At 48.4% G+C, this 142,491-nt stretch overlaps 4 protein-coding genes across 5 annotated transcripts in view; 1 reads left to right on the top strand and 3 right to left on the bottom strand.

Moving 5' to 3' along the window:
• The window catches only part of Cst7 (cystatin F), a 6,000-nt gene extending 5,723 nt beyond the window's left edge, over window positions 1-277 (top strand). The window contains exon 4 of the mRNA XM_004668038.2: window positions 78-277. Within this exon, the coding sequence (XP_004668095.1) occupies window positions 78-155 (78 nt within the window). The 3' untranslated portion in view covers window positions 156-277. The remainder of the gene's footprint in view (window positions 1-77) is intronic.
• A 3,676-nt stretch (window positions 278-3,953) lies between these two features.
• LOC101615383 (adipocyte plasma membrane associated protein) lies at window positions 3,954-35,882 on the bottom strand. 2 transcript variants are annotated; one of them, XM_004668037.2, is made up of 9 exons: window positions 35,753-35,882; window positions 27,118-27,234; window positions 22,647-22,762; window positions 17,266-17,358; window positions 13,037-13,153; window positions 11,482-11,656; window positions 10,859-10,993; window positions 10,254-10,446; window positions 3,954-5,115 (listed from the first exon to the last, which is right to left on the bottom strand). In XM_004668037.2, exons 1-9 carry the CDS (start codon window positions 35,842-35,844, stop codon window positions 4,906-4,908), a joined length of 1,248 nt encoding a protein of 415 aa, XP_004668094.1. In that variant the 5' UTR covers window positions 35,845-35,882; the 3' UTR covers window positions 3,954-4,905. The 2 variants fall into 2 exon arrangements, with proteins under 2 accessions (XP_004668094.1, XP_045013102.1); XM_045157167.1 differs by lacking the exon at window positions 35,753-35,882 and adding an exon at window positions 31,472-31,590.
• A 17,406-nt stretch (window positions 35,883-53,288) lies between these two features.
• Acss1 (acyl-CoA synthetase short chain family member 1) lies at window positions 53,289-117,941 on the bottom strand. The gene is made up of 14 exons (XM_004667977.2): window positions 117,638-117,941; window positions 106,519-106,615; window positions 82,446-82,645; window positions 76,744-76,919; window positions 76,255-76,407; window positions 70,754-70,901; window positions 69,477-69,614; window positions 68,364-68,456; window positions 65,645-65,757; window positions 65,047-65,173; window positions 63,908-64,035; window positions 63,722-63,785; window positions 57,680-57,798; window positions 53,289-55,026 (listed from the first exon to the last, which is right to left on the bottom strand). Exons 1-14 carry the CDS (start codon window positions 117,939-117,941, stop codon window positions 54,847-54,849), a joined length of 2,040 nt encoding a protein of 679 aa, XP_004668034.2. The 3' UTR covers window positions 53,289-54,846.
• A 15,956-nt stretch (window positions 117,942-133,897) lies between these two features.
• Window positions 133,898-140,654, bottom strand: Vsx1 (visual system homeobox 1). The gene is made up of 5 exons (XM_045157817.1): window positions 140,219-140,654; window positions 137,613-137,691; window positions 136,547-136,670; window positions 135,413-135,590; window positions 133,898-134,184 (listed from the first exon to the last, which is right to left on the bottom strand). The coding sequence occupies exons 1-5, from the start codon at window positions 140,652-140,654 to the stop codon at window positions 133,898-133,900; spliced, it is 1,104 nt and encodes a 367-aa protein (XP_045013752.1).
• Between the last annotated feature and the right edge of the window lie 1,837 nt (window positions 140,655-142,491).

Raw genomic sequence — 142,491 nt, 5'->3', positions numbered from 1 at the left:
ACACATACACTCTGCCCAAGGCAGGCAGGACCTCTGTGGCAGGTCAGAGTCCTCACGTGGGTCCTTCTTTGTTTCAGACTCTGAGCTGCTACTCCGAGGTCTGGGTCATCCCCTGGCTCCACAGTTTTGAGGTGCCTGTTCTCCGCTGCCACTGACCTCTGCCTCTCCAGTGAGACCACGACCGTGACAACCACCACGCACGCTCTCCCCGCCCTCTGCCCAGCCTGGCCCTCTCACTAGTGAGAGGCAGATGGAAGTGCCAGCGCCTCCTGGCCAGATTAACTATTAGGTCATGTTTTCTTCTAAATTTTCCTAATGTTGTGTGCCTAGCTTCAGGGCGGGGCCTGAGCCCTCTGATGGCATTACTAGAGCAGGGGGTCAGGGGAGAAGCCCTAAGGGGGCTGTGAAGGAGGCTCACTTAGGCCTGACTCCATGAGCATCCCACATCCATCTCCTGGTCTATTAGCATCAGAGCACTGGGCGGGACTGAAATGTGCTGTTAAGAAGTCATCATAAATAAAGGGCTGATCATCTCAAAGCAAAGCTGTGTCAACTTTTTCATAGAGTTAAGGTGACAGGAGTCTTGCCAGGAGCCCTGCTGAGTTTACTTTGAAATCCCAGGGGCTTGTGGGGTGATAAGCTATAAGCCCAAGGGTGCCGAATACCTAAGCAGCCAGCCCAGACCTTGTCAACAAGCAGGGGAGCAACACCTAAGAGGGCAGGTTTTGGGGTATTCCTGCTTTTTTTTCCCTTGAGGTAGCCCAGGCTGACCTGAAATTCACTATGTAGTCGCAGGGTGGCCTTGAACTCTCAGCTATCCTCCTCCCTGTGCCTCCCGAGTGCTGGGATTAAAGGTGTGTGCTGCCACGCCAGGCTCCTGCTGCATTTCTGAGGGAGCTGGGTTTCTACCCGAGTCCTCTGCTGCCATGGAGGCTGAGGGTTTGGAACTGCTCAACACATGGGCAGGCAGATCGGAAAGATGGCAGGACTACAACTCATAGGGCCAGACATGGGGGCCCTAAGGAAGATGAGCTGGGACAGACAGGCTGTGCAGGGCCCGAGAGCGGGGAAGTGAAGACTGAGGGCTGTAGAACGAGTCCTTGGGAAAGAGCGCTGGAGTTTGAGCTGTATGATGTGCTGAGACCGAGCAGGGAAGCCCGGACAGGGCTGGCAGCTGGGCCCTAGAGATTAATTCTGAGGGACGGTGACCCTGGGGCCAAGTCCCAGTGTGGATGCAGGGCACTCACCGAGCTTCCCCTTAAATTGACTGCAAAGCAGGATGCTCACCGTAAGGATAAAGGCACCTGGAAGCCGCACCAACTTGACAGGAAAGAAAATGTGCCTGGCCATGAAAGTGCCACGAGGTTCACCAGGGCGGACACCCAGAGCTGCCTCCGCTTCCTTCCCTGGCGGGGGCTGGTGGAGCTCTACCTCACTCCTGTTTGCTGGCTCGACTCACCCCAACTATTTAACTCAAGGACACGCGGCAGTGTCACCAGTCATTTCAGGCTACCGGGGACTCTTGGGGACACTGAAGGCTTTTTTTTTCTTTTAAATTTTTATGTTTTGGTTCTTCAAGGTACGGGCTCACTCTAGCCCAAGCTGACCTGGAATACTAGGCAGTCTCAGGGTGATCTCCAACTCACAGCGATCCTCCTACTTCTGCCTCCCAAGTGCTGGGATTAAAAACATGTGCCACCAAGCCTGGCTTGAATGCAATCCTTAATAAAAGCCCTGTTTATTATTACTATTTTTAAAGATTAGAGTTTTTTTTTCCAAAGATTTATTTATTTGCAAGGAGAAAGAGACAGAGAGAGGAGACAGACAGACAGAGAATGGGTGCACCAGGGCCTCTAGCCAATGCAAACGAACTCCAGACACATGTGCCCCCTTGTGCATCTGGCTAACGTGGGTTCTGGGGAATTGAATCTGGGTCCTTTGGCTTCGCAGGCAAACACCTTACCCACTAAGACATCTCTCCAACCCCAGCCCTGTCTATTATTAATAAAGGCCCACACACAACCAAGTGGGAAATCACACAGCTGTAGAAGCAGAAGGATGTCAGGACAAAGCTGAATAGGGACTGTGTGACATCTATGATGCAGCAGCAGGTATGGAATCTCAGGTCCTAGTTCCCATAAAGCACAGACAAGGGCATCAAGATCTGTACAACCCTTCCCCTTCTCCCTGACAGAGTCCCATACTGAATATTCTAGAGATTTCCTCAACCATAAACTCCTCACCAGCTGTGTTGTGCCAGCTTCATGGTCGTGTGCTTCACGCGACTCTTGCAGCTGGCAGAAGACAAGCTGGGCTACAATTGGTGCTCCACACCACCATCATGCCCACTACCACCCACTGAGACTTTTCACACTGCTCTGATGCCAAGGCCACCCCAAGCCTTGGGGACTCCAGAGCTCTGCTGTGCCACCAAGGTCAGGGTCAGAGCTCTTGTGACCCACAGGGTGTAGTGGCAACTGCCCACAGGCCCTGGCAAGGGTGCCTGTCTCCTGTCCAGGCTGACAGAGCATTCCTCAGTCATGGCACCAAGGTCTCCGGCTAGCTCATGTGCTGGCTGTCACTAAGCCTTGGAGCCCCGGGCCTCGTTTGCATAATGCCTCTGTCCTTGCACCTAACAGTCAGCGTATGGAGCCATGGGTGGAAGGTGCACGTAGTTCCAGCTCCTCAAGGGTCTGATGCAGGAGACGGAATCTGAAAGCGGCCTGGGTGACATGGAAAGATTATGCCCACAACAGTCAGTGTATGTGAGAACCTTTCAAACCATACACAGCACCCTGCAAAGGTATGCTGATAATAAAAATCACAAAAGGGAGTTCATGCCTATGAAAGGCAGTAACTGAATCCTAATGTAGTCTGCATAACAGCATGGAGGCATACTATGAATTGCCTTATTCATTTTAAAAGCATATTGATAAATTCGCATTGCAGGAAACTCCTGTTTACAGCAAAAGCATGCTACCTGCGTAATCCTCGTAAGAAGACTATCGTTAGTACCTCATCATGCCAAATTGCCAGATAAACACAGGAAATGACACTTGGAGAGAGCAAAGCAACAGCTGATCAAAATCAAGATATCTTTGCTGAAAACTGTAAAAAACAATTTGCCAGCTTTTCAGCAGTGAGAATGCAGCCCTGAACATGAAGTTCTCTGTTCTCAGCTGATAGGCCCAGCACCCAGAAAGAGCTTTTACAGAATGATTATGGATCATCTTGCTAGTTTTACATACCTGATGGATGAGAACATCATTACCTAGTAAAATGTATTTAATGACTATTCACTTTTCTTTCCTATAAAATGACACAAAACCATAGTGACAGTTGTTCATCTGATGAAACGGTTGCATCTAGGGGCCTGTCTTACCACAATAGGGTGCAACCATGAAGTCCATCTTACCACAAATCTACTGTTGCTTTATTTGCACAAAGCCAGTCCCAAGGAGGGCACATAAGATTGAGTAAGACAATCCCTCATCCAAACCTGCCACTTCCCCAAACGAACCTGAGCAGTGTGTCTGGAGGGGCTGGACCATCCAGTGTCACAATACACATGGCTCCCATTTATCCCAGCTATCAAGACTCCTGAAATTTTTGTATCATTACCTATCATCGTCTTTATTGAGTTATTTTAAATGCTCTCCTGAGTAGTCTAACACTCAAGAAGGAAAGAGACAGATGCCAACAGCATAGGCTGGAAACGGGGGGCAGCTCTAATGTCAACTTACCCAAGCTGAATCCATACTGGGAGCTGCCAGCTGACCCTGTGTGCCAGGCAAGGTTCCATAACTTCCTTTCTGAGCAAATCAGATGGCTGCTTGGCCTTAAAACACCCTTACCAAAACAGTATTATAAGCACTACTAAATAAAGCAAAAAGAAAAAAAAATAGAGAAGAAACTCTCTTGAATTATCAAGGCCACTTCATCAAAAAGGTTACTTAGCAGAAAAGCAAAATTTATCATCATTTATTATTATCAAAATTAAGACCAGTGTGTAGACGTAGTTATCAAGAAATAAGCAACGTGGGGCTTATTATACTAGTGTAAACATTACATCAACACATCACTATTCACATCTCTTGGTCTAGAGGTGAGGAATCAAGGCGTAGAAAGAACATTCCTAAGTCCACTTCTGTGTAGGAACTGACTTGCTGGTTATCTAATTCCAGTGGGGTAGGTATTCACAGAAAGAAACCCTGTGGAGTTTTCTCGGCCTCTAGAATTGGTATGCTTTTCTGATATACACTCAAGTCTTGAAAACCTTTGGTGTGAAGGGAGGCCAGGCCACAGCAGGTGCGAGTGGGAAGACCCCCTTTTTACCATGGAAGAACACCAGGGTCCCAGGGCCCATATCCCACACAACCCCTGAGAACAGTATGTCTTAGCTTACATAATCCCTGCCAGTTGGCCTCAACACTAGCCCTTCCATGCCCCCACCAAAAAAAACAAACAAAAAAAAGATGACATCACTTTAGGATGAAGTCAACGGGGCTGGCAGGACAGAACCAGCACTAGCAGTAAGGTCCCTGGGCAGCTTGTCCCCTGCACTATCCAGCAAACCCCGAGCCCTGTGAAAAGTACATGAACTTTCTCAAGATCTAGAGGATTCTTGTTCTTAGAGAATGTGTTTTTTAAGAGAAAATGGTTTTCTATGAATTCGTCTTCCCTGCAGCAGGTATGTAATGCTTCCCTCTAAAGGAGGCATCAAGCCCAGCTGAGAGGCAGCTCTCTGGGGCCCAAACACCCCAGGGGTCGCAGTGGCTATTCCACTGCACCTTTGAGGGCTGACAGGAACACGGGTACAGAGCTGCTTCCGCAGCTCCTCCTGGGCAGGGTGTGGTAGCCAAGTGTGACGAGTCCTGGCATGCACATGGGCAGCGGCTGGGCTAGCTAAACAGACTGGAGGCTGAGTCTGCAGATGAAGGGGGATCTGAAGGAGCCAAGGTATAAGTGTCCATCATGCTCGTGCACTTCACTGATGTAGGTGACCACCAGCCCATTAGGATCATGCAGGCTTCTCCGGAAGGCACCGCTGTCACTGATTTCAAGGACGAGGCTGTATCGTGGCACAAACTTCATCACCGTCTCCTGGCTGAACAGCTGGAAGGAAGTATGCAGAGAAGAGCTTACCTTCTGACTACTGGATGACTTCAAGCAGGCTGACCACATGGCTCCTCACCACTTAAGAGTGGCCCATGCCTGAGAACAGGGAGGACCATGGGCAGAGGCAGAATCATGCTTAACCCCATGCAGATCAGGCCAAGGAGGCTGAGCGCATAAAGGGACAGCAATAACCTCGCTAAATGGAGAAATGCAAGTCATATCCCAGGAGGTCACCACACTGAAGCCAAGGCTGAGAACCATCTTGGCCTACCAGAATACTGGGTCAGAACCAGTACAGCTTAATCTGAACTAACCACAAGTCCTCTAATCAGGTTAATATCCCAGAAGTACAGAGGCCAGCAGAATTTTCAGAAATGTTCACATTCACAAAGCCTGGGAGGGTTAAGTCATCACATCTACCCATCATATCCTGGGATATGGCCCCTGAACAAGCCCATTCTGCTGCCTTCCTTGCAGGCATGCCCAGTGCAGTGCTTAGTTAGGCATCTCTGGCACAGCTATGCTCAGATTTTGACTCACAGGGCTGATGAAGTTTTAGGCAGGGAAAGGTTGATTATGTGGCTGAGCAGGACAGGTGTGTGCAGAGGACAAGGGGACCACAGTGGCTTAGACTAGATGATCAAGAGGGTCTGGAAGTGTCCCTGTAATGGAGCAGCCTGGTACAGGCTGCCAGAGCCCATGCAGGTTAGGAGAATATTCAGCAGGGGCAGTGTGGTATACAGACCATGGAGCCCTGAGGGGGAAGATCAGGTTTTAGCATTTGGCCAGGGAAGGGTCAACCCAGTGTGGAGTCCAGAGTCCAGCAATTCCTCAGAGATTCCTCAGAGGAGGACAACAGACACTGTGTGATTACACTTATAGGAACTAATTAAATAATGCGTACATGGCTGGGAGTGGTGGCACATACCTGTAATCTCAGTACTTAAGAGGTGGAGGCAGGCATAACATGAGCTCCAGGCCAGCCTGAGCTATTATACAGCAAGAACGTGTTTCAAAAGCAAAGGAAGCCGGGCATGGTGGCACACGCCTTTAATCCCAGCACTCGGGAGGCAGAGGTAGGAGGATCACCGTGAGTTCAAGGCCACCCTAAGACTACAGAGTTAATTCCAGGTCAGCCTGGACCAGACAGAGACCCTACGTCGGAAAAAAAAAAAAAAAAAAAAAGCAAAGGAAATGTATGACGGATAATGGGATCCAAGTCCTCACAGCTAGACAAGGAAGGTGTAAGCATGGGAGAAATGAGAGAACTAGACTATGGGCCAGTACTGGAGCTACTGACACACTCCCTCCTGGAGGGATGCTCACAAGACTCACAGCTAAAGAAGGAAGCTCAGAATATGGCAAGATGCACAAGGCTCTTTCCCAAGATTATCAAACAATAAACTGAGGAGAGGCTAAGCTGCCTGCAAACTGCATGGAGCTCTAGGGGCACAAGGTGCGCTTCTAGATGCTGATGCTGCCTTTGAATCACCATAATCTTGTTAGTAACCCCAACACCTCAACAAATGCACTGGTCACTCAGCTAGACTTGAGTGGAGTCTTTCTGAGTGTGTGTCTCTTGTTGGTGCCATGTGTGGGGTGCAAAAAAGCCTGTTCCCATCTCCCCAGGAAAATTAACACAGCAAAGGGCCGAACCTGCTGGGTGAAAGACAGCAAAGAACTGACCCAAGAATGACAGAGCTGTGTACAAAGGAGGCACTGAAGGGCCCCACTGGCCAGAGCTGGACAACACACACACTCAATAAATAATGACAATATTACAATCACTAACAACATGGGACGCCATGAGAGAGCACTCACAGCTATAAAGAGCTTCCACACAAGAGACTCACAAACACAGGGAAAGAACGACTTCATAGTGCACAAGCCTGGCTTTCCCTGCGAAATCAAGGATTAAGCTTACCTCTAATGGAGCCAGCTAACGCCAGGTCCCTTGACTCTCAATGTTGGGCCTGAGTTTACTCATGACACATCACACACCCCCACATGGAAGGACACCCTGCAGTACAACTAACCTGCTAGATTCTAAAGATCAAGGTAAAAAACTCGGAGCAGGTCTGCTACAGACTTAAGGAGAGTAAAGAGACACAGCCACTGCCATACCTGATCCTGCTTCGAATTCTTTTGTAATCAAGGATGTTGGGAAAACTGGCCAAAATGGCCAGCCAGACCATACACCTGCAAGGTGTCCACTTTCCTTGGTGGTAATGAAGGTGAATGCCTTGCTATGGAAGAAGCTCACTAATGCCATCTGAGAGCCTTGTGCCTCAAGTCAGTAATTAATTTGCCAAAAATTAATGGCAAAAGGTTTCCTACCAGCCTTGCTCCTCTGTAACTTTAATAGTTTCAAAACTAAAGCAGGGCTGGAGAGAAGGCTTAGCAGTTAAGGTGCTTGTCTGTGAAGCCTAAGGACTCATATTCAACTCTCTAGGTCCCACGTAAGCCAGACACACAAGGTGACGCAAGTGCACAAGTTTGCGCACACACACAAGGTGGAGTTTGATTGTGGTGGCTGGAGGCCCTGGCATGCCAATTCTCCCTTGCCCCTTACATAAAAAAACTAAAAAGTAAAAGAAAAAAGTCTCTAATGCTTTGGATTGCATTTTCAATAAAACTAAACCTTCTTTGCAAATCTACAGGCCTGTGGCCTCCTCCTCCTCCTGCCATCTCTTTCTCTTTCTCTGGAGACGCCCGCCCCAGGGACCCGCGGTCAGCACTCTCACAGCCCTGGAGCGCGCCCTCCAATCGGGGTCAGCTGGCTCCTTGTCACACAGCCTCAGCTCTCTAATCATTCTTCCAACAGCAAGCACTTCCTGATGCTTCCTATGTGAAAGCTATTTTAAATGTTGAAGATAAAGCAGGGGAAAAAAGTATTCTCCTTATGTGCCTGTAATCCTAGCACAAGGAAGAAAGAAGCAGGAGGATCAGGAGTTCAAGTCACCCTCAGCTGCATAGCAAGTTTGAGGTTACATTAAAAAAAAAAAACATAAAAAAAGAAAGGGGGGATGGAGAGATGGCTTAGTGGTTAAGGCATCTGCCTGCAAAGCCAAAGGATCAGGGTTCAATTCTCCAGGACCCACGTAAGCCACGTGCACAAGGGGGCACATGTATCTGGAGTTCATTTGCAGTGGCTGGATGCCCTAGCATAGCAATTCTTTCTCTCTCTCTCTGCCTCTTTCTCTTTCTCAAATAAATAAATAAAATATATTTCTAAAAAAAGAGAGAGAGAAAGATGGAGAGGGAGGATGGGAAGAAGAAAAGACCATGGTCTGATGAGGCCCATGTTCTAGTCGGGGTAGACACAGCCCCCAACAGAAAGCAGTAACAACCCCATCCCTGCTAGAGGAAAATTGACAGCTACAGAAACCAAGCACTGCCTGTAGTTGGGGAAAGGCTTTCATGTGTACATTCTCACGAACTTTCTCAGCACCTTCCCATTTTATACATGAAGTGATTAAGGCAAATAAACAAGTGACATGCCTAGTGTATTCTAAACCCCTTTCTGAGTCCACTCTAATTCTGCCTCCTCCTGAGTCCCAGTAGGAACCAAAGCTGGCAAAAAGGATGAGGTTTCTTAGCAGCTCATACTGAACTTGTGTCACTGGAGGCCATGGGCCAGCCTGACTGAGAAGAATCATGAGGTTTGTCACTAGGTTCATGAGTACAGACCTACACTGTGACTTATTTAGTGCTGCCTGCCACCTACAGTACTCCAACTCACAAATATTCTATTCAAATATAATATTCAAATATTCAACATCAATCTCAAATATCTGTCATGTTATAAGGTGATTTCTACAAGTTATTCCTTCACAGTTAAAACAAGTTGGAGGGCTGGAGAGATGGCTTAGCGGTTAAACGCTTGCCTGTGAAGCCTAAGGACCCCGGTTCGAGGCTCGGTTCCCCAGGTCCCACGTTAGCCAGATGCACAAGGGGCGCACGCGTCTGGAGTTCATTTGCAGAGGCTGGAAGCCCTGGCGCGCCCATTCTCTCTCTCTCCCTCTATCTGTCTTTCTCTCCGTGTCTGTCACTCTCAAATTAATAAATAAATAAAAATTTAAAAAAAATTAAAAAAAAAAAAAAACAAGTTGGAACATGGTATTTTGTGGAAGACACTGAGAAACTAGCAGGATGATGTATATTTAAAGGCTGCATTGGGGCTGGAGGGATGGCTTAGCAGTTATGGCATTTGCCTGCAAAGCCAAAGGACCCAGGTTCGATTCCCTAGGACCCACGTTAGCCAGATGTACAAAGGGGATGCACACATCTGGAGTTCATTTGCAGTGGCTGGAGGACTTGGCGCACCCACTTTCTCCCCCTCTCTTTGTCAAATAAATAAATAAAAATTATATATATATTTTTTTCTTTTTCTTTTTTTAATTTTTTATTTTTTTTAAATTTTTATTTATTTGAGAGTGACAAAGAGAGAAAGAGGCAGAGAGAGAGAGAATGGGTACACCAGGGCCTCCAGCCACTGCAAATGAACTCCAGATGCGTGAGCCCCCTTGTGCATCTGGCTAATGTGGGTCCTGGGGAATCGAGCCTCGAACCGGGGTCCTCAGGCTTCACAGGCAAGCGCTTAGCCGCTAAGCCATATATATATATATATATATATATATATTTTTTTTTTTTTTAAGGCTGCATGGACAGAGCTGTGCTGGCACTGGTGGGGTGGGTGGGTGTTGCTAATGGAAAAGACTTCAGTGACAAGGTCAGAAGGTAGAAGCCCGTGGAGCAGTTAGAAGGAAGTTGCTTATAAATGTGGCCACAAAAGGGAGAAAGATACACTCAAATATCCTTCTCTGTGAAGGAAGCAGGGGGAGGGCACCATACACAGACTTAAATAGCCAGGGCAGACAGGGAGTGGCAGAATGAACAGGTAGGGGAAGCCACACAGGACAGCGAGGTACCAAAACTACCCAAGAAAGAAAAAAAGGGTGTGTATGTGAAATGTTTAAAATTCTACTTCAGAACGAATAAAATATGTTTATAAGTAGGTGCAAGTACCAAATACTGTAAGTAGAAGTAAAACTTTTAGGTCTATACAAGCCAAAAAAGATAATTATTAGGATCATTTTCCTCTTGTTTTCTAAAATTACAGTTTTCATAGTTACCTTAAAAATCATTCTTTTAATATAAGGCTTCTCAGATAAGAAATCTATCAAGGAAAACCCAGGGTTGGCACGAATGGATGACATGGCAACCCAGTACCCTCCAGAGCTGCTGGGCCGGATGTTGTCAGGAAATCCAGGCATGTTCTCCACAAACATATCTGCCCCTCCTTTCATCAGGCCAGACACATAGACTCTGAAAAACATACCCACACCAGTAATGAGCAGCAGAAAAAATTTAAGGAACAATTTTTAGTCAAGCATAAGAATAACTAGCCTTGGCCTAAATATAAGGTATGGAAAGTCTGTAAGTGTGTATGTCATGAATACAAGCACTGCTCTGAAGACACCCTGGAGGACCGCAGCCACAGTCTGGCCACACAGGCAAGTGAGAACCACAGCCCACCCAGAGGAGAAGGGACTATTCAGGCGGTGTGACATCACGACACAATGCCAGTGATCTTCACAAAGGCTGAGACATGAGGAAGGAAACTCAGCCTTGCACTGCACTTTATAAACAGAGGGGTACCCTCAAACCTCCATCCACATCAGTTCCATCACAGCACGATTTGGAGAGTAACTGATGGCCAAGCTCCTGTCGCACGTACCTTCGTATCCTGGCCATGGTTGTCTCTGCCACTAGAACAAAGTCTTCCTCAGGAGAAAGCTGGACTCCATTAGGGAACCGCAACTGGTCCAACAAAACCTTCACTTCCTTTGTCACAGTATCATATTCCAAGAGGCTGTGCAAAGTCCAAAGCAGGGGTCACATGGGGGAGAGCTCACCATCTCCTATGGGCTCAAAGCTCTGCTCCCCCTCTGGACCTTCCGGGCATAAGCCAGGGAAAGGGACTCATACTGGAGGGCAGGACCCTCTGCTTGGACCTAGTCCCAGGCTGAGTGGTGGTGGCTCTTTCCCATTCATAGCAGTCACACAGAATCCCCTCTTGCTGACCTGGAGCTAAGTCAGCTGAGGGAGGGCCAGCTTTCAGAGGGGTGACCTGCCCATCTGTAATTTCCCCATGGTTAGGCTGTCTGCTTCTTTTTATTTCCTCAGAGGTTGTGAGAGCATCCTGAGCCATCACCTACTCCAGAGCCATTAAAGTCTTGTCCTAGACTCTGACACAGTGCTCAGAGACCCTCCCGTGGTGCCCAGTAGCACCTCTGCTGCTGTCGCCTGTCACCCGTGGTGACCCACTAACTGAGTGGGAGGCCTGAGAGGAGCACTTGCCGTCCATCGTCGGTGCCCTCCATCACCAGGAGCAGGTAGTCGCGTCTCTGCCACTTGCTGCTGGAATCCGTAAAATAAATCTTCCTCCCATCCCGAGTGATGGTGAGGTCATTCACAAAGGACATTTTCTTCCCCTCAATGGGCGTCTCGGAAGATAGCAGCACTTTCACTTGACCTCAAATTAGAAAAAGAAAGATTCACTGTCACTCTCGAAACCTGCTTCTCAACAATTTCAAAATATTAAGTAGCTTGACTGATGTTTAAGAAAAAAAAAACTACAATTAGCTTTTTCCTGTGTTACAGTAGGAACAGTGCATTAACTGTCGGCTGCTGATCTTTTCTAGACTGATGTCATCAAAGGCACAGTCCTTCCTGCAAGGACGGGGATCACTTTCTGTAACTGAGGCCAACGACTTTGAACAGTTATTGGTGATGTGGAGTGGACTCAGTCATGTGCTTGCCATGCAAGAATGAGGACCTGAGTTTGGATTCCCAGCATTCACATCAAAAGCCAGGTGCAGTGGTACACACCTACCATCCAGCTCTAATGAGGCACACATCTAATGAGGATTGTTGGGACACACTGGCCTGCTAGTCTAGCCAACTTAGTGAGCTCCAAGCCAGTCTCAAAGAAAAACAAAATGAGGTGAAGAGTGATTTAGACGGACACCTGACAATGACCTCTGACCTTGCTGTCGGACCTCGCCTCAAAGACCACACTGCCCATCACACAAGTCTATCAGGAGCAGTAGGCTATTTATTTTCTTCAGAAATGGGAAATGTTTCACTCATCTGCTTTTAATCGAGCAGCAGCAATGATGAGTTTTAAAAACTAGCTGGGCATGAGAAGCATGTGTCTGTGGTCCTGTGTAAGAGAAGGGTGTGAATCAAGGAATTTGCAGCCAGCGCAGGAAATTCAATGAAACTCCAATCAACACTAAAATAAAATACTAGAAAGGACATTTATTGGGTGCAAAGCTCTTTCTATACATAATCTTATTTAGCCCTTCACAGCAATCCCACAAGGCAGGTCCTACTATTACTTTTTCCTTCTGTAGGAGAAAATAGGAACAGAGGCCGAGTAAGCTGCACAGTCACAACCAGCAGAAACGGAGCTGGGGCCCCGCAGAAGGCCGGTCCACAGTGCCCACAGTCAAGCCCCACACCCAGTGTCCTCCGCGGCACGACCTCCATGAAGAGAGGACAGAGCACTGTTCTAACACCGGTCAGAGGGACATCAAGGTCAGTCAAGGGAGAGGATGGAGGAGTAACTACAGAAAGAAGGATGAGGGGCAAATGCCCTCCACATGATTTTCCTGCGAGCTGGTGGCTAAAATACAGATGCAGAGGAAGCCAGGGCGGACACCAAGGCGGCCGCATACAGGAGCTCTGAGGTGAGCTCTTCTCTATAGGAGATGCTTCCAGTGCTTCTCAATATGTGAGAAAACATGTCTCCAGTGGACTGCTCTTAACAAATTTTATCAAATCTGTTCATGCACATATTGCTTGAAAGACCTAAAATCATCATGGAAAAAAGTAAATCACTGTCACATACGTTTCCGGGGATTGACTTCAAACAGTCCCTTGTATGCATCAACCACAAAAAGAGTTCCATTGGGTCCTGCCCTGATGCCCAGGGGTCTCCCACAGGCCGGCTCATCATCTCGGGTCTCTAGGAAGACAAACAATAGGGATCAGTGGCTGCCCCGTAATCTACCTGTGCTCTCCTCATAATTTAAGTGTCTCTCCACATCTCCCTAAATTTATATCATGCTGTACAAAAGACCACAGCATCAGAATTAGACCTATCCCTGCAGGGGCTCTTTGTAGGGTACATAGTGCAGTGTGCTCAGTTTAAGTGCTTGCTGCAGGTGATACTCCAGAGTACTCACTTCAGGGTGCTCGGCATAGGTGCTTGCTATAGGAGCTATCACAGGGTCCTCACTGAAGGTGCTCACCACAGGGTGCTCAGCATAGGTGCTTTCTATAGGTGCTATCACAGAGTACTCACTGAAGGTGCTCACCACAGGGTGCTCAGCATAGGTGCTTGCTATAGGAGCTATCACAGGGTCCTCACTGAAGGTGCTCACCACAGGGTGCTCAGCATAGGTGCTTGCTATAGGTGCTATCACAGGGTACTCACTGAAGGTGCTCACCACAGGGTGCTCAGCATAGGTGCTTGCTATAGGTGCTATCACAGAGTACTCACTGAAGGTGCTCACTACAGGGTGTCTGGCATAGGTGCTTGCTATAGGTGCTTTCATGGAGTACTCACTGAAGGTGCTCACCACAGGGTGCTCGGCATAGGTGCTTGCTATAGGAGCTATCACAGGGTCCTCACTGAAGGTGCTCACCACAGGGTGCTCAGCATAGGTGCTTTCTATAGGTGCTATCACAGAGTACTCACTGAAGGTGCTCACCACAGGGTGCTCAGCATAGGTGCTTTCTATAGGTGCTATCACAGGGTACTCACTGAAGGTGCTCACCACAGGGTGCTCAGCATAGGTGCTTGCTATAGGTGCTATCACAGGGTACTCACTGAAGGTGCTCACCACAGGGTGCTCAGCATAGGTGCTTGCTATAGGTGCTATCACAGAGTACTCACTGAAGGTGCTCACTACAGGGTGCTCAGCATAGGTGCTTTCTATAGGTGCTATCACAGGGTACTCACTGAAGGTGCTCACCACAGGGTGCTCAGCATAGGTGCTTTCTATAGGTGCTATCACAGGGTACTCACTGAAGGTGCTCACCACAGAGTGCTCAGCATAGGTGCTTGCTATAGGTGCTATCACAGAGTACTCACTGAAGGTGCTCACCACAGGGTGCTCAGCATAGGTGCTTGCTATAGGTGCTATCACAGAGTACTCACTGAAGGTGCTCACCACAGAGTGCTCAGCATAGGTGCTTTCTATAGGTGCTATCACAGAGTACTCACTGAAGGTGCTCACCACAGGGTGCTCGGCATAGGTGCTTGCTATAGGTGCTATCACAGAGTACTCACTGAAGGTGCTCACCACAGGGTGCTCAGCATAGGTGCTTGCTATAGGAGCTATCACAGGGTCCTCACTGAAGGTGCTCACCACAGGGTGCTCAGCATAGGTGCTTGCTATAGGTGCTATCACAGGGTCCTCACTGAAGGTGCTCACCACAGGGTGCTCAGCATAGGTGCTTTCTATAGGTGCTATCACAGAGTACTCACTGAAGGTGCTCACCACAGGGTGCTCAGCATAGGTGCTTGCTATAGGTGCTATCACAGAGTACTCACTGAAGGTGCTCACCACAGGGTGCTCAGCATAGGTGCTTTCTATAGGTGCTATCACAGAGTACTCACTGAAGGTGCTCACCACAGGGTGCTCAGCATAGGTGCTTGCTATAGGAGCTATCACAGGGTCCTCACTGAAGGTGCTCACCACAGGGTGCTCAGCATAGGTGCTTTCTATAGGTGCTATCACAGAGTACTCACTGAAGGTGCTCACCACAGGGTGCTCGGCATAGGTGCTTGCTATAGGTGCTATCACAGGGTACTCACTGAAGGTGCTCACCACAGGGTGCTCTGCATAGGTGCTTGCTATAGGTGCTATCACAGGGTACTCACTGAAGGTGCTCACCACAGGGTGCTCAGCATAGGTGCTTGCTATAGGTGCTATCACAGGGTACTCACTGAAGGTGCTCACCACAGGGTGCTCAGCATAGGTGCTTGCTATAGGTACTATCACAGGGTACTCACTGAAGGTGCTCACCACAGGGTGCTCAGCATAGGTGCTTGCTATAGGTGCTATCACAGGGTACTCACTGAAGGTGCTCACCACAGAGTGCTCAGCATAGGTGCTTTCTATAGGTGCTATCACAGAGTACTCACTGAAGGTGCTCACTACAGGGTGCTCAGCATAGGTGCTTTCTATAGGTGCTATCACAGAGTACTCACTGAAGGTGCTCACCACAGGGTGCTCGGCATAGGTGCTTGCTATAGGTGCTATCACAGAGTACTCACTGAAGGTGCTCACCACAGGGTGCTCAGCATAGGTGCTTGCTATAGGAGCTATCACAGGGTCCTCACTGAAGGTGCTCACCACAGGGTGCTCAGCATAGGTGCTTGCTATAGGTGCTATCACAGGGTACTCACTGAAGGTGCTCACCACAGAGTGCTCAGCATAGGTGCTTTCTATAGGTGCTATCACAGAGTACTCACTGAAGGTGCTCACTACAGGGTGCTCAGCATAGGTGCTTGCTATAGGTGCTATCACAGGGTACTCACTGAAGGTGCTCACCACAGGGTGCTCGGCATAGGTGCTTGCTATAGGTGCTATCACAGAGTACTCACTGAAGGTGCTCACCACAGGGTGCTCAGCATAGGTGCTTGCTATAGGAGCTATCACAGGGTCCTCACTGAAGGTGCTCACCACAGGGTGCTCAGCATAGGTGCTTTCTATAGGTGCTATCACAGAGTACTCACTGAAGGTGCTCACCACAGGGTGCTCAGCATAGGTGCTTTCTATAGGTGCTATCACAGAGTACTCACTGAAGGTGCTCACCACAGGGTGCTCAGCATAGGTGCTTGCTATAGGAGCTATCACAGGGTCCTCACTGAAGGTGCTCACCACAGGGTGCTCAGCATAGGTGCTTTCTATAGGTGCTATCACAGAGTACTCACTGAAGGTGCTCACCACAGGGTGCTCAGCATAGGTGCTTTCTATAGGTGCTATCACAGAGTACTCACTGAAGGTGCTCACCACAGGGTGCTCAGCATAGGTGCTTTCTATAGGTGCTATCACAGAGTACTCACTGAAGGTGCTCACTACAGGGTGTCTGGCATAGGTGCTTGCTATAGGTGCTTTCATGGAGTACTCACTGAAGGTGCTCACCACAGGGTGCTAATGTAGGTGCCCACAGTGGTGCTCACTGCCCAATGTACATGCTGAGTGCTAGCTAGTGTCACTGGAGGATGCTCACTGTGACTGCTTACTGCCAAGATGTAATGGAAATGTCAGGTTGAAGAGCGAAATATACATCGTAAGTCCATCTGCGAGGATGTGTGTGGCCCGTGAACAGAAAGATAGCTGAAAAATTGATTACAGCTAAAAACACTCTAAAGAGATGTGTTTCTGTATGTTGTTTCCATTTTACAATGAAAATGCACGTTTTCATAAAACATTCCAGTCATTAAAAATGGTAAGTAGGCTGCGTAGCTCAATGATAGAACACTTGCCAGAGACCTTCGCTGGGTTCCTCCCTCCAGCACTACAAAAAAATACAAATTTACATTAACTAAATTATTTTAAAAAATAAAAATGATAAGCCTATGGACAACCAGTTTTTTTTCAACAGTGACATTCTTTTATCCTAGATTTCCAAAATCTGAATGATTTAATGATATTTGAACTTTGAATGACATTGCTAAAATTCTTGAGATGCTAATGCAAGTTTACCTTTAGGTACTGACATAGTGACAAAGCCATCTGTTGTTATAGCAGAACCCAACAATGCCCACTAACAGCTTAATTTACCACAGAGGTGACCACAGACTGAGTGGAATAGTGAAGGGATGTGGTATCAAGAAATCTCAGCAGGTGCATGGCCACAGCCCAGCTGGGAAGCTAGGACTGCAGAGACATGGTGATGGGCACTAAGCATGGCAAGGCCCAGTAACCACAAGGCAGTACAGAGTTTGGAGTGACACGATAGCATGTCCTGTCTGCCAGATGATCACAGTTATCCAAGCATGAAACTGATGTGTAGGGAAACAGGGCCACAATGTGGCACCTTTCTGAATGACGTGTCACTTACTGCATGGGCCTGAACCAAACCGGGCAATGGTCTCTATTTCCCCGTTTTCAAGTTTTATAACCCGACCATCTGCTGTGCCAGTAAACATCACATCTGTTTAAAAAAAAGAAAGAGAAAGAAAAGAGATCATTCAGGGTTAGCCTAGGAGCTGTAACAACATTGCCTTCTCTACAAAGGAGGTAGCTTGCATGTGTCCCAGAAATGGCAGTTTTGAAGGTCAAAGAGAAGTGATGTCTGAGAAATTTTTAAATCCTTAAAACTTACACTAAAAAAAGAAACAAAACAAACAAACAAAAACACCTATGAGGACTAGAGAACCTGACTCTGGAGCAGCAACGAGTCAGTGGTAAGAACTGAGGGGCTTTTCCTCAGTCCTGAAGCCCTGAGGATGGTGCTCAGCACTGGCACAAGCTCATATTCACTCTCATCAGGGTGTGCTGCAGGCACCAATCACAACCTAGGGAAAGGGGGAGAACTGCTAATAACCCCCCCAGGATAAAACCAAAGCATGCTAAGTGCTCCACTCTGGAGCACAGAGAAGTGAGCAGAGCATTGAAGCAGGGAGGAGGTGATACAATGTGTCCTGCAAACTGTAGCAACCACAAAAAGACAAAAACTTACCTGATGTGCAAAGGAGAGAAAATGAAACCATATAAAATGCTCAGTTTAGGAGCTAGGTTGTAGCTTAAAAATAAAGAGTATGCTAGCACATGCAAGGCCTCAGGTTTCATCTCCAGCATCACAAAAAGGGGAGGGGAGGGAAGAAAAGAGGGAAGGAGAGAGGGGAGGATGATAAAATACTCAACTTAAACCTACAAAAGGGAGGAAGAGAATGAAAGACAAAGATAAACATCAGGAATAAGGAACAGAAAACAGTAACAAATATGGCAGATGTTAACTCAATACATCAATAATCACTTTAAACACTAATGGTCTAAATACACCAAATAAGAGATTTACAGTGGAATAAAGCAGCACACAATTATATCTTGTTTACAAGTATTGCGCCTTCTTTAATATAAAGACACATCTAGATTAAAAGATCAGGGAAGGGTTGGGGAGACACTGTGAAGGATAAAGTACTTGTAACACAAGTGTGAGGACCAGGCAGATCCCCAGGACCCATGGAAACGCTGGGTGGCATGGAAACCCACTGGTAATCGTAGGAAGGCAGAGACAAGGATACCCAGGATACGCTGGCTGCTAGCTCAGCCAAACTGGTGAGCTCTGGTGAGACCCTGCCTCAATAAAAAAGTGAAAAGTAATTTCAAGGAAGACACCTGACATCAGCCTCTGGCCTTCCACATGCACACCACACACCTGCATGCATACAAGCACACATATGAACACCACACACACACAAGAAGATCAGGGAGACCACACGCACACAAAGCAAAGACAAGCAGCAGTAACTATCCTAGTTTAGGCAGACCTGACTTCAGCACACAACCCTTTATGGAGACTGCCTCACATCTGGGCATCAAAATACACAGGGCAAAGCTGACAACAGTGCAAGGAGAGACAGGAGCCACTAGACAGCTGGGCCAGAAACAGCAAGCAAGAAATCAGTAAGAACAAGGTGGAGCTCAACTGTACTACCAATGATGCTGTCTGAATGTAACCGGCACCTCACTTCATCCAACAGTGGCAAACAGCTGGTTCTCTGTGTCCACAAGTTTCACATCTGCAGATTTAACCATCACAGATCAAGAATTTTTTTTTTAAATTGTATCCATACTAAGCATGAACAGACCTTTTCATCACCTTCAGAACAATGTACTGTTTACATGACATAGTGTCTTCACTGTAAGCAATCTGGAGCACACAGAAGACATGTGAAATGCCCCGCCATTGCATGCAGGGGGCTTGAGCACCAGTGGATTTTGGCATCTTGGGAGTTCTGGGACCTGGCAGCTACCAAAGGATGAATATCATATATATTCTTTTTTTAAAATTATTTATTTATTTATTTATTTGAGAGTGACAGACACAGAGAGAAAGACAGATAGAGGGACAGAGAGAGAATGGGCGCGCCAGGGCTTCCAGTCTCTGCAAACGAACTCCAGACGCGTGCGCCCCCTTGTGCATCTGGCTAACGTGGGACCTGGGGAACCGAGCCTTGAACCGGGATCCTTAGGCTTCACAGGCAAGCGCTTAACCGCTAAGCCATCTCTCCAGCCTGAATATCATATATATTCTTTAACACTCACAGGGAACATTTTCTGTATCAGTTACTTTCTCACTGCTTGTACAAAATACCTGACCGGAAGCAAGTCAAGAAAGGAAAGGGTTTTACTGTCAGCCTGGAGCTTCGAGGGGAGTCCATAATGGCAGGGAAAGGGGCAGGAAAGCTGCCATCACATCAGCAGGGTGGAAAGAGAGCGAACAGCAATCAGGGATGGATGGTGTAACCTCAAGGCCTGCTCCCAGTAACATTATTCCTCCAAGGCTCCACCTCTAAGGGTTCCACAACCTTTCCAAACAGGGCCACCAACTGGGGATTAAGTATTCAAACACATGAAATGAGGGACATTTTACATCCAAACCACTACACAAACTAAATTCTGAAACATAAAATACACCTTAACAAATATAAAAGGACAGAAATCATGCAGTGCTGACTCTTGGACCATAATGGAGTTCAATCAGGAATCAGTAACAGAAAAATAGCTAGAAAATCCCAAAACAATGTAGATGAAATACCACTCTCCTAAATAAACATGAGTCAACAAAGAAACTTCACCAGACATTAAAATATTTTGAGCTAAATTAAAATGGAAAACATACCAAAATTTGTGGGATGCAATGAAAGGAATGCCTAAGGGGAAAGTACAGCTCTGAAGAGACATATTTGCAAGATTTAAAATCAATTTTAGGTTCCAATTCAGAAACTAGGAAAAAGAAAAATTTAAACCCAAAATAAACAGAAAAAAATTAAAATTACAATAGGTAACAATGAAATTAAAACAGGAATCAACAAAACCAAAAATTAACAAAACTGACAAATTTCTACACAAACTAAGAACAGAAAGACACAAATACTAACAGCAGAAACAAAAGAGAAAAAAATTGCTAGGGACCCCACAGGCACTAAAAGAACAAAAGAAGACTTGATTAATGCTGTGTCCACAAATTAGAGGAAATGGCCCAAAATTCCTTGAAAGATCATACAAGGTAAAGCAGGTAATATGAATAGCCCTGCATGTATTCAAGAAGCTGAATCAATAATTAATATGACAGAAAACATCATTTCTCAGTGAATATTCTACCATATAAGAAATTGAAACTAAAACTTTAAAATTCGTTTCAGAAGACAGAAGCTGGAAGACCACTTCCTAACTCTTTCTATGAAGCCAGCATTACCTGAATACAAAAATCAAATACCAATGTTTGTAGGAACATTCTCTCTCATAAACATAGATGCCAAAACCAATCTGAAAGGGCTGCATACTACATGATTCCAACAATTTCATATTCTGGAAAAGGCAAAAACTGTAGAAATGTAAAGATCACTGGTTGCCATGGGCTAAAAGGGAAAAGAGAGTACAAAAAATGATACTATAGTAGTGTCATTACACACTCATGCAAATCCACTCAATCTAAATGCTGAGTGAACCCTAATGTAAACTAAGATGGTGGATAATAAGGCCCCACTCTAGGGAGGATGATGACAATGGGAAGACTGAAACGTGTGATTAGAAAAAACACGTAACAAAACCCAATAGCCATTCATGATTAAACAACAAAAAAGAACAACTTGGGAAAATCTCTATCTTTTCTTCAGTATTATTGTGAGCTTAAGACTAGCCTTTAAAAAATGGTTTGCTTAAAAACATATAAAATAAACCATGATAATTGGTGGGTTCTCTTCTCTATTACTATCCTGAGGCTGTCAGCACCTGCCAACCTCTCTCTGGACAACCTCCAAGTGAGGCCACAGCAAGTCCCTGGGTGCCTGCCTGCCTCTGGCCACAACCCCATGTACATAAGCAGAGAGGTCCCCTCAGGACCTAATGAGGAATGTCATCCAAGGATGTAGCTTTTCAATGTGGAGAGGGGAAGATGGGGCAGGCGTGCTCTCTCAGAGACAGCAAAGACCACCAGGCTGGTACTTCAACTGCTGTGTGTGCCAGCCAGTTAAAACTGTGATCTTTGATTTTTCCCTAGAATTTAAGAAAATTTACTAACAAATGGCAATGCCTTTTAAAGCAAATAGGAAGTTCTATCGTGAAATGCTTAGTCTTCTTGAAACAATTTTGACTTAACCAGCCAATTAACTTACCAATAGCTGCAGAAATAGGCCAGCCTTTGGGTCCATGTCAAACATCAGGGGTGGGGCAAGAGAAGTTGCTTGACATCTGTGCAGCTACTGGACAGCCTGAGAAACAAGACTCAGGGGCACTGCATACAAAGTCCACAGCCATTGCCAAGGTAACCTAATGGACCCTGAAGTGGCCAGCAGCATTTCAAAGAAGCTACTCAGAAATCCTCACACCAGTTTACTCATTTTTCTGTCCTTTTTTGCACATGTACATGTCTTCATGTATATGGGTACGTGTGTGCATGAGTGCATGTAGAGGCAAGGTATGGCTCTCCACCTTATTCTTTGAGACAGGGTCTCGCATTGAAACTGGAGCTCACTAGCTTAGCTAGAACAGTGAGCCCTATGGATCCTCCTGTCTGCTCTTCCCAGCACTAGGATTTCAGGCAAACCACTAGTACTTTACACAGGCACTAAGGATGTGAATTAAGGCCTTCATGCTTGTACAGCAAACATTTTACTCATTGAGCAATCTCCCCAACCTGTCATTAACTATGCCTTTTCAATACTAAGCTTAATTCTCACTATGACAGACCAAAAAATATATATGTATATATCAACTAAGCCCTAATTGCTATAGTCAAAAGCATTTGCATCACAACCATTCTCATTCTCAGGAACAAGGTAGTATGAGGGTACCCATCCAGATGCAGTGGAAATATTGAAAACCATCCATCGTCACTTTAAAATGAAACCTATACAAAAAAAAAAATTAGCAAAGAAATGATGTACTATCAAGTAACATCTACCTAATTAAAAATGAATTAAACATCAGGTTTGCATTTTGCACATTACCCCTTCACAACACTGGGGCAATAAATGTTCTATAGAAATGAATTCAAAATTACTCCACACAAAAATGGTGGTCAGAACAGTGGAACAGGCAGCAGCAGCAAGAGCGGTTCCCAAGGGTTACACAAAGCTGAGAAGCACACCCAGGGAAGGGAAGCAGTGTGCAGTGTGCCGCTGCAGCAGCTCCTACAAAAGCCAGCCCCCCCGCCCCCTCCCCCAGGAGCAACAGCAGCCTTGAAGTTACAAGTTTACTCACAGGTTCACTTACCCCCAATATTCACTATGGACTCAGGCCCAATGAGTTGATTTTCAAATATCCTTTCTGCCTGTTGCAACTTCGTATTTGGTTGCAGAACACCAAACAAGAGAGGGGGCTCTTTAAAGCTGTAGGGAATTATATATATAAAAACATAAATGAAGGACAATGTCTACTGACGACCCTATGACATGTATAAGCCCCTGTTCCGATATACAGAATACATTCCAATAATGTCCTTAGTTACTAGAAAAATAAAGGTTAAGGGGGAAAAATAAGGATATATGAAAGACCATTGGATAAAACACGGAAATACAAATACAAACCCAGCTCGTGCCAGGATCTGTCCAGGGCATGTGCCCACCTCCAGCCACTCCAAGCACCTTACTACTGAATAGGGTCTGAGAAAGTTAGACTTTCTCATACCTTCCGATGCACATAGCCCTCCAGCTAATACAGTCTACTGAACATGAAAGGAATGCGTGTTGACCTTTCACAGCTTACTGTCTGCTTCATGGCAAGAGGGAAGGAAGGAAAGAGCAGATCCTGGATCCACAGCCAGCACCCATGGCCCAGCACAGGGGCACTCAGCACCCTGCCTCCTGCCATCACTCTTAAGGCCAACCAGGCTGTCCGTGCAATGGCCCAGCTAGGCCCCAGGCCACCCTCTCCTTCCACTGGTGCAGCTCCAGTAACTTGCCTCCCCATCTGTCCTCTTCCCATGCTAAGTAAGTATGTCACATTTCCCAGACACCACTGAGGCTACAGAGACATGACTGCAACTTCTTCCCAGGCCCTGTGTACACTGGCCTAGTCAGCATCTTCTCTCCTCTGCCTCTTCCCTCTTCCAAGCCACCCATGTCACATCATGGAATCTGTGCATGGCTACAGCATTCCACTCTCATCTAGAGTCACAGTCCCTGGAATGGCTTCATAAGCTGCCCTGACCTATCACCTCTTTCCTTGCTCCCTCGTTTCCTCTGTGCCCTGCATACTCTCTGCAAGGTCTTGATGGATCACACCAGTTATCTTAAGTCCTTTTCCCTGGCTCTTCCTCTTCCTCCTGGGGCATTAACTCCCTCACAAGCTCCTCTGCCTCCTTGGTGAAGCCTGCTCTAAGCACCCAATTTAGTATTCATCACCTCCCTGAGCCTGGCGTCTACTTGCTCTATTTTTGTGATCACACTCAACATCCTCTCGTGTACTTTTGAATTTGCTTCTCTGCTATGTCTTGGGCTTATTGTCTGCCTAGAGCAGGGATTCCTTCTCGCTTCTCTCACTGCATCCAAAGCACCTAGCACCACAGGAAGAGTATCTCTCAAGCTTGCCGTTCAGCAAGGCAGTTTCCTAGCCTGCTCACCAGAAAGAGAGAAGCACTGCTGGGCGGGCGCAGGAGTGGCTGACAGTGTGGAAGATGGAATGTTCTCCACCCTGCCCACCTTCAGTTCTAGGCAAAGCACTGTGCTCCCTGCTGCCACCTCTGAGTCAGCACTTTTCAGAACACAGCACACACCCAAGTTAAATGCCCTCTCCACTCAGCTGCACTGCACCCCAACATGGCTCTCTCCCAGCTGCAAGAACAAACCCCTCAGCTTTACTAGGACGTTTTACTTCCAAAGGCAAGCAGGAAGTGGCCTGTTTGGGGCATATCTGAGTTCAGTTCTGACCTTGTCAAGCCTGCCCTCCAGAGGTGAGTGTGCAGAGCAAACCCCATATTGGAGCACAAAAAGCTCAGGTCCAGAGCCACACCTCCTCCCTACCACGGCGCCCCTAGTCTCAGCCTAAGTCCTTCCACACACGGACTTCTCAAGAAGTATTTGTGTGTATTTCCCCGGCCACAGTTGTCTGAGGATAGCCTCAGTAAGGAGACAAGATGAAAATTTGGAGCCCTGCACAGTGGCTCACCCCTATCATCCAGCACTCAGGAGACCGGAGCAGGAAGATTGCCATAAGCTTGAGGCCAGCCTGGGCTACACAGAGATCCCATCTCAAAAACAAAAAAAAAAAAAAAAAAAAAGGAACGAAAAAGAAAATGGATGTGCAAAAATGCAAAGTGCAGGCCACAAAGGGCCTCATGCCCACAGCCAGACAGCCCAAGACAACCATCTGGTAGCTCAAATCAGGTAGGGCTTCCCTGTTAAAGCCAGTGACACCCGCTCACCCTTGTTAACTTGTGGTTGTACCATTCATTCATTATCCTGTTTTCCCCCAGGATTGTGCTTCCCTGTTCCTTCTGAGATCAAACATTAAATATCCTTGCTAGCTCTGTTTACTTTAGAAGTGATGAGTCTGTCTCACCAACGCACATGCCCAGACCATGGTCCTGCGGCACGCCATCCTAGCATATCTTGCTCAGCAGCCTCTACTCCAGGCTACACTCCATAGGCTCTGGTCATTTTCCACAGGAGATGAATGTCTCCAGGCATTTAAAGAATATATGTACGAGTGAAAGTCAAACTTAAGGTTGAAAAAATACAGCAGTGTTTTGGATCACTGCTACCTGTTAAAGGCCACTGGGAAGAATAACTCTCCTAACAGCTGAAAGCAATTAGAGTGCTTCCTAGGCAGACCTTTACAACCAGAACAAAGTTGTGATGCTCCAATGTGATACATAAAACACACCAGGAGTCTTGAGGAGCAGTCAGGAGCATCACGAGCTAACATGCATGCTGCGAAGAGTTAGAAGAGAGGCCTCTCAGAGAAGACTCTCAAAGTGGCCTTAAGCCTAGGGCTCAGGCAGGAAGTGAGACTGAGGACTCACTGCCACACAAGGAATCAGAGCCAATCCTCCAATGGAGTAGGTTGCCATTCCTTCTCAATTTTATGGAAGCTATTCTGTTTCCACAGCACTGTGTACTTTTACTTCTAATTATTTGGGAGTTGTTTTTGCTTTTGACGTGCTATGCAATGAATCCAGGGCCTTTGCACTTGTTAGGCAAGTACTCTACCACTGACCTACATCCCCAGCCCCTTTATAAATTGTAAATACAATGAAGTTGACTTTATCCACATATGTCAATCTAGAATTAGAACTGTGTCTTCAATTTCTGTCCTGGTGAAATCTACCTTAGACAGACTAGGTGCTGAATACATTTTAGTGACTTAACTCCAATGTAAAACCTTGATTTTTCATGCACAAAACACCAACACATTATTCAGCTGTATAAGTTATATTCACTCCATAATCACATATAGTTCTTGCCTGAAGTTCTAAAGCCTCACTTAAAATAATCTTCTAATGGCTTTAGCCCCACCAGTGTTTTTCCAAGGGGCACCAGGAATCTACTGAGCTAGACCACACAGCTTTCTTACAGTCAGCCCAAGTTTGATGTCACCACTCACACTCCATCAAGCACTGGCTCTGCCCTGCTGTTATGAGCATAACTGTACACCACAGGTCCTCTTCAAGTTATAATGAACTACTTCCTCACAGACCTCCACAGCTACTTGGGGACTGGAGAGGAGGCTTAGAGGTTAAGGCGCTTGCCTACAAAGCCAAATGACCCAGGTTCGATTCCCCAGTACCCATGTAAGCCATGCACAAGGGGGCACACACATCTGGAGTTTATTTGCCATGGCTGGAAGCCCTGGTGTGCCCATTCTCTCTACCTGCCTATTTCTCTCTCTCTCTCTTATAAATAAATAAAAATAAAACTTTAAAAAAAGAAATTATTCTTTGAAAAAAACCCAGCTACTTGGTTGGGCTGGGGAGATGGCTCAGTGGTTAAAACCACTTGCTGGCAAGTCTGAAAACCAAATCTCAGGGGTTGGACAGATGTCTTAGTGGTTAAGGCACTTGCCTGTGAAGCCTAAGGACCCAGGTTCACTTCCCCAGCACCATATAAAGCCAGATACACAAGGTGGCACATGTCTGGAGTTTGTTTGCAGTGACTAGAGGCCCTGGCATGCACATTCTCTCCCTCTCTTTCCCCCTCTCAAATAAATAAGTAAAAAACTAAAATTTAAAAAATAATTAAAACTGAATCTTGGATCTGTACAACCATGGAAAGTGGCATACAGTGGCACATGCACCTGAGACACTCCTATGGTAACAGGAGGATGAGTCAACAGGATCCTGAAGCCTGCAGGCTACCAGTGTAGTGTTCACAGCAGCCAACAACGAGAAGGCGAGGACTGATACCACAAGGTTGTCCTCTGACCTCCACACTCGCGCTGTGGAGCACATGCACACCCCCCCCCCACACACAACAGCTACTTACACAAGTTATATAGGGGGTAACTTAACATCACTGGTGTGTACTTTTGTCACTTCGAATGACAAAGGTCAGCCATCTTAAATCCTTGAGCTGTTGTTTGATCTTACACTTGGCTTCTGCAACAATGGCAGGGAAAATTCCACACATGTATTCTGTGTACTAGCTAACTGAAATCCCAGTGTACTGTTTCTCGTAAACTACCTTCAGACCATGCTGATCCACTCACCCTCCGTGGAGGAGCCTGTCCCAGGGCTGTGGGCACTCACCTAAGACTCTGCGGGTCTATCGGAGAATCCAGCAGCATCAGGGCTCCAAGCAGGGGAACAGTGAGTGAAGCAGCCAGCATCAAGAAAGTCATTCGGAAAACTCTGCCACTGAAGGAGCTGTCAGAAATAGCCACAGGACCACAATCAGCACAGCCACACAGTGACAGGTTTGGCTGCTCTGCAGGCCTGTTCTGAAGCACAGCCTTTCCCCCAGTTTCCCCACTGCAAGGTCACTGACCTTAGCTCATGGTTAAGCTTCTACAATTTGCCAATCTTGGCAGGCATGACTACTTTTACTCTGAACAGCTATGCTGCAGATATTGTATCTTCTAACAGAATTTCAAAAAGGGGAAAGAGCTGATGAACACAAAATTTAATGAGACAGCCAGGCACAGAGGCACGCACCTATAATCCCAGCAATTGGAAGTCTACAAGAGGAGGACTGCAAGTCCAAGATTAGCCAGGACTACATGGAGATTCTGCCTCAAAAAGTAGAGAGTAATGGGAGAAAAGAGTTGCAATGATGTGAAGAACACACACTCAGCTACAGAGAAGACAGGTGATCCTGCAAGGCCAGGATGGCCTGCTGTATGACGTCAGGACACCAACTCTTCAGCTACTACGATTCTCAGAGAGAAAAGACACAGGCAGGGCAGGGGATGTGGCTCAGGGTACACTGCTTACCTGGTATGCATGTAGCCCAGGGTTTGATTCCCAAAACAGAAAAAGGGGGTAGAGAAGAAAGAAGAGGAAGAGAAGGGGGAGGGGTAAGGAAAGGATTTAGATTCATGAAGGAAACGAGAGCACCCGTTGTGACTCCTTCAACTTCCAATTCCCCTGTCATTTTTCATCCTCCACATCCTTTAAGAGTCAAAGGAAATCCCTAGCCCTTGCACTTGATGGAAGAAACCTGACGGATACTGCTGGAGATTTTCATAGGTTCTGCAAAGTTTAAACTCTAAGTCCTCATTCTAAAAGCCTTCAAAGACCTAAGAGCTACCTTAAGAACCTTGGTAAAGTTTTCAGAGAAATGACTAGCACTAAAAATTCTCACATACATTATGTCTCGTCTGGTAAAAACATAACATTGGCCCTATTGATACTACATAAACCTCACAGCATCATTATCTGCCTAAATTGCACTGTAGTTTACTAAATACTTGACATTAAGATTAATGTAAAATAAAATCATCAACTTTTAAGGTAAAAAAAATTTTCGGGCTAGAGAGATGGTTTAGTGGTTAAGCGCTTGCCTATGAAGCTTAAGGACCCCAGTTCGAGGCTCAATTCCCCAGGACCCACGCCAGATGCACGAAGGGGCACACGTGTCTGGAGTTTGTTTGCAGTGGCTGAAGGCCCTGGCACGCCCATTCCCTCCCTCTCTCTCTCTCTCTCTCTCTCTCTGCCTCTTTCTCTCTGTCACTCTCAAATAAATAAATAAAAATGAACAACAAAAATGTTTTTTGTAATTTTGTACTGAAAAATTTAAATGTTGTGTTAAAAACATATGACTCAGGCTTAACAGAACAGACTTGATTTGAGAGCAGGGTTTTGGTTTTGGTAAAAGAGCAGTCTTCTGCTACAAAATGTGTTTAGCTGATTCAAATACAGTGTAAAAATGTGGAGGCCTGTGTCAATCCTAATTTTCCCAATACTAGCCAAGCAACTTTAGGCTAGTTTCACAACTCAAAATAAAAAAAAAGCCCACAGGTCCTCATTGTGACACAGGATGGCAGGCAGGGAAACATCAATATTCTGCCAGGCTTTGAATACATATGTCTCAACATGTGAATAAAACAGAATACAACATCAAAGGAAAAGCAAAGAACAGACACTGGAGGGAGGTGGTCCTGTGCCGACACAAGAGTGGCTGATTCCGCCAACAACCTGAGCAGACAGGAACAGATCCTTCTCTGGGGCCTCCAGAAAGGAACACAGCCCTGTTGGCACTCTGACCTCAACATGAGAGATCTGCGCAAGACTTCTGACCTATAGAACTTTAAGGAAACATGTTTGTATTATTTATGTCACTCGTGTGGTGATTTGTTATGGCAGTCATAGAAAAATGAGTAGTTTTCCAGATAAACAAATTCCAGGAATGGAAATCAGATGCTGTTATAAAAAATGCCTAAAAGGGCTGGAGAGATGGCTTAGCACTTGCCTATGAAGCCTAAGGACCCCGGTTCGAGGCTCGGTTTCCCAGGTCCCACGTTAGCCAGATGCACAAGGGGGCGCACACATCTGGAGTTCATTTGCAGTGGCTGGAGGCCCTGGCGCGCCCATTCTCTCTCCCTCTGTCTTTCTCTCTATGTCTGTCGCTCTCAAATAAATAAATAAATAATGAACAAAAACAAATTTTTTAAAAAATGCCTAAAAAATGTGGAACTGGCTTTGGAATCCACTGCTGGTAAAGGGTGGGACCACCTTCAGGAGCAGGGACAGAAAAGGCCTGGGTCTCCTTAAAAAGACTCAGAAATATGGGTGTTCAAGATTCTACGGGGGGGGGGGGGGAGACGGATTCTACCAGGGGCTCTCAGAAGGCCAACAGAAGCATGGTGGCAAAGGCATTCATCAGCCTAGAGAGCCCCTGACTCATCAGCAGGGACTCAGAAGCAGAGGTGTGAAGGGCACTGCTGCAGCTGGTAACAAGCTAGAGGGAGAGCAGCTATGGAGCATGGGAAAGCAGACCCTTGTCAAACAATGGACAATCAAGCCAAACTCAGATATGCTGAGATTGGATGCTTAGCTGGGGAGGTTTCTAAGCAAGGTGAAGTTAGCAGGGCCTGCTTCCTTCCTGCTGGCTCCTCCAGAGCTCACTTCTTTTTTTCCCTTTGCTAATGATGATTCTAATGTGTCTCTTTTCCTTCTCACAGCCTTCCTTCTCTTTGCTCAACACCCCCCCACCCAACCAGCCCCAGGTGAAGTACAATGCCAAGCCATCAATCAGTCTTCATTCCACTAGATGGATGGGATATCCAAAGCAAGCGGTCCAAGTCCCACAAACCCCGTCAAGGTACAGCAGATCCAATCAGGCAGAGCATGAGAGCAGGCAACCAGGAAGGGAAAAATCAAGTCAGAATCCCCCTGTCAGTCTTGTCTCCTGAAAACAAGAGGGAACTAAAGAGTTAATAACTAACCTTAAGATGAGAAGGCCATAAAGAATGGAGACATCCAGTCCTCCCTAGTCAACTCTGCAAAAGAGCCTATTCCCAGCAAATAACTTTGATGCTTATCTACTTCCTTTGGACCTGCAGCTAATTCAGTATGTTTGCCTTAGGATCCTCCTTGTAAGTTTGAACCCCAGCCTGACTCAGTGCTTCAGCCTTCATCCTGCGGGAAGACTGCTGCCCCTCGCTCTACCTCTCAATAAACTGTCTGTAGAGATCAAGTCCAATGTCCTTTCTTGCTTTTTTCCTACACTTTCCTTACATCTCCAAACCCCAGGGCCAGAAACCTTTTTCTAACAGGACTGACCTATGCCAGTAAGAGTACTAGAACCAGACACAAAAGTGCCAGTAAAGGACAAACCAATAGTGACTGGACATGACAGCCTGCTATGCACCCTGAGACCTGCAGCGGGGAATGGAAGGGGAAATAGGAAGCAGAATGGCAAAATCAAATGTAACAATACACCCTGGGTAACTAGGAGAATCATGGGCAGCAAGAGGCTCCTGTGGCTTGCTATGCCCACTGCCAGCCAGAAGAGCAGTGCTGAGAGCAGAAAGGACCCTAGTCCTGGGCTCACCATTAGCAATGCTGCCTGTCAAATTGCCAAGTCAAAGGCAGTGAAGAGGGCTAGAGAGATGGCTTAGCAGTTAAGCGCTTGCCTGTGAAGCCTAAGGACTCCAGTTCAAGGCTTGACTCCCCAGGACCCACATTAGCCAGATGCACAAGGGGCGCACGTGTCTGGAGTTCATTTGCAGGGGCTGGAAGCCCTGGTGTGCCCATTCTCTCCCTAGCTATCTGCCCCTCCCCCCTCTCTGTCACTCTCAAATAAATAAATAAAAATGAACCAAATAATATTAAAAAAAAATAAGGCAGTGAAGAATGTCTGGACCCAGAGACCTCATGAGGGTTTGAGAACACTGTAAAAGGTCATGGTGATCCTCTCAATAGTCATGTTAATGGAATGATGCAATGCGACCTTTCCTGGATCATGGTATTTCCCCTGCCAAGGAAGTATCAATGTGATCTTTTCTAACTAGCTTCTTTTACTTGGCATAAAATCTTTCAGGTTCATCTATTTGCTCCATTGTCTGCCTTCTGACAGCACAACTGCACTATTTTAACTTAAGGAAAGGTCTATACCTTTCTCCCTGTCCATTTATTTTCACTGATAAAAAGTTGCACTCACCCAGCCTGTCTGATACAACCAGGAAGGCTAGCAACTTCCTTCCCAGTTGCAGCCGGAGCAATCCACTTGTTTGCCCAGATCTCTCAAGCAGAGCCTGGGGCGATGCTCACTTCCTTGAGGACACAGAACCCTGAAATTGGCTGCGGTCTCTAAGGGAAAGAGCACAATGACAGTGATGCAACCTGTTTTGACAAGAACTGCTGGCCCAGCCACAATTTACAAAAAAGGCTCTGTCATTTCACCAGCCAGATCTGAAGGGTATTCTCCGCTCTTCCTGCACCAGGCCTCAGGGTCGTGAACCATACACTAGAGTCTTGATAAGGACTCCAGGAGTCAACAAGTGAACTGTCATCTTTGTGGAGAATCAGCTGGCCCCAAATCCATGGGGAACCAGCAACCTCGTATGCCAAGATGATCACTGGGACTAGAGAAAGTCAGACCAGCAACAAGTCTTATCTTAAGTGACTACTCCTTGCATTTGCTCATGTTTCATATTCCTTTAAACTGGAGCTCCTAAAGTCATTTTTTCTTTAACAAAAATAAGAAATTAATTTCTCAATTAAACAATTAGAGAAAAACAAGTTAAAAGAGCTACTTGGAAAAACACTTGGGCAAAAACAAAATGAAAACTTCATAATCCTGACTTGAGTTTATGAATTTATGACTGCCCACCTGCCTCTCCACACTACCTTCCTTACTCTTCTCTCCAACTTAACATGGACAGGGAGAATTAGTCCTCGCAGAGACTGTTAATGATCCAAGAGCCTTCAGAAGCTTACTGAAAAAGCAGCTAAATTATCAAAATGTACATGCTTCATGCCTAAAGTTTTACACATTAAAAACTAAGGAGTACACTTCCAGACAGAATTGTGCTTCAAAAGAAACCGTCTCATGGTGTAGAACGATTCTTTCAGTAAAGTTCCTAAAGCATTTGATAAAACTGAAGCCACATAATTCATGCACTGTTATAGCTCCTAGCTGGAAAGAAAGGACTTATCAAATTCTGCTGTGTAGCTCAAACATGGAAATTCAAGGGTGTTAACACTACATCTTACTTCCGAAGCATCCTTCTGAAATCTGCTTCTCCATCACTGTCTGGTACCACGTCCACACTTCTTTGTTCGCTTTCATCTTTAACTCCCTTCCTCAGTGACTGTTAAAAACCACCTCACTAACACAGACCTCAATGACCTTGACAGGAAAGTGCAAACCCCACCTTTCCTGCCAAGGGTCAGGAGACTTGCCCAAGGTATTGCTGGGTGTTGTTTCCACTACTAAAATCTGATTTCCTTCTCTTTGGGTAATTCAGAATACTATGTCTTTTAAGGCTTCCTTCACTCCATTGTCAAACATGTCCAATCTTGCAGCACCATGTTATCATCTACAAAGTTCACGCTAGAGAACTGTGCAACAGTTACAAAAAAGAAAAAAATCAATATTTTAAGTTTACTGTATTGAGCCATATTCACATCTATCTGCAGCCTGAAGGACTCAGCAGACCTAAAGTTTATTCTAATACTTTTTGTTTCTATTTCCTTCAGATTCCTTACTTTGACTTGTTTTTTTCATTTTTTACTGTGCTGCAGCTCAAATGCAAGGTCTTGTGCACAAGCTAAGCTCTATCTCTGAGCTATATGACCAACCTTCAGAAGATAATTAGAGAAACTACTATGAATGTAGAATTGCTAATGAAAAATAAAAACAGGAATGATATAATAATAAATGTAGAAGCCAAAGATTGTTATTAGAAAAATATCAGTGCTAGAATGTGATTAAAGTTGTTAGCCAGGGAGGCCACTTATGTGCCCAAAACATTTTAAGCTATTGCCAAAGCTCTTGGTTGCCCACCAGAACTAGATGGTAAGACCCTACTACTGAAGACTCCACATGCTGGGGCTGCAGGTCACTGAGAAATCAAGCTGGAGCTGAGCTGTGGAAGCCTCCTCCCTGTTGACTAGCTGTCAGGGTGCTGAACAAACCTATGCAACCTGTTAGGGAAGAATGGTCTTAACCAGCAGTGGATCCTGAAAACTCTATAGCTGGCCAGCCAGGCCAAATGTACCAACTGGTGCAATGGTGTCATGCCTGTTATTGGGGAAACCAACAGCTCTGTGACTGGAGTTGAAGCTTGCTCCAGTACAGTGAATTCCTACCTGGTACTAAAACCCTACTGAAAAGCCTATGGCTTGGGAAGTCATAAGCCCTAAGGGGGAACTGCTATTGTTGTCTGACAAAATGGATATCCTATGCCCACCTAACTGCTCTCTAAACATTTATAGTTATGCCCACATATCTATACTACTCTCACTTTTGGTTAGAGAAGCTTCTTTTTTCAATTCAGATAACGGTGGCCACTCAGGTGACTGTTTCAAACACAAATTGGCCTTAATATTTATGACTTCACAGTGGCTGATGCTACTACCTACACAAGACCTATATAGTCAGAGGAGGAAAATGATGACATCAAAATAGAAGAGACACTAGTTGAAAAGGAGAAGTGATTCAGTGGTAGGGGGATTTGAAAGAAAAAGGAAGGGTGGTGGGAGGGGATGATGATTATGGTATATTGATTATACTCATGGATGCTGTCAATAAAAAAGTTTTAAAAACTAGAAAGTAAAGTGTATGGCAAGAATACAGTGTAAAAGAAACCATTACAAGCTGGAGAGATGGCTCAGCAGTTAAGGCACTTGCCTGAAAAGCCTAATAACCCAGGTTTGAATCCACAGTATCCATGTAAAGCCAGATGCACAAGGTGGTGCATGTGATTGGAGTTTCTTTGCAGTGACTAGAAGCCCTGGTGTGCTTGTTCATTCTCACTGTCTCTCTCTGCAATTTTTTTTTTAAATGAAACCACTACAGAAATACAAAGAGGGATTAAGAAGAGAAAGACAAAAATATGAGATGAGAAAAATTGTTCATGGACAGGATCAGGTGGCACCAGTTAACTAGGAAACATCCAATTTGCAGTTATTAAGGAAGAAATCCCTACAGAGAATTTATGGGGGGAGGGACAAGGTAATTAATTAAGCTTGCCCCTCTGCTCTGGGGCCAGAAGTAACAGCAGCTGTTCTGAGTGTTGGGTCCTTGCACCAAAGGCCTCCAGGTACAGGATAGCCTGCATTTCAACACGCACCCTGAACCTTGCAGAGCATCTGGGCGGCCTCAGCTGCTCCATCATTTCTCCTAGGTTCTGCGTGTGGCCAGCACTTGCATGTTTATTCTAACGACTCATCAGTCATTAGCAGATAATTAATTCACAGTCTCCACAGCAAGCAAGGTGGGTAATTTGTTAAGGTCTACCCACATTTAGCAAGGAAAGTCTCAGGAAATGAGAATCCACAACTCAGGACGGCTGGACGACATCCCAGTCATGATGGATGCTAGTACTTTCCTGATCCTGGCAAAGGAACTCCCAATCAATTCCAAGCTCCCCTCTCCAAACCACCTTTCCAGAGGCAAAACATGCGTATCTGCTTTCGCTCTGTTTCAAATGTGCTTATTACCATAAGTCAATACATTTGCCATACGGGGGTCAAAAACTGCCTCTCACCCAGTATATACCATATTTCCTCAGCATACTATAGGTGGACCAAAAAAAATTTCCTATTTCCATCAACATTAGGATTGGCATTAAAAATTCAAAATTATAGAGTTCAAGCCCCAAAATTCTACAGTGGATTTTAAGTGCCTCCTATTAAATTGGTGCTTAAAGATAATGCTTCCAAGAGAAAGACAGAGAGACAGAGAGAGAGAGAGAGAGAGAGAGAATGCTTCAGCTTTTAGCTAACAAAGGCATAAATTCCGGAAAGCTCAGAAAGGAAGCAATGGCCCAAAGCGTGAGCTTTCGTAGGCGTTTACAACTATCTCCCCGATCAGAAAAACCTGCAAGGTTGAATTCTCACAAAATTTGCCAACGATGTCACGTGTGCTCTCTACTCGGCTCCGGGGAAGCGCAGGCTGCGTGACAAGGACGGGTGCAGAAGCGCAAGGGTGGAATGCGGGACGCGACCCCGGCCTCTGGCCAGTTGGACCCCCTTCGCGGAAAGCGGGAAGAGGGAAAGCGAAAGACGCAGGGCAGTGGCCAGGATGCTGTCCCAGGTACCAGGCGAGCCGCAAGGCCAGGGCGGGGAAGCAACGGCTCTGGAAGCTGGGGCGGGAAAGCACTCGCGCAGCGCGCGGCGCCCGGAGGACGCGGCGGCGCGGCCGCGGGCTGGGGACCTGTGGCACGGCCGCTCACCGGGAGGGTGACCCCGTCCCCCACCCCCGGGTCCCGCCGACCTGCCGTCCTTGGTCTCCGGAGCCTGCTCATTGTCCGTGACGACCTGCGGCCGCAGGGGCCGGCGCTGCCGCAGCCCGTCCGCCTCGTTCATCGTGAAGCCCAGCCACTGGCTCCCCACCACCGAGCGGCCGGAGCCGCCCCGCCCCGCCCGCGGCGCGCGGAAGTGACGTAATCAGCGACGGCCCGTGTGTGCGCCCCGCCCCGCCCCGCCCCGCCCCGCCCCGCCCGGCGCGGTCCTGACAGACAAGCCGTGCGGGGCAAACAGCTCCCACCTTTTCTTTTTCTGAGACGATCTGAGTAAGGGGAAACTCGGGTGCAAAAATATGGCCTTTTTCTGGGCCTGGTGGCGCACGCCTTTGATCCCAGCACTCGGGAGGCAGACGTAGGAGGATCGATGTGAGTTCGAGGCCACCCTGAGACTCCATAGTGAATTCCAGGTCAGCCTGGGCTAGAATGAGACCCTACCTCGAAAAAACAACCAAAACAAAACAAAAACAGCGTCCTTTTTTTTTTTTCTTCGTTTTACGAGGTAGGGTCTCACGCTAGCCCAGGCTGACCTGGAATTCACTATGGAGTCTCAGGGTGGCCTCGAACTCATTGCGATCCTCCTACTTCTGCCTACGAGTGCTGGGATTAAAGGCATGCGCCACCACACCCGGTTAGTGTCCTTTTTTTTAAGATCAGATGTTGACTGCTTGATCTTCAAAGTGATTACCCTTAGGAGACAGGCACAAGTAGAAATGATTACTAAAAACAAAGTTTTGGGAAAGCATCAGGTGGTGCCTCCACGGTTTTTATTGCTACCTGGGAACTGGGGTTCCTTTTTACCGGTTCTTAGTCTCGTTGGTAAAGGAACTTAAAAACGGACTGAGAAGAATGCTGAACAGTTTAAATATTAGAGTTTGAGAGAAAAACAACAGGCAAGCTGTAGATCTCGGCAGATGCTGGGGGGAGGGAGGTGGGTAATAGGAAAAGTTTTGGTTCCAGAAAGCAAGCAGGTTTCCACAATGGAGGTCTACAAGCATCCACATGGGGGCTGGGGATGTGGGTCCTTGAAGGTCTTCAAACAAAACAGGAAATTCAGAGTATACCATGCTTAGGATTTGGACCAGGATCCAAACAAGAAATAGAGAGTGAGAAAAGGAAAAGGTACCCCCCCCTTTTTTTTTGAGTTAGAACTCAGAATAGCAGGCAGATTTAGCAGTAAAGATCTGTTAGCAACATCATTGAGGGCTTCTGACCTCCCAGCTCCTTAGCATGTCTTTAGGTAAGAGGTGGTCTCTTGGCCAGGTAAGATCTGCAGGCTCAGTTGGATTAACTCTTAAGGGAGAGGAACACAATCTTATGTTTTGGGTATCTTAGAGTGTCAATGTCTCCATCTAACACCAGAGGTAAAACTCAAATTCTATGCCTTTGACCTGGAGGGAGGTGGGTCCAAAGTTGATTGGGGGGGGGGTCCATCTTCAATGGCCTCCAAACTTCCTGCCTAGCTACCCAACATTACAGTGAGCCAAACATATTCTATGAACTGAGGTGAGTAGACCATGTAGAGCCCTTTTGTGTAAATTAAACTAATGGGAGTCATGACTTCAATTAAATCAGTCAAATAAATGTAAATTTAATGTAGTAATGGCTTTAAAGGGGATACACTTGACCTTATGAAAGCATTTAACCAGGGAAAAGATGAAAAGATGAATGGAGTTGGAAGGACAGGGCTAAGAGGAGGATTTCAGACAGCAGAAGCCAAGTCCTGTTACTAATGCCCTGGGAATGATCTCTGGGAAAGGCATGTTCAAAGTGCAGCTCTTAAGGCTTCCTTTTTGCACTTGGAGGCAGTACAGAGACAAACGTGCCATTATCTTTTATAGCACCAGATGGCGCTAGGACTTCAAATAAATGAGAACATAAATTCGTTCAGCGTTAAGCAGCTTGAAGGAAGCAATCCTTATTTCTAGTTCTATAGAAATCCCAAGTTATAATTCAAGTCTTAGAAATATTGTACTTAAGTAAATGCCATTAACTGAAGCCAATGTTAACTATTATACCAGGAATAATTTCAACAAGTGCCATGTGGGGGTTAACCGCTACCTGCCTGTCCCAACTGGCCTGTCCCACACACAGGACGGCTGCCATCTCTGCTCCCTTGCCTTCTTGCATATTAGCCCTTCTTTTTTCTGATACACTTTCTTTCACCTCCATAAAGCTCAACCATTTTTTGTTTGGTTTTCGAGGTAGGGTCTCACTCTAGTTCAGGTTGACCTGGAACTCACTATATAGTCTCAGGGTGGCCTCGAACTCACACGATCTTCCTATCTCTGCCTCCCAAGTGCTTGGATTAAAGGCATGCACCACCATGTCCAGCTCAGCTAAACTATTTTTATCGTCTGGCACCCACTCCCAAGTATTATTGCTGAAAAGCTCTTTCCCAAATTCCCAAACAGAATAGATTCTGTGAAGGCTCTTTGACCCTTCCCAGACTGTAGTCATAAGCCCCTGGTGTTAGTTATTTGTATTCCATGCCCACCAACCTACAACAGCTAGCAACATACCCATTAACAAAATAAGGACTGGAGAGATAGATAGTTCAAAAGTTAGGTGAGTTTCCTACATTAGGATGAGGGCTGAGGGGGTCCTGAATCCCCAGCTCCCATGTAAAACAGGTGGCCATCTTCACCCCTGCCTGTTACTCCAGTCCTGCAAAGGGGATCAGAGACCAGGGAAACCCCCAGGCTTGTGAAAAACATCAAGCTCCAGTATCAGTAAGAGACTCTTACTCAACTAAGAATGGACAGAAGAGTGATGGCCACAGGCAAGTGTCCCCTACTGCAGGTGAACACATGGGGTGTCACAAGCACCCATGGGGTGCCCCAAGTGCATATGTACATGCATTCACCCTCACACACTATCTACACATATACATACACAAGCAGACAAGAAGGAAGAGGAAGAGAAGGAGAAGTTGGATATACTGAACTTGCTGCAAGAAAGGAATTCAGAGGATCTGTGAGTCCTCTCAAAAGGAAACAGTTTACGGAAAGCGCATGAGGTTTGGGGCTAGAATTAGTCAGACATGGTCAGAATCTGGAAACTTGGAGAGTGGGTGGAAGAGCCACTGGTCTTATCTCTGAAGCACATGAGATAAATTCATAGTCTTATCTTGGCACACAGGAACCTGAATGAGCTGGTGTTAGAATGGGCTGAGCTTGCATGTTGTGTCACATGATACCATTTAGTAGTTTTCCTGTTTGCAAGTCGTGGCAGGGTCCATTTTACTTGTCATGTATATTTTAGTTTTCAGTCCTCCCAATAGCCCCCTATGCAGCACTGCAACCAATCAACTTCACGGTTTTCTTATGCCAACTATTTGTGTGCAGATGCACATGGACCATGTGAATGTATGAGAGCTTCAGGAGTCCTCTATTGCTCAACTGCATACTTCCTTGAAATAGTCTCTCCGTCAACTTAGAGCTGTCATTGGTCAGGGAACCCCAGCAATTCTCTGGTCTCTGCCTCCCATGGACTGGGGTTATAAATGTACATGACCATGCCAAGCTTTTTATGTCGGTAACCAGGAGTCAATTCAGATGGTCTCAGGCTCTTCTAGACCATCATGCTTAAACAGCAAGCTCTTCTTAAATGCTGTACCCTCTCCCCCGCCTGACATTTAAAAAATTATGTTATAGTAAGGAAAGGAATGGGACCTCTATAATGGTTAGGGCAGGTTTCTCAAGTTTGGCACTATTAACATTTTCAACTTGAAAATCCTTTGGTGGAGAGGTGAAGTAGGGGCTGCCATATGCCTAAATGGGTGTCCAGTAGCATCCCTGGCCCTTACCCACTAGAAGCCAGGAGCAGCCCACCTACTTTTGTGCTAGAGTTGGATCCGGACCTCAAAGGTCTGTGTGGTTAAGGCTTGGTCCCTAGTACCTGGTGACTCTGGAAGGCATTGGCATCTGTAGGAGGTGGGGCCTTGGTAAGAGGTCTTCAGATCATTGGACACATGCCCTTGAAGGGGACTGTGGGGTCCCGGCCCTTTCCTTTCCCTCTTTCTCACTTTCCCACTGTGAGGTAGCAGTTTACTCCATCACATACCCCCATCATGACCTACCACTACAAACCCAAAGTAGTAGGCAAGCTGATCATGGACAGGAACCTGTAAATCCTGAGCCAAAGTAAACTTTTCTTTGTAAATTGACTGTCTCAGATAGTTATTAAAATGACAAAAGTTACTATAACATAATTTTTTAAATGTCAGGCGGGGGAGAGGGTACAGCATTTAAGAAGAGCTTGAAGAGCCTGAGACCATCTGAATTGACTCCTGGTTACTGACATAAAAAGCTTGGCATGGTCATGCACATCTATAACCCCAGTCCATGGGAGGCAGAGACCAGAGGATTGCTGGGGTTCCCTGACCAATGACAGCTCCAAGTTGACGGAGAGACTATTTCAAGGAAGTATGCAGTTGAGCAATAGAGGACTCCTGAAGCTCTCATACATTCACATGGTCCATGTGCATCTGCACACACATACATGTGCATATATTATACATGGCACACAAGGCATGTTACACACACACACACACACACACACACACACACACACACGTCTTCTAAGGGACAAAATAGTCCCTGGTTGAGAACCACTTGGTGGGACTTTGGATGAAGCTCACTTCTGTTGAAGCCGTGGCCCACACGGGCAGCATTTGTTGCAACAATGTGTTCTTCCAGCACAGAGGAAGATGCACTCAACACTGGGCAGACACTCCCAAGTGTGTCTCAAAGCTGCAACGACAAACAAGCCCAACATCCAGCGTAGGGCTCTGTTCCTAGCGCCATGCTGTTTCAGCTTGCGGCAGAGATACATCCTGAAAGCTTGTCAGTTGCCAAGCGATGTGACAAAGCAAAGGGGACTAAGGTGACCCAACCTAGATGGTTTTGATCTTGGAGGGAAGATAAACCATAGTAAAGGACTGTCGCAGAAAAAGAAATTCATCATGCTGGGCCTCTAGGGAGAACCAGCACCGGCAGGTGAGAGCAACCAGAGGAGTTTCTTGGGGAAAGTGGCTGAACGCAACCCTGAGTAAGTAAGATTCCAATTACTGTGTTAGGGGATAGTGAAGAGCAAGAGGCACAGTAGGGGAAAGGTTAGGGGACCTTGGGGCTGGTGGATAAGAGGGTGAAGACCAAAGATAAGCTCCGGGGTCACCAGTGGGCAAGCTTGTATAGTCTGAATGGGGTAAAGAAGGATAACAAGTACACTGAGTCTTCCGCCCTGTCCACAGGAAAATAGGAACAGGAGTGTCCTACTCAGAAAGGACTTCCAGGGAAGTTGCCATGTTTCAGTAGGAAGCTCTGGTTTCAGTGTAGGCAGTGAGAAGTTCAAGAACACAGAAGAAGGCTGGAGAGATGGTGTAGAGGTTAAGGCACTAGCCTGCAAAGCCTAAGAACCCATGTTCAACTCTCCAGATCCCTTGGAAGCCAGACACACAAAGGTGAGGCAAGTGCAAGGTCACACATGCCCACTAAGTGGTGCAGATGTCTGAAGTTCAATGTCAGTGGCTGAGGCCTTGGCATGCCAATTCTCTTCCTCTCTCTCTCAATCTAACTCTCTCTCTTAAAAAAAAAAAAAAAAAAACAGAATGTATACAATCCACTACGTATCTTATACCTCATTCAGATGCCTGAAACAGCCAGCCACGAAAGCCAGATCAAGGGCCAGCCATGGTAGTGTGATCCTGTAGTCCCAGCTACTCGACAAGCTATGTCAGGAGGATCACCGAGCCCAGGAGTTTGAGGCCAGCCTGGCAGTATTGCAAGAGCTCATCTCAAAACTAAATGAAAAGGATAGGTGGGAGGGTTTACTGGCTGGATCAGGGAAGGTGTCCAAGAACTGGTCCATAGAAAGGACATCCAGGCCTCACAGGACTGGAAAGAGGATCTAAAAAAGAAACTGGAGCAAAGTTCCTCACCACCCTCAGCCATCTGAGCCCTGGTGGAACTGCCCTCTGTACCTTCCCCACACTTCCTGGGAAAAGCCTGCCTTTTAGCTCTCTCTTCCATGTGAAGTGAAGATGAATTACTTCTTCTACCTTATGCAGCTAAGGTGGCCACAGGCAGGGTTCCTACATGAAATAGACCCAGAGATATGAGAGTCCTTTTGACTCCTAGGAAAGTTTTTGTTTTTTTTTACAAAATCCTTTAAAAAAATATTTATTTATTTTTATTTGAGAGAGGTGGGGCAGACAGAGTGAGCATGGGTGTGCCAGGGCCTCCTGCTACTGCATACGAACTGCACATGCATGTGTCACTTTGAGCAGCTGGCTTGTTTCAGTCAGTATAAGCTACAGAGGTTCAGGTATTCTGTTACAGCAGCAGAAAATGTACTCAGATACTGGTAAGTAGGATGGAAGGAATTCATAGAAAAATGCTCATTCACAGGCTTGCTGCCCAGGCCTTAGCCACTTATCTGAGGCCCAAGAAGGGACCATGTAAGTGAGAAGGTACTTTACAGTAGAGTCATTTGTTGGTGCTGTTTGCATTGCTTATCAGCACGTGCTGCAGGCTCAGGAGCTCTGAAATGAGCGCCTGTCCTCATAGGGAAGGAAGTCTGAGCACAGGGAATTTTAAAAAATATTTTTATTTATTTATTTGAGAGAGAGAAAGACACACGGGGGGGGGGGGAGAGAGAATGGGCATGCCAGGGCCTCCAGCCACTGCAAGTGAACTCCAGACACAAGCACCACCTGTGCATCTGACTTATGTGGGTCCTGAGGAACTGAACCTGGGTCCTTTGGCTTTGCAGGTAAGCGCCTTAAGCACTAAGCCATCTCTCCAGCCCATGAGCACAGGTCATTTGAACTGGAAGACCTGCTAAACTCACTGGTTTTAAATAGTTGCATTTTCTGACGGGCACAGTTTCTTGTCCTACTGCCCTTCATTCATACCCAGAAAGTTAGCACAGAGAAGAGGAGGAGCCTTCTTCCCTTCCCTTGGCTCCAGTCCTGCAGTTTGCTTCTTCTGGAGTCCCCCACACCAAGAGGTCCTTCACTGTGGCCAGACTCTATCCTAAGAGGGCTGTGGCCTTCAGTAGGACAGCCCGGGAAGGAAACAGGAAATGAGTGTGCCAAGCAGGGGTGGCAGATGCTTCATCTGCTAACATCTTTGACTGTCCTGGAACTATCTGGAAAGCCTACATCCCGCAAATCCCAGCATTACTGGGTCTGTGCTATAGCGTGGACATTCAGATAGTTGAAAGTTCTTTTAAAGCCAAAGTTGAGAGTCAGTGCTTAACAAGAAAGCAGGATACGGAGAAATGCACGCATGCAACGTTCCACTGTGGGGAACCTGAGCCCAGTGTCACTAAGGTGGGAGTCCCTGGAGGAGCACCACTGCTGAGATCTTGCACCTACCTGCCCGCAAGAAACATCTGACAGGCAGCTCGGAGCTGGGAAGGAGTGTAAGGGATTTGGGCCAGCCCCCAGGACATGCTCTTCTCCTGGTCTAAAACACTAATGGACAACAGATTGTGAGCATGAGTGGACAGGGTGGCATCTGACAAGCTGGCCACCTTGTCCAAGCTGTTAAAGCTGTATATTCATGTTGGGAATACTTTTCTATTTAAGTTTGTTATATTTTACCCACAAACCTGTCTGACTTGAAAGTTCTCATTATCAAGGTGACTCATATTGAAATATAAGGAATCAGAGCCGGGTGTGGTGGTGCACGCCTTTAATCCCAGCACTCGGGAGGCAGAGGTAGGAGGATTGTCATGAGTTCAAGGCCACCCTGAGATGACAGAGTTAATTCCAGGTCATCCTGGACCAGAGTGAGACCCTACCTTGAAAAACAAAACAAAACAAAACAAGACAAAATGGCATCAGACTTCATGCTGGGCTTGATTAGCCCCCAATTGTATAACAGCAACCTCAGCCTCCTGAAATTTCAGTGTGAGTGACTCTGTGATAAACCTAGGAAATATTTGTCATGGGCAACCAAGAGGCTTAGAATGCTCCCTAGAATCTCCTCTGCTTACCTCTGTGCACTCTAGACACAGCAGTACTTTTGGAACACCAAGGCCTAGGTGAAGAACCAAGAGTCCACAAGTCTGAAAACACTGTCAGCCAAGGCTGAGTGAGAGCAAGTTTTTCCAGGAAACAGAATACATTTGTACTGGTGTCATAACTGCTTGTCATAACTACTTAAAGTAAAAAAGCAGAACTCTCTATCCAACAACTTGGAAAGTATTCTAAAAAGAAGGAATGGAGAGAAAAGTCACGGTTTGGAAATGACTCTGTCTGGCTACTGTCCTCCATGGCCCATGACTGGTCTCCAGTGCACCACACTGGTGATTCCCAGGTTGTTTCAAGAACAAGATAATTTAATGCCAAGATCAACTTAAAAATTTTATTTATTTACTTACTTACTTACTTATTTTGAGAGAGAGGCAGATAGGATGGACCCGCCAGGGCCTCCAGCCACTACAAGTGAACTCCAGATGCATACGCCAACTTGTGTATCTGGCTTATGTGGGTACTGGAGAATTGAACCTGGGTCCTTAGGCTTCACAGGCAAGCACATTAACTTCTAAGTCATCTCTCCGGCCCAATTAATTTTTTTATAGTGGTAATTTGATGTTTGTTTCATTCCCCTCCTCTGCCTAAGATTCTAGTTACACTTTATGTTTTTGGATTAGAGCCAAAAAACCACCACACTTGTAGGCGAGCAATAAACATACATTTTCATATTCTGGTACAAAATGTGAGTGAGGGGCTGGAGAGATTGCTTAGTGGTTAAGGCCTTTGCCTGCAAAGCCAAAGGCCCTCGGTTCAATTCCCCAGGACCCACATAAAGTTTAAAAAATGTAAATGAGTATGCATTTTGTTGTTATTGTTGTTCTTTGGTTCTTCTAGATAGGGCCTTGTTTAGTCCAGGCTGACCTGGGATTCACTATGTAGTCTCAGGCTGGCCTTGAACTAACTGAAATATCCTCCATCTCCCCCTGCCCACCAGAGTGTTTGTGATTAAACTTCCTATTCAAACTCCATCTCAGGGATCCTTTGAGAGCTAGAGCTTGCTGGAGTAGGTATGTGGCTGAGGGTGGACTGTGAATTTTATTAGTCCAGCCCCCTGGGTGTTCAGAGCTAATTCAGTTCAAACTTGCTGCTTCCTCTCCCCTACTGACATATGGAGATGGGAGCCTGTTGCCCACGCTGCCATACTTCCCCTGCCAGGATGAAGCTTCCCCTGGAAACCGGAAACTGAAACAAACCATCTTCTCCCATAGCTGCTACTAGTCAGGTGTGTTTCCTCAGCAACGAGGAGGTAACTGCTACAGAAAATCAATTTAGTACAGAAAATTAATACCCAGAAATGAGGTCAGTGTTGCAATGAACCTGACCATGTGCTTTTGGGACTTACAAACTTCACCTAGTAGATGTGTACAGAACATTCTATCTAGTGATTCCAGAATATACTTCTCTTCTATCTCAAATGGGATAATTATAAAAATTGGTGGTAGCAGAAATCAGTAGCCTTCTTATATGCTAACAACAAACACACAGAGGATGAAATCAGAGAATCAGTCCCACTCACAATTGCATCAAAGAAAATAAAGTACCTTGGAATAAACCTAACCAAGGAAGTAAAGGATCTCTACAATGAAAACTATAAAATACTCAAGCGAGAAATTGCAGAAGACACTAGGAAATGGAAAAACATCCCTTGTTCCTGGATTGGAAGAATCAATATTGTGAAAATGGAAATCTTACCAAAAGCAATCTACACATTTAATGCAATCCCCATCAAAATTCCAAAGGCATTCTTCACGGAAATAGAAAAAACAATACAAAAATTCATTCAGAATCACCAAAAAGCCTTGAATATCTAAAATACTACTGAGCAACAAAAATAAGGCGGGTGGTATCACCATACCTGACTTTAACCTATACTACAGAGCCATAGTAACAAAAACAGCATGGTACTGGCACAAAAGCAGACAGGTAGATCAATGGAACAGAATAGAGAACACAGATATAAGTCCAGGTAGCTATAGCAACCTGATATTCAATAAAAAATATCAAAAATACTAGTTGGAGAAAAGACAGCCTCTAAAGCAAATGGTGCTGGGAAAACTGGATATGTATCTGTAGAGGATGAAAATAGATTCTTCTCTCTCTCCATGCACAAGAATTAAGTCCAAATGGTTTAAAGGCCTTAACATCAGACCTGAAACTCTGAAATTGCTAGAGGAAAAAGTAGGGGAAACCCTTCAACATATTGGCCTTGGCAAAGACTTTCTGAATATAAACCCAACTGCTCAGGCAGTAAAACCACAGATTAACCACTGGGACCCCATGAAATTACAAAGATTTTGTACTGCAAAGGACACTGAGTAAAGCAAAGAGGCAACCTACAGAATGGGAAAAAATCTCTGCCAGCTATATATCTGATAGAGGATTAATATCTAGGATATACAAAGAACTTAAAAAGTTAAATAATAAGAAATCAAACAAGCCGATTTAAAAAATGAGCTATGGAGCTACATAGAGAGTTCTCAAAAGAAGAAATACGGATGGAGTATAAGCATCTAAAAAAAATGCTCTACATCCCTAGTCATCAGGGAAATGCAGATTAAAACTACATTGAGATTCCATCTCACTCCTGTCAGATTGGCCACCATCATGAAAATTGAGATGGGGAGGGGATAGGCTGGAGAATGAAATTTCAAAGGGGAAAGTGTGGGGGGAGGGAGGATATTACCATGGGATATTTTTTATAATTATGGAAAATGTTAATAAAAATTGAGAAAAAAAAATTGGTGGTAGCAGTCAGTCTTGGGGGGCATGCACTTGACCCAAGTACTTGTGAGGCTGAAACAGGAGAATTGCTTGAGTTCAGGATTCAGAACCAGCCTGGGCAACATAGGCAAATGACATCCCCCAAAAGAGTAAAAGAGGATTGGGTATGTTGGTGGGGTGATTATTTGGAATGTATGAGGCCATGGGTGCAATTGCCAGCACCACATAAACTGATATGTGTAGCATACACTTGATATCTCAGCTCTAGGTCAGCCTGGTCCACTTGAGACCCTGTCTTAAGGAAGGAAGAGAGGGAAGGAAGGAGGGGGGAAAAAGGGAAGAAAGGAAAAGAAAAAAAACTTATGATAGGCTGAACATGAAGGAAACATCAACTAATTTCAGAGGACTGACACACAGTAATAATATGTTCTCAGACCAACATGCAAATGAGCTAAACCTCAGTAACAAACACTGGAAAACATTCATCTATTTGTTATACATGCTTGAAACATAGGCAAGAAAGGTCATGAATTTTAGACCAGTCTGGACTACATGGTAAGTTCAAGGCCAGCCTGGGTTACCTAGAAAGTTCCATACCAGCTTGAGCTATAGAGTGAGATATTTTCTCAAAAAAGCCAAAAAGCAGAGCAGGGTTTTTTGTTTGTTTTGTTTTGTTTTTTCCCCCAAAGGAGGATCTCCTTTAGCCCAGGATGACCTAAACTCACTCTGTAATTCCAGACTGGTCTTGAACTCCCAGCAATCCTCCTACCTCTGCCTCCTGAGGGCTAGGATTAAAGGTGTATGCCACTACCCCTGGTTCAAAAAAAGTTTTTTTTTTTTTTTGGTTTTTCAAGGTGGGGTCCTGCTCTAGCCCAGCTAGACCAGGAATGGCTAGGCCAGGCTGACCTGGAATTTACTATGTAGTTCTAGGTTCCAGGCTAGCCTTAAACTGACAGCAATCCTCCTACCTTTGCCTCCTGAATGCTAGGATTAAAGGTGGGTGCCACTACCCACAGCACAAAAAATAACTTGTTGTTGTTGTTGTTTGAGGTAAGGTCTTACTCTAGCCCAGGCTAACCTAGAATTCACTATGTAGTCTCAAGCGGGCCTCAAACTCACAGTGATCCGCCTACCTCTGTCTCCCAAGGGCTGGGATGAAAGGTGGGTGCTACCATGCCTGGCTTTATTTTTTCCAGCAGAGAGATACAGAGGTAGAGGAGAGAGAGAGAGAGAGAGAGAGAGAGAATAGGTGCACCAGAGCCTCTGGCCACTGCAAATGAATTCCATATGCATGGGCTACTTTGTGCATCTGGCTTTACATGGGTACTGGGGAATTAAACCCAGTTCTTTAGGCTTTGAAGGCAAGTACCTTAACCATTGAACAATCTCTCCAGCCCTCATAAAAAGTTTTTCAAAGGTGGTCTTTTAAATAACTGATGGGGTAAAAAAAAAAAAAACATAACCGAGTAGAAGCATCAGAAAGAGCAGGTGCCTCTGCTGTCCTGGTCTGGACATAGATAGCTGGGAGAGGCCAGCCAAGCCACTGGCTTTGTGGCCGTTCCTTTGTGGAAGGTCAGAGAAAGGGCATCAATACCAAATAGGAAGTGGAATTCTGGACTCTGGAGGAAGATGAGGCCATGTCCACAAACCCCATGGTAACCAAGGGGACACTGTCACAGGCCCACAGAATGTAGCAGCCATCGAAGTGGGCAAGCAGCTGCTGGCCCAGAAGCTTTCACAGTACCTTTGTTTTTCCATCCTTATCTACAGTCAGGGGAGGCAGCTTATCCTCAGAATTCTGTTAGTGGTATCTCTGGCCCACAGTCCATTCGTTCAGAATCTCCCCCCTCCCTTTTTTTTTTTTCTTTTTCAGTACATTGTGAGGTAGAAATGTTGTCTTACACTACATGGTTTAGACAAACCATGTAGACTGGGTGGCTCAAACAACAATCTTCTGTTTTTTTTTTTAATTTAATTTTTATTTTTTTTTTATAAAAATTGTTTATTTTTTATTCATTTATTTGAGAGCGACAGACAGAGAAAGAGGCAGAGAGAAAGAGAGAGAGAATTGGCGTGCCAGGGCTTCCAGCCACTGTAAACAAACTCCAGACACCTGTGCCCCCTTGTGCATCTGGCTAACGTGGGACCTGGCGAATCGAGCCTCGAACCGGGGTCCTAGGCTTCACAAGCAAGCACTTAACTGCTAAGCCATCTCTCCAGCCCCAATCTTCTGTTTTTCATAGTTTTGCAGATTGGAAGTGTAAGACCAAGGCACTGGCAGGTCAAGTGTCTGATAAGGACCTGTTTTCCCAACTTGCTGTGTCCTCCAGAGGGAAGAAGTGGACTCTAGTGTTTTGTCTTTCCATAAAGGCACTCATCACTGCTCAAAGATCCTCCCACCTGTTCTAGTACCAGCCCTTTTGGGGTAGGGTATATATGAATTTAGGGGTGAGGTAGGGTGGGTAACACAAACATTCAGCAAAAGGTTGTTTCTACCTATGTTTGAAACCATAGTTTAAAAAGTAACTGGTATGGGTGTAGCTCAGTGGTAGAGCACCTGTTTAGCAAACCTTGAGGCCCTGCTTCTATTCCTGGCACCACCGCCAGCAAAAAAAAAAAAAAAAAATCGTCATATTCATAGACTCAGAAATAACCTATTTAACTGGCTTAATCCTGCTATTCAGTAAAATTCCTAAACAAGATGAAAGGGGGGAAATATATATATATATATGTATGATTTAAAGATAGCTAAAACTCACTGGCACAGCTCCTGCTAAAAGCAGGTGTCCCTTGGGTCTAGACCTCAAAGATTTCCTCTTCGTTGACTTCTAGAAGACCTCCCCTCATTCTACACCAAGAAGACATCCTTGTATTCCAGATGTGGTTCAGCTGGGAACGTCCACGGATTGGTGATGCGGTTCAATTGGTAGCATACCTAAAATGCGTAGAGCCCTAGGTTTGATCCCAAACACTACATATCAACCAGGCATGGTGGCGCATGACTGTAACCCAGGCACTCAGGAGGTAGAGGTTGGAGAATCACGAGTGCAAGGCCAGCTTCAGCTACATAGAGTTCAAGGCCTGTGCTGATACAACACCCATCTCAAAAAAATGGCATTCTCTTGGTCTACATCTAGAAAATGTCCTCTTGGTACAGAGCTAGACAGTGTCCCCTTCATCTAGATCTAGGGGCTATCCTCCTGTAATGAGAAAATTGGGGGTTCTGGGGTGCATCCTGGAACCCCAAGCCCAACCCCAAGCCCGAAGTTCATATCTGCAAACTAACCAAAGAACTAGCAATTCTAGATTCAAGAGAATGATTTTTGATTTTTAAAAATACCTCATTTTATTCAGATTTTACAAAGGAGTGTGGAAAGGGGAAGGCTGGGAGGTAAGGGGAGATAAGTGGGGAGAAGTACACCACGTGGAGCCCAAAAGCCCAAGTGGGCCACATGTAGCTCAGGAGTCCATGTGACCAGATGGGGATCTGGGGGAAAAGCATGGAAAGAAAAGAAAGTTCCAGGAGCTCCTGCCATGTGGGGAACTGGAGGAGAGAAAGCACCCATGTGGAGAGTAAGGGCTAGGGGCCCCTCACTGCTGGGTCTGGGCTAGGGCCTAGGCAGAGAGCCAGCCCAGGCCCAGCAGATGGAAAAACTCATCCACAGCTGGAAGTTCCCAACAGATCAAAGAGGGCGGACCTGCCCTCCCCTTGCAAAGGAATTTATAACCTTGGGGTGGTGGGCTGTCTTTTGGCCCACGTGAGCCAGAGGGCCAGCTGGTTGGTTAGGGCTAGGGGCTGTCTCAGGAAGAGATTAGCTCTGGTACAGGGAGGGGGAGGGTTGGGGGGCTGAACTTGACAAGCCACAGTGTTTAAATGCTATGAAAGACCTCCCTCCCAGGAGGGGTCCTGACTGTGGAAAAACAGTTCTTTGGAACTAGGCAAGAGATAAGAAAATCTTTCCTGCCCTTTTACCTTCAGGGGTTCAGTCACCCTAACTTTATCCCCCCCCCAGTCTAGATCTAGAAGGTATTCTCTTAGTATAGACCAAAAAGGCAACGTCTTGCTCCAAATCTAGGAGGGGTCCTCTTGGTTCAGCTCTAGAAGGTGTTCCCTTTGGCCTAGGCTGCTTCTCTGCTATCCAATATAACCAATTCATAAAGCTCCTCAAAGTTAACAGTAAGGGGCCTTAGAAAACCCTAAGCTGTCAGTATTCCTCATCAACTCCCTCAAGAAGGGTCCATATGTATGGTTGATTTGAGGGGTCATGGATGTGGCCCAATTCAGATACTCCACCCCAGGAAGTAGAGAACAATATCCACCTACGGCAGCGGTGAGGGTGACAAGGACCTGCCATGGGCCTCCATTGCACACTGTGCTTGATAAACCTAGCTTCTGTCACTGTTCCCTAGTGGCCATCATCTGCTCAGTGACACAGCACACTGCATCAGCTCTCTGTGGACTCCAGGCCTGCAATTACCCTGTTCATGTGACATGGCCAACCCTACCTTCAAGTGGAAGAAAGAAACAAGGGATACCCATGGACCTCTTCACCAGTGCAGCTGCTGGAGGTGTGCAAGGACCGGATACTCCCCAGCATCTCCTGTGCTCTCCCTTTATATAAATGTGGCAATCAGGGCTGAAGGGATGGTTTATTGGATAAGCGCTTGCCTGTGAAGCCTAAGGACCCTGGTTCAAGGCTCAATTCCCCAGGACCCACATTAGCCAGGGGTGCATGCGTCTAGAGTTTGTTTGCAGTGGCTGGAGGCCCTGGCGTGCCCATTCTCTCTCTCCCCCCTCTCTTTTTCTCTTTCTGCCTCTTTTTGTCTGTCTGTCACTCTCAAATAAATAAATAAAAATAAACAAAAAATAAAAATAAAAAAATATGGCAATCAAAGCATGAGCTGTGGCCATTCCATTGCCAGGTTTAATAGGGACATTAGTCATGCTGGGAAGTTGAGTTTCCATGGAGCGCGACGGCTTTTTGTTGAGGTGGAGCATTCTTAGAAGGCTCAGCTGCTTCCTGAATCTGACTGTAATTTTCTCAGGGCTGTGGGCACTGTGCCCACATCTATTACACTGGCCTGAGAGGCACTTATGTCAGACTGACCATCCTTGAAGCACAGGGCACTCCTCTCTCTCTCTGTCTCTCTCATGTTCATTTCTACCATCATTAGCTGCCTGCTCATATCTCTGCATCTCAGTGCCAAGAACTTGGATCCTTGACAGGCAGGACATTTCATTTAGGACAAAAAAAGAGAAGAAGTCTGGGGAGAGATGAGGCAGACAACTTGCCTCAGCTTATCGCTCCCCATTCCTTCTCAGACAGGCCACATTTTTTTTTTCAGGTGCAGTTCCTTACCCACAGTGTCTTTACATGGTTTTCCATGACCTTGTCAGTGTTACATGGCCATGCCTGAGCTTGTCACTTAGGCTGGGCACGATTGTAAGGGGAGGCCATCACAAATTCACCAACACAGCTGTGGTTGGCCTCTTAACAAAGCTAGAGGGGCAGTTCCCACAGAAATCAGGGTGGCTTTACCAGAAGAGGAGTTTGGTACTAACCTGACTCATTAATTACGCAATAACCTTGACATGGTGTCCTGCCAAGGGAAGGGTGTATGGCTAGACTATTCCAGTATATGCAAATCTTGTGGATTCCCATGGGACCCAGAGGTTGTAAAACATGTCCTTTCTCAGCACTTTACCCTTCTGTGCACTGAGCTCCTCCCTTGGGGAACTTGGGGGGGGGGGCTCTCCCTCCCCCACGTGCTCTGCCCATATAGATCAGTGGCACAGAAAATACTCCCCTGGGATGCCCATACCCAGCTCGCACCTTGGAGGTAGCAGGTGGTCCCGGCCTTAGAAGAGCTGACTCAGGCCCATGGATTCCACCTTTCCTGCCACTGATTTCAGCAAGTCCTTCTGTTAAAAGACCCCGTGCAGGAGGCAGAAAGCCTCATCGGTACCACCTAAGCAGCGATGCCAGGTGAGGGCTGTGCAGCTCACACCTGCCCCCTGCTGCCGCTGGTGGCCAGCCAGGATCTTGCCTACGTCCATCCACTCTCCAGGCCAGCGCTGTCCATGCGTCCCTCGTCAGATCATGGGAACATGTACCCACGTCATCCAATCCAGTAGCCCCTGGCCATGTGAGGTCACTGAACATTTGAAGTGAGGCTATGGTAACTGAGGAATGAATTTGTATTCAAGTTCATCTAATTTACAGCTAAGCCATCACGTGCTGCTAGAGCGCCGGACTGTGTGGCACTCCCGAGAGGGCGATCTTTCCCATGGTTCAGTGAGAGCTTTCCAGGGTGGATTTCCTCCTTGTAAGAATTTGAGTCATTTTGTGTGTAATCTTTTTAGTGAACAGATCCCTTCCAATTTTATCCTTAGGATTATGTCCTTAGGACTTAAGGCACATTGGTTAAAGAAGCATGGATGCCGGGTGTGGTGGCGCACGCCTTTAATCCCAGCACTCGGGAGGCAGAGGTAGGAGGATCACTATGAGTTCGAGGCCACCCTGAGACAACATAGTTCTAAGTCAGCCTGGGCTGGAGTGAGACCCTACCTTGAAAAATCAAAAAAAAAAAAAAAAAAAGAAGAAGCATGGAGTTCTGGGGTGTAGCTCAGTAGTGGAGTGCCTGCCTATCACTCAGGAGGCCCTGGGTTCAATCCCTATCCCTAACACCAAGAGAAAACAAAATACAAACCAACCAAAGACACCCCTATAAACGGAGAGTGAAAAAAATAAAGCTTTATTAGGACATCTTTATCGTTCATTCTGAGAGCTTCTATCAGCAACCTAGAAACCTGGGCTATTTCCTATAAGTGCAATAGTAACTACGGTCAGCCCAGCTCATGACACAGCCATTTACTGCTGACGAAAACAAAGGACAGTTACTCGACATTTGTGCGTACTACAACCACTGCCACGTCCTCAGAGTCACAGTGGACTTACCCCATCACCCAAGAGTCCACAGTAGGTGTGACGTACCCTAGACACCCCTGGAACACCCACAAAGCTATGAGGGGCAGACCCCATTCAACCCATGTCCCCAGGGGCCCTGCTCACCCCAGGGGTTTCCATCACCTGGCACCATACCCTTGGTCCTCACGCGTGTCACCACACTTAGCTAGGAAGTGAGCACTTCATGATTTCACAGTTTATTTCATCCACTAAAGTTCAGAGGACTTAAGGCACATTGATTAAAAAGGGAGAGACTTGCTTGGGGGCACAGAGTCCCTTCATTGGACCACAGTGGTTCTTGCTGTCTCGATCACAGGAGAAAGGGCAGGCAAAGACCGCAAGAGCTCCTTTCAGGCCGAACCAGAGAGAGCCCTAAGAAGTCACCTGAGTTTTCCCTGGCTTCCCCACACAGCCTCACGTATTTGGAGCGGTGGTGGCCTCCTACTAAGAAGCACTGGGGGAAAGACGATCTCTCTAGATAGATCATCGCTTGGAGAAACAAACTTGACTGGAGTAGTTTCAGAAGAAAAAGGTGAGGACGTCCGCCCTGCCCATTAGGAATGAGAGGTGTTAGCGTGTAGCTCAGAGGCAGAGCTCTTGACTAGTGTGCGTAGGGCCCTGAGTTCAAGCTCCGGCACTGAAAAAAGAAAGCTAGTGAGTTTATTTCATCATAACACAAACCAAGTGAACCAAGAACGGTAGAAACAGACACCAGGAAGTTGACACGGTGCCACAGGCTGACAGGATCTCAAGTCAGCCGTGCTCAGATGGAGAAGACAAACATCTCTGATTTGGACTTCAAGTACACTAAATGGCAGCACACCCTCTGATCATCAGACCGGTAGTGGGGGGGAAAAAAGGAGATTTTCATAACTTAAGCGTCACAAAACATGTATGTAAGTAAATCTTCACATTACACTCAGGTGCTTGCATATTATTTCCCCAAAATAGAAAAATACAAAAATGAAACAAGACAAAAAAGGTCTCTGCCTTTTGTATCTAGGCACATCTGGAGAAAGCCCACTAGCTCTGGCTCCGAGGCGGGAGCAGGCTGCTGGCCTCGGGCCTTCGGGCGCTGGCTCACTGCCAGTAATGATGACCTCTCCTTCCTGGAAATCAGATCCCGACCTGAGGGAACAAATCTCTCCGAAGATGGCACTGCTGGGCCCCAGGAGGAAGAGAGGAGCTTTGAGCCCACTTCACATTAGGGCAGTGGGGGTGGGTCATGTGCTGGGATGAGACTAGCCATCTTTGGAGCGCCTTTCCACCAGGACTCTCCAGGGTTGGAGCAGCCTTGTCTGAGTGGGCGCACAGGCAAGAGATGCACCTCTCACTTGGCGTTCATTTGCTGGTCTTTGTACTTCTGGAAGGTACTCAGGAGCTCTGTGATGACGCTGGGGTCCTCCAGGGTGGTGATGTCCCCCAGATCGTGGGCCTTGTTGGTGATGATTCTCTTCAGTAGCCGGCGCATCACTTTTCCAGACCTGGTTTTGGGGAGCCGCTTCACCACCTGGCAAGGATGGGCACTGTTAGGATCTGGGCAGTACTTGTCCATGCCAACATCTGACTGTCCTGAGATAAAGGTTCTGATGGGAGCTGACGCCCCTCCCTAGAGATTCCACAGCAGCTGCCTGACGTGTGGACCAAGGTCTTAATCCCCTCTCCCACCTCACGTTGAAGCTGAACTCAATCCGAAGGACAGGATCTAACCTGAAGCCAGGCTTTGCCAAACACCCTCCAGACAAGACCTGCCGGGCCTGGTGTGCCTCCCATGATGCCTGCCGGGGCTCCTGGGAAGGAGCAGCTCTGTACTCACTCCATGCACTGCCTCCCCATTCCCTGGCTGGGGCTTAATTTTATCTTATAGCTGAGGTCAAAGCCACTGAGCAGACAATTTTGTCTTGTAGCTTGAGGTGAGTGGTAATACATTAAAAGCTGTGTTTGGGGATACTGGGGAGATAGTACAGGCATGAAGACCTCAGGTCAGAGTCCCCTGCACTCATATAAAAGCCAGGCATGGTGGTGTGCACCTCGGATCCCAGTGCTGGGGAGGCAGAGACTCAGGAGGGTTCCTGACACTTGCTGGCTCATTAGTCTGGCCAATTTGGCGGGTTCTGATGACCCTGTCTCAATAATAATAATAATGATAATGATAATAATGTGGAAGAGTGCTTGAGAAAGATACCTGATGTCAACCCTTGGCCTTACACCACACATGCATCATGCACACACACACACACACACACACACACACACACACACACACACACAGAAAAAAAAGAGTTGTGTTTGGAATCTTATTTTATGTGGTGGTGTTGGCTCGGAATTGAACCCAGGGCTCCATGTATGTGAGATTTTTTTTTTTTTTTCGAGGTAAGGTCTCACTAGCTCAGGCTGACCTGGAATTCACTATGTAGTCTCAGGGTGGCCTTGAACTCACAGTGATCCTCCTAACTCTGCCTCCCAAGTGCTGGGATTAAAGGCGTGCGCCACCACGCCCGGCTGTATGTGAGACTTTCAATAATGACTCTGTGTTTACAGATTGTTTAACTCGTCACTGAGTCTCTAGAGAAAACAATACAAAGGGAAGCTGGACCTTTCTGGCTTCAGAGAACCCCAAACCCAGAAGTCTCTGTAGGAACCCTGAAGGAATTAAAGGGTTGTTGTCCAGGCCTCACCCAGACACTGACTCCCTCAGATCCATGATCTCTCTTGCAACAGGAAATACATTTGGAAACCACATGAAGCCAGAGGACTCTGGGGCTTCCCATGCCTCTACATTTCAAATCTCTAACTTGGCTGGGGTATAGCTTGGTGGTAGAGTGCTTGCCTAGCATTCGCAAGGCCCTAGCTTCAATATGGTTATGGCTTAGATCTTAAGTGTCAAAAGTTTGGTCACCAGCCTGTGGCACTCCTGTTAGATGATGTAACCTTTAGGAGGCTAGTGGGAGTAGTGGGAGGAAGTTCGAGCACCGGAGGGCAGGCTTTTGAAGGGAATATTAGGGCCCCAGCTCTAATTTCTCTCTCCATCCCTCCCCTTCTTCCTGTCTGCTCTTCCCTCTCCCTTCCTTCCCTTCTTCTCTTCCACTCTCCTCTCCTCCCCTTCCTTTCCTAGCCACCACGATGCAAGCAGCTCTGTGCTACATACTTCCTACCAAGAAGTGGCTGCCACCATGAGCCAAAACAAACCTTTCTACCTTTTAAGTTAATTATCGCTGGTGTTTTGTCACAGAAATGGAAAACAAGTGCAATAGTCAGCACGATTAAAAAAGAAAGAAAGAAAAGAAAATCTTGGGGCTGGGGAGATGACTAAGTGGATGAGAACTTACTGCTCAAGCATGAGTCCCCGAGTTAAGATCCCAGCACCCACGTCAACGGGTGGGCATGGTGGCCTGCCTATAATCCCAGCCCTAGCATGGTAGGGACAGGAGATTCCTCAAGGCAAGCCGGCCTGCTAGACTAGCTACATCAGTGAGCTATGGACTCAACTGAGAGACCCTGCCTCAGTAAATAAAGTGGAGAGCAACCTCTAACCTCCGCGTGCATGCACACACACACACACACACACACACACACACACACACGGGTACCCACATGCTCCCACAAGCATACACGCATGCACAAAGAAAAAAAGAAAACTTCTGTTCTCCTTACCAGCCTCCACAGGCCACAGTACAAGGACTATAACCAGGGCTGTGTTCTAAACAGATGAGTGCTGTAAACCTTGGGTTTCCATGACCCTTCCCTGTCCTTCACCATCCTCCTCTACCACCCACGAAAACCCACTCGTGGTAGTTTTTAAAATTTGTTTTTGGTAATTATTTATTTGAGAGAGAGAGAGTCAGAGACAGTGAGTCAGAGAGAGAGGTAATAGGCATGCCAGAGCCTCCAGCCACTGCAAACGAACTCTAGATGCATGTGCCCCCTTGTGCATCTGGTTTGCGTGGGTCCTGGGGAATCAAACCTGGGTCCTTTGGCTTTGCAGGCAAGCACTTTAATCCCTAAACAGTCCCTCCAGCCTATTCTCATGATAGTTTGGATAGTGGGAAGGGAGCCACATGTTCATAAGAAGTCCATTGTTTGGACATGTATGGGAAGCAGAGGAGGAGTCTTCAGAGAGCAGGCACCACCAGCCCCCCTAGTGGGGAGGCAGGTTCACTCACCATGATCTGGTCAGGCACAGCGTACTTGGCGATCTTGACGGCCACTGCTGACCTGAGTTCACTTATCACCGTGTCCGCATCACACACGTCGTCTTTTAGCACGACAAAGGCAAACGCAGCTGGAAGGAGAGCAAAGATTCAGGGGTGCTGGGTCATGAGCCCCGCCCCCCACCAGGCAGTGGTCACAAGTGGCACGCACCCAGAGTGCTGCTATATCCTGCTCTGCCGGGGCGGCACAGGGACAGCTGGGGTCTGTTGCAACCCAAGAGACGTATGTCCACTGCATGTCAAGCAGCAGCAACTCCACCAGCCCTGTGAGCGTGCTGCATGCAGGGTCACCCATGGCTGAGAGCTTGGCTAGCTGCGGTGCTGACGGCTCTACATGACCTGGGACACTCCACGTATACTATGTGCCCTCAGGTGAGAAAGAACCCATCACATGGGCGACCTGAGACAGACACAAGATTGCAGGGGCATGCTGGTGAGGAGCAGCCTTGTGGATCGATGGCCTTCTACATGGAGGCTACTCACCACAGTGGCTGTTTAACTTAAAAATGTGGGCTGGAGAGATGGCTTAATGGTTAACTGCTTGCCTGTGAAGCCTAAGGACCCCAGTTCAAGGCTTGATTCCGCAGGACCCATGTTAGCCAGATGCACAAGGAAGGCGCACGCATCTGGAGTTCGTTTCCAATGGCTGGAAATCCTGACATGCCCATTCTCTCTCTCTCTCTGCCTCTTTCTCTATTTGTCACTTTCAAATAAATAAAGATAAACAAAAAATATTTTAAAGAAATGCATTCTCTGAGCCAGGTGTGGTGGCGCATGCCTTTAATCCCAGCACTCAGGAGGCAGAGGTAGGAAGATCGCCATGAGTTCAAGGCCACCCTGAGACTCCATAGTGAATTCCAGGTCAGCCTGGGCTACAGCGAGACCCTACCTCAAAACAAAAGGCATAAAAATGCATTCCCCAGCCATGCAACCATAGTTAAGTGCTGTTTGGTGCCACATATGCTAGGGGCCGCCGTGATAGACAGCACAGACATGGAAGAAAGTGTCGCTGAGCAGCAGGGCTGATGCATCTGTCAGTACAAACACTAGCTTGTGCTTTTTGATATATATATATATTTTTGCTCATTTTTACTTATTTATTTGAGAGTGACAGAGAGAGAAAGAGGCAGACAGATAAAGAGAGAGAGAGAGAGAGAATGGGCGCACCAGGGCTTCCAGCCACTGCAAACGAACTCCAGACGTATGCTCTCACTTTTGCATCTGGCTAATGTGGGTCCTGGAGAATGGAGCCTCGAACTGGGGTCCTTTGGCTTCACAGGCAAGCGCTTAACTGCTGAGCCATCTCTCCAGCCCCTTCTTGATATTTTGATAAGTTCTAGAAGTGATGGTCGATGGCTTCCATTATCCTATGGATCTAATCTTACTGCCTGCCATTTCTGAGGGCTGATCCTTCCCCATTGACCTGTAACATCCCTCTTTTCATGAAGCTTGTGTGTGTGTGTGTGTGTGTGTGTATGTGTGTGTGTGTGTGTGTGTGTGTGTGTGTAGAATGTGTTACATGGTGTGTTATGTGCTGTGTGTGCACGTGCATGTGCAGATGTATGTACTGTGTGAATTTATGTGCTAGAGAAAAACGTTAGGTGTTATTCTCTATCAATCAACTGTGTACTTCCTTGAGGCAGCGCTTCCCTCAACCCAGAGCAGCAGGTTTCGGTCAGTGAGCCACAGCCATGCTTGGGTTCCTGACCCCAGCACAGACTGGAATCAATATGACCATGGCTTTTTTTTTTTTTTTTTTTTTAACATTCTGGGGTATGGTCACTTGAATGAAATGTCCTCCACAGGCACATATATTTTGAATACTTTGTCCCAGCTGGTGGAAAGTTTGGAAAGTTGTTTGGCCTTTGGGAGGTAGAGCCTAGCTGGAGGAGATGTGTTTCTGAGGATGGGCTTTGGGATGTTATAGCCCAGATTCACCCTTGCCAGAGATAGCTCTCTCTTGCTGCTTCTTCCCAGGTGCTATGACAAAATGCAAGCCAACTCCCTATTCCGCCATGCTTTCTCCATCATGATCAAACTTCCCCTCAGGATCTGACGGAGAGCAGAGTTGTGCAGGGGAAAGTGAGGGAGGGGAGGGAATCATCATGAGTTGTTATCTGTAAGTATAGAAGTTGTCAATAATAAAATTACACATTAAAAAAGCTTCCCCTCAAAACTGTAAGTTGACAGGGCTGGAAAGCAGGCTCAGTGGTCAAGGCACACACACACACATAAAGCCTAACGACCCTGGTTCAATCCCCAGCACCCACATAAAGCCAGATGCACAGATGGTGCATTCACCTGGAGTTCAACTGCAGCAGCTAGAGATCCTGGCATGCCCATTCTCACCCCCCCCAACCTTTCTCTGTCTCACTCTGCTTACAAATAAATAAAAATATTTTTTAAAAAACCTATAGGGCTGAAGAGATGGCTTAGCAGTTAAGGTGCTTGCCTGTGAAGCCTAAGGACTCATGTTCGAATCTCTAATTCCCACATAGCCAGATGCAGTGACGCAAGCATGCAATGTCACACATGTGCACAAGGGGGTGTATGCGCCTGGAGTTTTTTCTCAGTGGCTGAAGGTCCTAGTGCACCCATTCTCTCTCTTTCTCTCTCTCTATGCCTCTTTCTTACTTTCCCTAAAATAAATAATAATAAAAAGAATACATTTTTAAAAAACTGTAGGGCTGGACAGCTGGCTTAGCAGTTAAGGTGCTTGCCTGCAAAGCCTAAGCACCCAGGCTGGATTCCCCAGTACCCATGTAAGCCAGATGAACAAGGTGGCGCATGTGTCTGGAGTTCATTTGTAGTGGCTAGATGCTCTGGCATGCCCATTCTCTCAGCCTGACTGACTGTCTCTCAAATAGATAAATAACAATAAAATATTTTTTAAAAATAATTTTAAAAACAACTATAGAGGCTGGAGAGATGGCTTAGTGGTTTAGATTCTTGCCTGTGAAGCCCAAGGACCCAGATTTGATTCCCCAGTATCCTCATAAGCCAGATGCATAAAGTGGTGCATGCACTTGGAATCTGTTTGCAGTGGCTGGAGGCCCTGGTGTGCCCATTCTCTCTATCTGCCTCTATCTCTCTCTTGAGTAAACAAACAAATACAAATGTAAGCTGAAATAAATGCTTCCCTCCCGTGATCTACTTCTGATTGGGTGTTTGGTCCAAGCAACAAGATGACTGCTACAGGGGGACTTGAACTTGACCCTCAGGGGTGCTTAAGCAGTAAGTGAGCCACACCTCCTCAGGCCTCCTGCAGCCTTTTGATGTTTCTGTGCAGACCTCCCTACTGACCATCTGTCTGTTTGCTCAGCACCACTCCCCCTCTTCCAGACGCCTCCTTCCTCAGCACCGCTCACCCACCGCTCTGGGCAGCGTCCTCATGGGTGGTGCTGATACATTGACGAATGGAACGCTTCCTTCACAGGCTATCCTCTGTAGCAACCTGTAGCTCTTCTCTGAAAAGTTCCCCCAATCTCTACCTGGCATACTTCCTTCTATTTAGCCCTCTAGGCCCAGCTTGGCCATTTTACACTATGTGAAGCCATTTCTAACTCTGTCTGTGCTACCCTTTATAACGTTTGGTCTGTGGGAATGGTTGTGAGTCCCCCCGCTCCCATCCTGCCAGGCCATGAGCTCTTCAATGGAGAGAAGTACACTTCTTTCAGTGGAGATGACATTGTAAATAGGCCTGGGCTATCGATTTCTGAGACAGACATGAAGGACGGCAACCACATGGAACGAGGAGCAGCTTAAGAGCCAGACAAAAGTGCGCAAGGCCCAGGATGTTGGAGGCCTGCTGGCCAGGAGTCAGAGTCCCAGTGAAATTATACTCAGGGGCTCCCCTTCCTTGGAGGAAGTGGGGACAAACACACAACCATGTTTTGGCAGCTTTGAAGCTAACCAAGAACTGTGTTGGACTACTAGTGAATTACAAATCTGTTAGCCAGGAAAACACCTCCGCCCCTCCAGACTGGCAGGTACTGAATGCCTGAAAATATGGACCTGCTACCCTAAGCTGCTGGCTGAGAGTACCAGACATCAGATGTCACACTGGGATGTGTCTGAGAGAACCCACAAGCAGGCGGAGGGGACAGAACACAATCCCAACACCATCCACCCAACCCACAGCTGGCCTGTGTGGTGGCCACTGCTGCGTCCCTTACATCCAGTTTGAATCTTGCTCTACAATTCACTTCCCTTGACTCTGCTCTTATTTCCCCCCTTTTTTTTCTCTGAGGTTGGGCCTCTCTCTAGCCCAGGCTGACCTGGAGTTCACTATGTAGTCTCAAGGTGGCCTCGAACTCACAGGGATCTTCCTACCTCTGCCTCCTAAATGCTGGGATTAAAGATGTGTGCCACCATGCCCGCCCCCCCCCTTTGTTTTTCAAGAGAGAGTGAGCAAGAGAGGGAGAGAATTGGTGCATGGGGCCCTCAGCCACTGCAATCGAACTCCAGAAGCATGCACCACCTAGTGGACATGTGTGACCTTGTATTTGCATCACCTTTGTGCGTCTGGCTTAGGTGGGATCTGGAGAGAGATGGAACATGGCTCCTTAGGCTTCACAGGCAAGCACCTTAACCACTAAGCCATCTCTCCAGCCCAATTCTGTTCTTAGGATTCATGCAAGGGTTGACAAGCTCCCAGGACAGGGTGGAAGATGCCTAAGGTCACAGGTTGCTTTCAATAACTCCTTGCCCTCTCAGGTCCTGGCCCTGAGTTGGAAGTCCTGGCTCTGCCCTGCAACCCAAACACACTAGGCTTCCATAGCTCCCAAACCCTGGGAGCACATCAGTCCCCTATGGGAGCCTCAGACCACAGAGATGTAAAATGCAGGGGCCCTCAAAGGTAGCGTCCAGACTCTGTCCGAGTAAGGTGCCTTCAGAGTCACTCATGAGCAATGTTCCTGCCTCCAACCTGTTCCCAATCTGGTGACATCCAGATGCTGTCTCTGCTGGGATGTGCACCCAGAATCTCTCCCACATACCTGTATCCCGCTCACAACACCACAGTCACCTCACTGGCACATCAGTTCCATGCCAGTGGAAGATGCTGTTTTTAAAACACTTAAAGGAATTTTAAATTTTGCAGCAGGTCAGTTCAAAGAAAGCAGCTGAAAGGCTGGCGTGTAGCTCAGGGTAGAGCATAGCTGAGCATGCATGTGACCCTAAGTTCCATCCCCGCCACCACAAAAGTCACAAGTATTTGAGTAAAGACTTTAACAGCAGCACACACATGAGCCGGAAGGAAGGTGACACCGAACAAGCTGTGACACAAGATGTCCCTAAGCGAAAGAGGGAGAGAACGCTCGCTCTCCGGCTGCTGGGCAGGGCAGACAAGGTCATTCTGTGTGGCACTGACCTCACACAGACTTAGGGTGGAGCCGGGTCATACCAGGCCAAGCCAGGGTGACCGCTATGGGGCTAGCATTACAACACTCAGCTGCTCCTGCGCCTTCCCAGATGGCTCTGGAACGAAGCGTGTCCTGGTTTCAAAGGCCGCTCTGACCCCTCGCTCTCTCTCCCCAGCATGTCACCATGCGGTGGGAATCACAGGTCAGGCTTCTCCAGACTCCCCGGGCAGCAAGCAGCCTGCATACAGCAGGGCACAGGCCAATGTGCGGGCACGGAAGCTGCAGAACTGGCATGGTGCTGAGACCAAACAGGTGACCAGCTGGGGGTGGGTACATGCATGTGACTTGGCTGGTGCCCCAGCCAGAGATACCAGCGACAGAAGAGGAGGCTCGTGAGGCTCAGCCAGGGGGACAAGTAGGTCATATGTCAGCAAAGCTGGACGTTCCTACCCCGAACCTAACACTCATCTTGTCCAGCTTCCACCCTCAGATCTCCACTTGAGGACAGAAGCAAAGCAACAGTGGGACTCAGAAGAACCCTGTCGCTGTGTGCTTGGAAAGCAGTCACCCCTTCTGCTAGGGTGCCCTACCGGGCACGAGGCCACGCAGCAGAGAAGAGGGGCACATTCACCTTCTCCCTTGATGCTGTGGGGGTACCCAATGACAGCAGTCTCTGGCACAGCCGGGTGGTCATCCTGTCATGGCAGAGAACAAAAAGGCCTTGAAGCGACTTGGGGTGTACATTCTTACCTCGACTCTGAGGTGCACAGAGGTATTATGAAAGTGCAGGGCAAAGGAAGGGGCTGATGGAGCTCACCATTGCATCTTCAATCTCTGCAGTCCCCAGGCGGTGGCCACTGATGTTGATGACATCATCCATGCGCCCCGTAATCTGGTAATAGCCCTCCTTCGTACGGTGGGCGCCATCTCCCGTAAAGTAGTAGCCTGTGTGTCACAGCATGGTGAGTTCAGTGCCAGGGACTCTGAACTAGGCCTCAGCAGGGCTCTCAGCTTTCTGTGAGGATCACAGGAAGACCCACATCCCAATCCCACTTGGGAGACCAACTCTGAAGCCAGCTGGGATGTTTCTGGTCTGTGACCCCATCCCCTCCACCCCCAGCAGCAGCTCTTAATGTAGATGCTTCCTTAAGTGGCACCCCAGTTGTGGGCCAGTTAAGGGCAGGAGGTGCTGAGGCTCCAAGACACTGGCACATGAGTGAGCTCAAGACTGCAAGGGTGCAGGGAGCAGAACGTGGACAGCAGCATGGTCAAGGGGCTCCCCAAAATAAGTGTTTGCTGCAAGCTTGGACTGAAAGTTGTCCGCCCCAGCAAGGACGAGATGACAGCATTCATATAACCTTCCAGCCCAGTGACCCAAAAGCCAACCAGGAAGTAAATGAGTGTAAACCGTGAGAACACTCCACCCTTGTAGCAGTTTTCCAAGTAGGTTTCTTTTCTTTTTAAATATATTTTATTTATTTGAGAGAGTGAAAGAGGCAGAGAGAGAGAAAGAGGGAGAGAGAAAATGGGTGTGCCAGGGCCTCCACCACTGCAAACTCCACACTCATGTACCCCCTTGTGCATCTGGCTTTACGTGGGTCCTGGAGAGTCAGACCGGGGTCCTTTTGCTTTGCAGGCAAATGCCTTAACTGCTAAGCCATCTCTCTAGTCCCCAAGTAGGTTTCTTTACGCTTCTTTCCTAGTGGCTAACAGGATGCCAACCCAGGCTAAGGCCTGTGCTAATGGTGGAACTTACATCCTCTCAGCTCCAAAGAGGCTCCTGTGGTAGGACCTGCTCCAACAATGGAGATGTTGATGAAGGTCAGAAAGGTAATATGGGAGCCAGACATACCTCCACAGAGGTTCAACTGCCATGAACTTAACCCGTTCCCCTGCTTTGGAAACATGCTGCAAGTGTCCACGGGAAAGTCATGAGGAGCCACCAGAGACACTCACCTGGGTACACCTTGAAGTAAGTATCTACAAACCGCTGGTGGTCACCATAGATGGTCCTGGCCATGCCTGGCCAGGGCTGGGAGATGCACAGGGCCCCGGCCGCATCATTCTCTTCCATGGGGTTGCCCTAAGAGACTCAAGGGAGACACATGTGAGACAGTGGGCAGGCTGTGGGGGAGGAACAAAGAACTGACAATCAGGACTGTCCTGACTGCTTGGCCTGAGGCAGAAGACCAGTAAACAGGCCTGAGCAGAACTCTTCAGAACTTTCCTACTGGGATATTTTAGGAGGGTCCTGGGCTCGAAGCAGTTGTCAGGTGTGCTCTTTAAGAAAGGGGAGCATAAGGACCTAGCCTTTCTTTCTTTCTTTTCCTTTTTTTCCCGAGGTAGGCTCTCGTTCTAGCCCAGGCTGACCTGGAATTCACTAGGCAGTCTCAGAGTGGCTTCAAACTCATGGAAATCCTCCTACCTCTGCCTCCCAAGTGCTGGGATTAAAGGTGTGAGGACCTGACCTTTCTTCCAAGGACCAGATCCTGTGTGCCTCATGAGGAGCAGGGCAGGACACATGTACAAGGAACATCTGTGGGGCCCCACACACCTTCTCATCCATGAGTGCAGGGACGATGCCATAAAAGGGCCTCATGGCCATGGCTGGGATGATTTCTGCCCCGTCTTCTGAGGGCCGTGGTGCGATGCAGATGCCGCCTGTTTCTGCGTGGAGGATGACAAGAAACACTAACTGGCCTGCAAGCCAAGGATAGGTTTGTGCAAAGTGTGCCCTCAAAGGGCATGTGACACCCACTGTGTCTGTGAGGGTGAGCAGTGGGTGGCACCATCCTTGTCTGAGGCAATTGGCCCCAGTAGTACATGGGTTTTAGTCCAACCAGGCTTGGATTCCAGTCTCCTCTCTGAGGACCCGAGCAGGGACCTAAGGTGTATTCAGGCCAAGAGCTCCTTGTCTTAGCAGCTGGCAATGGACACTCTCCTCTATTCAGTGGGTCCTTACTGTGTCAGACCCCTTTTAGGGCAAAGTCTGCCCACTTATGCAGGAAGACAAGGGAAATGAATTGCAGCAATGAAAAGTGAAGCCAGTGTGGTTTCCCAGTCATTTCTGTGGTCCTTGTCTCTGGGCCCATATGGAAATGTCTCATTTGACTCAGATATGACAGGTTCTCTATCCCATACCTTCCATCATCGATGAGGGCTGAACCGTTCAGACCTCTCTTTTGAATGGGGTGGCTACTTGAATGGCAAGAGCTCAGCCAGCTGCATCATTATATCAATGGTGGCTTCTTGCCCCAAACATCCCAAGTAGTCACATATTCAAGAAAAGACGAATCAAAATAAAACACATGCTGCGTCCCAGAGTTTGGGCTGCATCTTGAGATCCCAAACTCTGGGGTGCAGACCTGGCGTACCAGCTTTCCTATTTTTCTTTCTTTATTCCCAATAAAACTTTGCCTCACATTCCGTGAGTCAATGGTCTTACTTGTGCAACACCAGACCCCATAACATCCTGGGGACTCACTCTGGATCTACATTTCAAGACCTCCCGCCCCCACTCGGGTGTGACCAAGCCAGGGAAGGACCCTAGTCTTGGCCCGAGAATCATATCTCCATCCGTCTGCATGTTCCTGGTTTTGGTGTTAGTAGCAAGCCATTGATGGGAACTTTTGGCCAGGACTGCCAGTCCCTCCTTTATTCAATCAATCTTGTCTCTTCTATTGCTGCCCCCGATACTACTGCTCTTAGGCCTTATGGCCTTCACCTAGGACCCTGCATTATTAATGCTCTAAGTAGATCTATAAAGATTAGAATAAATTCTATTAAACTCATGGTATTGCAGATGCGATACGCCCCCTTAGATGAAAATACCCTAGACACTGTTCTTCATGAGTCAAGGATTTGACTTAGTGTCATATCACAGGGGGAAATGGAAAATGGAATGTGTAAGGAATGGGATGATCCCACTATGCAGTGCAGATGTTTACTGTTACCTAAGGAATGGGATGATCCCTCTGTGCAATGTACCATGACCTTCCCATATCTCTTTGTTTCTAAATATCTTTGTGATTATATAGCATAGAATGTTCTTGCCTAAGTTCTGCCTGTGTGACCTATGTAACCTTGTGACTTCTTGTAATACCCCCCCCCCGCACCATGTTTAACAGTATGCAACTTTGTGGTTTAACTCCCGATCCTGTTTTTACTATAAACATCATGTGGTTATTTCCAATAAAAGCTGACACTCCAAACAAATCAGGGCTGCATCCTGAGATCCCGAACTCTGGGATGCAGACCTGGTGCACCAGCTTTCTTCTTTTTCTTTCTTTCTACCCAATAAAACTTTGCCTCACACAAAAAAAGAAAAATACACAGAAAAATTTCCCTTTCCTGTTAAGATTTGAATTTAGACACATGGTCCTCCTTAACTGCAGCTGTGTTCAGAAAAAGGTCCTTTGGGGCTTGGGGTGTGGCTCAGTAGTAGAAAGGTATCTAACATACATGAGACCTTGAGCTTAATTCCCAGCACTGCATCAAAATTCAAAAAGAAGGGGTTGGAAAGATGGTTCAGCAGTTAAGGTGCTTGCCTGCGAAGCCTAAGGACCTGAGTTTGATTCCCCAGTACCTATACAGAGCCAAATGCATAAGGTGGCACATGTATCTGGAATTTGTTTGCAATGGCTAGAGGCCCTGGCATGCCCATTCTCTCTCTCTCTCAAATAAATGAATAAAATATATTTTTTAAAACATTCAAAAGGGGATGGAGTGATGGTTTAATGGTTAGGCACTTGCCTGCAAAACCTGAGGACCCAGGTTCGAATCCCCACTACCCATGTAAGCCAGATGCACAAAGTGGTGTGTGCATCTGGAGTACATTTGCAGTGGCTAGAGGCCCTGGTGCGCCCATATTTTCTCTCTCTCCCCTCTGTAATAAATAAATAAATAATTTTTTTTAACTTTTAAAAAATTCAAAAGGAAGGAAGTGAGCAAGGAAGGGGCGGGCCCCTGCCTGCAAAGGAAATGAAACACTGAGGACCTGCTATTCTCTTAGCCTTGGACCTTACCTTTGCTGTGTCCTCCACTCCCGGAGGCTGTAGCATGCACCCTCACTTGCACATGAAACCGAGACTCTGAGACGTCATTGCACTTCCTGGAACAGCCAGTTTCCACCTCTGAGCTTTGCCCCTTGGGCCTTGTGTGCTCCATCACACTTGTGCTCCAAGTGTGAATCTGATCCCAGGCCCATACGAGCCCCTCCAATCTCATGTTAGACCCCAGACCTGTCTAGACTACTCCTTCTCAGAGACACTCACCTGACTGCCACCAGGTGTCCACCAACGTACATCTGCTGTCACCTACTACATTGTAGAGCCACTCCCAGGCCTCATGATTGATGGGTTCTCCCACTGAAACCACATAAAAGGAAAAAAATAAATAAATAACAGAATTCAAGAAACCTAAAATAAAAAGGAATAGCTTTCTTAGGAGAGAATAGCTCTAAAACTTCCCTAAAAACCATAAGGAGACCTGGAAAGGCTGTGTGTCCTCATGCACATTATGACCAGATATTTTCACAATGAGACATCAAAAGGCAAAGAGAATGTGGGGAGGGGACAATAATGTCACACACACACTGTAAAAGTGACATTTTGGCACAGAAATTTTGAGAAGTGACTGGAACATCTGTTTTAACAGTTCGTGTATACAACCCCACACAACTATTTCGGATGATTGTTAGGGGGAAAATCTGTTAAAGCTATAGACATGCTTATCCTACTATTGGAAAAGTTGACTCCTGACATAAGCTCCGCAGAACTGAGAACAGACACTAGCCAAAAATGGACACCTGCAAGGACGGGCCCAGAAGTCTTGTTCATTACAGCTAGAAGGCAGACTGCCGTCAAGAGGAGAATGTGCTAAGTTGTGGTATATACACGCTGCTGTCCCTGATGACACGCCGTGACCCCATCCACATATGTTCAACACACAAGAAGAATTCACCCACAGTGAGAGACGACCTGCAACGGTCAGAGCAGGGGACTGCCACAGGGCGTCTTTCACACCCTTAGGCTACTCCCGGGTCTGTAGTCTTGCATGTGATAGCTTGATCTGGGGGGTGGTCATCCGTGTAGGCACGGAAGCACACATTCCTCCCGCAGACCCGTGACATCCGAGTGCTTGACCTGATTCTTCAGACTCCAGAGAAGGGGTAAGAAGCGCTAGCATCCTGGGACCTGACTTCTCAGTGTTTGTCATCAAAGCCTCCAGGGTGGGCACACAGCCCATGCTCACTAGTTTAGACCCATGGCTGCTGAAACGGTGGGCTGTTCCTCTGGTGGCCACCTCCTTGGCAGGACCACCCTAGTAGTCTATCACCACCGGGCAGAACCCGAGGCCTGGGCTAAGCCACCCGGCGCTGAGCTCACCTGACCCCAGCGTGCGCAGGGAGGAGCGGTCGTGCTTATGCACCCACTCATTCCCGTACTTGAGCAGCAGCCGCACAGCTGTCGGAGCGCCATAGAACTGGTTGATCTTCAGCCTCTGGACCATCTCCCAGTACCTGCCTGCAACAGGGCCCACAGCCACAGTTAGCAGGAGAGCGCACCAAACATCATCCATTTCACACACATTGAAGCCAAGCTCACACATACCGAGGGCTGGGCATGTGCAGACACCTGCATGGGCCCACAGAAAAGGGGGTCCTTGAGGACTGAGTCCTAAGTCACCCCCTAATTACAAGGTAGCAGTCTGGAGCCTGTAGGGTATCCCCCACGAGCTAGCCAGAGATCAGTTCAAAAGGATAAGACTGCAAGTTTTAAGAAGTGACAGAACTTTGGCTCAGACATGATTACACAGCCCTTAAATGAGCAGCTGGACTTCCTCTGGTAACAGCAGAGATGCTGGTACCTGTGTGGGCACAAAGCCATGCACCCAGCATGTGCATGCACACACACACACACACACACACATAAACCTGACCACCGTAGAGCGCAGCTCTAACTATTCCCTGAAACAATGCAAACAAGGCCATGCCTGAGTAACGGCCTCCTGTCCCTGGCATTGCTCTCATCCCATAGCCTCCTTCCTTGAGTGCTACTGAGAGGAATACGGGCAGCAGGGAGGAGACCCACCCTCCAGTATCATGGCATGCCTGGGAAAGAGCCAGCAGCTGAGCCACTACACTTTGATGACATTAATGCAAATATCTGGGGACATTGGTGTTGCATGAGAGAAATGCCAAAGACACGTGACCATGTCCGCAAAGTGGGCTCGATTTAACAGCTGTGGCCCCAGGCCCCTTTGGGCCCTGAAGGCTCTGGAAGGAAGTCTGGAGAGGGCGAGGAAGATGAATGACAGCTGGCCCAGGCTTGGAGGAAGAGTTGGATCTGGCTAGGTGAGGTAACCCTAGAGGTGAGAAGGACAATGCTAAGGTGGTGGCCCCCATCAGGCATCTTTGTGCTTTTGAGATGAGATTGCTCCCCAACGTTCCCCTGAGCTTCCTACACACAACAGTGGGCTCTAGTCCACCTGGAAGGGCTCAAGGCCTAACAGCTCTGGTGTCCAGCTGGAATGTGGTCAACGTGACACCAGAACCACACCCTTGCCAGAGCCTGGCTTCCAGCCTTCTGTGGATCTTTACTCCAACGTCGAGCTGCCTCCCTGATCACCGAGTGCAGGCCTCACCAAGGCTCTTGGTCCTCACCAGCGTCAGGGTAAACCGGGGTGCTTTCAAAAAGGACAGTAGTAGCGCCATTGCAGAGGGGTCCATACACCACATAGCTGTGTCCCGTGATCCAGCCAATGTCGGCCACACAGCTGAAGATGTCACCTGGCTGGTAGTCAAACACGAGCTGTGGACACAGGAGGGGATCCTCAGGAACGCGTCCTCCCCAGCCCCACCCCGTTCACACTCAGCATGAAGACACAGCCCGTAGCTGAGGTGCCGCCGCCACAGCTGCCGGCAGCCAGTGAGCTCGGCCTCTGCAAGGACCGAAAGACGCACGGTGCAGGAGCCCCGGGGAGAGGCTCCCAGCCTGATGCAGTGCTGATCTAGGGGACGGAGGTTGCCCTGGGGACCACCAGTGAGAGGGAGATGGTCCATGTCCTGTGGTAACACGTGTGTACTCCACGGCAGCCTTTCAGCTACTAGTGTGATTATGATGTGGGCCCCTGCACTGGGGGCAAAGACTAGAAAATGGAATGTGCAAGACCTTAAGTTGAATTCCCAACACTAAAGGAAGGTAAGGAAGGAGAGAAAGGGACAGAGGAAGGGAAAAAGAAAAAACATGTGGGCAGCTTTTTTAACTACTTGATTCCACTATTATTTAAATCCCTTCTTAAAAAAAAAAAAACTACAAAAATAAGGCAGGCATGGTGGTGCATACCCTTAATCCCAGTGCTTGGGAGGCAGAGGTAGGAGGATTTCTGTGAGTTTGAGGCCACCCTAAGACTACAGAGTGAATTCCAGGTCAGCCTGAGCTAGAGTGAGACCGTACCTTGAAAAACCAAAAAAATAAAAAAGCCTACAAAAAAAAAAAAAAAAAAGGACTGGAAAGATGGCTTAGCAGTTAAGGCACTTGCCTGTGAAGCCTAAGGACCCAGGTTCAATTCCCCAGTACGCATGCAAGCCAGATGCACAAAGTGGCAGATGCGTCTGCAGTTTGTTTGCAGTGGCTGGAAGCCCTATGCACCTATCCTCCCTCCCTTCCTCCCTCTCCCTCTTTCTCTCTCTCAAACACATAAATTTAAAAAATTAAAATAAGAAGCTTTTCAAATCTGTGGTTGGGCGATCCTCAGAGTCCTACAATCATAAACGAGGTCAGTTTTCCAGCGGTCAGGAGGGTGCCAATGGGGTCATGAGCAGCTGGGGCCTGTGGAGCTGTGTGTCCAGGCCAGGAAAGATGCTCTGGAGGAGGAAGATGCCCCCCCCACCCCCGTGCTGGGGAATCAGAACGCCCTAATCCCGCAGCACTCAAGAGCCAAAAGGACTATGAATACAACTTGGGAGCCACATGTTCAAGTTTGTCCTGGGGTTGGAGACTTTTCTCTCCAGGTTTTGGGGGAGAAGAGGGATCCGAGGAGCCAGAAAGCACTGTGACCCCACTGCATACCCCAGCGTCCCTCTCACTCCGGCATTTTCCACAGTTGACCATCCTTTTCCTTAACAGCCCTACCACTGTCATCATGCACACACATGCATGGACACACACCCAAACACATGATCATGTACACATAGACAAACGTGCACATACACATACACCGGCGTTCATCTACACACATGCAAGCATGCCCATGCACACACATACACAAGCATGTGCAAACCTGGACACTTGTGCGTGAGTGTATGCATGAAGACCCCGCAGCCATGACAAGGGCACTAGCAACCCTCGTGCCATGGGCCTCTGCACACGCTGTCCCTTGAGCTGCCCTACTGTGGCTGTGGCTAGTTCATCTTATGCTAAGGACAGAGAGGTGTGAGCATCCTCAGTCACACAGCTAAACCAGTCACTTCAGGTTCAGAGCTGGACACACCTGGCTGGCAACCTTTAAAAAAAAAAACTTTTTAAATATTTCGTATTTATTTATTTGGCGGAGAGAGAGAGGGAATGACTGGGCTCACCAGGGCCTCCAGCCACTGCAAACGAACTCCAGATGTATGCGCCCCCTTGTGCAGCTACCTAACACGGGTCCTGGGGAATCGAACCTGAGTTCTTTGGCTTTTGCAGGCAAACGCTTTACCTGCTAAGCCATCCCTCGTCCTTTTTTTTTTTAAATTTTTAAAATGTTTTATTTATTTATTTGAGGGTGGGAGGAAGAGAATGGGCTTGATAGGGCTGGTAGCCACTGCAAATAAACTCCAGATGCATGTGCCACCTTGTGTATCTGGCTTATGTGGGTCCTGGGGAATAGAACCTGGGGTCCTTGTGCTTCACAGGCAAGAGCCTTAACCACTCAGTCACCTCTCCAGCCTGGCAATCAAATTTTTAATCCAAGTCTTTTTGCCCAAGTGCTACAGCCACAGAACCAAGCAGGCCCTCTAGTTGACTTTGTTCCTGAGGACACCCTAAACCTTCCTGCACTTGGTCGAATACCTGGCATGGAGCAGACCCTGAAGACTGAATGAGCGGGAAGACATGCACCGTCCTTGCCATTCCTGTGTGTGTTTGATCTTAGCCACAGAAACCTGAAAGTCTGTACTCAGTGTGCTAAAAGGCTACAAGAATTGATTTTTTTAAAAAATGAAAAGATGTCCCCTGCCCCACCACCACAACACCAATTCTTTTGCTATTGCACACAGTTCCCTGACAACACTTTGAAAACACACAGAATGAAGAGTTTCACCATGGCAACAGGTGTCCTAATATATGCTCCACATACAATGATAAGAACAGATGCAGTCTGTCTTTCCTGGCACTGGATGTCAGTGGTTTTATTTTGCAAAGCAGTTTTTCCTCACACAGTCTGCCAATCTGTGTGGCATTCCCTGGGCGAGGGTGTTCAGATGAGAACAGCGTAGTTGAGAAAGGCACCATGACTAATTTGAAGTTAGCCAGCGGCCGGAGGCAAGCATGATAATTTGGACTCGTGGTTGTTGTGACATGCGGTTCTCTCAGTGGCTCTGCCCACCTCACTGTCCACAACCTCAGGGCTGGGTGTGAGTTCTAGGCACAGACTCAGACACAGGTGTTTCTGCCCCACCATCTACTCCTCCTTCCCTCCCCTTGAAGACATATGGCATGTATCTAAAAGGTTTGTTTGCTGGCTAATACAGGCTTTGGGGAGGTAACTGGATCATAAGGGGTCTAACCTCACCAATGGACGAATCTGACGATGTATAAATGAGTAGGCTATTGGGAGACGGTGGAAACTGTAGAAGGGGGAGCCTGGTAGGTCTCTAGGGGTGCACTCTTGGGGACTGGAGACTATATCTTGTCCTCAGACTGTGCCCATTCTCCCTCTCTCTCCCTCTCTCTCCTCTCCTCATGAGCAATAAGATGAGCAATTTTGCTGCACACACGCTCCGCCATAATATTTATCTTCCCATAAGCCTAGTAACAATGGAGTCAAGTAATCTCGAACCAAAACCTTTGAAACCATGAATCAAAATCCCTCCTTTAAACTGGTTTTCTCAGATATTTTGTCGCAGTGGCCGAAAGCTGACTAACCCAAGGGAACCACCTGGCCAAACTCCCGTTCCCTCAACTTCACATTTCATGTCTTTCAATCAGCACTTCCCTCCGATCTATATCCCTGCTCTCCAAGGCAGCCATTGATGCCACGTTCAAGCACAGCCCCCACCCACAGGATGAAAACATGCCTTACACTTGTTTTATATCCCCAAAGGGTAGCCAACTGCAATGCAATTTTTACCCCTGCCCAAGATTTTGCTGAGACTGTCAAGGCTCTCTCTGGGAGCCTAGCTGGAACCATGTCCTCAGGGTAGGAGAGGCCGAGATAAGGAAAGATGTCATCAGCCAGGACAGTGTCTGAGCCCCGCTCACACAGACCTTGGCTGTCAGGTCACCTGACCGGACAGTTCCCTTTGAGTTGTGAGTTGGCCTTTAAAAACAGAGCATCCTGTTCACAGGTGGAACCTACAAACTCAAGTTCACCTGAGGAGTGTCAGCTACTCTCCAAGGCAACCATAGATACCATGTTCAATAACGGCCTCCCTGCCCTCTCACCCATGGAATGAAAACAGGCTTTAGGGCTGGAGAGATGGCTTAGTGGTTAAGGCACTGGCCTATGAAGCCTAAGGAGCCAGGTTCGATTCCCCAATACCTACATAAGCCATATGCACAAGGTGGTGCATGCATCTGGAGTTCGTTTACAGTGCCTAGAGGCCTTGGCATGTCCATTCTCTCTCTCTCTCTCTTCTTCTGTTTTTCAAATAAATAAATAAAAAACCATGCTTGATCATTTGCTTTATATCCCCAAAGGGCAGCCCACTGCATGTAATTTTTACATACTAATTTAAGTTTCTTTATAAAAATCCCTTTTTTCATTTTGCTTTTCAACTGAATAGGACCTAGAGTCAACAATTCTATAGGTATCACTTTTTATTTATTTATTTGATAGAGGAAGAGGGGGACAGGGAGAGAGAGAATGGGCACGCCATGGCCTCCAGCCACTGCAAACAAACTCCAGACACATGCGCCCCTTGTGCATCTGGCTAACGTGGGTCCTGGGGAATTGAACCTAGTTCCTTTGGCTCTGTAGGTAAACGCCTCAACCATTAAGCCATCCCTCCAGCCCAAGTTCACAATTTTTTAAGAGACACATAAAAATGTTTTCTTTTATTATCAGTGGAAAGTCGGACTTAGTGGTGCATACTTATAAACTCCACACACAGGAGGCTGAGACGAGAGGATTAACTCAAGTCTAAGACAAGCATGGGCTACAGAGTGAGTCATTTTCTCAAAAAAAAAAAGAAAAAAAGAAAAAAAAAGAAAAGAAAAGAAAGAAAGAAAAAAATCAGAGAGAAAAGATGAACTATGAATTTTTGAGTGGATGGAAATGTTTTAATATGTCATAGTGATCTTTATACCCCAGCCCTGATAAGTTTCTTCTACTTACAGTCTTTAAAAAATATTTTATTTTTATTTATTTGAGAGAGAAAGAAGGAGGGGGCAGAGGGAGAGAATGGGCGAGCCAGAGCCTCTAGCAACTGCAAATGAACTCCAGATCCATGTGCCTCCTTGTGTAACTGGCTTACATAGGTCCTGAGAAATCTAACTTGGGTCCTTTGGGTTTGCAAGCAAGTGTCTTAACTGCTAAGCCATATCTCCAGCCCTGTAGTCTTTCTTTTTAAAACAGGATCGCAAGACATATGTGACACTTTTGTTTTTTTAATGGGGGAAGGGATTCATGAAGTCAGAAGAGACTGGGCTCATAACCCTGCTAGTGAGCCACACAGCCTGGAAAATGATCCGCCAAGGAAGTGAGAGCCCCATCCCCCGCACCTCCAGCACCAGGGGGTGGAGGTGGGGCTGGGCAGAAGGGCTGTGGAGGCACAGCAGGCTCAGACCCAGGATGTGGGCTATTACATACTCTCTCTCCTCCGCCATCCCCTCAGTCCATCTACAACCAAACGCAAGCACCCCACGTGTTCAGCTGAGGAGGCGTTCCAGTCCACGCTGCGGCCCCTCCTAGCCTTCTCAGAGCCTGCCAGGGGCACGGTGCGCTCCTCCCCAGGACCCTTACCTTGTGTGTCAGGGCAGCATACAGCAGGTAGCCTGCCTGTGTATGGACGATCCCTTTGGGCTTCCCAGTGCTGCCGGAGGTATATAGCATGAAAAGCATGTCCTCACTGTCCATGCTTTCGGGGGTGCACGTGGGGGCCTCCTTAGCCATCTCCTGGAAGGGTTAGAAGCACAGCATCCAGGCAGGGTGTTTAGCAGCTCCTCTCCATTATCTGCCCCTCCCCTGCCCCGCAGAGCGCAGTGGCCCCAGCTGCCAGGACCCTCAGTTTACATTCTCTGGCCTGCCCAGGGTATAAAGAGAAGGCATGAAAAGACGAATCCAGGCTGGGATGAAGCTCATGCTTAGTGTACAAGAGGCCCTGGGTCCCGTCCCCACCGTGGGGGGGGGGTGAATAACAGGGTAACCTGTGCTTTTCTAGGGAATCTTCAGAACAAGGGGATCTAACAATAACTTCTGCTCCTCACGTTAGACAGCGTGAGGTCCACCCACCTGCTCCAGGGGGATGTCCAGATCCCCCATGTGCACTTTGGTGTCCGTCCTGTGGGCCACCAGGACGTGCTGGACGGTCGGGCAGTTCTTCACGGCTGCGTCCACTATTTTCTTCAGCTCCACCACGCGCCCTCCCCGGACCGCTTGGTTGGAGGTGATGATCACCTTGCACTTGGCTAGCAAAGGCAACACAGACATGGCTGATGAGCTCTGCCCCTCGCCGCCTGGCCTGATTTGTAGCTACACATTCTAGACCTAAGAGTGTGACAAAGGAAGTCCAACCTTGAGTCCAAGAACCCAGGGAAAAGGCGAGGGTCTGCTTTCTGTGCAAGCTGAAGGTGCCACACAGAAGCACCCGACCTTCCTCTGCTCTGGGGACGAGCGAGAAAAGCCAAAGACAAATTGCCTGGAGGTGCCAGGCATGGGGGCGCACACCTTTAATCCCAGCACTTGGGAGGATCGCCGCAAATTCAAGGCCACCCTGAGACTACAGAGTGAGTTCCAGGTCAGCCTGGGCTAGAGCAAAGCCCCACCTCGAAAAACCAAATAAAAATAAGTTAAAAATTACCTGGAGGTTCGTCTCTTCCTCCCTAAGTTGGCATCATACAAACAGTTTTCCATCCGGGCTTCCACCCTCCTCCCTGCCCCAGGGACTTTCCCCAGGCAAAGGGCTATCAAACTGACAGTAGCAACCGTAATGGCAGAGTAACAGTGAGACACAGACCAAACCCCAAGAGTCCATGTGGCCAGCCCTACTGAAAGACCCCCAGAGGGAGACCTTCACTCAAGTCTTGAGATAGCACGCACCCAAAGACACACGGGAGACCAAATTTGCTGCAAAAGCATGAGGCTTTATTCGGGAAACCAGAGCTCTGGGGCCGACACGTATCTCATGCAGGAGACAGAGGAGTCGACCCCGAGCCCTATTGGGTGTTTCTTTTTATAGGGTTTTTAGCGAGGAAGGGAAAGAGAGGGGATTCACAAGGGTATTTGCAAAGCTTGTACAGTTATGTCTACATATCTTATTTGTGCATAACCAGAGTTTAAGTCCTTGGTCAGGCTGTCTTGGGAAACTATTTTATCATTTTGGTTTTTCTCAAAACTGTATTTTTGTTTTTCCTCTTCCCAGGACATAAAGTTTAGGTTGACCCGACCAACCCATATCTTGGGCCACCCGCAGCCTATCTTTTAGCCTATTTTTGATTTACTCCTTTCTGAATAGACAGTTCAGGCTGTCCCCTAGCTGTAGCAACCAGCTGTTTCTTCACTAAGTTTACTTTAAAATTTTCTATCCTGCCTTTCACTACCGGTGACCTCTGTAAGCTAAGGCCTTTCACTGTCCAGAGAACAGAGGCTTTACCTGTGTGGGTGTCAGAAGCTGTGTCCTAGCCTTGCATTTGAGAGCACACTACCCTGCTCTGCCCCTCCTCTCCAGTGACCCTGCCAGGCCTAGAGCTGTGCAGGGAGCCCCAGCTTCCACAGCCAAGAGCAGGCCCAGATAGGGCATGCGCAACACAGCGGACCCAAGCACCACCCTGCATGCTCACTCAAAGGGATGATTCAGGACAGCCCAGCAGTGGGTGGCTTAGTCAGTCGGCTCTTCCAGAATAGCCTGGAGTAAATGCCCCGTGCACATGTAGGCCTAGAGTGTGTACCTTGGCAGGGCCCCATTCATACCCTAGGTGCTGAGTCTTCATACCTTCTGGGTTGAGCCTCAAATGTCTCCCATAGGCTCCCCAGCTGGAGGTGCTATTTTGGGAAGTTCTGGAAAACTTCAGGAATATGGGACACAAGTGGAGGAATTGGGTAAAAAGGCATGCCTTTGAACATTATACCTGGCACTCCTCCCCATCTCTTTCTCTGCTTCCTTCTGCTATGAGGTGAGTAGCTCCTGACACCACATTGCACTGCCTCACCATGGGCCCGGAATCAATGGGGCCAAGACAAGAAACCATGGACTAAAACTCTGAAACCCTGAGCTAAAAGAGACCCTTCATCTCATAAGTTGTTTCTGTTAGGTGTCTAAATCGAAAACAACAAATACACTCTGTACCTCACCCAGTGACTTGAGACATAGTTCAAATCTCCAGTACATGTGTCTATCCCAATGCATGAGTGTTACATTGACATCCACGCTCCCCTCAGGATCCCATGTGGGCTTCTCCCTGCGCCACAGCCCACCATCCACCGTGCTTCACAGGACTCCTCCCCGGTGGCTGAAGGGGAGGACTCCTTCTTAAGACACAAGCCTGGAGAACAGTTGCAAAGGGCCCCTGTTGAGGTCTCAGAACTAGCCTGGCCCCTGCACTCCCACGCTGGTCCATCAGAGGTAGGAAGTTCTGGGATGCGCCCCAGTACCCAGTAAACAAATCCCCATGTGCCACAGTGGTCTAGGGTCAGCCGTCATGCCTCATCTCAGAGAACCCCAGCTGGCATTCCTGCTCGTTATGGCCATGGCAGCAGGAGAAGAAGGGGCAGTCTGCTAGAGGCAAAAGCATAAACTCTAGTGGGAAACACCAGCTCTCTCATTTACCAGCTACTTGACTCTGGGTAAACACTCTGTGTCAGTTTCCTTATCATTAAATGGAAATAGTGGGGACAAAAATATCAGAGTATGGGGGCTGGAGAGATGGTTTAGTGGTTAAGACACTTGCCTGCAAAGCCAAAGGACCCAGGTTCAAGTCTCCAGAACCCACGTGAGCCAGATGCACAAGGTGGCACATGTATCTGGAGTTTATTTGCAGTGGCTGGAGGCCCTAGTGCACCCATTCTCTCGCTCCCTCTGATTATCTCTTTCAAATACATGAATAAAAATAAATTTTTAAAAAAGTCAAAGGAAGCCAGGCATGGTGGTACACACCTTTAATCTCAGCACTTGGGAGGCAGAGGTAGGAGGATCGCAGTGAGTTTGAGGCCACCCTAAGATTACATAGTAAATTCCAGGTCAGCCTGTGCTAAAGTGAGACCATACCTCAAAAAAAATCAAAGGGAGTAGTGACCATTGCATAAAGAGAAGAATGGGTTAAAACAGATCCACTGATAAGTTAATGTTTGTAGAAGAATGAGCATCAATCCTTCTCAAACTCTTCCAAAAACTTGAAGGCGGGGATCCTGCCAGACCCATTCTCTGCAGCCAGCAGCATCCTGATGCCACAGTCACAGAAAGAAAACTGCAGACAACGAAGTAGCCCTGCTGAACACCGAATGACACCAAACCCCTCAACACCACGCCATTGACAGGATCACGCCTCATGGCCAAGTGGGGTTTGCTCACAGGAAAGCAAAGTAGCCACAAGCAAACCCAACAGTGTCACACCACATTAACAGAATGAAGGGAAAGCTCACATCTCAAAGAATGCAGAGAAAGCATTTGAGAAGATGCATTACTTTCTGACGTTAGAAACACTCAACAAGGAAGGAATCCGAAGGAACTCCCTCAGCCTGGCAGAGAGGGTCTATGCAAGACCAGGCTAACATCATACTCAGAAGAGAAAGACCAAAGCTGTCCCTCCAGGATCAGGAATGACATGAGCATGCCCGCTCGCCCCACTGCTAGTCAACATTGTCATGGGACTTCTAGCCAGAACCATTAACCAAGAGAAACGAATTTTTAAAATCCAGAATGAAGGGCTGGAGAGATGGCTCAAGGGTTAAGGTGCTTGCTTATAAAGTCTAACGATCCCAGTTCGATTCTAATACCTACATAAAGCTAGATGCACAAAGTGGCACATACATCTGGAGTTCACTTGCAGTGGCTAGAGGCCCTGGGGTACCCATTCATATTCTCTCTCTCTACCTCCCTCCCTCCCTCTCTCCCTGGCATGGTGGTGCATGCCTTTAAACCCAGTACTTGAGAGATAGAGGTAGGAGGATCACTGTGAGTTCGAAGACAGCCCTAGACTACATAGTGCATTCCAGGTCACCCTGGGCTAGAGTGAGACCCTACCTGGAAAAACCAACAAATAAAAACAAAATCCAGAGTGAGAAGGAAGAAGTAGAGCCATCTCCACTCATAGACGATGTGGTCCTAAGTGGAAAATACTATGGAATCTATTTTTCAAAGCTATAAAAGCTAATAAACAAACTAGCAAATTTATAGGACATAAGATCAAAATGAAAAATTCAGTTATATCTGATGGACATGTTGACACTCACCTAAAATGCCAGCACTGGGAAACTGAGTGAGTAGATTTTAAGTTCAAGGCCAGTCTGGTCTGTCCAGGTGTGCTGGCACACACCTTTAAGCCCAGCTCTTAGGAGGTTGAGATAGGACGATCACTGTGAGTTTGAAGCCAGCCTGGGCTAGAGTGAGACCATGCTTCAAAAAGCAAACAACCAACACAACAAAAAAGACCCTATTTCAGGCTGCAGAAATGACTTAGTGGTTAAGGAGCTTGCCTGCAAAACCTAAGGACCCAGGTTTGATTCCCCAGGATCCACATAAGCCAGATGCACAAGGTGGCACATGCTTTTGGAGTCCCTTTGCAGTGGCTGGAGGCCCGCCCATCCCCCCCCTCTTTTCCTCTTTCTCCATCACTCTCTTAAAAAATTGGGGGGCTGGAGAGATGGCTTAGCAGTTAAGGCATTTGCCTGTGAAGCCTAAGGACCCAGGTTCAATTCCCCAGAACCCATGTAAGCCAGATGCACATGGGGGTGCATGCATCTGGAGTTCATTTGCATTGGCTAGAGGCCCTGGCACATCCATTCTTTCTCTCTCACTCTTTCTCTCATAAATAAATAAAAATAAAATATTAAGAAAATTTTAAGACCCTATTTCAAAGAAACCAAGAGTGGGAGTATGTTTGTACAGCATGCACAAGGCCCTGGGCTTGATCCTCAGCACCACACACACACATGGCATTGTATTTCTATATATAGTAATGTGCCATGCAAGAGGAATTGAAAAAACACAAGACACAAGAACTCTCAATGGTTCCCACAACCAGTCGTCTTCCTTGGGAAGCCAGCTCAGGAGCTATGTGGGAGACAGGGGGCTCAGATTACACAGACAGTGGGTCCCAATGCAGACCGTCCTCAGCACTCTGACAATACCAAAAGCCCCACAGTCACTAGTGGCTGCTCTTTCCAGAGACTCTGACTCTTTTTGTAGCCAAAAAGCCTTAGTAAAGCATCACATGCCCCTTACCTTATCCAGGCCTCTGGGGAAGGGTGCCCCCCACCCAATCCTATCCTTCAACTTTGCTCCTCCAGCACTGTTGATCTGCGGGACCTCCATGCCCTTCTCCCTACACTAGGTAGGCCCCCAGGGCTCCAGCAGCTGTGTTCCTTCCATGACAGGCCTGGCCCCCTGCTGTTTCCTCTGTGGGAACTCGTCCCTCCAAACTCAACCCAACACACTCAGATCTGGACTGAAAGAACAAATCCTCATTCACCATGTACCTCCTCTTGATGGCCCCGGCAAGTTGTCTGTGTGACTACTTTTTTTTTTTTTTTTGAGGCAGGGTCTCACTCTCGCTTAAACTGACCTGGAACCCACTATGTAGCACAGGATGGCTTTGAACTCACAGCGATCTTCCTACCTCAGCCTCCCGAGTACTGGGATTACAGACACGAGCCTCTGCGCCTGGCTGTGACTACTTCGTAATGGCTGGCTCTACGTTCCTGGCCTCCACCCTGATGCCCAGCCTCCAGCCAGAGGGACTCTGGACTCCTGAGCATCCCCCATCCCTGCCCATGCTCACCATCATTGACCCGCCCAGCCAGTGACTCTGCACTGAATCCGGCAAAGATCACCGAGTGGACGGCTCCGATCCTGGCACAGGCCAGCATTGCTGCCACAGCCAGCGGGGACACAGGCATGTAGATGGCCACGCGGTCCCCTCGGCGCACTCCATGCCTCTTCAGCGTGTTGGCCAGGCGGCATGTGGTCTCCAGTAGCTCCCTGCAGTAGAGAGAAGAGAAGGCTATCAGAGGAGGGGAAAGGCATCGTGTGGAGTGGGACACGACGCAGACGGTCCGCGCTGCCTCCCAGCCCAGCACAGGAGGGCAGCAGACACAAATACTTGTTGCATGGCATGGAAGAACCATTCTCTGCCACATGGCTGCCATTTCAAGCAGTTCCTGAGAAAGCTCAAGTGCCTGAATCACGGGTCACATTCCTAAGACTTTTGAGAAAGCCAGGCTACAAAAGAAAACAAACTCTGGGGGCTGGAGAGATGACTCAGCTGTGAAGGCACTTGCCTGCAAAACCTAATGACCTGAGTTCAATTCCCCAGTACCCACACAAAGCCAGACGCACAAAGTAGAACATGCATCTGGAGTTTGCTTGCAGTGGCTAGAGGCTCTGGCATGTTCGTTCTCTCTCTGTCTCCCCCTGTCTCTCTATGCTTGCAAATAAATACATTTTTTAAAATATTTTTTAAAAGAAAAGCGAAAACCAGACTTTGTAAGAAAGATACCTGGCAGGGGAAAAGAGGCCTCCAGTGTTCTGCATCAACCCAGGCCAGGGGCATCAAGCATCTCTCTTCCCAGTCAGAGATCCCGGCTCCATCAAGCCACAGTGACAAGGGAGAGAAGGCAGCAGGAAGATGACCACCCCGCCTATGGTCCCCAGGCAGAATTAGCAGGTGGTGATCTGCTGCAGGCATTGGCTAAGCACAGAGAACGGAGGTGAGTGAGACACACACATACGCCCTGCATCCATCCACACGGTGGGAGCGCCCCACCCCCTCAGGGCCTATTGTGAACTTGGGCTAGCCAATCAAAGGACAGCCTCTTCCTGAGCAAGCCAGATGGACTCGGAAGTAGCTCAAGATCCATCCCAATCTAATTAGTGCCCATGACATGTCAAGTTGAAGAAGACCAGGCCTGTGGGAGAGCTGCCCCGAGTGTGGGGAAGAAGGGGCGAGAGGCAATGCAGTGGAAGTAAGCACGGGTGCCGGTCTTTGTGGTTCCAGCGCCTCATCTCACAGAACGTGGACTTGGCAAATGCAATAAGCAGGGTGTCACCTCTTTTACTGTACATTGTTAGATTTTAATATTTTTATTTGTTTGTTTGGGAGAGAAAGAGAAGGGGAGAAAGAGTGGGTGTGCCAGGGCCTTTAGCCACTGCAAATGAATTCCACACACATGCACCATGTTGTGCATCTGGCTTTACGCGGGTCCTGGGGAATCGAACCTGGGGCCCTTTGGCGTTGTAGGCAAGCGCCTTAACCACTAAACTACCTCTCCAGCCCGATTGTTTGATTTTAATTAATTAATTACGATCAACAGGACTAACTAAGAAGGATAAGCTAAGAAGGAAAACAAAAGCTCCTTCTGGGGCCAAGGACATGGCTCAGCAGCTAACAGCCCTGGCCACACAAGCACGAGAACCTGCGAGGGCCTGACCCACCCTGAGTTCAATGCCCAGAATCCACATAAACAGAGAGCTGCCTGTGTGTAACCCTGGTCCTGTGGAGAGCAGAAACAGGAGAACTGAGAGTGCGGAGCCAGGAGAATCACTGGGCTCACGAAAACAGCAGCTCCACGTTCAAAGCGAGGCTCTGTGTCAAAGGAAATGTGTACATGAGCAACAGAGGACAACCCATGTTCTCTTCTGCCTTCCGCACATGTGTGCATGGTACATGCATCTTCATTCACATGTGCATACAGCACACAGACCCCCCCCACACACACACCACCATCATTACCACCACGTATACTGCAGACACCCAAGGAACAAGAAATAAGAAGAAAAGAACAGGACCTTCTTCTCTGTGATGAAGACCGCCACTGACAGCATCCCTACCCTGTGACTGCATCAGGAAGCCCGAAGTAGGGCAGAGCTAAGCCTGCAAGCAAGCTAGAGAGTCCTTCGAGCTATAGGTTGCTCCTCAAGCTCCCTGGCACACAGTGCCCTTCTCTCCACGGGGTTCCCAGAAAAGTGACGCTCAACAAGAGGTTGCTGGGAAACCACAGCAAAATGAAAACGAATGGCTCCATCTCAGGCAGAGAACCTCAAGGAGGCCTTTGTTTCTTCCACAGCCATCCTGCAAAGGAGTCCCCATGAGTTTGATCCTAGTCCAGCCTGCTCGTTGGCCCAGCTGCTGGCCAAACCCTGCCTGGCTGGCTCCTATGCCTATTTTCTCCCCGAAGCTTTCAGCAAGAGGACAGCATGAGGGCTGGAGAGATGGCTTAGCGGTTAAGCGCTTGCCTGTGAAGCCTAAGGACCCCGGTTTGAGGCTCGGTTCCCCAGGTCCCACGTTAGCCAGATGCACAAGGAGGCGCACGCGTCTGGAGTTCGTTTGCAGAGGCTGGAAGCCCTGGCGCGCCCATTCTTTCTCTCTCCCTCTATCTGTCTTTCTCTCTGTCTGTCACTCTCAAATAAATAAATAAATAAACAAATAAATAAATAAATAAATAAATAAAGAGGACAGCATGAGCGACGATCTTCCCACCCATTCCCTAAACTACAAGGAAAGAACACCTCCTGAGGGTCCCCAAGACCAAATCCATAGAATCTAGAGCCTGGAAACACTCTTGCTCCTCCCGGAAGAATACTGTGGTGGTTTCTTCCATGCTGAAGCAGCAGTTATGAGTAGAAATCCAAAAGACTGAGTCAGAACTCTTTCTAGCCGCTGTACTTTCATAGCTCCAGGACTTACACCCTTGGCCGGGGAGACTGGAGTGCTGAGCCTGCTGACTAAAGGTGTTGAAATTCAACCTTTACTCTGTAGCCCTGAGGCGGCAATTGTAAGGACTTCCTTCCTGTCTATATAGGAAGACCTAGGTCAGCAGCCACATTGGCATAAAACATTAACATAAGCACTGGTATGGGCATTGGCATGGACATGGGCATTGATGTGGGTGTGGGCATTGGCATGAGGTTGAGCATTGTGGAAGATGCCATGGGTATCATGGGCACAGGAGCTTACATTTCTCAACTGCCGCCTGATTGCCAGAGGAAGACGTGGTGTCATCATCTTATATAACTGTCATAAGAATCAATGAGACACAGAACATTCTGGAGACATTTTCTTTCCAAACAGATGGAAGCTTCTGGAAATCCTTATTGAAACCATTTTCTAAAGTGACTAGAATCAGCTTATTATCTTTGATGAACTTCTAAGGTGTCAAAAAGCCCATCCGGGCTGGAGAGATGGCTTAGTGGTTAAGCGCTTGCCTGGGAAGCCTAAGGACCCCGGTTCGAGGCTCGGTTCCCCAGGTCCCACGTTAGCCAGATGCACAAGGGGGCGCATGCGTCTGGAGTTCGTTTGCAGAGGCTGGAAGCCCTGGCGCGCCCATTCTCAATCTCTCCCTCTATCTGTCTTTCTCTCTGTGTCTATCGCTCTTAAATAAATAAATAAATAAATATTTAAAAAGCCCATCCTATACTCAACAGTGGACACTGCAAGCCTTATAATTGGTCAGCTAAGCCAAATTAGCCAACAGGTGCAATAGTGGCATCTGTCATGGTGGAAATCAACTGCCCTCCAATTGGACTGGAGGCCCGCTCCTTGGGGGGAAACATCCCTGATACTGAAAACTTAAAACAGGGATAGTCATGAGCCCTAGGTTGTAACATCTGCTGACATCTGGATAAATGTATATACTATGTATATAAATGTATATACATGTATATAAATGTATATGCTTATCAAACTGCCCAGTAAGCACTTCTCTTAATATTCATACCCTTATATTAATGCTACTCTCACTTTGGGTAGAGAATCTTCTCTTTTCAGATGGCAGTGACCTTGGGACGACACAGAAGGTATCATAGTGCTGGAAAGAAGTGACTGGAGTACTAAGTAACATCTCGATCACACCTTCCAAGGCTCAGGGTCTAATGCGGAAGAGGTGGCAGAAAGACTGTAAGAGCCAAAGGAAGGGTAGGACTCCTTACTACGTGCTCCCTCCAGACATAAAATGGCCTGGGTATCCATGACCTCATAGTGCCTGACACTATCTACACAAGACCATCATAAGAAGAGGGAAAGATCACGACATCAAAATAAGAGAGAGACTTATTTAGATGGGGAGGGGATATGATGGAGAATGGAGTTTCAAAGGGGAAAAGGGGGAGAGGGAGGGTATTACCATGGGATATTTTTTATAATCATGGAAAATGTTTTTAAAAATTGAGAAAAAATAAAATAAGATTAAAAAAAAACAAACCCATCCTAGACATGATGGGACTTAGGGGGAGTTGGTACTGGATATAAGGCTGGTGATGAGGCCCTGTGGTGGTTTGATTCAGGTGTCTCCCGTAAACTTAGGTGTTCTGAATGCTAGGTTCCTAGTTGATGGAGATTTGGGGACTAACGCCTCCTGGAGGCAGTGTATTGTTGGGGGTTGGCTTATGGGTATTATAGCCAGTTTCCCCTTGTCAGTATTTGGCACACTCTCCTGTTTCGGTTGTCCACCTGATGTTAGCGAGAGGGTGATGTCCACCCTCTGCTCATGCCATCATTTTCCCCTGCCATCATGGAGCCTCCCCCTCAAGCCTGTAAGCAAAATAAACATCTTTTATTCCCACAAGCTGCTCTTGGTTGGGTGATTTCTACCAGCAATGCGAACCTGACTGCAACAGGCCTATACAGAGTGAGCAGGACATCGGTTCTCTCTGCATGGTGGCACATAGGCCAGGCTGGCGTGGAGAGGAGGACAGAGCCAGAGCTGAGTGAGGATTCCGCCACAGGGGCAGGAGTCGTCATGACACTGGAGCTGAGCAGCTGAACTCGAGCCCAAGACAGGCTCTGGAGGCCAGGCCAAGGCTGGTCATGTTCCCTGGAGGACTGAGGGCCGGGATATGCACCCCGGTGATCTGATGCATCCAAAGCACAGAACCCCTCCTCAGATCTGCAGATTGAACCTGGGGCCTTGTATGCACTCAGAAAGTGTTCAACCACTGAGCTGTATCCGCAACTGGAGGGAGAGAGAGCGGAGGTAGGAAGAGAGGAGAAGAAGCTGGAATGGACTTTTGATAAGAGAATTGAATCCAGGGCTAGGGATGGGATTCAGTTGATAGGGGGCATACCTAGCATGCATGAAACCCTGGGTTCAGTCTCCGCCGCCACATGAAACCAGACATGCCCATAAGCCTAGTATGATCTTGTCTCAAAACACACAGATACAGGGCTGGAGAGATGGCTTAGCGGTTAAGGCACTTGCCTGGGAAGCCTAAGGACCCATGTTCAACTCTCCAGGTCCAACGTATGCCAGACATACAAGGTGACACAAGTATGCAAGGTGTCACATGCACACAAGGTGGCCAAGTGTCTGGAGTTTGATTACAGTGGCTGGAGGCCCTGGTGTGCCAGTTCTCTCTCACTCTCTTGCATTAAAAAAAGGCCAGCCTGTTGGGATTGCCAAGAGAAGGGAAGGGAAGCGGAGGGCAGGGGAGGGGAGGGGAGGGGAGGAGGAGAGGAGAAAAGGAGAGAGGAGAAGAGGAGAGAAGAGAAAAAGAGAAGAGAGAAGAGAGAAGAGAAGAGAAGAGAAGGGAAGAGAGATGCACACACACACACACACACACACACACACACACACAGTGAGTATAGCTCAGGTATACACTTGCCTAACATGTGCAAGACACTTGCTGAATTCAAAAGGAAGGACGGAAAGAAGGGGTGGGGGAAGAAGGGTAAAGGAGATGATGGAACCAGTTTGTGAGGAAAGCTTTGGCCTCTGCTGCAGGAAACAGTGGCTTCGTTGTTCATGGGACACCCTATCTCGCTCCTGAGCACACTTCCCAAGGCTCAGCAGCAGCAAGCACCTTTCTCAGAGATGAGCCCAGTAAAATGAGTTGAGTTGTTAAGTGCCAAGATCAGCGTAACACGTGTTCCGGTACCAGATGGGAGATATGTGAGTCTGTCTGTGTCGCAGACTACTCGGGACCCAGCAAAGGATGTTGCCTAAACACACAAACCCTGCCTTGAGTTCCTGTGCTGAAAACCAGTAGCAAGTTTGCTGACTGGCTTTAGAAAGAGGAAGAAAGCTCTCAGCAGACAGCTCCCAGCACCAATAATTTGTGTTAAGTGCTAAAGATATAACCCAACCACAAAGATACGTCACCAACGTGACACCTGAGGAAGTACGTGCACCCTCTGCCCCACACCTGAGAGTCTCAGATTAGACCCAGACAGGAGACAGCTGGAAACAGAGAGGTGAGAAAAAAAAAGCCACTATACTGATTTAGTCATTTATTATGTCATTAAAACTGGGATTTGTGGTGGTGGTGTTGCTGGTGGCCGTTGCTTCTAGACAAAGTCTCATAACCCTGGCTGCCTGGAGCTCTCTCTGTGTAGCCCAGACCGGCTTGGAACTCGCCATCCTCCTGCCTCCACCTCCTGAGTGCTGGAAATACAGATGTGTGTTTCAACACCCAGCTGAAAGCAGCTTTTTCATGGCTAATACTGAAAGTATCTTTCCTTCCTCGCCATTTCCTGGTGCCCGCCCACGGAAGTAAGGTGAGTGATCTCTGTGTGTGCTGCATTTGAGAAATAATAAGGGGCTGGAGAGATGGCTTAGTGGTTAAGCTTGCCTGTGAAGCGTAAGGACCCATGTTCAATTCTCCAAGGTCCCATGTAAGCCAGATGCACAAGGTGGCACATGCATCTGGAGTTCATCTGCAGTGGCTAGAGGCCCTGGTGTGTCCATTCTCAATCTGTGTGTGTGTGTGTGTGTGTGTGTGTGTGTGTCTAATGAATAAATGAATAAAAATAAATGTTTTTTTTTTTCAAGGTAGGGTCTCACTCTGGTCCAGGCTGACCTGGAATTAACTCTGTAATCTCAGGGTGGCCTTGAACTCTCAATGATCCTCCCACCTCTGTCTCCCAAGTGCTGGGATTAAAGGCGTGCGCCACCACACCCGGCCTAAATGGTTTTTTTTAAAGAAATAAATACATAAACACACACTCCAGCTCATATTCATGAAATCGGCACTAGCTGACTGACTCACTTTATTCTCCACCTGTCTCATCAGAGTACAAGTTCTGTTTAGACAGAGATTTAAAAAAATATTTATTTATTTATTTATTTATTTATAAGCCAAGAGAGATAGAAGAGAGACAGACAGAGAGAATGGGTGTTCCAGGGCCTCCAGCCACTACAAACAGACCCCTGATGCACATGCCACTTTGCGCATCTGGCTTTATGTGGGTGCTGGGGAATCAAACTCCAGTTATTAAGCTTTGCAGGCAAGAACTTTAATGGCTGAGCCACCTCTCCAGCCCAGAGGTTGTCAGTCTCATTTGTTGCTTTCTGACCAGCGTCGAGAACTAAGCCTAGCTCATAAATTGCTCAACACATATCTGTTGAATGAGCGAGTACAGCAAGCAAGCGTGAAACAGTGAGATCCTGGCAGGCCCAGGGCAACCTGCCCAGCTGGCTGTGGCCTCCTGGCACCGTGCCTGTCCTCCAAAGGGCTAGCTCCATCTTCTAAGCAAGCGTAGGAGGGCTCTCCTGCCACCTCTAGAATTTTTTTTTAAAATATTTTATTTATTTATTTGAGAGCGACAGACACAGAGAGAAAGACAGTTAGAGGGAGAGAGAGAATGGGCGCGCCAGGGCTTCCAGCCTCTGCAAACGAACTCCAGATGCGTACGCCCCCTTGTGCATCTGGCTAAAGTGGGACCTGGGGAACCGAGCCTCGAACCGGGGTCCTTAGGCTTCACAGGCAAGCGCTTAGCCGCTAAGCCATCTCTCCAGCCCACCTCTAGAATTTTGTACTTCCTTCAGTGCACTTGGGAGAAGAATGAGTTTCAGGGACAGAGAACATGGCAAGACAGAGCGCCCCACGCTCCTGAGTCAGCTCTCAAGGAACCAGGCCTGGAGAGCAGATGGGTCAGAGGGCCATGAAGCCCGACTTCACGGTGACAGAACCTGCTCATTCTGTGGCTCCCTACCTCAGAGAGTGGAAACCCCAGAAATGAACTCAACAGGTTCATAAGCTAAGTATGCAACTGACCCTTGTCATTACGTAATGTTATGACCCTGTCATTTAGCAAAGTGCTTGGGTGAAAACATAAAACGCTGCACTTAAATTTGAAAAACTTGGGCTGGAGAGATGGCTTAGTGGCTACGGTGCTTGCCTGCAAAACCAAAGGACCCAGATTCAATTCCCCAGAACCCACAGAAGCCTGATGCACATGGTGGTGCATTTGTGTAGGGTTTGCTTACAGTGGCTAGAGGTCCTGGCATACCCATTCTCTCTCTCTCTCTCTCTCTCCCCCGCCTCTCTAATAAAAAAAAAAAAAAATTAAATGAATAAATGCTCAAAACTCCCAAAGCTGATGTTTGCTGGGGAAGGCCTAAGATGCAGTCAGGAGTCTTAGCAATAAGACATAAGCTGCTGGTGGGGGGGGGGCACCAGGGCAGCCAGTCAATATAGGCCACTCTAGCTGTGTTTTTCTAAATTCCCTCAGAAAACAGATGGGCTTTCTTCGAGGCTTGCTATACTCTAAAGGTACTGAACTCAGTTTACCCTCCAGAGCAGTGTCTCCCTAGACCCTAAGAACTGTCTGAGCAAAAAATGGAGATCTACTGTGAAATGCAGGGCAGCCACTGCCATCTTAGTCAGACCAGCCATGATTACCCGCTGGACACCCTCAGCAACTTGCCCTCATGGACAAAGAGGATGGAGAGGGTCATTAGACTCTCACCTGAGAGTCCAGCCACTCCCTCTTGCACTCTGCCCCTCCCAGCTGCATGTGGTTTTGGGAGGTACTAGCAGGCATAGCCTACTGTGGCCTCTGGGTCACACGCACACCAGGACAGCTATGGATGTGACACAACACATTTGTAGATGACAACATTATGTCCCAAAGGTTGGGCACAGGCTGGAGAGCCTGCTTAGTGGTTAAGGTGCTGGCCCGCAAAGCCTAAGGACCCAGGTTTGACTCCCCAGAGCCCACGTAAGCCAGATGCACAAAGTCACACACACACATAAGCTCGTGTCTGGAGCTCAACTTCAGTGGCTAGAGGCCCTGGTGTACCACTTTCTATCTCTCTCTCTCTCTCTCTCTCTCTCTCTGTCTGTCTTGTATACTCTTTTTTATAAAAATAGGGTTGGGGAGATTGCTTAGTGGTTAAGGTATTTGCCTGCAAAGCCAAAGGACTCAGGTTTGATTCCCAAGGACCCACGTTAGCCAGATGCAGAAGGGGGCACATGCGTCTGGAGTTTGTTTGCAGTGGTTGGAGGCCCTGGCGCAACCATTCTCTCTCTCTCTTTCTCTCTCTCTCTCCCTCCTTCCCTCCCTCTTTCTCTGTCAAAAAAATAAGTAGAAATAAAATAGTTTTTAAAAGCTGGGCACACCTGTTAACAGTACAGAGGGTAGGAGGTTAACTGAAGGTGGGCCGCTCCACCCATGCAGCTGTGTGGAAGTCCTCACCTAGGCTGGGGTGGAACTTTGCGGTAATGCAACTATGCGGGGGCCACCCACCCTACTGTAAGTAACCCCTCACCCACGCTCCTGTAAGTAACTCTAAGAAACTCACTGTCTCACCATGCTAGACTTTGGTGGGCTTGGTCCTCTAGTCATTCATCAGTGCCCCAACTGAGGTGAATAGACATTTGTTCACAGCTCCCCAGGAAATGTTAATGCAACAGGAGCCCACTCAAGCTACCAACACTTTGAAGTCTGGACTGTCTCTTCTATAAATCAGGGCCTGCTATCAAGGGCCCTGCAGGCCCCAAGTACGATGTCACAAGAACCTTGAAAGGTGCCCCAAAGACAACAGTTACAATTGCCACAGAGAACAGGCTAACAGGAAAACAGAGTGCACGCTGATTTCACCTTAATAAACTTTGCTTTCTTTCTTTAAAGTTTTTATTTTTATTTATTTGAGACAGAGAGGAGAGAAAGGGAGAGAGAGAGAGGGAGAGAAGGGGCCTCTAGCCACTGCAAATGAACTCCAGATACATGTGCCACCGTGTGTGTCTGGCTTTATGCTAGACCTAGAGAATCAAACCTGGGTCCTTACGCTTCACAGGCAGGCGCCTTGACTTCTGGGGTGAAAACTTCTTGCATACAAAGCAAGTAGTGCTCCTTGAGCTATACCCACTTTATTTATGGAGACAAGCTTTTTTCTTTTATTCTTACACAGTTCTTGGCATGGGACCCAGGCCCTAGCACATGCTAGGCAAATACTCTGCGGCATCTTAGCAGACGTGGGCACCTCAAGCGCCTCCTTCCCCAATGTATGCTTATTTTACATAAGCTGCAGGATTTGGTCCCTGGCGAATATGGCACAAGTGTTTGCAGAAGCCTTGTGTGAAACACTGAGCAGTTCACCTGCTCTGTGCCTGAGAGCAGGAACAGATGTGAGAAGGTGGAGGGTCACCTACAGGCAGAGCTATTGCCAACCCGGTTTCCAGTTGTACTCAGCTGGGGCCTCGAACTTAGAGAGGCCGAGGGGAAGGCAAGTCTACCCAGTATGTTCTCTACAAGCCAGCTGTCACCTGCTATGTGTCAACCCTGCCTCCTCCGGGCACGCTTGCCTCCTCTGTGCACAGGGAGTCTTCACTCCAGGCCAGCCATGGCTACCTTCATGCCCACCTTCATTGCCTCCGCCTCCTCACTCTTAAGGGTCTGTGTTTTCTAAACTCCCTCAGAAAACAGATTTCTTTTGCTTTCTTTGAGGCTTGCTATACTCTTCAAGGTACTGACCTCAGATGTTACCTTCTATAGCCCCCTGCTCATGCTGTTCTTCACCCCAGCACCTAGTCAAATTCTCACTTCCTTCCCATGTCATAACAGCATTGGATTATTCTGGGCCCAGGACTGTTCAAAGCCTTCAGATGGAAGAGTCTGTTTGTATTAGTAAGCTTCCTGTCACTGTGACAAAAAAAATCTGAGGTAATCAATTTAATAAAGGAAAAGGTTAATCTTGGCTCATGGTTTCAGAGGTTTCACCCATGGTCTCTGGTCTCTACTGCTTTGGACCTGGATTTGAACCCAGGCATGGGATCCACAAGCCCTGATTTTCCTAGGGTTAGTTTGCAGTGTGTGTGTGTGTAGACAGGGACTACCATTGGCCTTGAGCTCACCAATTAGTATAGATTGGCTGGCCAGCTAACCCCAGGGATCCTCTTGCCTTCACCTCCCCAGCACTGGGATTATAAATGTGCACCACCACGACCAGAATTTTTACATGAGTATTGGGACCCAGGTCTTCATGCTTGCAAGGCAAGCACTGTACTGACTGAGCCATCTCCCCAGCCCTTAGTTTGATAGATAGATAGATAGATAGATAGATAGATAGATGATAGATAGATAGCTATAGAGATATAGATATATAATGTTTTAAGAAAGAATTAGGATAGGGGTGTCAGAGCCTGTTAGCATATATGAAGCTGTGGTTTCCATCCTTAACAAAGAAGGAAGTGGGGGAGGATGATGGGGAAGGACGTGAGGCTAAGTTGTTCAAAAGGGAAGTTCGCAAGAGCAGTGCTGAAAGCCTGCTTGCTCATGGGTTAACCTGAGCCTTTCTTTTTGTCATCGGAATACAGAAGGGGGAAGAAGGTGGAGGAGGAGGGAAGGGGAAGGCCCCACTCAGGAAAGACCTCCTGCCCCTTGTCCTCCTCAGCTATGTTCAGGTCAAATCCCACACCCCTGACCACAGCCAGAACTCTGACAGCCAGAAACACGGATCAGAAATCATCAGCCAGACCCAAGAAGAGCCCTGTTCTCATTAACGCCTGATTTCCCCTCGGACCTCAGCCCTTGGCCCAGTTAACGCCTGATTTCCTCTCAGACCTCAGCCCTTGGCCCAAGTCCTGGCTCTAGAAAAGACATTCTCTCTGGTGGCCCTGGAAGCCAGCAGCAACAGCTGGGCTTGGCAGAACTCTTGGCCCCGGCTGGCAGGCTTGTTTATTGTCCCAAAGCCACACAAGTGGGTTTTTTCCCTGATGAGATTTGGAAACAGATGTGGCTTTTTACTTCCAACAAGCATTCCCTTTCTCCTATGGTTAAAAAAAAAAAAAAAACAAAAAAAGCCACTGGATGTTTCTCGGGTCCTGCTTCATGTTTTAGGTTTGCAGGCCTGTGTTTTCTAAATTCCCTCAGAAAACAGATTTCTTTGCTTTCTTTGCCACCTGTGGGGTCTCCCGAGGTCCCCGGCTCTGTACAAGTCCATTGCAACTGCAACAGCAAACACGAGGAAGCTGAGTTCCCACGGAAAGGTCCAGACTAGGCACAAGCTGGCAGTTGTTCTCTTTTAAGGCTTCCCTGGGAGTTCACAAAACGTTGCAAATTGACACGTGGAAGAAAGCAGACAAGGGAACGTTTGCCCTGGCAGCTGGGCTCGCCCGGTATCACGGCAGCCACCAACGCTGCCTCAGGCCTGGGCTCTTTCCCTGCCTCCTGAAGCACCTTTGCGAAACCTTTTGCTACGAGGAGATATGGCTCCTGTGACCTTCTGGGCTGGCAATTATTCAGAAACAAGTTTTTTCAGGAAAACCAGTCCTGAAGTGTAGCGTGTGCCAACGATCACAGTGTAAACTAATTTTCTCTGTGGTTGACCTCAAACCTCCCGATGACTCTCTAATGAGGTGTTGGAAGGTAGGCACAGAACCAATGTCATGGGAACTTAAGCAAACTTGCCTTGCCCCAGGGACAGCCCCCCCCCAATAAGCCTGTGTCCTCCAAGACCTCTGAGGCTTTTTCCTTCATGAAACAATAACTGTCAATTGTTTATCGTCTTCCTTTTATTTAATATTCATTTTATGACAAGTAATGGCTAATAAAAATTAAATTTAAATCTGAAAAAGAAAGCACAAGTTCATGCCTCTTTTTAAAATTCTCTCTCCCCTCTTTCTCTGTCAAATAAATAAAAATAAAATATTTTTTAAAAGGGGGGCTGGAGGGATGGCTTAGTGGTTAAAGCATTTGCCTGCAAAGCCAAAGGACCCAGGTTCAATTCCCCAGGATCCACATTAGCCAGATGCACAAGGGGGCACACGCATCTGGACTTCATTTGCAATGGCTAGAGGCCCTGGAGCACCCATCCTCTCTCTCTCTCTTTCTGTGTCAAATACATAAAAATAAATATTTTAAAGCTCTAGCTATATGGCCCTTTCCAGGCCACAGTCCCTCTGGTCCTGGGTTTCAGATGGCACTGAGTTCTATAGGAGCCCAAAGCTTGGGCTTCCAGAATCCACTGCATTGATAGGTACAAAGTCAAGGGCAGAGAGCCTACTCACCCACTCCCCCTGGGCAGCCCTGTCAGTCACCAAGGCCACTGTACACCATCATACAGCTCATCCCTGTTGAAGGCATGAGTTCTGGAAACCACACCATGCCCTGTACTCCTGCTGAGGCCACATGGCCCCCTCACAGTTCCACAAAACCATCCCCGCTTGCTCCAGTGGGAAGCATTCCAACCCCCCCCCCCCACAAAACATGAGACTAGAGACTGCCAGATGTTCATGGCAAAGTCCAGCAAATGCATGGGTTTCTAATGTCAAGCAAATCTAAGACTGGAGGCCGGGAAGATAGCCCAGTTGGTAAAGCACTTGCTGCACAAGCATGAGGTCCTGAGTTCAGATCCCCAGCGCCCACATAAATTCTGGACATGGCAGTGTATGCCTCTATAGTCCCAGCACTTGGGGGCAGGAGACAGGTGGTCCTGGGGGCAAGCTAGCTAGCTGGGCTAGCTGAATGGGTGAACTGTACGTTCAGTGAGAAACCTTGTCTCAACAAATAAGGTGGAGAGAGATTAGGAATATATCTGGCCTTGGCTTCTGGCCGCCACATGCATGCACACACATGCACATGCACACACCCGGAATATGAATATGCACACACACAAGAATGGCGTCCATGAATCCAGATGAGCCTACCCTGAGTGGGGCTGAACGGTCACAGGGCAAGCACGTGCTACAGCTGACTTTGAACAGCTTTAACGGCCGAAGCCTTGAACCCAGGGGTGAGTCAGAAGGTCTGCTCACTTACATGACGTGGAGGGGTAAGCAGGCCTACCCAAGAGGCCTGGGGCCAGGAAATCACCCTGGCCAGCATCAACTAGGTGGGGCTCCATGGTCCCACCTTCCCTCGCCCCTTCTGGACCGCACCTACCTGCGGTCATCATGGTTTTTCTCACCATGCCTCTCCAGGGTGTGTCCTGTACCTGAGAAGCCCTTGTGCCTGAGGCTGAGCAGACCAATCTGGCTTTACCCGGTGGCTGCACAGGAGAGGCTGCCAGGGCAGCCAGTGGGTTGTGTTTCCTGGTCAGCCCTACTGTCCCTAAAGGCGCCAAGAAGCAGCGATGGCAGTTCCCTGACCCTGGACCAAACACAGCAGCATCTTTGCCAGAGGAGGGGGCAGAACATTTGTCCAGGCTGTGTTCCCTCCCAGCTATTCTGTGACCCTTAGAAACTTCTTTTCTTCCCAGAGGCCAAAGTGAATTCTCTCCTTCTCCTCCTCCTCCTTTTTCTTCTCTCTCTCTCTTTTTCTCTTGTGTGTGTGTGTGTGTGTGTGTGTCCATGTATGGAGTTCAGAGGGCAAGCCAAAGTGTCAATCATCACCTTCCACCTTGTTTTGAGACAGGGTCTCTTATTCACCATTGAGTTCGCCAGGCTAAGTGACCCGGGTACTTCTGGGCTTTTCCTGTCTCCACCTCCCATTCCACAGGAGGAGAGCTGCGGTCTCAGCTGCTCGCTGTTGGCATCAGTCTTTTACATGAGTTCTGCCCATCCAAACTCAGTCACTATTCCCTTGAGTAGCAAGTGCTACACTGAGCGGTCTCCCCGGCCTGAAGTGATTCTCTCTCCTTCTTGCAGCTGAATCCTGACAGAAACATTTCGCATGGCTGCCGAGACATCAGTGGAAATGTGTTTGCAAGTACAGATTCCCAGCCCTCCCTCCCTCCACAGATCCTGACTCCCCAGGGCCCCAGCGAGAAGATGGGGACTGCATTGTCAGAAACTTCCCCAAGGGACTTCAGAAACAAAGCCCTGGGGCTGGAAATCACCTTCTTTGCTGAACAACACAGCCTTGGAGAGAGGAGGCTCCGGAATGCCAAGCCCATGCCTGTTCCTGCCTTGGTTGATTCCCCACCCCAGCTCCCACCCATGACCCCTCCAAGGCCTTGGTTCATACAAAACCAGTGGGGACCCAGAGAATAAGCAAAAGGATCCTTCACCCCACCCACCCGTCAAAGGCCCAGTCCCCTCTCTAGGCTTCTCTGAGGAGGCTAGGCTGGTTTGATTATGTCAAGTTCTTGTGCTCCCCATCCAATCCAGGCAGTGCCAGGTAGGGGCCCCAATTCTGATAGGGGGAGCCAGCTCCCAAACCCTCTTCCTACCCTGACACCACGGCCTCTGCTCCTCCCATCCTGAAAAGCACCTCCACAGCCCTTGCTAACCTTCCTCCTGCAGCCATACTGAAGTCCCTTCACAGTGGTCCCTAAGTCCTCAGGCACAATGGAGCCAACGATTCCCCGACTGGCTTCAGTATCTCCTGTGTGACTGCCTGTTCTAGGGCTTGGTCACCTTAAAGAAATCCCTATCAGTAAGAACGTGCACTGCACACACCACCAAGAATGATGCCAGTCTGGAGGAATGGCTTAGAGGTTAAGGCATTTGCCTGCAAAGCCAAAGGACCCAGGTTTGATTCCCCAAGATCCACATAAGCCAGATGCACAAGGTGGCACATGGGTCTGGAGTTCGTTTGCAGTGGCTGGAGGCCCTGGCCCCATTCTCTCCTTCCCTCTTTCTCTTCCTCTCTCTCTCAAATATATAAATAAAAATAAAAATATTTGAAAGGAAGAATGATGCTTGCTGTGGGCTATGGAGGCCAGGAAGGCCCTGGCCTGCAGAGCTGCCCTTCCTCCTCATGACCCCCACACTCAGATTTCTAGGATCACTGCCACAGACCAATCTGAGTGCAAACTTAACTCTGAGTTTTCCAGCTGTGTAAACTTCCCAGATCCTAAGCCTTCTGGAAGTCAGGGTTGTGACCATGACTGTGACCTAAAACCATCCACATCAGTTCCTGTCCAGATTCGGTGGGGGGGGGGGGGGGGACGGGAGACGGTAGGGTACATTGCCAGCAGGATGGGGGCAACAAAACCAGAGACAGGATACTTGGAAGCTGACAAGAGACTTTAGGAGAGCAGAGAGCTGGGTAAGCACTACCCTCAGGGTGCACATTCACCCTCCCAAGAAGCTGCTCGCCCATGGGATGGTATGCAGTGTCCCCCTAGTGAGAGGACGCGGAAGAGGGGTGAGGGGATGAAAAGCAGCCCCTGGGGAAGGAGGCAGGGGTTGGAGGAATGCCTATGTCTGCAGGCAGAGTTCTGAGCCTTTGGCCCCTGTGTGCAGGCTCCACTGTTCTATAGGAGATCCTCTAGGAGGGCCACAGCAAAGCTGTGAACTCTGATCCCTAACGCAGTAGCCTAGAGCCTGAAAAACAGGAAGAAAAACACGAAACAGGAACCAGGAAGCCCTGACCGCTCCCATCCCCTCCACACACATCCACACATTCTCTAGAGGAACAGAAGCCATGTTCCTCCCTTAGGGACTAAACCTTGCCTTCCTCCTTCTCCAAGCAAAGCCCTCTACCTGCGGCCCCTGCACGGCAGAAGAGGGGCTCACAAAGTGGAGACCCGGCTTCAAGGGCGGTGTTTGCTTCTGGGTCCTTCTCAGATTGAACTTTAGCTGGGCTTGCCCCAGAGAAACTTCAAAGACTCCATTACAGAGGTTGCCCAGCATATAAGTAAACCTCTTAGTCAGCACTGACAGTCTAAGGAGCCCATGGTCCAAAGTGTGAAAGTCTGAGAACAATAAGCTTGCTCACAGCGTCAAGAGCCAAAGTGTTGTTGTTTTTTAAAATTAATTTTTATTCATTTATTTGGCAGAGAGAGAGGGAGGGAGAGAATGGGCACGCCAGGGCCTCCAGCCATTGCAAACAAACTCTAAATGCATGTGCCACCTTGTGCGTCTGGCTTACATGGGTCCTGGGGAATTGAACCTGGGTCCTTTGGCTTTGCAGGTAAGTGCCTTAACTGTTAAACCATCTCTCCAGCCCCAAAGTCTTTTTGTAAAGTGTGCGCGTGTTCATGTGTGTAGGTGTGTATGTGTGTGTTCACGTGTGTATGTGGACCCAGACCCTTCAGCTAAGTGCTGCTGGGAGGGCCCGGCAGCCATGCAGACAGAGTCCCCAAGCCGCATCCGGCCTCCCACATGCACTAGGGCTTCTTCACATGTGACCCCAGGTCACTGCAGTACCCACCAGAACTGAGGTGAGCAGGACCATCCTCTGACAGGCACACGGACGATGCCAAGGGGCAGTTCCCAGGTGCCCTCTGGCCACCTGCCTCGAGAAGCACAGCTTATCCATAGCCCACCTGGCTGCTTCCCTCAGCCACTAGCCCTGAGCATGGGGGAGGAGCCGATCTCCTCCTTCCCTGGGGTCACGCAGCCTTCTTCCTGGGAGCGGGGCGCAGGTCATGTGGGCAGATGCCCAGCATGCCACTATTCCCAAGTCTGGGCTGGTAGCCACAGAGGAAAGGCCGTGTGAAGCGGGAGTTTGCAGGCCTGATTCACAATAAACAGCATTTACCTGACGGCTACAGTTGTGTGGACCGATAGGCAGTGACTCCGGGCATGTCCCATCTCAGGCTAATGACAGCCTCCTGCACAGACCATGAAGCAGGGCTGTTCCTGTGATGTGGGAATGAGTTTAAAAGGTGTGTGTGTGCGTGTGTGTGTGCACGCGCGCACGCACGCGCATGCACTTCCACGCATGGTACACAGTAGTGACTTGTGAGTTCTCAGGATAGAGGCGTTCTTCAGGGCTGGAGCCCACAGTGCTGGGCGGAGTTGTTGCTTGTTCACCAGTCCAAATTATTCAGACATACACCTGTCAAGCACTCGGGGGCAAGGCACAGTGGTTAAGAGTGCTTGCTTTGCAAAGCCTGATGGCCTGGATTTGACTCCCCAGTTCTCGCATAAAGCACAAAGTGGCACATGCATCTGGAGTTCATTTACAGTGAGAACTTAGCAAGCCCAGGAGGGAGAGGCTCTGGGCACCCAAGAAAGGTGAAACACGAGTGGCTGACATGGCCCATTCTGAAGGGCTTTGTCCCAGGATCCGTTGGGCCCCAGAGACATCTGCTGATGTGGCCACGACCAGGTGATGATTCTGTGGCATGTGATGTGGGTTCATGGCTCTGAATTTGCTGATGTGGGGCCATGGTTCCCTCCACCCCAAGCATTTGCCCTAAACATACCATTTCACCTATCTGAGTCTGTCTGCTTATCTGTCACATTGGATTAATTTTTTATTAATTAAACTAGCAATTACTTGGGGAGTCAAAGGAAAGGCTGATGATTAACTGAGAAAGGCCACAAGAACTTCCTGGAGCAATGACTGTTGTTCTGTATCTTAAAAACATATTTGAGGGATGGAGGGATGGCTTAGCAGTTAAGGCGCTTGCCTGCGAAGCCTAAGGACCCATGTAAGCCAGATGCACAAAGTGACACAAATGAACAAGCTCACACGTGTGTACAAGGTGACACAAGCATCTGGAGTTTGAGTGCAGTGACTGGAGGCCCTGGTGCACCCATTCTCTCTCTCTCTGCCTCTCTCTCTGTCTTTCAAATAAACAAACAGTGAGCCAAAAATAAACCTTTCCTGCCAGGCGTTTAATCCCAGCACTCAGAAGGCCAAGGTAGGAGGACTGCTGAGAGTTCAAGGCCACCCTGAGACTACACAGCAAATTCCAGGTCAGCCTGGGCTAGAAAGAGACCTTGCCTTGAAAAATCAAAATAAATAAAGATAAACAAACAAACACATGGAACTTTCCTGCCCTTTGTTGCTTCTTGTCAGGCATGTGGTGACAACAATGAGAAAAGTAACTAGTATAGTACTAATAACCACAACTTATTTTGAAATGCACCAAAAACTAGGATTTATAGAAAAACCAGGGAGGAATGGAAGTGTCACACCTCAAAGCAAGCACTGTAAAACACAGGTGACGGATATGTGGTACTGCAATGCTTCAAACTGTTTTGTAACAAAATGTTGGAAACAATAATAATAAACAGTGTTCTTCCTGTCTGATGAAATGGTGGTCCTCAAAACAATTCAGTCATGATGTTTAAAACAGTACTCAGTGGGTAGATATATACTGGCGACCATCGCTGGCTGTGTTTAGAATGTATTTACACTTCCATGCATTTGCTCAGATCAATTCAGTTCCTTGGGCTGACCTGGGACAGTTATAATGTCCACCCCATTTTACAGAGAGGGAAATGGTGCCCCAAGAAAACACATAGCTTCACCAGGTCATCAGCCAGAAAGACGGTTCTGAACCACCTTTGCTGTGCTGGTTGCGGCCCATAAGGACTCGAGGAAAAACAGGCTGAAAATTCCTCCAGGGCAAAAGCCAACGGAGCCTGACCTGGGGTGAACCTGCTGGTGCCAATCCTTTACCTGAGGTCACAGCTGACTGGCCCAGGGGTGAGAGTCAGTTGGGGACATTCTCTTTCCTGAGAATCCCAGGGCCTGTTCAAATGCAGAGGCCCAAGCCACCTGTGAGCTTCTTGGAACCAGGAAACCACACCACCATCCTCCAGCCTGAGAAAACCACAGCCCCACATGCATTTTTATTTCAATTTTTTTAAACTACTTATTGACAACTTCTATAAATATAGACAATATACCATGATCATCAATAACTTCCTCACCACCATCACTTTTCCCCTTCTAATCCCGCCTCCACTGAATCCCTTCTTTCCCAGTAATCTGTCTTCTATTTTGATGCCATCATTTTTCCCTCCTATTATGAAGGTCTCACGTAAGGCCCACAGGGCTTTGTCGTTTGTCTTTGTATTGCCTGGGATTACATTCAGGATGAGCTGCTGCCCCACTAAGCATCATATCCTCAACCCTTGTCTTTTGTTTGTGTGTTGTTTACTCTTGTGGTTTGTTTTTTTTTTTTTTTTTTTTCTGACACAGAATCTTGCTAGGTAACACAAGCTGGCTTCAAACTTGAATCCTGTTTCCCATCCTGTGAGTTGGGATTACAGGTGCGTGCTACCACGGCTAGCCACAGTGTTTCTTTTTTGTTTGTTTGTTTGTTTGTTTGTATTTATTTTTTTGAGAGTGACAGAGAGAGAAACAGGCAGAGAGAGAGAGAATGGGCGCGCCAGGGCCTCAAGCCCCTGCAAACGAACTCCAGACGCGTGTGCCCCCTTGTGCATCTGGCTTACATGGGTCCTGGGGAATCGAGCCTTGAACTGAGGTCCTTAGGCTTCACAGGCAAGCGCTTAACCACTAAGCCATCTCTCCAGCCCCACCGTGTTTCTTTAAGAGGGCTAATATAGGCATTGGGTGTAGTGTAATTTGGTGGGAGGGCATGATCAAGGCGCCAGATTTGGTCTCCAGAACAGAAAACAAAAGCCATACTGGTAGTCTAGAATGAGGCCTTTGAGCTTATAGGGCTTTTGAACATACCAAGGAAACTTGGGTGTTACCATGCAGGGCATGTGGGCAGCGAGGCACTTTATTTCAGTGATAGTGTGTACACATATGTGCATGAGAATATCTGTTTGTCTGTCTGCCTACTGACAGGCCAACCAGCAAGCAAGTCAAGCACCTAAAATGGCCAGGAAAACAGCCAGAGCCCTTCACACGTGGGCTCAGTAATGGCTACTGTACAAACATGTTAACAGCGAAGGGAGCCATTGGACACTGTCAGTGGAGATCTGCAAAAGCATCTTGGACGGAGTCTGCACAGTGATAGCAAGACAGCTTAGTAAACACTTTACTTCTACTCAGAAATATGTCTCTGGCCTGGGGCTGCTTTGTTACTGTGAGCTTGAAGCCTTTAGCATGCTGGCTTTGGTCCAGAGCATTCCACATGGTTTAGCTTTAACCATACATCTCAGCAGATCACAGATTGCTGCAAACTGCTGCATCCAACCACAGGGTGTCCCCATGACATTCCCACCAATGGTTCCAGACATACTTGAGACAGTGAGGGAGACCAGAACTTCAGGGAGTACCAGGACTGGACCTGCTCAAGACTGCGTCTCCATGGGTCCAGCTAGTGCTTCTGCCCCCTCCAGCCCCCAAACATATGTGGTGGTCCTCTTTTACAAAAGAGGACCCAAGGCAGCTGCCTCAGCTTCACAAAAGGATGTGTGTTCACACACGAATGGAGCTGAACTCAGAACCATAAATGGGCCTTAAGAGGCAGCTGAACTAGCCAGTGAATTCCAGGTCAGCCTGGGCTAGAGTGAGAGCCTACCTCAAAAAAAAAAGCAAAACAAAATCTTTCAAAGGTTATGCTATTGTTGGGCTGGAGAGATGGCTTAGCGGTTAAGCACTTGCCTGTGAAGCCTAAGGACCCCGGTTGGAGGCTCAATTCCCCAGGACCCACGTTAGCCAGATGCACAAGGGGGCACATGCGCCTGGAGTTTGTTTGCAGTGGCTGGAGGCCCTGGCGTGCTCATTCTTTCTCTCTCTCTGCCTCTTTCTCTGTCTGTCACTTTCCAATAAATAAATAAACATAAAAAAGATTATGCTATTGCTATTTATCACTCCACTGACATAGGGCGCTGAGGGAAAAGCAAGTGGCTGGTATTTATGACACCAGTGGGTGCTTTATTCAGCTATGTCCACATCACCTGTAACTGGGACAAAAGAACATTCCCAAAGCTGAAACATCTCCTGGTGCTCAGACAACCCAAAGCACTGAGCTAGACAGAGCAGAAGACGGAGCCAGAGCCACCCCGCACCTGAACATCGCACGCTTGTTAGGTTCCATCGATGGGAACCTACAGCATCAGGAAACGCCACAGTGAACCAGGAAGATGGACTCCTTCCAGACTACGGAACCCTCCATGTTAATGGGCACAGTAGGGATCACCTGTCTACCCCAAACCCAAACCACAGAAAACTCCCAGTCTCCCGTTGGCTGCTGTGGTGGTTTGATTCAGGTGACCCCATAAACTTAGGTGTTCTGGAGGTTAAGTTCCCCAGCTGATGGCAACTGGAAATTAAAGCCTCCTGGAGGAGTGTATTGTTGGGGGTGGGCTTATGGGTATTATAGCCAGTTTCCCCATGCCAGTGTTTGGCACACTCTCCTGTTGCTATGGTCCACCTTATGTGGGTCAGGGGGTGATGTCCACTCTCTGCTCATGCTGTCATTTTTTCCCTGCCATCATGGAGCTTCCCCTCAAGCCTGTAAGCCAAAATAAACCTCTTTTCCCACAAGCTGCTCTTGGTTGGGTGATTTCTACCAGCAGTGAGAACCTGACCGCAACAGTGAAGTGGTTCCAAGGAGTGGGATTGCTGTTAGACACCTGACTGTGTGGTTTTTGCCTTTTGGAGATGATTTTCAAAAGGAATGTGGAAGGATTTGAAACCTTGGCCTAAGAGATGCCTTGCAGTGCTGTAAGTACAGCTTGGTGGACTATTCTGGTCAGAGTTGAAAGTTCTGAATGCCTTAAGAACTATGGACTGTGAGGTTTGGCTTGTGAGGGTGAGAAAGAGCTTTGCTTGGATTGGTCTAGCAATTTGTGTGAAAAGTTTACTGTTATGCCCATGTCCTGAGAAGTTGTGCAGAGTTGCACTACGTAGAAATGAACTGGTATGAGCAGAGGGATATGGCACAGAAAAAAATGAAATCTTTGGGCCTAAACTGCTGCCCATTTATCTGCAAATTGTTTGAGAGATTACAACCATTAAGATTGGGCCAGCTGACCTGTACTGGGCAACAGGAAGAATGTTCTTTGGAAGGGGCCTGAGTGCTCAAGGAGTGTCCCGTTCTTCAAAGTCTGCTTTAATCCTGCCTGAATTAACCAATTGGCACCCTACCTGGTATTGTGGAGTATAGGAAATGCAGGAAAAAGAGGGTCATTGAATTTGCAACATGGTCTTGTGTTTTGGGAAATGGCTATGGGCAGTGTGAAGCAGGTTTGCTGGATGCCTGCATGGAGACCCTATGGGGCCATGAGATTGAAAAGTGGATTGCAGTGGAGACCCAGTGGAGATGCCGGGACCATGAGATGGCTGCTAAGCAAAGCTGCTGGCCCCAATGATGTTTTCCAGGACTGTGAGTAGCCTAGCTGGAGGGCTGGAATTGGAATTCCAGACACTTGTTGCTGGTTTGAATTATCGGACTTGGAGATTTGTCACTGGCTAGAGTTGTTGGATTTGAACTACAGAGTTTGATGTTTTTCCTGGTTGTTTTAAATCTTGTATTGATTGAATATTTCTTGGCTATGCCCAATGCCATCTTTTGCAGTATGAATGTTTATTCTGTGCCATTATGGGTTTTGGGGGGGAACTTTTTGGTATTATGGCTCAGTTAAAAGATCTTGGACTATGGGGATGTATGAATATCATTGGAATTGATAAAAAAAATTATGGGAGCTTTAAAAGTTGGACTGAATGCATTATATTTTACATCATGTATCAATATCAGTTTATGGGGGCTAGGGGTGGAATGTGGTGGTTTGATTCAGGTGACCCCATAAACTTAGGTGTCCTGGAGGTTAGGTTCCCCAGCTGATGGCAATTGGAAATTAAAGCCTCCTGGAGGAGTGTATTGTTGGGGGTGGGCTTATGGATGTTATAGCCATTTTCCCCATGCCAGTGTTTGGCACACTCTCCTGTTGCTATTGTCCACCTATGTTGGCCAGGGGGTGATGTCCGCTCTCTACTCATGCCATCGTTTTTCCCTGCCATCATTGAGCTTCCCTTTGAGCCTATAAGCCAAAATAAACCTCTTTTTCCCACAAGCTGCTCTTGGTTGGGTGAGTTCTACCAGCACCGCAAATCTGACTGGAACAGCTGCTAAGAGCCTCAGGTGACACAGTACCTGTAGGTGATCTTCACTTCAGTCCCAGGCTCGTCTCGCTCCCAGATCAAAGCGACAGTCTCAGGGGACTTCTGCACATGCTGGTCCAGACAGTTGACTGTGCAAAGACAAATTTGCGGATATCACTCTGGCTGCTTCAGTGGGGAAAGGGGTGTCTCCACTGTGGCTTGGTCTAACCTGCCTCCTTGTTAGGAAAGGGTGGCCTGCCGAGCCACAATAGCTGACGTAATCATCACATAAACACAGCTACAAGGTGACCTCCTGCACATACCCCGAGGCAGCCATATCAACTCCAGTGGCGCTGTGCTGCATACTGACAAGGCTGCCCCAGACCCCCTAGCAAGAATCCTTATGTAACGGGTATTGGCTGGGCTGTGCACTCTTCAAAGCCTCCTAATGGCTTTGTGAACAGCCAGCACTGACTGGTTGCTACAGCCATGGGCTTTAGGAAAGACTTTTCTTTCTTTCTTTCTTTCTTTTTTTTTTAAAATAGGTCTCATGTAGCTCAAGCTGGCCTGAAACTCCATATGTAGCTGAGTATGACCTTGAATTTTTTAAAGGTTTTTTTAAAATATATTTTATTTATTTATTAAGAGAGAGATAGAATGGGCACACCAGGGCCACAGCCACTGCAAACAAACTCCAGACGCATGGGCCACCCTGTGCATCTGGTCCTGGGGAATCAAACCCGGGTCCTGTGGTTTTGCAGGCAAACACCTAAAGTGCTAAGCCACCTCTCCAGCCCCGACCTTGAACTTTTGATCCTCTTATCTCTACCTCCCAATTACAGGCACACCCACTTTTTATGTGGGGCTGAGCATCTAACTCAGGGCTTAGTGCCTTCTAGACAAGCACTCTACCAACTGCGCTACCTCCCCAGCCCCCATAGGAAAGAATTCTTGATATAAACAGGCATTCCTATTGCAGATGCCCTCATGAAGCAAGTTTCCTGGGTCATGTGGCTCAGTCCCTGTGGGGTGGAGATGCCAGCCAGGATCCAAATGCCTCCCCAGGTGTCCAATCAGCACTCCTTAAGCCAGCTCCCACTCCACAAAGTGACTGGGGGAGGCGGCTGGCATGCCCTCCTGCTTTTCCAGAGAACCTCTTTCCCCTCCCCCTCTGTTGCCCAAGCTCAGCTCGCATGACTTGCTGGCAGAGACACAAGGTCACCTACCCTAAATGAGGGTTAGTAGACTCAGTTGTTTTGCTGGCATCCTGTTCACACTTCAAAGGTAAGCTTAATTCAGGCTGGTTTTCACAGCAGTCCTTGCCTGACCACATCCCCACCAGGTGCTTGGAGGAAATCCTCCCAGGTGGGCTGTGGCAGGTATCATAATGTTTGACCAACCAACCAGGGAGACTAAAGTTATGCCAACAAAGCAAACCCATGGATGCTAAGAGCTATCCACAGACAGTAGCGGCAAGAACCTGAATATGGACCGGGGCTTGTGGGCCAGGAGGTGCTGACCACCAGCATCTCTCGTCATTAATGGGAAACATACAGAGAGGTAATGCAGTCTGCCCATGGAGCAGAGCAACAGATATGAATTTGGCGAAAATTAACTTAGGGTCCCTCACGCCACCCCACCCTCCAGCATCACCCTGTCCCAGTTCAAACAAACAGCAAGCCAGGTGTGGTAGCACCCGCCTGAGGCTGAGGTAAGAGGATCGTTGTAAGTTCGAGGCCAACTTGGGACTACAGAGTGAGTTCCAGGTCAGCCTAGGATACAGTGAGACCTTATGGGGTGGGCGGTACTCAGTGCAGCAGGTGGAAAGAAAGGTGAACAATGGAGGGAAGCGGAGATGTGGGGTGGCATGATCTCACGAGTGAGATGTAGAACTGCGAAGACCAGTGAGGCCAGGCAGGCAGCAGGAGCATGCGCAGCCCACACAGGATACAAACACAAGACTGGGAGGGAGAAACCCCAAGGTAGAATCGCAGATGTTAACTGAGTGTGTCTTCACGCTGAATCTAACTCATAGACATGTCATCTCTGATCTCTCTCTCTCTCTCTCTCTCTCTCTCTCTCTCTCTCTCTCTCTGGGCGTGTATCTAAACATCAGGAGTTTTCACACTAAAACTATGAATTTATGGCTTTTGGAGCGAGCAGTCAACCAAAATACCCACAGGCACAGGGTCCTGTCCCAAGCTGCCTGGAGGTGATTCTGAGGCAAATTGGGAAGGCTCAGCTGGAAGTGATGCTGTAGAAAGTCTGAAAGGAGAATCAGGACAGAGCTGGGTGAGGGTGGAAACTAAGGTGACCAGGCCAGCAAGAGTGCCGTGCACACTGGACACAGGTCTTCTGCAGCCCCCCCCCCCATCTTTGAATGGGATCAGAACCACAGGAGCTTGTTACCATGCAGGGCGCTGCGCCCCTGTCTGAGTCTGGGCATTTTAACCCAACAGACCTGCTGCAGCCCGGCTGGCCTTGGGACCATGTGGTGACAGATGCTTGTGTGTCTGTACGGATGTCTGCTCTACCTGTGGGTTCTGGTTCTGGGTTCCCTGGCGATTGGATTTAGTTAAATTCTGGGAGGAGAACAACTAAAGGTTCTTGCCAGCCCTGTGTGACATCTGGCTGTACCTCACCAGCTAGCAGCCTGGAGCATCCTGAAAACCCTTAACTCTGGCCCCTGGCCAGCCACCTACCAACCACAGACAATGTCCTTGTCATCTACTGGAAATCTCAGCTTCCTCATCCACAGGGTGGTATCGAAAATCCTGGTTCTGGGTGTGGCTAAGAATTAGTTTACTTAAGTGTGTCCTGAGATGGGGACAGAGCGTGTCATAGTTTTCCCAAGGAACATGCAAACAGAATTAACTCCTTTCCTTACAGCCACCTCTCCCCCCCCCCCAAGGTAGGATCTTGCTCCAGCCCAGGCTGACCAGAAATTCACTATGTAGTCGCAGGGTGGCCTTGAACTCACAGCACTCTGCCTACCTCAACCTTCTGAATGCTGGGATTCAAGGCATGTGCCGCTATGCCCCGCCATGATGACTTTTAGCATATATTTATAATTCTTTCTACTGCTTCAATTCCAGGAAGGAAAATAAGGGAGGGATGAGAGGGGCTGGGGGAAAGAGGTAGGGAAGGGGAAAGAGAGTGAGGGAGGGGAGAAAAGAGGCTAGGAGGGGGAAAAAAAGGAGGGGGAAAGGAAAGAGAGACAAAGAGGAAGAGAGGAGGAAAAAAGCAGAGATAAAAAGGAAGAGAGGGGGCTGGAGAGATGGCGTAGCGGTTAAGCGCTTGCCTGTGAAGCCTAAGGACCCCGGTTCGAGGCTCGGTTCCCCAGGTCCCACGTTAGCCAGATGCACAAGGGGGCGCACGCGTCTGGAGTTCGTTTGCAGAGGCTGGAGGCCCTGGCGCGCCCATTCTCTCTCTCTCCCTCTATCTGTCTTTCTCTCTGTGTCTGTCGCTCTCAAATAAATAAATAAAATTTAAAAAAAAAAAAAAGGAAGAGAGGGAGACATGGGGAGGTAGAAGGAAGGAGAAAAAAGAGAAGGGAAGAAAAAGGAGGAACATATTAGTCCTACATTCACAAAATCTCTACATCCCTCCCCACTGTCCCCACACACAATTCAAACCAAAGATCTTGGCAGTGAGACAAGAAAGTTCCAAGTTTCCAAGCATTTCTTTGGCCCTGGGCCCAGCACAGTTGAGGGCGCTCGGCGCGCAGTGATCTGTCCTCCACTCTCAGGCCCTCACCACCATGTGACACTTCCTCATTTGGCCCAGGAGCCCCATTCTGGCACACAGGGACCCTAAGGTTTTTTTTTTTAATGGGGAATATGGGGAAAGTCCCGTTCCCCCTCCACCGGCCCCACCCCTGTCTGCACTACAGAAACATTGAGCAAGTCGCTCCACTCTGAATTCAGTCACTTACTATGTTAAAATCGCAGGAGGCCATTGTTTTGGCCCAAGCTGTAAAGCAGTCCTGGTTGAAAAGAGCTGCTCCTCAAGCTTCCAGGGAATTGAGGGCCAGGGGAAGGACAAGCGGCTAAACGCCCAGGGGGCCGGTGGTGAAGCCCCCTTGCCTGCATCCTTACACAGGGAAGCCCAGCCTGAGGACCCTGGGTGAGATACAGGGGGGTCTCCCGTTGTCCAGGCCCCCAGCCCGCCTTACAAGGAGAGCTGCAGAAACAGCCAATCTGCATTCTGATCTTCCTTGTGGCCTCTTCAGCCCGGCTCTGTCTATAAAACCCAGACTCTCCGCTGGGTCCTTGGCAACACTTGATCTATTTGATGGGACAAAGTGTTGCCCAAATGAAGAATGTTAAACACTGCCCGCCCGCGCTGTGGCCCTGGGCATTTTCCGCTGTCCATCTGTCCATACCTTTGTCTCTTCACCGTACAAGGTACAAAAACTCCATGTTGGTGTTTGTTTGTTTTTCACTTTTTAAAATATATTTTTACTTACTGACAGAGAAAGAGGCAGAGAGTGTGTGAGAGAGAATGGGTGCGCTACGGCCTCCAGCCACTGCAAACGAACTCCAGATGCATGTACCCCATTGTGCATCTGGTTTACTTATGTGAGTTCTGGAGAATCAAACCAGGATCCTTTGGCTTTGCAGGCAAATGCCTTAACCACGAAGCCATCTCTCTAGGACCCCCCCCCTTTTTTTTTTTTCATTTTTTGAGGTAGGATCTTGCTCTAGCCCAGGCTGACCTGGAATTCATTATGTAGTCTCAGGCTGACCTTGAACCCATGGCTCTCCTCTTTACCAGTCCTCCCATGTGCTGGGACTAAAAGCGTGCACCACCACGCCCAGCTCTATGTTGGTGCTATAAGGAGACACAAGGCCCCTGGGAGCGGGCGCCAGCTCAGTCACACTCTCCATCGTGTTCACTGGAGCGTATGTCCCAGCCCAGGGCCTAACACAGCCTATGAACAGTGAAATTAATGACTTTTGGTGGGTCATTGGTTTTTAGTTTCATTAACAAAAAATAATAATAATTACAAGAGGGGCTGGTTAAGGCACTTGCCTATGATGCCTAAGGACCCAGGTTCGATTCCCTAGTACACATATAAGTCAGACTCACAAAGTGGTGCATGTGTCTGGATTTGTGAGCAGTGGCTAGGGGCCCTGGTGCTCTCATTCTCTCTCTCCCCCTCAGATAAATAAATAAAAATGACCTGGGCACAGTGGCACACACCTTTAATCTCAGCAGTCAGGTGGAAGAGGTAGGAGGACTGCCATCAATTCCAGGCCACCCTGAGACTACATAGTGAATTCTAAGTCAGCCTGGGCTAGAGAAAGACCCTACCTTGAAAAACCAAAAAAATACAAAGTAAAAATAAATAATAATTACAAGAGTGTTATTCTTCTGTAAAGACACGCAATAATGCAGGAATTTTTCAGGAACTCTTCTACCTACCTCTTGGCAGTCCTTGGTCAGAACCCAAGACCACCCACATACTAGTCAAACGCTCTACCACTGAGATACACCACAACTCATGAGCTTTGACTGGTTGTTTAAATATATCCCCCTCATAGGCAGTCCCATTATTTTTGCATGTGTATGTGTGTGGTGTGTGTGTATGTGTGTGTGGTGTGTGTGTGTGTGAGTATGTGTGGTGTGTGCATGTGTGTGTGCTTGTGCATGTGTGGTGTGTGTGCATGTGTATTGGGGGCACGCCTGCACTTGTGCCTAGGGAGGCCACAGGTCAATGTCAGGTGTCTTCCTCAGCCACTCTCCACCTTGCTTTTATTTTATTTCTTTTTTTTTCAACTTTATTTATTTATTTGAGAGAGGGAAAGAGGCAGAGAGACAGAGGGAGGGAGGGAGGGAGGGAGAGTGAGAGTGACAGGGCCTCCAGCCACTGCAAACGAACTCCAGACACATGTGCCACCTTGTGCATCTGGCTTACATGGGTACTGAGGAATTGAATGGGGGTCCTTTGGCTTTGCAGTCAAATGCCTTACCTGCTAAGCCATCTCTCCAGCCCCTTATTTTATTTTATTTCTTTCTTTTTTTTTCCAGCCCTTTATTTTATTTTATTTTATTTTATTTTATTTTATTTTATTTTATTTTATTTTATTTTATGAGGCAGAGAGAGATTCAGAGAATTGGTACATGAAGGCCTCTAGCCACTGCAATCAAACTACAGATATGTGCAGCACCTTGTGTGCATGCATGATCTTGTGCACATGTGCACCCTGCGTCTGGCTTATGTGGGTTCTGGAGAGTCAAATCTGGGTGCTCAGAATTCGCAGGCAAACACCTTAACCATTAATCTCTCTCTCCAGCCTCTAGCCACCTTATTCTGTCAGACAGGGTCTCTTGCTGAGACTTGAGCTCACAGATCTAGTTAGCCACCAAACTCTATGGATTCTCTTGCTTCTGTCAGCACCAGGATTATAGGACGTGATACTGAGCCTGGTTTTTGCCTGGGTGCTGGGGATCTGAACTCAGCTCCTCATGCTTGTACAGCAAGCACTTACCTACTGAGCCATCTCCCCAGCCCAATTCCTAAAAGTTAAGTCAACTTATTTCACAAAACTTCAATCTTAGTGAAAAGAAACTAGGGAGTTCATGTGAACAAAGGGATTCACAATGGTCTTCTTTAAATACTTTTTTGAGAAATTTTTATTATTTTTTGAGAGAGAAAGAGGCAAAGAGAGAGAGAGAGAATGAGCACACCAGGATCTTCAGCCACTGTGAATGAACTCCAGATGCGTGTGCCCCCTTGTACACATGTGTGACATTGTGTGCTTGTGTCACTGTGAGCCTGGCTACGTGGGACCTGGAGATTCGAACATGAGTTCTTAAGCTTTACAGGCAAGCACTTTAACTGCTAAGCTATCCCTCCAGCCCACAATGGCTTTCTTTAAATAGAAAGCCTCCCTGGCACATTTTGAGATATTATACCAGTCCCAAAAGTTGTATTTGCCAACTTTCCAGAAGTGCCTGCTATTTAAAGTAAGTCATGCTCTGCTCTGACAACTCAGAGGAACTCAGAGATCCTTCCAGAGGCTCTGCCTCATGAGACTGGGGCTGCATTTCCATTTCATTTCCTTCAAAGCATTACACAAGCTTTGTCTGCCATCCTTGATTCATGAGCCTTCAGAATCACTGCCATCAAGGAGAGAGCTCCAGAAACATGACTTCAGTTCATATTCTTTGTTCAAGAAGCATCAAGAGAGTGGGGTGTCACTTAGTGATAGAGCACTTACCTAGCTTGTAAGAGGCTCTGTCTTCCATTCTCAGGACAGAAAATAAGAAAAAAAAAACAAAACAAAAGATCTCTCAGTGTTCAATGGTTGGAGAAATCTACTTTATTTACACTCTTACTAGAGTAAGAATGCACACATTTTAAAAATATCTTTATTTATTGAGAAAAGTATGTGTGTATGGGTGCTCCAGGGCCTCTTGCTGCTGCAAACTCCAGGCACATGTGTCACTCTGTGCATCTGGCTTCACATGGGTACTGGGGAAAATGAACTTGGGCTGGCAGACTTTACAAGCAAGCACCTTTAACTCACTAAGTCATCTCCCCAGCCCAGAATCACACATAAGACTCTAAGTTTCAGGATCAGACAATAGTACTTAGATGTGTGTAATGCAAGCAATGTCCACCATGACCCTCTGGGTGTAGATTTGCAGCTACCTGACATCCTGAGTTTACATCCACAGGTCAAACTTTACTGTGTGACCCTGCAGAGAAGCAAACCAAATGTCCGAGGAGAGAAAGAATCCCTTTCACGATGTGCCTTTCCAAAGACCTTTCTGTGAAACACTTTACATAAGACATTCCAGGCAAGCCAAAGGCCTGGAGATTCCACCTCCCCACTCAGCCGAGGGGTCTTGGGCAGCATAGCCCAGCAGGCTTCATAGCTTGGGACGGGCAGAGTATGTGGTGCCTTGATAACTGGTTTAGATACCTTCAGCCTTACTTCTCACCTATGTCAGGTTGAACCAACATAAATACATGGGGTCCAGTTCAGATGGATGGCAGTAATGCTGGAGGACAAACTCAAGGTCACTGCTTCCCCAAATGCTTCATTAATAATTAACACTGGCCAGCGGTTGGGGCTGTCCTGTGCTAAGGACAGTACTAAGGGCTTAGAAGCTTTATCTCACCTGTTCCTAACAAAAGCTCCAGGCTGGGTGAGCTAATAATCACAGCTGATAGGGAAAGGGACACAAACAAGTGGCCTTCCCAGGTCAAACGGGCTGGTCAGAAGAAGCCTAGCAAGTTAGGCATTAGTCTCTTGGACATCTGGACCCAGAGGGCCTTCCCTGAGCCTAGTCATCACACAGTGAGAACCCCTGTGTGGTGTGGGGGACAAGTTCCAGTTAAGCCCAGCCTTCAATTCCAGTCATCCCAACTGTGTAAGTCCATTTTCTGTAACTATGATGAAATACCAGAGGTCTTCAACTTTACAAAGGAAAGCAATTTATTTAACCCATAGATCTAAAGGTTCAAGGGCCTGCAACTAGTGACGTGTTTTTGCTAACAGAGTCCTAAGGAGGCACACAGCAGCATATGGCATGCGACAGGAAGGCCCTAGGTATTAGTGTCCCTTCTTATAAAACCGCCAGAGTCAGTCCTGAGGGCTCCACCCTGATGACTTTGCCTAGTCACCTCCCTCAAAACTCCTGCAGGAGTCTGGCATGTTCTGACTATAGCAACAAATCAGGCCCCAGAGTTGGAAGTGAGAGACAGACAGATGACTCCTGCTCCAGATGTCAGGAGACAGACGAGACCCACCCACCAGGCCCTGTCCAGAGTCCTGACTCAGGACCTCCAAGGGCAATAAAACAGTTAACCTCCAGTACCACTAAGCATGGGGGCAGTTTGCTATGCAACACCGGTAACTGGAGCAGAATTCCAGGACGCCCCAGGATTCCTGTTGGGCGCATCAGGAAGCTTGTGGAGCACAGTGCAGAGAGGACTAAAACCCAGGCGTGACTGGAAAGGCACATTGCCCCTAGCAACCGCAGGACTTGTTAGCAGCACGCAGAAGGTCCCCACTCCTCGGGTTTCCGAACCTAGGGGTCTAGGATGGGACCCAGAATTCGCATTTCTAAAAAAGTTCCCAGAAACTACTGCCGATCCAGGACCAAGCTATGAGAATCACTGGTTGAGAGATCTCTGAAGAAGCTCCCAGGAAATGTTGCTACTCTGGGACACACTGAGAGACACTGCTCTAGAGGTCCCTGAGGGGCTACAGGATGATGTTTTTTTGGAACAGGCTGTCATCGTGCTGGCCTTATCTCCCATAACAGATCAGGCCAAAACATCCCACGCTCCCTTCACAGCGTTCCAGGTGGCTCCCATGGCGGCTACCGCCTGGCCCTTTTTCACACTGTCATCTCTGCGGTTTGCAGACACTAGCAGTGCTGACAGACAGACGACCAGGCTTCGAAGAAGGGGCTTTCCCGCAAGTCAGTTTGCTGAAGGCGGCCAGGCTAGTGCAGGTGAGTCTTCAGTGGAAAGGCAAATAAATAGGAGGCCCAAGAATTCCTTGTGGACCACACCCACGCTGACCTCATCCTGAAGTCCAGTTCATTCCTTATCAGATGCAACTAAGCAAGAACCAGCCACGGACATCCCAGTAGCCTTGGCCTCTGAGCCCATGAAGGTTTCCCAAGAAGCTGTGAGCTTTCTGCCCTCCTCCTCCCACAAACAGCCTTGCTCCCTCTTCAAGGGCGCATTCCATGAACTCTGCACGCCCAAGGGCTGCACCCCCGCCCACCCCAGATTCAAGAATATTTGCTGGCTCAATTTTAAAGGAAACATTTATCTAGTAAGGGACTCACTTAGATTAAACTTGTAAAGTAATGTACAACATGAAAAAAAAAAAACCTAGTCCAAAGTTGCTTTGAGGTTCTGTGCTTGAAAAACAGACACTACCTATAATTTTGTGACTACTTCTGAATGTATTTTATTTATTTAATTATTTATGAGACAGAGGAGGGAAGGAGAAGAGGCAGATACAGAGAATAGGAGCACCAGGGCCTCCAGCCACTGCAAATGAACTCTAGACACGTGCACCATCTTGGGCATCTGGCTTACGTGGGTCATGGGAAATCAGACCTGGGTCCTTAGGTTTTGCAGCAAGTACCTTCACCGCTAAGCCATCTCTCCAGCCCCTATTTCTGAATATAATAAATTGAAATCACTACTGCTTATTGACCACCAGTAAATGCTGGGTGGGTTCTCTATCTCCCAGCACTGTGCACACACAGCCAACCTAACCGAGAGCATTGGCACTACCTTGCCATAAAAACGTGCAGTGCCTTTTTTAAACATCCCACACCCACCTAGTCAATCACTCATCCTTCTGGAAGGCAGGAGCCCTTCAGCGCCCAGTTGGCTGAAGGCCTTCCTCCGCAGATGGCTACACTGGAGGTCTAAGCTCGGACATCCAGTTCCAGCTGCAGCTCTGCCCAGTGACTTCCCAGTGCCTCCAGTGGGCAGAACACGAGCCCCTCCCCCACCCTCAAAAATAAAAGCCCTTAGCAGACCAGTGGGTCCAGGCTCAGCAGAAATCAGACTAAAAGCCTAAAGTAAGCTATTTTTCTGGAGGCTGAAGAGGAGGGAGGCAAGGATTTGCTGTTCTTGATCCTCCTGCCTGAGTCTTCACAGTGCGGGTTCAGACGTTTGCCTCTAACATGCACTTCCCGCCCACATGCCCAGGAACAAGGAGATAACTGATTTCCCGCCTTGCGCCGGGGGACTTTCTTCTTCCCCGGGCCCTGGGCCAGGGCTCTGTTTACTCTGCAGGGTTTGTCCCCTGGGGAGCCGCAGGGACCGTAGCTGTTGGTGACAACCTACACACTGTGTTTATCTTGTTCGCCTGGGAACCTGAGCGGGGACGCCCGGGCTGTCCACTCGGGACTGGCTGCGGTCGCTGGGACAGGCCCCTCCGATGACTAGCCGGGTCCCCTGGGTCCCCAGCTCCCAGTGGATGGTGAGATGGGGGGAAGGCTGGGGCAGGCGCGCATCTGGTCCTGCGTGGGCTGCGCTCTCTGGGATGCTGGGATGGGGACCCGGTGACCGAGCGCGGGAGTTGAGAGCAGGCGAGGCAGGGAGGAGGGGGGGTCAGGCACAGCTGCTGATCGTGGGGGGGTCTCTATGGGGACACCCCGGGGTCCCCCTGCAGCCCACTCACCGGACACATTTAACCGGCCTCCCAGGAACCAGCCGATCTTGCCCTGGCTGAAGTCGTAGTCACAGACCGTGTGGTAGGGGATGTCCCACACGAGCGAGTCCCGCGCCAGCGGTCCCCAGAAAGCCGCGGGCTCCCGGGCCGCCAGCGCGCTCACCGCCGCGTACGAGCCCGACGGCCCCGCGGCCGCGCTGCCCGGGAGCCGGCTGGCCACCGCGCGGGACGCGCTCAGCCAGCGCCGCGGCCCGCAGCGCCCCCCGCGCCAGCCGCGCAGCAGCCGCGCCACTCCCAGGCTGCGCGCTGCCATCACGCCCGACGCCCCGCGGCCGAGGCCCGAGCCCGGGCGCCTCGAGGAGCCCCTACAGGCCCCGCCCCGGCTCCACCCCTCGGGCCACCACCCCCTCCTCCACCTCCCCCTCGGCCTCTTCCTTGAGCCCGCCCGGGTTCCACCCCTCTCGTCCGGCCCTGCGGAGAAGGAAGGAAGGGGGCTGAGCAGTCTGGCCCCGGGTGCTTGCCCGGGAGCTGCTCCTTGAGCACGGGAGTCGGGCTGTTGGGTTTCTGAGCGCGCTTCTGGACTCCCAACGAACTCTGCCAGCCTGCGACAGGTGCCCGGGCGCGCAGGCTGCCCGCCGGTTGGATGCCCATGGTCAGCCACTCTACTACGGATTGAGCCCGCGAGCAGAGAGAGCGCAGGCGGATCTGGTGATAGATCGCTCAGTCCCTTCAGCATGTCAGAGGCTGAAGCCAACGTTTTGGTCCTTGGGTGGACCCCTGAGAATGCACCCCTTTCATGACGGCACCCGCCTCTCCTCCAACCTCACGCACTGCCGCAGTCAGCTTCAGCTTGCTAGGATGAACTTCCAAACCAGGCACAGTTTATAGGAGGGAATGGAATTTATTTGAAGCTAACAGATGCAGGGGACGTTCCATAATGACCGAAGGAGTTGGCCCCCTTTCACAGGTCCACGCAGAGAGAGGGAAAAGCCACCACCACCCACACCACCAAAAGCCAGCACACTCAGGACCTCTTGTTTTGTTTGTGTGCTTGTTTCTTTGGGTTTTTTTAAAAATATTTTTTGTTTATTTATTTGAAAGTGACAGAGAAAGGGGCAGATAAAGAGAATGGACGCGCCAGGGCCTCCAGCCACTGCAAACGAACTCCAGATGCGTGCGCCCCCTTGTGCATCTGGCTAACGTGGGTCCTGCGGAATCGAGGCTTGAACCGGGGTCCTTAGTCTTTACATGCAAGCGCTTAACCTCTAAGCCATCTCTCCAGCCCTCTTTGGGTTTTTTGAGGTAGGGTTTGCTCTAGCCCAGGCTGCACTGGAGTTCACTATGTACTCTCAGGGTGGTCTCGAACTCACACTGATCCTTCTACCTCTGCTTCCAGCACTCTGCAAGTCCTTTGTCTGGAAACACATCCGCCCCAAACACACCTTGGGGCTGGACTCGCAGTGACATCTCCTCTGGCCAGGTGGCTGGAGATCTAAGTTACAAACTGAAATAAAACTCCCGTATGGATGTATCCTGCATGCACAATGATCCCGTAGAGAACATAAGTTTTGAATCAGGGGGCTTGGGAGCCCTCAAGGCCAGGGGGCTATATGGAGGCCTGAGTGGGCAGTCTGAGGTCCAATGTTTTGGTCATCCACCTAAGGTGCCATTTCCCGTCTAGAGAAAACGTTTAACTGGGAGACAAAGGCCCTGCTACCCTAGCTAATTTGAGGTGGTGGGGATTCTTCTGGAGGAAAGACAATGTCTGCGGAATGTCTAGCCTTGGTTGTGCAGGATGTGGAGTTTTTGTTGAGGAACCAAGGGTAGAGAAGAACTCTACCAAGTTCTTAAGCATTTCAACACCCAAGATGTGGACGAGTAATAAAAACAAACACTGGGGTTGGAGATTTGGGGAAACTGGTTTGTTGAGTCCTTTGGCCTGGCAAAGAATTCTTCCTGTTGACTGTGCAGCTGCAGAGGGGGAGCCTGGCCTTGGAGGGGCTGCCTGTGGGTAAGCCCCCCACCCCCGAGTCTGAAGAGAAAGGGTTGGAAAGCATTGCCAACAGCAAGCAGCGACACATGCCCTGCCCTGACGTGCAATAGTGTGCCCAGCATGGACCCCTCTGCTCAGAAGACTGAGGCAAGAGGATCACTGGAGCCCAGCCTGGGCAACACTCCATCTCAAGAAACAAAACAAAACAAAAACTTTACCAGAAACTGACACTCTTAACAAAACAAAGTGAAACAAAAGGTCATCTGTTGGTGACCGTCACACCCCCAGGGAAACAAGCAGGGAAACAACCCAAAGATACTAACAATGGCACAGGCGGCTAATGGAAGAGGCAGGCTCACAGCCAGCACCTGAGACCTCACCACTAGACTTGGATGTATTAAAGTGTCCAGAAAGATCACACTGAGGCAGGTTGTCTGAGAGACTGTCACCCACACGTCCTCCTCCACTGTGGACACGAAGACTGGCTGCTCCTTCAAGATAAGGGGCTAATAGGTTGTTACAGGAAGATTCCACTGTCAGGTGTAAGATACCTCTCAGTGAGTTCTTGGTCTCGGGAGGCCTCTGAGGCCCCCAAAACAATACAGGCCATTGCCAATGATCTTGGGTTGTATGCCAGAGGTAGATGGTAAGACCCTATTGCTGACGAAACTACATGCTTTGGTTGCAGGACGCTGAGAAATCAAACTGGAACTGAGCAGGAACCCTACTGCCCAGATGTCATAGTGCCGGAAAGTGCTATGCAAGTTGGTGAGAAAAGTCACCAACACCCTAAACCAGCAGTGGACGCTGTGAGCGATAAGGCCAGTCAGCCAGGCAAGATGTGCCCACTAGTGCATAAGTGGCATGTCAGTTCTGGGGGCAATCAACTGCTTTTGGTCAGATTTGATGCCCACTCCACAAAAAGGAATTCATGCCTAATACTGGCACCTAGTCAAAAGCCTATATGTTATATGTATATATTATACTCTAATAAAATAAAATCAAAGCAAATCAGGTATGGTGGTACGCATCTTTAATCCCAGCACTCAAGAGGCAGAGGTAGGCGGGTCACTGTGCCTGGGATGACAGAATGATTTCCAGGTCAGCCTTGACTAGAGTGAGACCTTATCTTGAAAAAATTTTTTAAAAGTCTATGGCTTGGGAGGTCAGAGGCCCTAGCAGGGAAGCTACTACTGTTGGTTGGCCAAATGGATATGTTGTGCCAACCTCTAAATATTTGTGTTTATGCCCATACGTTAGTGCTATTCTCATTTTTTGTCAGAACAACTTCTTGTTGCAGATGTCAGAAACTTCTGGGGAGACTTAGAGCTCATCAAAGGGCTTTGAAGTGACGTATGAGTGCCCCACACTAAATGAGACATGTCTTATCATGCCCTGCAATGCTCAGGGACCATTGCAAAAGAGGGGGCGGAAAGAATGTTCGAGGCAGAAGATGAGGAGATGTGCTTCTGAACGCTGTCTTCCAGATCGGAAGTGGCAGCTGCACTCATTCTCAGCAGCTGTTATTACCTGCACAAGACCTGAACAATATGTGTCCCATCAACTCTCTCTCTTCTTGAAAATAAATAAACAGATAAAAATATTATTGTTAAAAAAAATAAGGAGGTGCTGTAGAGATGACTCAAAGGTTAAAGTGCTTGCCTATAAAGCCTAACAACCCGGGTTCCCCAGTACCCATGTAAAGCCAGATGCACACTGGCACATGCATATGGAGTTCATTTGCAGTTGCTGGGGTTCCTGACATGTCTATGCTCACTCTCCCCCCGCCACCCCTCTGCTTACAAATAAATAAATAAAAATATTTTTTAAAAAAAGATGAGGAGGTTAGGTTAGGAGTGTGCATCAATGAGATAACACGCACAGGGCCCTAGTTTCCATCTCTACCACCCTCACTTCCCCCTACATAAAAGATGAAGAGCTACGCTTCTTTTCCTTGCACATGGGTTGACCTCCTGACTTTGGCCTCAAGGACCTGGCAGAATTATTGCTCTTATGCCTTGATTAGACCAGAAAGCCCCAGCCGTTCTGAGTCCTGCTTTCTTGGCTCTCAGCTATGAGGGTGCTGGTTTCCCTTGCGGAGCCAGAGAGCCCATGGAGGGGACGGAGCTGCCCCAGTCCACACCCAGGACCACTTCCATACAGAAGTGCATCCATCCACCTTGGATGCTCTACCCTGAGCATGAGGCCCTCATCCTCAGCACAAAAGATCTTGCCAGAGTGTTTACAGAGATGAGAGAATCACAAATTGTTGTTGTTGTTTTAATTTTTTTATTCACACTTGAGAGAGAGCGAGAGGTAGATGTAGAGAGAATGGGCATGCCAGGGCCTCCAGTCACTGCAAGTGAACTCCAGACGTGTGTGCCCCTTTGTGCATCTGGTTTATATGGGTCCTGGGGAATCGAACCTGGGTCCTTTGGCTTTGCAGGCAGGCACCTTCACTGCTAAACTGTCTCTCCAGCCCACAAACTGCTTTAACCACTGAACGTTAGGGCACTGCTCAGCCACACGTAGCTGGTACAAGAGCCTCACCCTCCCCTTCTTACCAGAGTCTGTATTTCCTTCCCTGGGCCAGTTGTCTTTCCACGCCTGACCTCAAAGTGTTGGGGTGTCTTCAGGCTCAGTTCTCAAGCCTCCCCTCTTCCCTCCTGCCTCCCACCCAGACAGCAGACAGCTCTCTGATCCCTACTGGTACTTTCCCTCCAATTGCAGCCCCACAGTCAAATGTCTGGTTAAAGTCTTGAACCAGTCTTGTCCTCATGCTGTTTTCCTCAAGCACTCACCTCCGAGATCAGGGAAGGGGAAGGTCTTTCTCATTGTTCCCGTGGCAGAGTTCTCTCACACAAGACACGTGCAACCGGTCAGCAAACTCCAGGAGCTCCTTCAGAATATCACATCCCCTCTGGGCCTTCCCTCCGAGCCCACCCCCATCTGAATCACATCCATCTCTTTTTTGAGTATTCAGCATACTTCTAATTGTTTCCACCATTGCCCTCTGTAGCCTAACCAGCAGCCAGAACAATTTCTTTAAAACAAAGGCCAAACCATGGGCTGTGACTCAGTGATAGATCTCTTGCTTAGCATGCGAAAGACTCTGGGACCCATTCCCAGCATCAGAAAATCGAGAGAAAAAATAAATAAATAAAATAAAATAAAATAAAAACACCAAATGAATCAAATGAAGTTAGTCTTTACTCAGAACAACCCAGAGTCTCTTCCATCCCCCAGAGAAAGGCCGCTTCCCTGTACTGGCCCCCAAGGCCTCACCCTCACCACTGGAAGTACCAGATAGTAGTCAACGGATGGACCCACAGCATGGGCATCTCCTGGATAGCTTGTGAAATGCGAAATGCCAGGCTCCACTACACAAACTGCATGCTGTAGGAAAAACCCCCCGCAGGGGGTCCCCACGCTCTGCCCAGATAAGGCGACACCCCAAATCACTCACTCACGAGAAGCGGTCTTGATGCAAACTGCAAGAGGATTTTATTCCAAGCGCGCTGGGGCCCACAGTCGTACACCGCACAGGGGTAGAGGACTGCAGAGCCCCGAATGCAGGAACAGGACAGTTTTTATAGGGTTTCTAACAAAGCCTGTGCCTTAGACCAATCATTTTCTAATATTAGGAGCCCTGCAGGGTGTTAGCCAGTCAGTTGGTGCCACCCCATAGTTTCTAAGCCAATTAGTTTATGACCTTGGTGGTCAGCATTTGCGCAGGTCCTTGGGTGGGAGTAGCAGAGTGTGGTTCCAGTCTCCTATGACCTTGGAGGTCAGCACTTGTGTAATTCCTTAGGTGGGGGTAGCAGAGTATGGTATCAGCCTCCTGTGACCTTGGTGGTCTGAGGCAGGCTGCTACAGCTTATGGTGCGAGCTACTAAGGCTAACAGTGTGGGCTATTAAGGCTTATAGTGTAAGGCTTATAGTGCAGGCTATTTACAGAAACCAAATAAGTGGTTCACTTTATTACTCATTTCCCATCCTTGAGGGCTATCTTATGCCCTTTTACCTAGTTTTATATTAGGAGCGGGCTCTGATATAATGAGAAGAGGGATTCTTTACTTGCTTCCAACAGAGAGTAAAGCCTGGAGTTTGAGGTATGCAGGGAGCCCGCTTAAGCTCCCCTTGGAGCGTGATAGTATTTCTGAGCTTCTGAATTCTTGGGCCTTTCAATGCTAGCTCACCCCCAGGAAACTTGGGTGAGCAGTCAAGTGTTGAGAAATATTACCGTCTAGGCACCGAGGGATAGGCCTGTGGTTCCAGCTACCTGGGAAGCTGAGGCAGGAGGATCTCTTGAGCATAGGAGTTTGAGGCCAGCCTGGGTAACATAGTCAGACCTTGTCTCCAAAAGGAAGAAAGAGGAGGAATTGTTGACAGCCCACGTGGTCCAACGTCACCCTAGCCAGGATCCCATTTTCTCTGCTCTTACTCTCTCAGGCCCCAGCCATACTGGCCTCTTGTCCTCCAACCAGCAGGCATGCTCCTGCCTCAGGATCATTGCACATACTGTCGCTCCTGTCAGGAACACTCTGCCTCAGGAATTCACACAAACCACCTCCCCCAGCTTCCTGCAGGACCCTTCAAACATCCTTTTATCCATGAGGTCTTCTGTCACCTATGCGGAATTACCAACAACCCTCATGCCCTGGCCCAACCTCTGACTTTACTCTTGTTTGTGGCACACAGATATTTGCTTTTTGTTTGCTGTATCTCTCCTCTTGATAGGAGGGAACTTTTTGAGAGGAGGTGCCAGTTACCAGGCTTGTGACTGTCTCCAGCATCATGGTCCGTCCTGAAACACACCGCATGCTCAGTCGATACTTGCTGAACAAATAAGAAAGATGACACGGGAAATATCTCTATGACAGCCATGAGCTACCTAGGCGGCAGTTTCCTGTATCACCTACGCTTTCTAAATTTCTATACATTTGCAATGACAAAAGTACATAGAGGGGCTGGAGGGATAGTTTAGCAGTTAAGGCAATTGCCTGTGAAGCCAAAGGATCCCAGTTCGATTCTCCAGGACCCATGTAAACCAGATGCACAAGGGGGCGCACATGTCTGGAGTTCGTTTGCAGTGGCTGAATGCCCTGGCATGCCCATTCTCTCTCTCTCTCTCTCTCTCTCTCTCTCTCTCTCTCTCTCTCTTTCTCCCTCTGCCTCTTTCTGTCTCTCTCAAATAAATACATAAAATATATTTTTTAGGTACATAAAATGAAAGAATATTTTTTCTTCTATTCTTTTTGTTGTTATGTAAGGGATTGAATCCAGGGCTTCATGCATGCTAAATAAATTCACTCTAACATTGAACTACAACCCATCCTCTAATTTTTAAAATAAACAAGTTGGGCTGGAGAAATAGCTTAGCAGTTAGGGTGCTTGCCTGCAAAGCCAAAGGACCAAGGTTTGATTCCCCAGAACCCATGTAAGCCAAATGCTTAAGGTGGCGCATGCATCTGGAGTCTGCTTGCAGGGGCTAGAGGCCCTGTCCTGGCATGCCCATTCTCTCTCTCTATCTGCCTCTTCCTCTCTTTCTTTCTCTCTCTGTCTTTCTCTCTCTATCTCAAATAAATAAATAACAAAATGAAATATTTTTAAAAATAAAATAAACAGGTTCCTGTTTCTGTTTTGGATAAGGAGAAAGAAGTATGTACATAAGATAAAATTTACCAGGTGGTACAGAATTGCCCTTTCTGCTGCCTAAATAAGAGGCCATGTGGGGCCCTTCCTTCTGAGTGGCACACCCTAGGATCAAGTTTGTCCTTCTTCCCCTAGGTTGGCAACTAGCCATAAGTTCTCCAGAACTAGAAGGCTTAGCTCTACCCAGCCCTGTGTCCACACTCTGCTTCCCTGGGGCCCTTGGTTCTGAGAATGCTGCTGGTCATTGGCAGTGTTGGCCACACTTTCTCCCATAGGAGCCCTGGCCTTGAATGTCAGCAAGGCTCAGTGCTAGAAGCCACAGCATATAAGCATGAGCCAGGGGTACAGGTACAAACTGCAGGAGGGGGCCTGGGGCTTGTCTTCCATCTCAGGACCAGTATTTCTATTACAGTCAGCTCCATGTTGCTGGGAGGAACATCCAACCAGACACTGTTTATGAGAGGAAGGGCTTTATTTCAGGTTTATAGAGTCCAGAAAAACACATTCCAATAATGGAATAGATCCAAGCAGAAACATATCACAAAGAGCCAGCACCACAAATATGAATGGTCAGAGCTCAAACTGCTCTCTACACATCTTTGAGCTGCAATTCAGATCTGTCCCCAAACACATCTCAGAGCTGAATTCCTGGATCCACCCCCAAGGACACCACCTCCAGCCTGATGACTGGAGACCCAAGTTACAAGCTCAGTTTTAACAAAACACCTGAATCTATGGGGCCATATACTCAAATTATCATATTCAGTGACCACAGCTTCCATCAAGATTATTCCCAACCTTCCCAATCCTGGGGATGGATGCTCTTGTCCTCCCTTTATGTGGAGGCAAACAAGCTCAGAGGGGCAGAAGCCCATGGCCAGGAGCTGAACAGAGATCACAGCAACTCTCAGCCTGCCGGGCTCACTGGGCAGCTTCAGGGGTGCATCCTTCCATCACCCCTTTGTCTGTGTCCTCTGGCTTCCCATCCTGTATCACTGGGGAAATTAGAACACTCCCAAGTGTCAAAGGACACACAATCACAACAATTTAGAGACCTCAATTTGTTTTATTTTTGTATCATGATTTTTAAAAAATATTTTTAATTTTTGTTTATTTATTTATAAAGAGAAAGAGAATGGGTGTGCCAGGGCCTCCCACCAGTGCAAACAAACTCTAGACACATGTGCCACCATGTGCATCTGGCTAATGTGGATTCTGGGAATTGGACCTGGGTCCTTAGGCTTTGAAGGCAAGTGCCTTAACCACTAAGCCACCCCTCCTGCCCTAATTCATGATATTTTACACTATGAAACACATCCAATGATCCAGTGGGCCAGGTAGAGAAAGTTTGTTTTATAGACAAAGATCAGAAAGCAGATTGGTCATTTCAATGTCACGAGAATAGAATAACGGGCAAATGACAATGGCTCACCACACACTCCTTCAGGTTCCTCTTCTGTGTGAGGGTGAATACAGAACTTCACCCACAGGCCCAGGGAGAATGAAAGGACTGGATGGGATATTGGATGTTCTCTCTGATCTGCTTTTGCTAAAGGTCGGATAAGCAGCCCTATTGCAGCTTGACATAAACTAAAGCATGAGTGATACCATTTTGGTTTTGTCCTTGTATACTGGAGTCCAGTGCAGGACCCAAGTCCAAAATAAAACGACTTCCTACGATGTTAGGGAGACTTCTTCCTGGGGCGTTGGAAGCCCCATCTTCATGAAGGTCTGCTTCCCAGTGTGCTGAAGGCACTATACAGGGCAGGGCCTCCAGACCTCACAGCGGGTTGGGTCCAGGCAGCTCCAGGCACATGTTAATTAAAGTTCAGCAACATCAAGTCATGATTGCTCTTTCTTTTTTTTAAAAAAAAATATTTTTTAGAGCTAGAGAGATGGCTTAGCAGTTAAGGCACTTGCCTGCAGAGCCAAAGGACCCAGGTTTGATTCTCTAGGACCCACGTAAGCCAGATACACAAGGTGGCTCATGCGTCTGGAGTTCATTTGCAGCAGTTGGAGGCTCTGGTGCTCCCATTCTCTCTATCTGCCTCTGTCTCTGTCTCTCTCTAACAAATAAAATAAAGTTTAATATTTTTTTTTAATTTGAGAGAGAGAGGTGGGGGAGAATGGGCACACCAGGGCTTCTAGCCACTGCAAACAAACTCCAGACACATGCGCTAGCTTGTGCATCTATCTGGCTTAAGTGGGCAGTGGGGAATCAAACCTAGGTCCTTAGGCTTTACAGGCAAGTGCCTTAACCACTATTCCATGTCTCCAGCCCACAATTAACAGTTCTGGGGGCAGGCGGGGGGGGGGGGGGAGTCACCATTGCACATGGTAAGCAAGTAAACGCTCTACCCGTGAGCTGCTCTCAGGCACCTGGGAACCCTAACTCACTCTAGACCCGCATCAGTGTTAATGAGCTGTGCCCCTCTCCTGGGGACCTGCTTGTCTCCCTCCGTCCCACACCGTGGAGCATCATAGCTCACCCTCACTTGGGGCTCTCACAGGTTTTTTCCTGAGGACATGTCATCCAGCAACCTGGACCCATTAATTCTCTCTGAACCGGAGATCCCCATGCTCACTCGCTGCCCCCTTGCCCCTCTCCCCAGTGGTCTTGAACCAGCTGCAGTGTTTGCTGTGTTAGGTAGACACTTCTTGGAGGTTTGTTTTTCCAGCCAACACCAGGGTTTCTTGGATCCTCTCTGACAGGAAGTTACAAAGGGTAGGAAGCGGGTCCAGAGAATGGAGTTTGGGCAGATAGGAGCGGCCAGCCCAGCGTCCTGGCTCCAGGCCACAAAGGCAACTGAAATTGCCATCCTCACACCTGGCTAAGCCTCGGGACTTCACGACGCTCCCAGCCTCTCAGCCTAAACCGAAGTGAGCACAGGCAGGGCTGAGTCCGCAAACACCTGCCGGTCTCCTGGGCTGCACGTTGGTGTCTTTAGGTCCCGACAAACAATTACACTGCCAACTTTAAAGACACCAGCGGAGGACCCAAGAGGAAATATGTTTACCTATCAAGTGCTAATGATGTCAACATTCAACAGCCCTGTTTTTAAGAAATGTAAAACTGACCCACACTGCCCCCAGGTGGTAAGGACTTTACCCTCGCCATCAGAGCTGCTTTCTGCCCGGTTTCGTCAACCCTATGCTTGTGACCTTCTCCCTGCCAGGGGTGGTGGCTAGAACCAGATGGCTCCCCTAAATTAATGTGTTTTGAATACTTGACTCAAAGGTGGTGTGTATTAAATTCTTTTTAATTTTTTTTAAGCTTTTCAAACTATGGTTTCACTCTGGTTCAGGCTGACCTGGAATTCACCATGGAGTCTCAGGGTGGCCTCAAATTCACGGCGATTCTCCTACCTGTGCCTTCCAAGTGCTGGGCATGCCTTTAATCCCAGCACTCGGGAGGCAGAGGTAGGAGGATTGCCGTGAGTTCGAGGCCACCCTGAGACTCCATGGTGAATTCCAGGTCAGCCTGGGCTAGAGTGAGACCCTACCTCGAAAAACCAAAGTAGTAATAATAATAATAATAAAACTTTTTAAAAGATGAAAAAATGAGGTGGCATAGAGGGTTTTGGTAGAAAGTGAAGGAGAATTCCTATAATGTCCATATGAGACAAAAAAAAAAAAAAAAAAAAGGCCCAGAGGCTGGAATGTTGAATAACCGGCCACTGATGCAAAGAGAGACTTCAAAGCATGAAGATCATGGCTCAGAGAGAAAATGCCAGTGGTTTTGAAAGTGTCTTACTGGACTAAGGATAGATCATGGCAGATATTCCTCCAATGCGAATAGCGTGATTTTAGATGGATACTGAGGAAATGCATGCTAGCCATCTCTGCCAGCAGGTGGCGCCAATGTGCCATTTATGGTGAATAGGGCCACAAGGTGGAAGGAAAGTCCAGAGGAGTCTGAGGATATCCCATAGCTCCAGTTTCCCTCACGTGCTCCAGTCGTCCAGAGTCTAGGTCAACGAGAGGAGGCATGTCTCATGAGCAAGTATCTCCAGTACTTGGACTTAATTGTCATGTGTGTGGTTTTATTCTCAACTTAAATGTGAGACTGAGTATTAAAAAATGGGGGCTGGAGAGATGGGTTAGCGGTTAAGCGCTTGCCTGTGAAGCCTAAGGACCCTGGTTCGAGGCTCGGTTCCCCAGGTCCCACGTTAGCCAGATGCACAAGGGGGCTCACGCGTCTGGAGTTCGTTTGCAGAGGCTGGAAGCCCTGGCGCGCCCATTCTCTCTCTCTCTCCCTTTATCTGTCTTTCTCTCTGTGTCTGTCGCTCTCGAATAAATAAATAAAATTTTAAAAATATTTTAAAAAATTATAAAAAATGGGAGCCAGGGGCTGGAGAGACGGCTCAGTGGTTAAGGCACTTCCTTGCGAAGCTTGATAGCCTGTGTTTGATTCCCCAGTACCCACATAAAACCAGATGCACAGGCTGGCACATAGGTCTGGAGTTTGTAGTAGCAGGAGTCCCTGGCACAACCATTTCCTTCCCCCTCCAGCCCCACCTCTTTCTCTTTGCAAATAAATAAATATTTTTTAAATGGGAGCTTTTAGTTAGAAGGTTGTTGAACCCTCAGCATTTCATGAGCCCTACAATGGGAAGTAAATCCCATTATAAGTAAGTAACAGGAAAGTTGGCATGCTTAACCTCAGCCGAGCAGAGCTGTGGAGGAGCTCTCCAGGGGAGCTAACTTTGGCAGCAGGAGTCCCATGAAGGTGATTCTGTTAGTCAGTCTTTGTCACTGACACATACCTGAGCTGATCAATGTGGGGGAAGAAATCTCCTATTCTGCCTTGTGCTTTCAGGATTTTAAGTATAGTTCCTGGTCTCCCCCCTCCCCGTTCTAAGCAGAGTGCAGAACAGAAGAGCCCACCTCACAATGGCCAGAAAGTAACAGAGTGGTTGAGTTCCTAATATCTCTCACAAGGGCACATGTCCAGTGTCCTACCTTTCTCCCATGAGGCCCAGCTCTTACAGATTCTGCCACCTCCCAACTGTGCCTCTGGCTGGTGACTGAGCCACACATTGGGTCTTTAGGGGATTTTTTGTTTGTTTGTTTGTCTGTTTTTGTTTATTTTTCTGAGGTATGGTCTCATTCTGGTCCAGGCTGACCTGGACTTCACTATGTAGTCTCAGAGTGACCTCAAACTCATGGCGATCCTCCTACCTCTGCTTCCCAAGTGCTGGGATTAAAGGCATGTGCCACCACACCTGGCTGTCTTGTTTTGTCTTGAATTTTTAGATTTTTGACATCTTCATACATGTATGTAATTTATTTTGATCTTCTTCCCCTCTATGACCCTCCCCCCACCTCTTGACACCTTTTGCTCACTGGCCTGGAGCTTACCGATTAGTTTAGACAACCTGACCTGTGAGCCCTAGGGATTCGTCCGTCTTCACCTCCTCAGTGCTGGGATGATAGGCTCTCATTACCATGCCCAGCATCTGCGTGGATTCTGGGGATCAAATTCAGGCTCTCATGCTTCCAAAGCACTTTACTGACTAAGCCCTCTCCCTAGCCCCACACCTGACTTTAGTAATTATCTTTACTTTGTATTATTTATTTGTGGGTGTACCTATGTGTCTGTGTACAATGAGTATAGGGAACAGTGAGTATGTGGTCAGAGGACGTCAGGTATTTCTCCTCTCCTACCACTGACTTTTCAGACAAGGTCTCTTTTGCTGTTACTGCTTTCAAGCTTCCATGATCTTTTGGCTCTGCCTCCCATTGCTATAGATGCGTTGGGATTACATGATTGTGCACCATTGTGCATCTGGCTTTACATGGATCCTGAGGAGGACCAAACTCAGGTCAACAGGCCTGCAAAAAAAATGCCTTTAACCACTGGGCCATATATCTCCATGGTCCCTTTACATTATTTTTCTAAAGAAATAGGTATTTAAGGGCTGCAAAGATGGCTCAGCAGTTAAGGCACTTGCCTGCAAAGCCTAACAAACAACTTGAGTTGATTCTCCAGTAGCCACATGAAGCCAGATGCACAGGTGACACATGCATTTGGATTTCATTTGTGGCTAGAGGCCCTAGCATTCTCATTCTCTCTTCCCCTCTGCCTCTCTCTCTCTCTTTGCAAATAAATGAAAAAAATTAAAATATTTTTTAAAGAAATAGGCATTTAGCTGGGCATGGTGGCGCACGCCTTTAATCCCAGCACTTGGGAGGCAGAGGTAGGAGGATCGCCATGAGTTCGAGGTCACCCTGAGACTCCATAGTGAATCCCAGGTCAGCCTGGGCTAGAGTGAGACAATACCTTGAAAAACCAAAAGAAAGAAAGAAAGAAATAGGCATTTACTTTATTGAATTCTTTACAATGTCTATGAAGAAAAATAAGCTTATTTTCTTAAATATTTCTTCAGTGTATTAAGTACCTTTGCAGGAGCTGGAAACTGGCTCACACTGCCACACTAACCGCAGGGAAGTAGGGAAAGATGAATGCTGCTGCTCAGCGAGCCTTCTCCTTTCCACCCAGTCCAAGATCCCAGCCCACGGAATGGCGCCACCATGAGAAATCCCTCACAGACATGCTCAGAGATTTTTTTCCATGATGATTCTAAATCCTGTCAAGTTGACAACCAGAGATCAGCCATCACACTTCCTGTCCCTTTTCAGTCTGGAAACGTGCAGAACAGTTTTTCCTTCAGGCTGCAGTACATACCAAGTGAGCCTTAGAAAAGCGCCTGGGGCAGTGGCTGAGGCGGAGTCAGGTTTTGGAGTTCAGAACCTGGGCGTGGGGGGGGGGGGTCTGCTTTGGAGGGCTTCCTCCATAACCAGCCTCAGGAATCTATCTTGCTGCTGTGACAGACGATATGAGCCAGTTTCTGGCTCCTGCTATGCCTTTCCTACCATGATAGACTTCCTCCAAAACCTGTCAACTGGAGTAAAACCCTTCCTTCCTTACGCTGCCTCTGAGCAGTGATTCTGTCCCAGCAAGGGCAGAGCAACTGAGCCAGGAGTGGAGGGAGCCAGTCAGCGGGCCAAAGACATGCAAAAGTAACAGAAGGAAAACTTTGAGAAGCAAATGCACCACAAATTTATTTTTAAACAAGAAATAACTGGCAAAGAAAAAGCAGGAAAGAAAACATTCACGAACCCAAGTCTCTAAAGTTCTTTTAAACATAAATTTAAAGAGACCAAGAAGCCTGGTCTGACCTTCAAAGGTTCATGATATTCGGTAATTGCTCAAGTATGTTTCCAGACTATTTCAGAATGGGAGCATGGCCATCTCTGCTGTTCACGAGCTCCAATATGCAAGGCCCATCAAGTGACGCTCTGAACAAAATGCTATCTGATATGAAAACTGAAACATCCCAACGTCAAACTCAAAGAAAAGGTAACATATGATTGATTCATTTGTTTGCCTGGAGACTTGACTGCAAAGGGATCTACCTGATTCTTTGGAAAAAAAAATTTTTTAATTATATTTTCTGCTGGGGATGGTGGCACACACAGAAAGGCCAAGGCAGGTGATCACAAGTTTGAAGCCAACCTGGGCTGCGTGGCAAGACACTGTCTCAGCAAAACAAAATAAAACCCACATATTTTCTAATTGTGTGAGCCTGTCAGACCAGCCCTGTTCATCTGTATCACTTACTGAGCCACATCTCAAATGGTGAGCAGCAGTCAAAATGTCTCTTGAACTTCAAATCTTCCCTGTTCAAAATCTATAGGAGAGGGTTGGAGAGATGGCTTAGTGGTTAAGCATTTGCCTGTGAAGCCTAAGGACCCCGGTTTGAGGCTCAATTCCTCAGGACCCATGTTAGCCAGATGCACAAGGGGGCACATGCATCTGGAGTTCGTTTGCAGTGGCTGGAAGCCCTGGCATGTGCCTTCTCTCTTTCTCTCTGCCTGTTTTTCTCTCTGTCTGTTGCTCTCAAATAAATAAGAATAAACAAAAAATTTATAAAAATCTATAGGAGAATCAAAGCTTTACACAAAATTAACTGGTTCAAGTGCCTTTAAAAATGTTCTGGGGCTGGAGAGATGGCTTAGTGGTTAAGGTGCTTGCCTGCAAAGCCTAAGGACCCAGGTCTGATTCCCCAGTACCCACGTAAGCCAGATGCACAAGGTGGCACATGCATCTGGAGTGCCCTGGTGTGCCAATTCTCTCTATCTGCCTCTTTCTCTCTCTCTCTCTCAAATAAATAAATAAAATATTTCTTCTTAAAAAAGAATGTTCTCCATTCTAGAAAGGTGTGGTGGTGCATGCCTTTAATCCCAGCACTGGGGAGGCTGATGCAGGAGAATTGCTGTGTCTGAGACCAGCCTGAGATTACATGATGAATTCCAGGTCAGCCTGGGCTAGACTAAGACCCTACCTCAAACACACACACACACTCCCCCCGCCCTCTCTCTCTCTCTCTCTCTCTCTCTCTCTCTCTCTGTGTCTGTCTCTCTCATACAGAATGTTCTCCATTCTAGAATGAAATGGAATTTTTCCTAAATCCACCATTTATCCTCTTAGAGCAACTTGTACTGCATTTTATCCAGACATCATAAGAAAACCAAACTGAAAGGTATTTGTCTTGGATCATTTTTGTCTTTTGAATAGTGTCACTGAGAAATATGCACATCTCCAGCCTTCTTGGGTCTCACAATGCTCCCACCTTCTCTGGCTGGAGCCCTGGAGTTTGAGGGCGTCCCAGAGCAACAATCCCAGGGGATGCTTTCTTGCTCTCCTCCCTGGCAGAGCTGGACAGATCCATGACCTCATCTTCCAAACCATTCCTAGGGGTTGGGCTTGCTCTGTCTAAAATCCTCTGGGGTCCTTCCAGATTCTTGCCAGAACCTTCTTTGAGGTGGTCTGAGCGCCAGAGTCCTGCCAACTTGTCTTCACTTTCTGGTTTCCTTATCATTCCTGTGGATTTTTTATGCATCCCTTGCCAAAAAAAGGGGGGAGGGGAGTAAAAATTTCAACAATTAAATCCATGTTTTCCTCATCACTGTTCTTCAAATCCCACTACACTTGGCCTTGTTAGTGTTTCTCCGAGACCTAGGGAAGACTTCCACATTAGGGACTGAAAAGCAGTGTCTGCCAAGCGGCCACACCAGCGAAGTTGCTTTGTTGAGTGACACAGTGATTCTGACTTGGTATCGAAGCCACTTGTATGCATGGCTGAGGTTCAGCAAGTACCCTCCCCAACCCACACATGGGATTCCAGATGCCCGGGCTTGGCTTTCTGCCTCCGGTTCTCTCTGGTCAGTTCAATCCTTGGGCAAAGTCCAGGCTGTAGGAATCTTGGCAATCTCCAGCCTGGGACATGGTGCCTGGCAAGCTGAACTCTCCCAGCCTCAGCCACACCCCCTACCAGACAGCTAATGTCCTCCAGGTGCTTGCTTATCTTGTGACCCACTCCTCCACGCTCTGGTCCCACACAGAGCACTAAGCATGGGCCTTCCCCAAAGCTTGCCCCCCCCCCCCTCCCAGCACAGGCAGGCCTCCAGGCCAGGCTGCAAAATGAAGATGAGAGGTCTAGAGCTCCTCATTCAACAGCAGGGGGCTGATGGCGCTGGCCTGGTCATTCCCTAAGTTTACGTTGAAGCTAAACGTTCTTACAGCATCCAACCCTTGGAAAACGTGTATTAAAAACAAGGCACGGCTATCAGTCCATTATCGATTCCTGTGTCCTCCTTGACCCATGTGAAGAGGCTAAGGGGACCTTTCCACACACTACCTCCACAGCTCCAGTGAAAACGTAAGCCTGGGGAGGGGGGACTGGGGACTGAGGAGAGAGTCGGGGAGTAAGAGAGCTTACTGCACAAGCTAGGGGACCTGAGTTCTATCTCCAGCACCCATATAAAAAGCTAGGTATGGACACATATGCGGGTGACCCCATCGCTGAGGAGGTTGGAGACGGGGGGGGGGGGGGGGCGGGGGAGGAGATTGTTGGTCAGCCATTCTAACAATAACAAAAACAACATAAATTTAAAAAATAAAATCAGGGAGATCCAGGTTCAGTGAGAGAGATTGCCTTCTGGAATGGGGCACCTAATGCCTTCCTCCGGCCTGCAGGCACACACGCACACACACGCCACCACCACATCAACGAAAGCTGTGGAATTAAGCAAAACTCGGATGCAAGATCGTGGGTCCCAGCTGGGCTTACCCAGGAGCCAGGGCGCGCAGGAGCCGCGCAGGCCCTCGGACGAGTTGAGCACCGAGTCGGGCAGCGGGATGCAGTGCCGCACCATGGCCCCGTAGAGCCCGTACTCCGCCATCACGCTGCTGCCGCCCCAGCGCTTCTCCCGCTTGCGCCACTTGGCCCTCCGGTTCTGAAACCAGACCTGGGTGGAGGCGGGGGACACCGTGAAGAGGGGCCCCCGGGAGGAGCGCGCGCACCCCCGGGACTCCCAGGCCGCAAAGGGACCACTCTCCACCCGGGAGCCCGAGCGTGGCACGTGGCACGGGCCCTGCAAACCCACAGGGACCCAGCATCGTGCGTGGGCCAGCACACGACCGCGTCCACTGTGAAGTTTTCCAGGGAGTCGGGAATACAAAAGCGAGGGCGGAACATTCTCTCCTGAATTGTGTGAAGAGCCAACCACAGCTCTTTTTCTTTCTTTCTTTTTTTTTTTTAATTCTGTCCACTGACTGCAAAGTGTTCACTGGGGCGATGGCCCCCTTGAGCCCTAGGTTGGTAGATTGTGGCTGGCACCTTCCTTCCTTCCTTCCCTCTCTTTTTTTTTTTTTTTTTTTTGAGGGGGGGTGTTTCAAGGTAGAGTCTCACTTTAGCCCAGGCTGACCTGGAATTCACTATGTAGTCTCAGGGTGGCCGCAAACTCATGGCGATCCTCCTACCTTTGCTTCCCAACTGCTGGAATTAAAGGTGTGCGCCACCACGCCCTGTTTCGGCGCTATTTCTTATGAAGAAAAGTACGTTAATTAAAAGAAAAATCAAGCTACAGTGCAGTTTAAAGGAGTTAGTGGTACCTCTTCTGACGAAAAGAACAGGTACGTGAGCACACGCGAATCCTCACAGATGCCCTAGTAGCATGGAGAATTCACAGAGTGACCATTGACATGAGGCTATTTACCGGAGTTCTTTGAGGGCTGAAGGTGAGAGACGTTTTTATCAATGTATCTCCAGGCAGTTTGTATTACAACATATTGTGTCATTTTTGAGGGCAAGTTAGAGATCGATAATAATAAAAGGGGAGAACTATGAGAGCTAGAGAAACCCTTATGGTTCCTTTAACCAAATGACTCTTCATTTGGGAGGAGAAAGGGAACCCCAGACAACCTGTATACGATCTTCAGGGAGCTCTGTCTTCACAGCCAACATCTCCCGAGCGTACACATCCGGGTAGTGGGCCTCACTGAATGCCTTCTCCAGCTCTTCCAGCTGGTGAGCGGTGAAAACCGTTCTGTAGGGAGCCAGGGATATGAGTCTGGGCACAAGTCCACAGCGGCAGCCACACCTCCCTGCCCTAAAGCCCAGGCCCGTCTTCCCTGCTGCGAGCTCTCTCTCTCTCTTTTTAAATTTCTATTTTTATTTATTTATTTATTAGACACAGAAAGAGACAGAGAGAAAAAATGGATGCACCAGGGCCTCTAGCCACTGCAAACGAACTCCAGGCGCATGTGCCACCATGTGCATCTGGCTTATGAGGGACCTGGAGAATCGAACCTGGGTCCTGAGGCTTCACAGGCATGCTCCTTAACTGCTAAGCCATCTCTCCAGCCCCCCCTGCTGCTATCTCTTGATGGCTGGACACAGCTCATCACCAAAAATCCAGCAAGGTCTGAAATTCCTGAAAAAGCCAGAAATTTGGTCCCAACAAGAAGAGTTCTCGAACTCCATGGGTACATGGGCACACATCCTACCACTGAGTTACACCCCCAGCCATTTTAGATCCTGCTTGATGAATTCCATCATCTCATTCTGACAAGACCCAGGCACAGACCCACAAAACCCTATCTTTAAAATGTTCTGTACAGGCTGGAGAGATGGCTTAGTGGGGAAGGCACTAACCTGAAAAGCCTAAGGATCCAGGTTCCCGGTACCCATGTAAGCCAGATGCACAAGGTGGCACATGAGTCTGGAGTTCATTTGCAGTGGCTAGAGGTATGGACATGTCCATTCTCTCTCTCTCTCTCTCTCTCCCTTAAATAAATAAATAAATATTGTAAAATGTTCTGTGGCCTCCTGAGAACTGCAGAATTGTCTTTGCAGATGGCTCTGTCCTTCACACTGCACACCAGCAGGCCACCAGTCCTGCCATACATTCTCAGATGCTGGCCCCGTGGTCAGGAGAGCTGTGTTCCTCAGAGAAAAGGCAGACAAGGAGCACAGGCTAGCCCCGTACCTGTGCCTTCGCTTCTTCCTCTTGCCTGGGGTGGGGGACCCCTTCAGGTCACTCCTGTCTTCAGAAGCGCTGTCCCCATCTGTTAGCACAAGGAGAAGAGGACTCTGAAAATGAGCAAGGTTTTCTTTTTTCTTCTTTTCTTTTGTTCGCTGTATTTCCTGGATTTTAATGTGGGGGGTTGAGGTTGCCTGCCAGTTGGGAATGCAGTTAATGAATGTGTAGGCATCTTTTAGTGTTTGTCACATTCCAGCCAGTGTGCTTAATGCTGTCCGGGCATGATCTCGACTTTTCTTCATAAAATACTACACAGGTAGTAAACTGTAAGGTTTCTTTCCTTTCAAATCCCAGATCGTATGTGGCCAAAGCCTCTCAGCACTCACTGCCTTTCCAGAGCCTCACAGCTTCTAACCTCACCACTGCCTTCTGCCTCCCACCTCATCTTACCTGCCACAGGAACATTTCTCAGGGGCAGGCCTGAGGCTTGTGACATCAGAACCTTTGTCTGAACTCACCCTGCCCTGGTGCACCGGTTCTAGAGGCTGACTGAGGAAACATGTGCATGACACAAGCACCCGCATGTTGTGCAGATTCCCTTGGGCCACTCTACTGTGCTGGGCCTGCTCACATCCGTCACAGCCACACACTCTTGGGAAAGGAAGGTTAGAATCATCGTTCAAATGCAGAATTGTCTCAAGATATTCAAAAAAGAAAGAATAAAGGCAAAATCAATAAGACAACACCAGGTTTGTTCCTATATTGATGGTGTCACCAGTCAGTAGCATACTTGGTTCTAACATTCCGTGATACACTGTCCACTCAGCCAGTCATTGCACACGTGGGGCCGTGGAGCTCGTGAACAGCAGCGACTGACGCAGAAGCCCACAGTGAGTGCCCGGCGCTCCGTGAATTTAGAAGACGTAATTCACCTCCTCCTCAAAGTAAAATAATTTTATATTGATCACACGGAAATGATATGTATTGTGTTGGATTTAAGATACAGTACTTAAGTTAATTTCACCTGCTTCTGTGTGTGTGTGTGTGTGTGTGTGTGCGTGGGCGCGCATGTTTTTATGTGTGTGGACGGACTTCTGTGGGGGAGTATGTGTTTGCTCAGAAGCCAGAAGATGTCCGGTGTCTTCCTCAAACCTTATTTATTTATTTAACACAGGTCTGTCTCATCGAACCTAAAACTCAGGATTCAGCTAGACTAGTCACCCAGCAAAATGCAACAATCCTCCTGCCTCCTCTTCCCTATGCTGGATTCCAGGAGCTGGGAGCACTCTGTGGCCTCTGTGTGGGTGCTGGGGAGCAAAACTCGGGTCCTTGTGCTTAGGGGCAAGCACTGTACCGGCTGAGTCGACTTCCCAGCCTATCTTCTTGCTTTTAAGGTGACAGAATATTTCACCAGACACTTGGTCACATGATGTCCTTTTTCTCTCTCTTTCTTTATTACATGATATTGTTTCCCTTGGACACTTTACTCTGAATCTTCAGGAAATGCCCCCACAGATTTTAGTTGCAATTAATCTTCCTTTTATCCATGTACATAGCACAGAAAAATTCATCCTGTGAAGATGACCTTTGAGGGTTTTTTAAAGTCCCATCAATTTAATAACAATTTTAAAAAACCCAAATGGAAAAGTGCACCTTTAAGTTTTAATGATATAATTGATAATTTCATTTCATCCTGCAAATAGACTCATGCCAGGAAGCCAGTTCAGCGCGGAGAGCCCCTCTGCGGACCTGGGAACTCCTGTAACCCTCCCCAAGACACCACTAATTTGACAGTCTGAGGTCCTAGCAACAGAGTTTCACCAGCCCTGTGTTTTCGTCTAGAAAGCTAGGGGCTAGAGGCCGTGAGGCCTAGAAAGGTAGTAAGTGCTGTGGGGTTCTGGCTTCACACAATCTCGGCTTTGAAAGGAAAGAAACTCACCATTTACTACCCGTGTAGTTTCCCCAGCCCTCAGCCTTCTAAGTTCATGACCACATCCTTTGTGGAATTCCTTCTCTTTCCCCCTAATTGCCTAAACTTCTTTGAGAAAATAGGACTCGCAACAAAATGCGAGCCAACTATAATGGAATGGATAAAGCACTTTTCTTTCTCACCTATTGGTGTGTGTGTGTGTGTGTGTGTGTGTGGTGAGAGGAACCCAGGACTCCCTTTCACACCCAAGAGGCCAGGCCCACAATTCCAGGGCTCACGTCCAGCCTCTACTATGGACCGCAAACCTTTGCCTCAAGGAAAAGAAAGACTGGGTGCTGCTGGAACCCGTGTCTTTCCAACCCAGCGGCTAGACGGGTGGCAAGGGCTGAGAGAGAAGTGCCCTGGGTGGGAGGGGGGGGGCGCGGATGCTGGGCGCCCACAGCCCGCGGGGCTCATCGCAGGGTTCCATAAGAACCCGTGGAGCTGTCCCCATGTCCTGCGCGCGCGGGGGTCGGGCGCGCAGGAATAGCGCCGAGGCCTGGGGTCTGTCCCGAGCAGGGGGCGCGGCGGCGCCAATCTGCGGGTCTGGACTGGGTCCTGCCTGACTATTGGGCTCTGCAGTGCCCCGGGGCCACGGAGCTGAGCCCGGGTGCGCCGCGGGGACGGGGCGGGGCCTGGTTACCAGACGTGGAGACGCTCTCGCGGCGCTGCTGGCGGCCGAGCGCGGGCTGCGGCGGGCGGCCGGGGACCTGCGCGGCGGCGGCGGCGGCGGGCTCGGGTCCCCCGGGCGGCAGGAGCGGCAGGTCGGCGAGGAGCAGGCAGCGCGCACGGGCAGAGGGGGGCTGCGCGCCGAAGCCGCAGAGCAGCCCCAGCCCCAGCGGGAGAGCCCCGCGCGCGGGACACGGGCCACAGAGCCCCGGCCCGGGCCCCGGGGGGGCTGCCGCCGGAGCCTCGCTACTGGATCCCGGCCCGGGACCCGCGGAAGCTGGCAAGTCAGCCTCCAAGCCCAGGAGATCGGTGATGGCGAAGCCTCGAGGGCGCGAGCCCGAAGGAGGACCGCCGGGCACCGGGACTCGGCTCCTGGTGCGCTCATCGCAAAGCCCATCCCGTCCAGTCATGCTTCCGCGAGGGGCGAGGGCCGTCCGCCCTGGTCACCTGTGCGAGGACACTCGGCTCAGACGGCGCTTTATACGCCAGCCGCGCTCCCGTCGGAAGGCGCCAATCAGCGGGCGTGGGCGCGTCCAGGCTGTCACGGGCTAGATGGCCACGCCGCCAGCTCCTCTCCCCCGGGTCGCTGCCCTCCCAGCTGCAGTCCTCTGGGTCACCTCTTCTTTTCTCTCCAGCTGTCCCCTAGCCCATCCCACCCCCCATTCGCTGGTCGGGACAAGGACTGTGCTCTCTGCTCCCCCGTCTAAAACCCACCAGTTCCGCATCCTGGTGGGTCTTCTCGCAGACATTCCTGGTCTACCGAACCCACCCACTCACCTCACCCACCGGCCCCAGCCACACCCTCTCTCGCTGCTGCTGGACCATGTGGGGCTCACCCTCCAACTCCAGTGCCCAGCCGTGAAGGCTCTCCCTGAAACATTCGGAGGAGAAAGGTGCGGAGATGTTGTAATTAACCCACCGTCACGCTTCCGAACTCTCTCGGGCTCTCTAAGAGCTGGGCGGTGGAGGGCCACCGGCTTCCTGGAGCAAGAGAGGACCGACAGCCCGCCCAGTGAAATTTGAATTTCACATAAATGATGAATGTTGTTTTAGAAAGAAAGAATGTACTGGTATTTTATTCAATCCTAAATGAATTTGTGAGCGTGTGTGTGTGTAATAAAACTGGCCCGTCTATTGGGATTCATCTTTCTTCACAATTATTGTCCAGTTTTATAATTGTTTAAAGGCAACTGATTTTCATATTAAAAACTCATATTTGTTAGAACCTGCACTAATTAAAACACGTGGCTAAGCTACTCCGGGCTCAGTCTCAGGCCCACCTACCCCTCCTCGCTTGGAGCCCTGATCCCCCTCCCCACATAGTAGGAGGTCGTTCCCACTCCAGACTCCCTAGTAGGAGGTCGCCTACCAAGCTAGCAGCAATCCTCGGAGACCGGAGAGGACCGGGGTACCTTCCTCGGAATCCACCCCAGGCCCGCTGGCTCAGAGAGCCTCCACTTGCTAGCAGATTAAACAAGGGGCTGCGATATTGACTAGAGACGGCGCATTAACTTTCCATTATTAAAGGAAGACCCAAATCTCCCCTCCAAGCTGTTCTCAGGATTAGCAAAACAATAACTTTCCTTCGAGATAATTGTCCTTTGAGTCGCTGCTGGGGGGTAGGGTAGGGTGGGGAGTGGAGGAGCCATTGGGAGCTTTAGACTCAGCCACGGTTTTCAGTTTGGACAGGAATTTCCCCAAATTTCCGTCTGGATTTAGGGGAAGGTGTCAGAGACTCGGAGCGCTGCCAACTAGCATCCCGGTCGTTTGTAAATCTGAATTTGGGATCGCAGTTAAGAATGTGGCCTATCGGCTGGAGAGATGGCTTAGCGGTTAAGCGCTTGCCTGTGAAGCCTAAGGACCCCAGTTCCAGGCTCGATTCCCCAGGACCCACGTTAGCCAGATGCACAAGGGGGCACATGCATCTGGAGTTCGTTCGCAGTGGCTGGAGGCCCTGGCGCGCCCATTCTCTCTCCCTTCCTCTCTCTCTTTCTTTCTCTCTCTCTCTCTCTCTCTCTGTCACTCTCAAATAAATAAATAAAAATGAACAAAAAATATTTTTTTAAAAAAGAATGTGGCCTATGAGGCCACTCATCTTTTCCACAGCTAGGGTGAGCAGATATTAGGGTGGTCCTAAGGTGGCTCAACCAGGGTCACCCGGCAAAGAGCGGGTCTAAGGGGCCAGGCCAAACTTGAGGCTCGTCTTCTCACCGCATCCAGGTCTGAGGGCTTTGTTCTCTTAGTTTC

The sequence above is a fragment of the Jaculus jaculus genome, chromosome 8, assembly GCF_020740685.1.
Source record: "Jaculus jaculus isolate mJacJac1 chromosome 8, mJacJac1.mat.Y.cur, whole genome shotgun sequence".
In the NCBI taxonomy this organism is placed as follows: domain Eukaryota; kingdom Metazoa; phylum Chordata; class Mammalia; order Rodentia; family Dipodidae; genus Jaculus; species Jaculus jaculus.
This window is presented reverse-complemented; position numbering and strand designations above follow the sequence as displayed.

What these genes read in the sequence shown, in the direction of transcription:
- LOC101615383 (XM_004668037.2), bottom strand. Translation starts at nt 35,844, where the DNA reads ATGAACGAGGCGGACGGGCTGCGGCAGCGCCGGCCCCTGCGGCCGCAG. An exon ending in ATAGACCCGCAGAGTCTTAG is followed by an intron (nt 22,763 to 27,117) that starts GTGAGTGCCCAC and finishes AATTCCCTACAG; the next exon opens with CTTTAAAGAGCCCCCTCTCT. An exon ending in GAGGGCACCGACGATGGACG is followed by an intron (nt 10,994 to 11,481) that starts GCAAGTGCTCCT and finishes GACTTTGCACAG; the next exon opens with CCTCTTGGAATATGATACTG.
- Acss1 (XM_004667977.2), bottom strand. Translation starts at nt 117,941, where the DNA reads ATGGCAGCGCGCAGCCTGGGAGTGGCGCGGCTGCTGCGCGGCTGGCGC. An exon ending in AGGCCGGTTAAATGTGTCCG is followed by an intron (nt 106,616 to 117,637) that starts GTGAGTGGGCTG and finishes GTCTTTGCACAG; the next exon opens with TCAACTGTCTGGACCAGCAT. An exon ending in CAGAGATTGAAGATGCAATG is followed by an intron (nt 63,786 to 63,907) that starts GTGAGCTCCATC and finishes CTGCCATGACAG; the next exon opens with GATGACCACCCGGCTGTGCC.
- Vsx1 (XM_045157817.1), bottom strand. Translation starts at nt 140,654, where the DNA reads ATGACTGGACGGGATGGGCTTTGCGATGAGCGCACCAGGAGCCGAGTC. An exon ending in CGAGAGCGTCTCCACGTCTG is followed by an intron (nt 137,692 to 140,218) that starts GTAACCAGGCCC and finishes TTGTGCTAACAG; the next exon opens with ATGGGGACAGCGCTTCTGAA. An exon ending in TCCCTGAAGATCGTATACAG is followed by an intron (nt 135,591 to 136,546) that starts GTTGTCTGGGGT and finishes GCCTCCACCCAG; the next exon opens with GTCTGGTTTCAGAACCGGAG.